This window comes from Dasypus novemcinctus, chromosome 8 (genome assembly GCF_030445035.2).
Source record: "Dasypus novemcinctus isolate mDasNov1 chromosome 8, mDasNov1.1.hap2, whole genome shotgun sequence".
Taxonomy (NCBI): Eukaryota; Metazoa; Chordata; class Mammalia; order Cingulata; family Dasypodidae; genus Dasypus; species Dasypus novemcinctus.
Window position 1 is genome coordinate 57,345,527 of NC_080680.1, and position 121,896 is coordinate 57,467,422.

Genomic DNA, 121,896 nt, shown 5'->3' on the forward strand with positions numbered 1-121,896 from the left:
AAAGTATTTTCTCCAACCACAATGGAATTAAATTATAAACCAACACCAAAAACAAATTTGAGAAAATTTCAAATTAAAGAATATACTTTGAATTAATCCATGGTCAAAGAAACATATAGAAATTATAATATTTTTAATTAACTGAAAACCAAAGCAACATAACAAAATGTATGAGAGGCAGCTAAAGCAGTGCTTCAAGGGAAATGCATAGCTTTGAAAATTTATGTTAAAGAAAAAAAGACTCAAATCAATAATTTAAGCTTTCACCATAAGAAACTAGGCGAAAAAAAGCAAACTAAATGAAACTCAAGCAGAAGTAGAGAAATAGAGTAGAAATTAGAGTAGAAATTAATGAAATTCAAAAAATCAATGAAACCAAAAGTATGTCCTTTCAGAAGATCAACAAAATTGATAAACTTTTACTTATACAAACAAAAGTGGGAAAAAAGTAAGACAGATTACTAAAATTAGGGATGGAATAGGGTACATCACTACTTACCCTATAAAAATTAAAAGGATTATAAGGAAATACTATGAAAAACTTTATGCCAACTAATTACACAACTTGAATGAAATGGGAAAAGTCCTAGAAAGACATAAATTTTTTAAAAGATTCAAGAAGAAATAGAAAATTTTATAATAACAGTCAACAAATTGGAGTAACTTGAAATCTAGATTTCACTGGTGAAGTCTATCAAATATTTAAAGAAGAAATAATACGAATCCATCAAAACATTTTAAAAATTTTGAAAAGGAATTATTTACTTTCCAACTCATTATATTAAGCTCGTATTACTCTAATACCAAAGCTAAAGATATTACATGAAAACTATTGATCAATATCCCCCATGAACATATGCAGAAAGATGCTTAACAAATTGAATTAAACATATTATAAACAGATTATAAACCACAACCAAAAGGACTTTTTCCAGAAAACTAAGTTGATTTAACAACCAAAAATCAATCAGTACAATACTCCCATATTAATAGAGTAAAGGATAAAAAGCACATAACCATCTCAACAGATTCAGGAAAGGCATTTAGCAAAATTGGACACTGGCTCATGATAAAAACTCTCAAAAAACTAAAAGTACAAGGGGACCTCCTGAATGTGACAAAGGGAATCTACGAAAAACCTACAAGTAGCACCACACCTAATGATGACAGACTGAATGTTTCCCCCCTATGGTCCGAAACAAGGTACAGGCTCCAGTTCTAGTCAACATTGTGCTGGAAGGAAGAAAGAAGAGTGGAAAGGAAGGGAGGGACAAAGGGAAGGAGGAAGGGATAGAGGGAGGGAGGGAGAGAGGAAATACATCCAGACTGGAAAGAAAGAAGTAAAACTGCCTTTACATCCAGATGACATTATCTTGTATGTTGAAAATCACATCCCTACTAGGACTAAAAAACATTCAGCAAGATAGCAGGACAAAAGAGCAATATATAAATATCATATGTATTTCTCTATATTAATTTTAGCCATAAATAATATGAAATAAAATTAAGAAGAAAACTCCTTTCACAATAGCATTGAAAAGACTAAAATACTTCAGGAATAAATATAACAAAAGAACAAGGCTTATACATTGAAAACGTATAGGCTTATTAATCTTCCTCCCAGTCTCCTCCAAAGGAATCTACAACCTTTTACTGTGCATTATGGAAAAGAAAAATTGTGAGATATTTCAGGAAGTATTAGACACTAGCTCTGAACTGACATTAACTTGAGAAGATGCAAAACATCAATGTGGTCCACCAGAACAGGATCTTATGGAGATCAGGTGATTAATGAAGTTTTAGCTCAGGTCCATCTCACGGTGGATCCAGTGGGTTCCTGAACCTATTCTGTGGTTACTCCCCCAGTTCTGAAATGCATAAATTAGAGCAGACAATGTGGCAAAATTCCCACATTGGTTCCCTGACTTGTAAGGGAGGGCTATTATGGTAGGAAAGGCCAAGTAGAAGTCACTAGAACTGCCTCTACCTAGCAAAATAGTAAATCAAAAATGATGCCTGATTCCTGGAGGGATTGCAGAGATAAGTGCATGCCCCATCAAGGATTTAAAGGATGCAGGCATGGTGATTCCCACCACATCCCCATACAACTCTCCTCTTTGGAATGTTCAGAAAACAGATGGGGGAGAAGATGTGGCTCAAGCAGTTGGGCTCTCATCTACCACATGGGCTGTATAATGCAACAGGCCCAATGCTCCTAGAAGTTTTGATGGCAAATAGAGATGTTGTTCAGAGCCTTTAGCAAGTCCCCATAGTAGAATTGGAGTTAAGACCCTTAGGATTTTGGAGCAAAGCCTGCTATCCGCTGAAGATAACTACTCTTCTTTTGATAAACAGCTTTTGACCTGCTACCAGGCCTTAGTAAGTTACATGAAGACATGGCCCAAATGACCAAGGCCCCCATACCTTCTCTTTCCCAGTCCGCAGCTTTGAGCTCTTGGGGAGTTCCCATGATCAGTTGACTTAGGAAGAGAAAACTTAGGCTGGGTTTACAGATAATTCTGTATGATACAGAGGTACCAGCTGTAAGTAGACAGCTGTAAGTAGACAGCTATAGCACTACAGCCCCTCTCCAGGATATCTCTGAAGGACAGTGGTGAAGGGAAAGCCTCCTAGTGGGCAGAACTTTGAGCAGTGCACTTGGGTCTTCATTTTACTTAGAAGAAATGGCCAGAGGTGTATCTGGATACCAATTCAGGGGCTGTAGCCAATGGTTTGGCTGGATGGTAGAGACTTGGAAGGAACATTATGGAAAATTGGTGACAAAGAGGTATGGGGAGAAGTATGTGGATTGACCTCTCTGAATGGATGAAAAACATGTAGATAGTTGTATGCTCACCAGAGGATGACTTTGGCAAAGAAGGATTTTAATTATCAAGTGGATAGGATGACTCATTTTGGAAACCAGCCAGCCTCTTTCCCTAGCCACTCCTTTCATTGCTCAATGGGCCCATGAATGAAGCAGCCCTGGTGGCAGGGATAGAGGTTATACACTGTCTCAGCAACATGGACTTCTACTGAACAAGGCTGATATGGCTACAGCCACTGAGCTGAGTGCATAATCTACTAGTAACAGAGACAAGCACTCAGTCCCCAATATGGCACCATTCCACAAGGTGATCAGCCTGCTACCTGGTGGTAAGTTAGTTACATTCAAACACTTCCATCATGGAAGTGGCAGCATTTTGTTCTTACTGGAATAGACACATACTCCAGATATGGATTTGTCTTCCTTGCACACAATGCTTCTGCCAAAACTACCACCTGAGGACTTACTAGTCCCTTATGCACCATCATAGTATTCCACACAGAATTGCCTCTGATCAAGAAACCCACTTCACAAGTGAAGTGTGAGGAGTGGGCACATTCTCATGGAATTCATTGGTTTTACTATGTTCACCATCATTCTGAAGCAGCTGGATTCATAGAATGGCAGTCTTTTGAAGACTAAATTATGGTCCCAACTGGGTGGCAATACCTTGCAGGGCTGGGGCTCAATATTCTCCAGGAGGTCATGTATGGTCTAAATCAGCATCCACTCTATGGTGCTGCTTCTCCCATAGCCAGGATTCATAGGTCCAGGAATCAAGGGGTGGAAATGGGAGTGGCACCACTATTACTCCTAGTGATCCACTAGAAAAATGTTTGTTTCCTGCTTCTGTAAACTTATGCTCTTCTGGTCTTTAAGTCTTAATTCCAAAGGAGGAATTCTTCCACTAGGAAACACAATGATTCCATTGAACTGGAAGTTAAGACTGTCACCTGGCCACTTTGGGGTCCTCATACCTCTGAATCAGCAGACAAAGAAGGAAGTTACTGTACTAGCTGGGGTGATTAGTCCTAATTATCAACAAATAGGACTGCTACAATATAAGGGAAGTAGAGAAGAGTATGCTTACAATACAGGAGATCCCTTAGGACATCTCTTAGTACTACTTGCCCTGTGATTAAAGTCAGTGGAACATGTGGGTCTCTGTAGTCCTCAGGAGAACCAGTATCTGGGTTTCTATCTACTTTGGCTGTCTCTGGTACCCTGCTGAGGCATGCATAAGCATAACCCCTCTGATGACCTCCCGACTCTTTTTTGGAGACTCATAGCCATATAAACTCATTTGTCCTTTCCATTTCCCCCTTTTATCTAAAGTCAAAAAGCAGTTTTTAATACCTGATATTACATGTAGGCTGAGATATTCTGCTGGTCTGAGTTGATCCTTTTATTCAAGGTCTTTTTCTAGTTACATCATCAGCTGGTGCTTGGTACTAATCCCTCAGTGCCAGGGAGGCTCATCCCCGGGAGTCATGTCCTACACTGGGGGGAAGGTAATGCATTTACATGCTGAGTTTGACCCACAGGTTCTATGGTCATGGCTGATGACTCTGGAGTTCAGGGCCATGTCAGTTGGCCCTACTTTGGAGTTTGTGTTCCTGAGTGTGATGGAGTTGGACTCATATGACCTTTCTACACATGCCTCTTCTGTTACTTTTACCAGACCTGTGGTTGGCATGTGGGTTGGTGTATACTCAGGAAACCTGAATCTCTGGACTATCCATGTGACAGTCAGGCCCTGAGCCTTAGCAGACTTTCAACTCCTACCCTCTGGTTTATTGGACTTACCCTAGCCAGCTAACAGGGAGGTGAAGAAGGTCAACTACCACACCAGGGAGCCAAGAGTGTCTACAACTGCAAGCAGGAGAATTGCATCCAACATCCATGTGGAATCTAAGCCCTCTCTTAGAGGGGGACTGGACATAACTATCCCAGAGTGGACTTATTGGTGTTCTGCTGGGGCACTATTGTGATTAGCAAGGAAAGAAATTGTAGTATTGATGTGCAGAAAGTGGCCATGGTAGCTGCTGGTGGTAGGGAGAGGGAAGAAGAGGTATGATGTGGGGGTGTTTTCAGGATTCGGAGCTGTCCTGGGTGGTGCTGCAGGGAGAGATAGTGGACATTGTGTGTCCTGCCATGGCCCACTGGGTGGATTGGGAGAGAGTGTAGACTACGATGTGGACCACTGTTCATGCGGTGTGGCAGTGCTCCAAAGTGTATTCACCAGGTATAGTGAATGTGCCATGATGATGGAAGAGGTTGTTGATGTGGGAGGAGTGGGGTGGGGGAGAGGGGGGTATATGAGGACCTCATATATTTTTAATGTAATATTTAAAAGAAAATAAAGAAAAAAATAAAAATAAAGTCAATGGAAAACTTCAACAACCCAATCCAGGCAGGATTTCTAATGATCCAGACCCTTCAGGAATTGGGGTTTGGGTCATCCCACCAGGTAAAGAGCCAAGACTTTCTGAGGTGCTTCCTGAGGATAAAGGGAATATGGAAAGGGTAGTGGAAGAAGGTAGTCATAAATATGAGCTATGACCATGTGTCCAATTACAGAAACAAGGACAATGATGGTTATGAGTATTTTCTCCTTGTTTGTTATGAATGTCTGTTTATATACATAAAGCAAATATCCATTTTCTTCTCTATCTTATCCCTTCATCATATAACATAAATTGTATTAACTTTATACCACTGTATTTAAGTTACAGGATATTAAGGTTTAGGGCGAATGTTACCCAAGGACTTGCACCCTTTTCGAAGGAAAGAGTTAATGTGTTGCTGGTTGTATGCAGGACTGTTGAATTTTGTTAGGCAAAAAATGACTGTTACTGTTTTTATTTAGAGGTTAACTATGGTTTACAGGGATGTGAATGGGTACCAAGTTGAAAAAGGTTAGATTAGATTGTGATGGTTAAGGTCATGTGTCAACTTGGCTAAATCATGGTGTCCAGTTGTTTGGTCAATCACTGGGCTGGTTGTTACCGTGTGTATAGGTCATGGATTTAAGTCACTAGTCAGTTGCTTGCATCTAAGGCTGATTACATCTACAATCAACAAAGGAGATTGTCTTCAGCAATAAGAGAAGTCTCATCCAATCAGTTGAAGGTCTTAAAGAACTGATGATTTCAGAAGTCAGAAAGAATTTCTTTCTCTACTTCAGCCAGCCATGTACTCCTGGAAAATTCTTCGAAACTTTCATCAGAATTCCCAACCTGAGACCTACCCTATGGAATTAGGACTTGCCAATCCCCACTGTTGTGTGAGTCAACATAAGACATACATACATACACGCGCACACACACACACACACACATCTTGTCAGTCTGTTTCCTTGGAGAACCATAATACAGCACTTTCCATCTTATGGGTTTGTTGAGAATATCTGAGATGCTTTTGGACAGTCAAGAGATCTGCAAGTCAGACACCAAGATGTAACATGCATAAATGACCCACAAAGCTTTGATATCAGTTACTTATGGTTGCCATTAAAACATTAAGCTGTTCAATAGAATGAGGATATTTGTCCTACAGTTACAGAGCTTACAGAATTTATAGAACACATTTCATTAACCTCTTGGTCATTACTTATTCATAAAGTATTACCCATCCATAGTTTCAATGTGGAACTATAAAACCTCCACATCATACTACATCCTCGATCATTCAGTTTTTGCCATGAATCATAACAAGTTAGATCTAGGAAACACTTTTAGTTAGAAAAATATTAAATTTCAGTATTATGAATAAATATTATCCAGAATATGCCATAATTGAATTTATTATTAAAGACACACCTAAGTGAAAATCTATAGCAGCGTTCAAATATTCTTATATGTTTATTTCTAAGAATTAGAATTATTCTGGCTTTTTCATATGCAAAACACATTGCTATTTGTGTATTTGATCTTGAAGAGGGATTTTTTTTCTTTGAAGAAGAGCACTAATTTGAAAAAATAGTACGCAACCAGAGGATAAACAAAGAATGTGCTGTGACAGATAACAAATATTTTTTTAAGTAAGTCTAGATTTTAAATATTTTCCCCAAACTAGCACACATCCTCTATCCTTCCTCAGTTCTGTTTGCTCAGCTGGATGTCCACAGGGTCCAATTTTCCCTCCAATTGCCCTTGCACACTAAGGGAATTGCTACTCATATGGGTAATTGGTCAGTTTTGTATCCATTTGTATCTGGCAGCTTCTCAAGTGATTTTGGAGTCTTATAATACTATCATGAATTTTTTGTTTTTGTCTCTTCATAGCAAAGCTAAACAGATATGAATTTTTAGGGGTCCTGCATTTTAAGTGGTCAAAATAGAAACACACAAATACAAACTCATTTTAAGCAACTGATCTTTCTTTTCACTTATCAGATACTGTGTAAATTTAATGGAGTCTCAAATGCACTCAGTTCTGCCCTACCTTCCCCTGTTGCTTTCCTCCTCAGAGCAAAATTAACTAGAGTCACTCAAACCACAGAGATTAAGAGAGTGATAGGACACTTTTAAAAAATGCAGTTTTATTGAGATATATTCACATACCATACAATCTATCCAAAGTGTACAATCAATGCCTTTTAATGTAACCCAATGTTGTGTATTCATCACCACAAAAAAATTTAGAACAATTTCATTACTCCAGAAAGAAAAACATCACACCTCATAGCAGTCATCTCTCAGTTCCTCTAACCTTCCCCAGCCCTACATAGCCACTAATCTAATTCATCTTTATAAATTGATTTATCTTTACATTTTATAAAAATGGAATAATAAAATATATAGTCTTAGTATCTGGTTGCTTTCACTTAGCATGGCTTTTTTTTTCTTCTTGATATTAACATATTGTAACATTAACATATATTTGTTCAGTTTCAAAAGAAAACACTCTTATATGTGCAATATTACACATACTCATATTTCACATGAGATTTTACTAGGTTGTACAGTCCCATGTTATATTTTAAAGCTTTCCTTCTAATCATATATGACTTTAGACTTTTCCTTTCAACCACTGTCATACCAATATAACAGCACTACTGGTTACAAACACTATGTTGTGCTTTCACCTTTTCTATTCATTTCAAAAGATTAATGACCTACATGCTTACCAATTCTGCAAAGGTTAACCCTCCACTTTCCATTCTGTACCCTCATTCTATTTTCTGGTGACCTATATTCTAGTTATTAACTCCATGAGTTTACACAATATAATTAGTTCATACATACAGTACTCGTCCTTTTGTGTCTGGCTTGCTTCGCTCAACATAATGTCCTCCAGGTTCATCCATGTGATCATATGCTTCATGACTTCCTTTCTTCTTACAGCTGCATAATATTCCATCATGTGTATATACCACATTTTATTCATTCATCAGTTAATGGACAGCTGGGTTTTTTCCCAACTTTTGATAATTGTGGATAAAGCCACTATGAACATTGGTGTGCAGATATATGTTCATGTCTCTGCTCTCAGTTTTTCTGGGTATATACCTAGTAATGGTATTGCTGGGTCACATGGCAAATCTATGTTCAACTTATTTAGGAATTGCCAAAGTCCTCCAAAGTGGCTGTACCATTCTACATTCCCACAAACTGTGAATAAGCATTCCTATCTCTTCACATCATCTCCAAAACTTATAGTTTTCTGACTTTTTAATAGTGGCCATTCTAATAGGAGTGAAATGCTATCTCACTGTAGCCTTGATTTGCACTTCCCTAATCACTAGTGATGTTGAACATTTTTTCATGTGTTTTTTGTTTTGTTTTGTTTTTTGTCATTTGTATTTCTTCTTTGGACAAATGTCTATTTAAGTCTTTTGCCCATTTTTTGTCAGGCAGTTTGTCTTATTTATTGTTGAGTTGTATTGTCTCTTTATATATCATGGATATTAAACCCTTATTGGATAAGGGATTTCCAAATATTTTCTCCTATTCAGTTGCCTTTTCACCCTTTTGGCAAAGTCATTTGAGGTGCAAAAGTGTTTAATTTTGAGGAGGTCCCATTTATTATTTTCTTTTGTTGCTCATGCTTTAGGTGAAAGATTCAAAAAACCACCCACCACAAATGATCTTTAAGATGCTTCCCTACATTTTCTTCCAGTAGTTTCATCGTCCTGGCTTTTATATTTTAGGTCTCTGATCCGTTTTAAGTTGGTTCTTTTAGAAGGAGTCAGATAGGGGTCCTCTTTCATTAGTTTGGCTATAGATATCCAGTTCTCCCAGCACCACTTGTTGAAGAGACTGTTTCGTCCCATTAACATGAACTTGGTAGGTTTATCAAAAACCAGAGGATTTATTTTTGGACTCTCAATTCTATTCCACTGATCGATATGTCTATCCTCATGCCAAAAATCATGCTGTTTTGACCATAGTAGCTTTGTAATATGTTTCAGTGTCAGGCAGTGAAAGTTCCCTACATCACTCTTCATTTTTAGAATGCTTTTGGTTATTCAGGTGCACTTTCCCTTCCAAATAAATTTGGTAATTGTCTTTTCTATTTCTGCAAAGTAGGCTGTTGGAATTTGGATTGGTACTGCATTGAATCTATCTATCAGTGTGGGTAGGATTGACATCATCACAATATTTACTCTTCCAATCCACAGACACAGAATGTCTTTCCATTTGTTAAGGTCTTCTTTGATTTTGTAGTTATCTGAATATAGATTTTACTCATTTTTGGTTAAATTGATTCCTAGGTATTTGAGTCTTTTTGTTACTGTTGAAAATGGATTTTTTCCTCTGATGTCCTCCTCAGAGTGTTCAATACTAGTGTACTGAAACATTACTGATTGTCGTGTGTTGATCTTGCATTCTGCCATTTTGCTGAACTTGTTTTTTAGCTCAAGTAACTTTGTCATAGACATTTCAGAATTTTCTAAATATAGGATCATGTCATCTGCAAATAGTGAGAGTTTTGCTTTTTCTTTTCCTATTTGGGTGCCTTTTTTTTCCCCTTGTCTAATTCCTCTAGTTAGAACTTCTAGTACAATATTGAATAGCAGGGGTGACAGTGGGGCATCCTTGTCTTGTTCCTGGTCTTAGACAGAACGCTTTCATCCTTTCCCCATGGAGTAGAATGTTGGCTGTGGGTTTTTCATATATGCTTTTTATCATATTGAAGAACTTTCTTCCTATTTCTATCCTTTGAAGTGTTTTTATCAAGAAAGAATGCTGGTTTTTGCTTTTTGTTTTTTGAATTAATTTTCTATTTTTAAAGAAGCTTTAGATTACATAAATGTTACATCAAAAATATAGGGGATTCTCATATACCCCAAACCCTCCCCTTCCCACACTTTCACATAGAAAATATAGGGCATTCCCATATACCCAACCCATTAACATCTTTCTTTAGTGTTGTACATTTGCTACAATTGATGAACACATACTGAAACATTGCTACCAACTATGGACTATAATTTACATTAGAGTTCACAGTTTGCACTGCATAATCTCATAGGTTTTTAAAAAATCATTAGCAATGTATTCTCTTTTTTTTTTTTCCCACTTTTTCATTTTTAAAAAGATACTTCCATTACATAAATGTTATACAGAATATATAGGAGATTCCCACATGCCCTGCTCCTCACACCTCCCACATTTTCTCACATTAGCAACATCTTTCATTACTATGGTACATTCATTGCAATTGATAAACACATTTTGGAGCATTGCCACTAAGCATGTATTATATTTTTACATTGTTGTTTACACTCTCTCCCATTTAACTCTGTAGGCTATGGCTGGATATATAATGACCTGTATCTGTCATTGTAATGTCATTCAGGATGATTCCCAAGTCCTGAAAATGCCCCCTCTATTATACCTGTTTTTCCAACTTCCTAACTCCAGAACATCCATGGGTCACTGCCTCCACAACAATGGTATTTCTTCCATTGCTAGAATCACAATAAGTCTATATTAGAATAATAGTAAGTTTATTTTAGTTCATAGTTTGTTTCCCAATCCTAAGGACCCTGAGATGGTGATACCCAGTCCACCATTAATTTAGGGGGCTTCAGTCCCATATATCCAATGGATGGGACTCTCTTGTTTGCAGTTGTAGGCACTCTCAGTTTCTTGGTATGTTGTTTGTCCATCAGCTCCTCCCCGTTAGTTGTCCTGGGTGAGTTCATTGAACTGGAGAGTAGGTGTTGCAACTCTGTTGATATAAAGGGCACAGCTGCCATATGGACAGCCCAAAGATTTAAGTCTCTTGGACATACACCTACCAATTCTAGTACTAATAATAGGTTCAAATAGAAGGACAGAAGAGTCATACATAAGGAAACTACTGTTGAGTCTAACTTTGTCACACTGTGGAGCATAAATACCAAATTAGGGTGCATTTTGCAAGGGGCAAAATTCCTGAGTTATCTGCCCTGACTATGGTGTCTGGATGTCTCCATATTCCAGAGGAGCTTCGTTATTTGGAGTAGTATCTACTTTGGCTGTTAATGAAATCCTGTTGAGATGTGTATAAGTGCTACCTCTAGGATGCCCTCCTGACTCACTTTGAAGTCTCGTAGCCATACAAGCTCATTTGTCTTTAGCCTTTCCCCATTTTGGTTAAGGTCTTTTTTTCCCCCAGATGCACTGTTTGCTGGTACTTGGTATAGATGCTGGATTTTGTTGAATACCTTTTCTTCATCGATCAAGATGATCATGTGCTTTGTTCCCCCCTTCAAGATGTTAATATGGTATATTATGTTAATTGATTTTCTTTTGTTGAACCACCCTTACATACCAGGAATAAATTCCACTTGGTCATGGTGTATAATTCTTTTGATAGAGCTCTTGGTCTGTAATTTTCTTTTCCTGTATTATCTTTGTCTGGCTTTGGTATTAGGGTGATGTTGGCTTCATAAAATGTGTTGAGTAACTTTACCTCCTCTTCAATTTTTTGGAAGAGTTCAAACAGGATTGGTGTTAATTCTTCTCAAAATGCTTGGCAGAATTCATCTGTGAAGCTGTCTGGTCCTGGACTTTTCTTTTTTGGGAGAATTTTGATGATTGATCTAATCTCTCTAAATGTGATTGCTTTGTGCATTTCTAGGAATTTGTCCATTTCATCTAGGTTGTCTAGCTTGTTGGCATATAGTTTCTCATAATATCCTCTTATGATCCTTTTTATTTCTGTGGGGTCAGTCATAACTTCCCCTCTTTCATTTCTGATTTTATTTCTTTGCATCTTCTCTTTTTTTCTTTGTTAGTCTAGCTAAGGGTTTGTGAATTTTATTGATCTTCTCAAAGAAACAGCTTTTGTTTTGGTTGATTTTGTCTGTTTTGTTGTTGTTGTTCTCAATTCATTTATTTCTGCCCTAATCACTATTTCTTTCCTTCTGCTTGCTTTGGGAATGGTTTGCTTTCCTTTTCCTAGATTCTCCAGTTGTTTAGTTAGAGCTTTGATTTTAGCTCCTTCTTCTTTTTAAATATAGGTGTTTGTGGCTCTAAATTTCCTTCTCAGCCCTGCCTTTGCTGTATCTTATAAGTTTTGAAAAGTTGTGTTCTCATTTTCATTTGTCTCAATTTGTCTCAATATATTTACTAATTTCACTTACAATTTCTTCTTTGACCCACTGATTGTTTAGAAGTGTATTTTTCAGCTCCCCATATTTGCAGAATTTTCCCTTTCCCATCTATTATTGATTTCCAGCTTAATTCCATTATGATCTGAGAAAAGGCTTTATATAATTTCAGTTTTTTTTATATTTATTGAGAGCTGTGTTGTGGCCCAACATGTGGTCTATCATAGAGGAAGCTCCATGAGCCCTTGAGAAGAATGTATATCCTGCTCATTTGGGATGAAATGTTCTGTATATGTCTGTTAGGTCTAGCTTGTTTATCACACTGTTCAATTTCTCTGTTTCCTTGTTGATCTTCTGTCTAGTTGTTCTATCCAATAATGTGAGTGGTGTGTTGAAGTCTTCAACTATTATTGGAGAGATGTCTATTTTTCCCTTCAGTTTTGCCAGAGTTTGCCTCATGTATTTTGGAGTACCCTGGTTAGGTGCATAGATATCATGACTGTTATTTCTTCCTGGTGGATTGTCCCTTTTATTAACATACAATGGCCTTCTGTATCTCTTATAGTGTTTTTTTAATTTAAAGTCTGTTTTACCTGATAATAGTATAACTACCCCTGCTCTTTTTTGGTTACTATTTGCATGGAATATCTTTTTCCAACCTTTCACTTTCAGCCAGTTTGTATCCCTGGGTCTATGGTGAGTCTTTTGTAGGCAGCATATGGATGGCTCATGTTTTTTTTTATCCATTCTGTCAGCCTATATCTTTTGATAGGGGAGTTTAATCCATTCACATTCAATGATATTACGTAAATGCATTATTTACTTCCACCATTTTATTCTTTGATTTTCAAGTCATCTTATTTTTTTTTCTGTCTTTTTACTCTTTTAGTTATCCTTTCTGCTATTCTTGCCTTCACACTGTCCTCCAAGTCTTTCTCTCCTGTCCTTTTCTTTCAGGCTGTAAAGCTCCCTTTACTATTTCCTGAAAGGGTGGATTCTTATTTACAAACTCTCTTAGTTTCTGTTTATTTATGAATATTTTAAACTCATCTTCATATTTGAAGGACAATGTTTCTGATAAAGAATTCTTGGCTGGCAATTTTTCTCTGTCAGTATCCTAATTATATCATACCACTGCTTTCTTGTCTCCATGGTTTGTGATGAGAAATGTGCACTAAGTCTTACTGGGCATCCTTTGTCTGTGATGGTTTGCTTTCCTCTTGTTGCATTCAGATTTTCTCCTTACCTTTGACATTTGACATTCTGAGTAGTTATGTGTCTTTGAATAGATTTGTTCTGATTGGGGTATACTTCAATTCTTGGACATATAAATTAATTTCTTTCATGAGAGTTATTTCTTCAAATTATTCATTTCTTTCATTATTTCTTCAGCCATTATTTCTTCAAATACTCTTTCTGCCCCTTTCCCCTTCTCTTCTCCTTCTGGAACTCCCACAATATGTACATTGTTACACTTTATGTTATCATTCACCTCCCTGAGACCCTGCTCAATTTTTTCCATTCTTTTCTCTCTGTTCTCTCTCTTCAATTTCAGCTGTTGTCTTCTGTATCACTTATTCTTTTTTCTATCATTTCAAGTCTGCTCTTATATGCTTCTGTTTTACTATTTTTTATTGAAGTATATTATTCATATATGAACACACATAAACAATAAGTGTATAGTAAAGATTGTGAACTTACAAAATAAACATACATCACATCACACAGGGGTCTCATACATCACCCCTCCACCAACTCTTTGCATTGGTGTGAAACATTTGTTACAAACTATACAAGAGCATCATCAAAATATTACTGCCAACTATATTCCTTATCTTACATTTGGTGTATTCTTCCCCCAACCCATACAATTTTTTAAATGTATTTTTGTTACAGATATTGTGATCTTGCAAAACAATCATACAGATGTGTAGATTTCCCATACAACTCCACACCCTGGTGGAATATTTGTTACAGATTATGAGATGATATCATCAGACTATTACCACAAAACATGGTCCATAGCATACATTTGGCACACTTTTTCCATACACCTCCATTACCAACACAGTATAGCTTGGCATTAATGCAAGAATATAATAGTATTGCTATTAACCACAGTCTATAAGTCACATCAATTGGAGTTTTTCCATGTTTCTCCATATTCCCATCACTCTGCAATAGTGATGAACATCTGCTCTAGCTAACAAAAGAACTCTCTTGCATTTGTACCCTTAACTACAATTCTCAACTGCCTCTGGGTTCACTGTGTTATTCAGTCCCTAGATTATTCTTTAGCTTTCTTTCTGTTGACATTTACTTCCCCAGGCTACCTTTTTCAGTCACAATCCCATTTATAAACCAGTTACTACTCACTGTAATGTGTTAATATTAACTCTATCCATCTCCAAACTTTTACAGTCAAGTTAATTAAAACTTCTATGTACATTAAGCATCCACAGTTCTTCTCAACACCCCTCTTATCTCCTTATAACCTATACTCTAGGTTCTAATTCCATGTGTTTTTATTTGTATTTAGTTCATATTAATGGGACCATGCAATATTTGTCCTTTTGTATCTGGCTTACTTCGCTTAGTATAAAGTCTTCAAGACTGATCCGTGTTATCACATATGTCCCAATTTCCTTTCTTCTTATTGCAGAATAGTATTCCATTGTATATATATATACCACATTTTTTTAATCCATTCATTGGTGGATGGACACTTGGTTTGTTTCCATATTTTGGCAATTGTGAACAATGCCGCTGTGAACATTGATGTGCAGATGCCTGTTTGTGCCATAGTTTTTAGTTCTTCTGGATATATTATTAGTAGAGGAATTGCTGGATCATATGGCAGTTCTATATTTAGCTTCCTGAGGAACCACCAAACTGTCTTCCATAGAGGTGGCGCCATTTTACACTCACACCAACAGTGAAGGTGTGTTCCAGTTTTTCCACATCCTCTCCAGCACTTATTGTTGTCTGTTTTTTTTTAATAATAGCCATTCTATGTGGTGTTAGATGCTATCTCATTATTGATTTAATTTGCATTTTCTTAATAGTTAGTGATATGGAATATTTTTTAATGTGCTTTTGGCATTTTGTATTTCCTCTTTGGAGAAATGTCTATTTAAATCTTTTGCACATTTTTAAATTGGATTGCTTGCTCTTTTATTGTTGAGTTGTATGATCTCTTCATATAGAATGGAAATCAAACCCTTATCGGATAAGTGGTTTCCAAATATTTTCTCCCAATGACTGGGCTGCCTTTTCACCTTCTTGATGAAGTTCTTTGATTCACAGAAATGTTCAAGTTTGAGGAGGTCCCATTTATCTATGTTTTCTTTTGTTGCTCCTGCTTTTGGTGTAAGGTTTAAGAATCCACCACCTACCACCAGCTCTTGAAGATGTTTTCCTACATTTTCTTCTAGGAGTTTTATTATACTTCCTTTTATTTTAGGTCTTTGATCCATTTTGAGTTAGTTTTTGTATAAGGTGTGAAGTAGGGGTCTTCTTTCTTTCTTTTGGCTATGGATATCCAGTTCTCCCAGCACCATTTGTTGAATTAACTGTTCTGCCCCAACTGGGAGGGCTTGACAGACTTATCAAAAATCACTTGGCTGTAGATGTGAGAGTCTGTTTCTGAACCATCAATTCAGTTCCATTGGTCTATGTGTCTATCTTTATGCCAATACCATACTATTTTTACCACTGTAGCTAGGTAATATGATTTTAAAGTCTGGAAGTGAGAGTCCTCCAACTTCACTTTTCCTTTTTAAGATGTTTCTGGCTATTTGGGGCCTCTTACCCTTCCAGATAAACTTGATAATTGTGTTTTCCATTTGCTTAAAAAAATGCTGATGGAATTTTTATTGGGATTGCATTGAATCTGTACATCAATTGGGTAGATATTTAGTCTTCCAATCCATGAGCATGGAATGTTCTTCCAATTATTTAGATCTTTTTTGATTTCTCTTAGCAATGCATTATAGTTTTCTGAATACAAGTGCTTTGCATCCTTGGTTAAGTTTATTCCTAAATATTTGATTCTTTTAGTTGCTATTTTAAATGGAATTTTTCCCCTGATTTCTTCCTCAGATTGTGCATTATTATTATATAGAAATACCACTGATTTTTGCACATTGGTCTTGTATCCTGACACTCTACTGAAATCATTTATTAGCTCTACCAGCTTTGCTGTAGATTTTTTGGGATTTTCTAGATATACAATCATATCATCTGCGAATAGTGAATTTTAATTCTTCCTTTCCAATTTGGATGCCTTTTATTTCTTTTTCTTGTCTGATTCCTCTAGCTAGAACCTCTAGCACTGTATCAAACAACAGTAGTGACAGTGGGCATCCTTGTCTTGTCCCTGATCTCAACAGGAAAGCTTTTAGTTTTTCACCATTGAGTACAATGTTAGCTGTGGGTTTTTCATATATGGCCTTTATCATGTTGAGAAAATTTCCTTTAATTCCTATTTTTTGTAGTATTTCTATCAAGAAAGGTTGCTGTATTTTGTCAAATGCCTTTGCTGTGTCAGTTGGTAAGATCATGTGATTTTTCTTCTTTGATTTATTAATGCAGTGTATTATGCTGATTGATTTTCTTGTGTTGAACCAGCATTGCATGCCTGGTATAAAACCCACTTGATCATGATGGATAATTCTTTTAATGTGTTCTTGGACACGATTAGCAAGTATTTTATTGAGGACTTTTGCATCTGTATTCATTAGAGAAATGAGTCTATAATTCTCTTTTTTTGTAATATCTTTATCTGGTTTTGGTATTAGGGTAATATTGGCTTCATAGAATGTGTTTGGTAGCATTCCTTCTTGTTGAATTTTTTGGAAGAGTTTGAGTAAGATTGCTGTTAAATCTTTGAATGCTTGGTAAAATTCACCTGTGAAACCACCTGGTCCTGGGCTTTTCATTTTGGGGAACTGTTTGATGACTGTTTCAATTTCTTTACTTGTGATTGGTTTGTTGAGGTCTTCTCTTTCTTCTAGTGTCAGTGTAGATTGTTTGTACATTCCTAGGAAGTTTTCCATTTCATCTACATTGTCTAGTTTTTTTAGCATAAAGTTCTTCACAGTATTCTTTTATGATCTCCCTTATTTCTGTGGGGTCAGTAGTTAGGTTCCCTTTTTCATTTTTATTTCATTTGTTTGCATCTTCTCTCTTTTTTTTTTGTAGTCAGTCTAGCTAAGGGTTTGTCAATTTTGTTATTCTTCTTGAAGAACCAACTTTTGGTTTTGTTAATTTTCTCTACTTTTTTTTGTTCTCAATTTCATTTATTTCTGCTCTATCTTTGTTATTACATTCCTTCTACTTGCTTTATGATCAGTTTGCTGTTCTTTTTCTAGTTCCAACTGCTGTGTAGTTAGGTCATTGATTTTAGCTCTTTCTTCTTTTTTAACATAAGCATTGAGGGCTATAAATTTTCCTCTCAACACTGACTTCTCAGCATCCCATAGGGTCTGATGTTGTATTCTCATTGTCATTTGTCTCAAGATATTTATTGATTTCTCTTGAAATTTCTTCTGTGACCCACTGATTGTGTAAGAGTGTGTTGTTTAATCTCCATATATATGTGAATTTTCCCTTTATTTGCTCCTTGTTGATTTCCAGTTTTACTCCATTATGATCAGAGAAAGTGCTTTGTATAATTTCAATTTTGTTGAATTTATTGAGATCTGCTTTGTGTCCCAGCATATGGTCTATCCTGGAGAAAGATCCATGAGTACTTGAAAAGAATGTGTATCCTGCTGTTTTGGGGTGCAATGTTCTGTATATGTCTATTGGGTTTAGTCCATTTATCATATTATTCAAGATGTTTCTTTATTGATCTTCTGCCCAAATATTCTATCCAATGCCGAGAGTGGTGTATTGAAGTTTCCAACTATTATTGTAGAGATGTCTATTTCTCCCTTCAGTTTTGCCAGTGTTTGCCTCATGTTTCTTGGGGCATCCTGGTTACATGCATATATATTTATGATTGTTATTTCTCCCTGGTGAATCATCCCTTTTATTAATATGTAATGTCCTTCCTTGTCTCTAATAACAGTTTTGCTTTTAAAGTCTGTGCGATCTGATATAAGTATAGCTGCCCCAGCTTTTTCTTTTTGGTTACTGCATGCATGGAATATCTTTTTCCTTTTCCAACCTTTCACTTTTTACTGGTATCCTTGGGTCTAAGGTGAGTCTCTTGCAGGCAACATAGATAGCTTATATTTTCTTATTCATTCTGCCAGTCTGTGTCTTTTGATTGGGGAGTTTAATCCATTAACATTCAATGTTATTAATGTAAAGGCAGTTCTTATTTCATCTATTTTGCTCTTCATGTTTTGTCTGTCATTTGATATTTGATACTTTTAGTTACTGTTACTGATACAGTTGTCATTTCTGGACTCTCTTCCAGGCCTCTCTCTCCTGTCTTTTCTTTTCAGGTTGTAACACTCCCTTTAGTATTTCTTGCAAAGCTGGTCTTTATGTTATAAACTATCTCAGTTTCTGTTTATCTGTAAATATTCTAACCTCACCCTCATTTTTAAAAGATAATCTCACTGGGTATAAAATCCTTGGCTGGTAGTTTTTCTCTTGCAGTATCTTAAATATATCATGCCACTGCCTTCTTGCCTCCATGGTTTCTGATGAGAAATCGGCCCTTAATCTTATTGGGTATCCCTTATATATTATGCATTATTTCTCTCATGCTGCTCTCAGAATTCTCTGTCTCTGACATTTGACATTCTGATTAGTATGTGTCTTGGATTTGGTCTGTTTGGGTTTATTCAGATGGGTGTACATTGTGCTTCTTGGACATGGATATCTGTGTCCTTCAATAGGGTTGGGAAATTTTCCACCATTATTTCTTCAAATATGCTTTCTGCCCCTTTTCTCTTCTCTTCTCCTTCTGGGACACCCATGACACATATGTTTGCATATCTCTTGCTGTCATTTAGTTCCCTGAGACCCTGTTCAATTTTTTCCATTCTTTTCTTCATCTGTTCTTTTGTTTGTTCACTTTTGGAGGCCATGTCTTCGAGCTCACTGATCCTTTCTTCTGCTTCCTCAAATCTGCTGTTATATGTCTCCAGGGTATTTTTAATTTCATTTATTGCCCCTTTCATTCCCATAATGTCTGCTGTTTTTCTCTGTATGCTTTCAAATTCTTCTTTGTGCTCAACCAATGTCTTCTTAATAGCTTTAATCTCTTTAGCCATCTCATTGAATTTATTAAGATTTGTTTGAACATCTAAGATTAGTTGTCTCAACTCCTTTATGTCACCTGCAGGCTTATATTGTTTCTTTAATTGAGTCATCTATTCCTGTTTCTTGGTATGGATTGTAATTTTTTGTTGGTGTTTCCACATCTGGCTTGCTAGATGTATTTATTCTGGGTGCAGTTTCTCCCTTTAGTTTAGGGATTTCTTATCTTTTCTCCCTTGCTGGTTGTGTAGTAGGAGCCAAGGATGTAGTTGGTGATGTAAGTTATGGAGGTTGAAGCTGCCCACATTGTCCCAGGAATTGATGAAGTTTCTCCCACCTTTCTCCTCATTGTCCAGAGAGGCTGTGGAGACACCAAAACCCTCCTATCCTATTGGGAGTGGGGGTGGATTAATAGACATCCAATAGTCCAGTCCATGCGGGCTGAAGGTCTGCTGTTGCCCAAAAAGGCTGTGGAAAGATCAGCCCTCTTCTTTCCTACTGGGGAGTAAGGGTGCGTACACAAGTACCCACCAAACCAGGCTGTGTGGGCCAAAAGCACCTGCAGTTACCCAAAGAGGCTGGGCAAACACAGTCCATCTCTTATCCTATTGGGGATGGGTAAGGAGCCACAGGTGCCCAACTGTCAGACTTGTGCGGCCCAAAACTGTTGCCCTGAGGGGTTGAGGCAACACCAGCCCCCTCCTATCCTGTGGGGGGACAGAGATGGAGATAAGCTCAAAGGCACTCAACAAATCTGTGTGGGCTGAAAACTCCAGCCATTACCCTGATAGGCTGAGGATACCCAGCTCTTCTACTCTCTTGGGGTGTAGGGATGCAGCCCAGGTGTCCAACTATTCAGCCTCTGCCAGCGGAGAGCACTTGCAGTTGCCTGGAGAGCCTGGTGCAGGTCCCGCCAGCTACCTCTCTACTGGAGGTGGGGCTGGAGCCTAGGCTAGGGCTGCAGTCTGATCTTGGTGGAAAGAAGCTGGTCTCTAACTTCACTGGATTTCAGTCAGTCAGGCTTCCCCTCATGCCAGGGGCATAGCCAAGATGGCAGCTATCAGATTCTTTCCTACTCGGACATGCTCAGACCTTAGCTGGCTCTCGGATTATACTTTAGCCAGTTGAGTCCACTAATTAGTAGTTGGGGTCACTGGATATCTGGCTCTTCCTCCACTGTTTGTGGGAAATGGAGCTTCCAGCTCCAGCCACAGAATAGCTCCTGAGGTGGCTTGTGCCCCTAGAGTAGGATGGGCACAAGCCTCTGTGGTGTGGCTTGCAGCTTCCCAAAGAGGTGGTGCAGGTCCCCCCAGTTTCCTCCCTGCTGGAGATGTGACTAGTGTTTAGGTTAGACCTGCAATCCAACCTGGGTGGAAAGAAGCTGGTCCTTAAGAGCACTATGATTTCCAGTCAGCATTGCTTCCTCCCCCCTGCCCTGGGTGTAATCAGAATGGCGGCCACCAGCTTCCCTCTGACCTGGACAGGCTCAAAGTTTAGGTATTCCTAGGATTCTACTTCAGCCCACCCAATTCACTAATCAGTAGCTAAAGTTGGTGCCACACTGTGTTTTCCTCCCAATTTTAATGGGGAAGATGGAACTTCAACTCCAACCATGGAACAGCTCCCGAGGTGGCTTGCACGCCACAGGCACCAACCTCCATGGCATGGAGTGCTCTACTCACGATTCCTCTGTGCAGATGGGTGGTCTCCTCCCTCCACACTGTCAAGGATGTTGCAGGAGACTCCTCTGGTCTCCTGGGTCCTCCAAAGATGCTTTAGGTAGCTCTGGGTGACTATCAACTGCCCTGTTTCAGGAGCTGACTCCAGGAGCTCCTTACTCTGATGCCATCTTGGCTCTGCCCTCCTCTAATATGTTTTTGATTTCACCTATTGTGTCTTTATTTCCTATAAGTTCTGTTACTTTTCTATTAAGGTCTTCAGATTCTTCTTTGTGCTTGCTTAGTCTTTTTTTTCTTTTCCCTCCCCCATCCCCCACCCTGCTGTTTTTGCTGTGTGCTTGATATCCTTGATCTCTTTAGCCATATTGTCTTTCAACTCATTAATTTGATTCTGGAAATTTGTATGCATCTTGTTGATTAGTTGTCTCAAATCCTGTGTCTCATCTGGGGCATTAATATATCATTTGATTGGGTCATTTCCCTCATTTTTGTTGATATAGTTTGTAATTTTTTGCTGATATCTAGGCATCTGATTATGATGGAGAACTTATGGTGATGCTCAATTTCTCTTTCATAGGGATTTAGTGGTGGGAGGCTTGTGTTACTGCCTTTCTTTAATTCTTGGTTCAACCTGTTCTAGATCTTTAATCCCTGTTAGTTGCTCAAATCTGGGCCGTGGACCCAATAATGAATTGCAGACCTACTTCCAAGGGCCTTGGGGAGGGAGGCTGTAAAGTTCAGAAAAAGTTTCTCTTATTTACTTTTAGTTTTCCTCTCATGCACTTCCCTGAGTCATCAGCAGATGATGCTCTTTCACAGCCTTCTCATTCAAAGCCTGGTTTGAGTATCTTCACTGCAACACGGATCCATCAGATCAGTGTGATAGAGGATCCTGCCTGGAAGATATTCGGAGCCTTGCAAATCAAACTTTCTCAGAGGCTATTCTCCAACCTTTGCTGGCAGCCTCCTCCCTTTTCAAGGGTAGGAAATAATTCCACTCCCCTCGGCATCCCCAACAATCAGTCTCAGTCAGGAAAGCAGGGGATTGAGAGTCAGATCTCTTTAGTACCATGCCAGCTCCCAAGGCAAAGAATGGCATGGCCCTACTTAGCCTGTATGTACTGGTGGCACATAGGCCAAATTTGCTGGCCAAAAGCTGGATCAGCCTTAGGCTGCAACCCTCTCTCTCCAGTTTCCTGCAGCCCCCTCTGTCCTTAGCTGCTGGCCCAAGACTGTAGAATACAAAAGTGTCTGCTCGTACAGTGACGGAAGGCTGGTGGCAGCTGCAGCTGCAGCTTCTACTCATGGTCTTCCCACTGAGTTGTTTTTCCTGTGCTCCTCTCTCTTCTGGGTGGTGTTCAGCCTTCCCCTGGTGTCCTAAACTCTAGAACACTTTTTTCCAGGCCATTTCTGCCTGTCCTCTAGCTATTTTGCTGGGATAGAAGAGAGTTCTGTGTCTCTAATCCACCATCTTCCTAGGGACACTTTCACTTAATAATGCCCTTGAGGAAGCAGTAAACATCATTAATTTTATTAAATCTTGATCCTCGAATATACTTTTAAGATTGTTTGACAAAATAGGAAGTACAAATTAAGCACTTTGGCTACATTCCAAAATATAAAGAATTAAATTACTTATTTTATTTTTTCAGGAGATACCAGGGATTGAACCCAGGACCTTATGCATGGAAAGCTGGTGCTCAACCACTGAATACATACACTCCCTAATGAGAGTTGGCTGTTTCTTTTGCTTGTTTTGTTTTTAGGAGGTACTGAGAATTGAACCTGAGACCTCATACATGGCAAGTAGGTGCTCAACCACTTGAGTTACATCTGCTCCCCAGATGGTTTATTCTTGAGGAAAAAAAACATGTCTGACTCTTTGAGTTGCAAGCTGAACCAACCACTTTTTAAATGGAACACTATTTTTTACTTGAAAAAATGTCTGACAATTCTGGATTCAAACTTGGGTATCTGGCAAACATTGTCTTAAAAGTGAATGTGGTGATCCTGTCACTTCAAATTAAATAACTTATTAGTAATAATAATTATCATTATTAATAATTTATTATTGCAGTTGCCAATAAAATGTAATCTTTCAAGTGATTAAAATTTTGTAAAATGTATTTCTGTTTTAGTCAAAGGGAAAATCTGTCAAGAAGATCGAACAATCATAAATATCTATGCCCCTAACAAGGGTGCCTCTAAATACGTCAGGCAAACGCTGGAAAAACTAAGTGAAAGAATAGATACATCTACAATTATAGTGGGGGATTTTAATACACCACTATCAACTCTGGACAGAACATCTCAAAAGAGAATCACCAAAGAAACAAAACATCTGAATAGTATATTAGAGGAGCTCGATCTAATAGACATATATAGATCGCTACACCCAAACACAGCAGGATATACATTTTTCTCAAGCGCACATGGATCATTCTCCAAGATAGATCATATGCTAGGCCACAAAGAAAGGCTGAACGAATTCAGAAAGATTGAAATCATACAAAACATTATCTCTGACCACAGTGGAGTCAAGCTGGAGATTTGCAAGGGAAAGAAGCCCAGATTTCACACCACGATTTGGAAATTAAACAACACACTCTTAGAAAAACAGTGGGTCAAAGAGGAAATCTCAAAAGAAATCAATGACTACCTTGAAACAAATGATAATGATAACACAACATACCAAAATTTATGGGATGCAGCAAAAGCAGTACTGAGAGGGAAGTTTATAGCCATAAATTCATATATCAAAAAAGAAGAAAGAGCAAAAATTGAAGAACTAACTGCACATTTGAAGGAATTAGAAAAACAACAACAAAGTAACCCAACAGGAAGAAGAAGGAAGGAAATAACAAAGATAAGAGCAGAACTAAATGAAATAGAAAATAAGAAAGCACTTGAACAGATAAACAAGACCAAGAGCTGGTTTTTTGAGAAGATTAACAAAATTGACAAACCTTTAGCAACACTAACAAAGAAAAAAAGAGAGAAGATGCAAATACACAAAATAAGAAATGAGAAAGGCGATATCACCACTGACCCCACAGAAATAAAGACTATCATAAGAGGATATTTTGAAAAACTATATTCCAAAAAAATGACAATCTAGAGGAAATGGACAAATTCCTAGAAACACATAAACAGCCCATATTGACAAAAGAAGAAATTGATGATCTTAACAAACCAATCACAAGCAGAGAGATAGAATCAGTTATTAAAAATCTCCCAACTAAGAAGAGCCCAGGGCCAGATGGCTTCACAGGTGAATTCTATAAAACATTCCGGAAAGAACTGACACCAATCCTGCTGAAACTATTCCAAACCATCGAAACAGAAAGAACATTACCCAACTCCTTCTATGATGCCAACATTACCCTAGTACCAAAGCCAAACAAAGACATCACAAGAAAGGAAAATTACAGACCAATTTCTCTAATGAACCTAGACGCAAAAATACTTAACAAAATACTTGCTAATCGTATTCAACAACACATTAAACGAATTATACACCACGACCAAGTGGGATTCATCCCAGGTATGCAAGGATGGTTCAACATAAGAAAATCAATCAACGTAATACACCATATAAACAGATTGAAGGAAAAAAATCACATGATTATATCTATTGATGCAGAAAAAGCATTTGACAAAATACAGCACCCTTTCTTGATAAAAACACTCCAAATGATTGGAATACAAGGAAATTTTTTGAACATGATAAAGAGTATATATGAAAAACCTAAAGCCAATATTGTTTACAATGGAGAAATCCTAGACTCCTTCCCTCTAAACTCAGGAACAAGACAAGGATGCCCACTGTCGCCGCTCCTATTTAACATTGTCTTAGAAGTACTTGCTCGAGCACTGAGGCAAGAACCAGAAATAAAAGGCATTCAAATTGGAAAGGAAGAAGTCAAAATTTCATTATTTGCAGATGACATGATCCTATACCTAGAAAACCCTGAGAGATCTACAACGAACATTCTAGAACTCATAAATGAGTTTAGTAAAGTCGCAGGTTATAAGATCAATGCGCAAAAATCAGTAGCATTTCTGTACACCAATAATGAGCAAGATCAGGAGGAAATCAAGAAACAAATACCATTCACAATAGTAAATAAAAAAATCAAATACTTAGGAATAAATTTAACTAAAGAGGTAAAGAACTTATACACTGAGAACTATACAAGATTGTTCAAGGAAATCAAAGAAGACCTAAATAAATGGAAGACTATTCCTTGTTCATGGATAGGAAGACTGAACATTATTAAGATGTCTATCCTACCAAAATTGATCTACACATTCAATGCAATCCCAATAAAAATCAATGCAGCCTTCTTTAAGGAACTAGAAAAACTAACTATGAAATTTATTTGGAAAGGAAAGAGACCCCGAATAGCCAAAGACATACTGAAAAAGAAAAACGAAATTGGAGGAATCACACTACCTGACTTCAAAACATACTATAAAGCTACGGTGGTGAAAACAGCATGGTATTGGCATAAGGAGAGACATATAGACCAATGGAATCGAATTGAAAGCTCTGATATAGAACCTCACATATACAACCACATAATATTCGATAAAGCCACCAAACCCTCTCAACTGGGAGAGAGTGGCCTATTCAACAAATGGTGTCTGGAGAACTGGATAGCCATATGTAGAAGAATGAAAGAGGATTACCATCTCACACCTTATACAAAGATCAACTCAAGATGGATCAAAGACCTAAATATAAGAGCCAAGACCATAAAAACCTTAGAAAGCAGTGTAGGGAAACATCTACAGGACCTTGTAATAGGTAATGGATTTATGAATATCTCACCAAAAGCACGAGCAGCAAAAGAACTAATAGATAAATGGGACTTCCTCAAAATTAAAGCCTTCTGCACCTCAAAGGAGTTTGTCAAGAAAGTAAAAAGGGAGCCCACACAGTGGGAGAAAATATTTGGCAATCATATATCTGATAAGAAACTTATAACTTGCATATATAAAGAACTCCTACATCTTGAAAATAAAAAGATAAACAATCCATTTAAAAAATGGGAAAAAGACTTAAACAGACACTTCTCCGAAGAAGAAATACAAATGGCAAGAAAGCACATGAAAAAATGTTCCAAATCTCTAGCTATCAGGGAAATGCAAATCAAAACCACAATGAGATACCATCTTACACCCATAAGATTGGCAGCTATGAAAAAAACAGAAGAATACAAGTGCTGGAGAGGATGTGAAGGAAGGGGAACACTCATCCACTGCTGGTGGGAATGCAGAAGGATCCAACCATTCTGGAGAACAGTATGGCGGTTTCTCAAAAAACTAGCCATAGATTTGCCATATGACCCAGCAATACCACTACTGGGAATATACCCAGCAGAACTGAAAACAAGAACACAAACCAATATATGTACACCAATGTTCATAGCAGCATTGTTCACTATTGCCAAAAGTTGGAATCAACCCAAATGCCCATCAACAGACGAGTGGATCAATAAAATGTGGTATATACACACAATGGAATACTACTCGGCTGTAAGAACAAACACACTACAAACACATGTGATAACATGTATGAATCTTGAGAACCTTATGTTGAGTGAAGCAACCCAGACATTGAAGGACAAATACTACATGACCTCAATGATATGAAATAAACAAGCTGCCCTAGATAGCAAGAGACTGAACGATAGGCTTGCAGGAAATCGGAGGGTGGAGGAAGGATATGAGCCGATGTCTGCAGGGGTGGAATTTAAGACGAGATGGTGGTAAGTATGAACACAAAGAAGAGATAAAAGGGGGGCAAGGGGTTGCCTTTGCTTGGGGCTTTGCGGGTTTGAGGGTGGCTGGGGAGGGACGGGTGGTAACGTTGCCCAAAAGTGGGGGGAGGGAGGGGTAGCATACGAACCAGGAGAGGGTCAGGTGTTGGTGGAGAGTAAAATGCCGAGAAAATCATATCAAAATATAATAAAGAGGGTTACCTGTTTAGAATGCTCGGAGGGGAGGGTCTGATGCAGGACGGGCTCCTGGGGAATGTCTAAATGCTCATTCTGCCAGAGTGGGTGACACCATGGGGTAGAAACCCAAGTAGTGAGAGTGGGGGTGGACCCACATCCTGGGGAGGACTAATGCCATCCAATAGAGGGAACTGTATCCCTCGAGAGAAAGGGTGGCTCCCAGGGCATTGGGGCAGTTGAGCAAGTTAGGCCCTGAACACTATTCCATCTATCTCTGGAAGTGGCTCCTCAGGAAACGGAGGTTGGCTACCACTGAGGGCACCAAGGTGGAAGGGAAAATGGACGTTAAATGTGTGGAACCAAAGTAAATGGGGGGTAAGAGAGGAGTTTCTTGAGAGTACACAAGGATGGATATAAAACATGTAATATTACACCATAACATATAGGAGATGACAGACTGATAATGTAAACCATAATGTAAAACATAGGATAACTAAAAATGTAAAGAACTGTGTATCCTAAAGTATGCACCATAATGTAAACACAGATGTCACCTTGTTAGAAAGCTAATGTCTCAGACTCTGTACATCACTTTAAGTAAATATGATATGAATAGGGCGTAAGAGTATCACTGTGGAAGGGAAAAGGTTTTCTGGTGGATGTGTGGGAGTGCTGTATATTATATATATACATTGCTGTGGTCTAGGACTCCTGTGAAGAAAAGCTGAATAATTAGGGGGGGGGGGGGGGAAAGAAAAAAAAAGAAAAAAATAGGATGTGGAATTTTTTCAAGTCAACATTCTTTATCTAAGTTCTTTATCTAACTTTATCCAAGTTCTTTATCTATCCTTTAAACTCATCGCTATATGCCATTCCCTAGTAAGGGACCATGACATTATATTGGGCTTCAAATTTCGGGGAGTTCTGGATCACAGAGTGTTTCAACAATGGCAATGGAGGGATACTGGTATGGGATACCAATGACAGGTGATATATGACTGACAGGGAGCTGTACAGAACATATGTCCAGGGTGCATGGTAATGTTTGGATATACTCATAGTGGCAACAATTAAAAACCACAGTAGGGGGGGTACTGGGTTCCTGGCCAGTGGTGCTCTGTCGTGGTCCCTAGGGGAGCAGCGACAGTCTCCCAGGTACAGTGGTGGGGACCGGGAGGGAGTGAGGGTTCAACAGTGAGCCCCTGATACTAATGACTATGCTTGTGAGCTGATAAACCCAAAATAATAACAAGGCCTAGAGCAACTTTGTGCCTGGGAATTTCCTTCTGTCAGCCTTCATGTTACTCAAATGTGGCCAGTCTCGAAGCCAAACTCAGCATGTAAATGCAATGCCTTCCCCCCAGCGTGGGACATGACACCCGGGGATGAGCCTCCCTGGCAACGAGGGACCACTATCAACTACCAACTGATGATGCAACTGGAAAATGACCTTATACGGAAGGTTCAATGCGGATCAGCAGAATATCCATGTCTACATAAAATACCATGACTTTAAAATGCTGTTTGACCTAAAGTAAGGGGGAAATGGAAAGGAGAAATGAGTTTATATGGCTACGAGTTTCTAAAAAAGAGTCTGGAGGCTGGCAGAAGGTTTGCCCTCATGCACAACTGAGCAGAGTCAGAGAGACAGATAAAGCAGATACAACCCCCAGATATTGGTTCCTTTGAGGGCTAAAGAGACCCATGGGAGTTATGGTCATGGCCGATGGGGTTAACTACCAGGGCAGATGGCCCCTCTTTGGAAATGGTGTTTATGTGTGATGAATCTGGACTCAGATGGGATCTCCCTTCATAAGACTTTCATGCTAATGTGCTGGAGGTGCAGTTAATGTTGGGGTTTAAGATATATTTAGGGGATTTGAATCTCTGGACTGACAATGTGATAGCCAGATCCTGAGCCTCAACAGACTCCAGCACCTACAATCTGATTTATTGGACTTACCACACTCAGCTAAGATGGAGGTGAAGAAGGACAACCACCACACCATGGAGCCTAGAGTGATTACAACTGAAAATGGGAGGATTGCATCCAGCATCCAGGTGGAATCTGAGCCTCCTCTTGACATAAAGGTGCAATGGACACAACCAATCCAGTGTCCACATAGAAGAGGTGGCATTGGATTGGGAAAAGTGGACATAATGGACAAAGGGTATGGGGAAAGGCAGGAAGAGATGAGAGGTGGAGGCGTCTTCGGGACATGGAGCTGCCCTGGATGGTGCTTCAGAGGTAATCACCGGACATTGTAAATCCTCACAGGGCCTACATGATGGAATAGAGGAGAGTATGGGCCATGATGTGAACCAATGTATATGAGGTGCAGAGGTGCCCAAAGATGTACTTACCAAATCCAATGGATGTGTCATGATGATGGGAACGAGTGTTGTTGGGGGGGGGAGAGGGGAGGTGGGGGGGTGGGGTTGAATGAGACCTCACATATATATTTTTAATGTAATATTATTACAAAGTCAATAAAAAATAAAAAAATTAAAAAAAAAATGTATTTCTGCCATTCTAAACTTAGTAGCTTTCCAACTTGTGAGTTTACTTTCTGACAAAGTCATTGATATTATTATTTAATGAAACATGTCAGCACTTGAAAGATTTGCAGAACTCCAATATTTTCCAAATGACCAATGAATAATGTTATGAAATCATGCATTAGAAAGAGAACTTTTCAACATATAAAAGAAACTAATGGATTTTAATGTAACAGAGTATGAAAGTTCCTTGGTATTTCTTCTGATTCCACATTGAAACTAAACTTTAAGAAATTATTAATTGTTGAGTTTTTTTGTACTCTCAAAGAATATCCACAATTATCTGAATAGACTATTAAAATCCCCACTATATATCTGCAGGTGACCTGATTTCTCCATATACTTCACCCATGATAACACAATACGACCAACTAAATGCAGAAGCAGTATAAGGACACAACTTTCTTCTACGAAGCCAGAAATTAAAAGCTTTGTAAATATATAAACATGTGGGTCTAATTATTTTTTGTTTTGGAAAAAGCTTTATTATATTATTAAAATGGGTTTAATTTTATTATGTTTAAGTGAATTAATAAACATTTAAAAGTTGTTTTAATTTGTAATACAGTAAATATTGTTAAAGATAGCCTACATAAGCAATAATTTTTATGAGCGTAAAGGAAAAAGTTTGAGAACTACTGTGATCTCTCACCAGTAAGAAAGCACAATTATTATAAATGCTAGAGTCAGAGCAAAGGAAACTGAAATAATAATAAGATTAAAGTTATTCTTGAAAGTCTTTCAGAATATAAAAGATTCGCTTTGATTTAGCTGTGTGGTTTTTTACCCGCAGTGCTACCAAGGCATTTGATTAATCTCTTAATTCAGAATATTTATTAAAGCTACTTTTCTGGTAAAAATTTTTTGTAAAGAATTCTAAAAATAAAGTAAGTCTCTATCCTCCAATCTCAGGGTGGTTGTGGGTTCTACTTCAGTTTCTAAGACACACTGATTTCTCTTTTCAGAATAGATAATACTTGTGACAACTCATACTCACTAGTAGACACTTCTGCTATGTAACTACTTGCGCATACAAGTAAAGAAGCTAATGGAGGCTTAGGAAATTTGTCAACAAAAAGCTATCCACTCTTAGAATATAAATTAATAAGAATAAATAAATAAAAGAGTGCCCTGATTTATACCTAAAGTTTGTGTTTTATTGTAGGTAAATCGTTCCTCAAAGAAAAAATACTTGCTTAAAGTAGTGTCTGGCACAATAAAATATATGCTGAATAAATCAGGTGATTGAAATCTAGTCATCTGGGTCATCTTTGACAAATATGCGTAACTAGAAATATTGTGTTTGCCAATTTCAACCCCAGTACATCCACTTAGTTCTTTTTGAATTCTTAATGAGTTTTGTGACTACGGTAGAACAATATCCAAAAGCTAGTCATCCAAATCGTATAAAACTAGAGTGCCTATCACACTGGTAGTGTGCAATGCAGAATTTGAGTTGATTTTAATAATGAGGTAAGATGCAAAATATAATGTATTTTTTAAAAATATTTATTTAAAAATAAGATTTCTAAAAATACATTTCAAGACAAGTAAAAATTCCATGATTTTAAATTAAAACAATCTGCAAAGAAAAATAGAACTATTACATGAATAAAATAAAATCACTAAAATAAATTTTTAAAAACATTGTTCATAAGGTAGATACATGGTTTGTTTCTCATTTTAAGAACCAGTGTAGACTTTTCACTTAAACAAGTATATCTCAGATAACATGGTTCACACTTGCCATTTTCACCCATTTTTTCTTTCCTTAATCCATTTTTGTATCTCTCAGCTACTGTTTGCCATATTACCACTAACTAGAAATGTTAGTGAAGACTTTATTAAATGCTCATACCAGAGCAAACAAGATAAAATAGTGCATAAAACCGCAAAATAGCATTCAGATTTAAATATACTATGCACTGAATGCAAAAATGCCCAGTAAATTTTAAAATGGGAACTTCATATACCACTTGGAACATACCCCTATTAAAGTAAAAGGAAAATCTTTCACTTTAAGGATATAATGCAATACACAATTTGGGGTTGACATAATTTAGGAGTTTTAAAATAACAAAGATTTTTACCAAATCATTAAAACTTTCCAATCAGATTCAAAGAAAAAAAAAAAGACTATTTGCCATAAAGTCACAATGAAGGATTCATCTGAGCACTGTACACCCTACAGCTTACCTTTGCTCCCCTCATGTTAGATTTGCAACTCATTTGTGTGAACATCCCTGACTGGGATAAAATTCTTCCTATAATATCACATAATTGCTTTATTATATCTATGCTAAAATAGAATGTTTTTTCTTCTTAATATTCATCTCTGGGGGATAGGGGACAGTGGTGAATCCTCCACTACCCAATAACTTGAACAAATAACTGCATCCAGCCACATTAATTTAAAGAGTACACAAACAAGCTAATAACTGAGAATGAATATAGTGGAAACACAATCTATGAAATATTGTTGACAGACTAGAGATGCAATGTTGCTTTGTCTCAATTTTGCTTTCAAACACATTTTGATCTACCTATAATGACATGTATATCTGGATTTCTATGTATTCTTATCATTCAAATGATCCTAAGTCATGTTTCATACAAGTTTCAGACTTGATTCTTTTTTTTTTTCATTCAGAATTCACTGTGAAACCACATAGTCTACCTACATTCAAGGAGAGATTGATTTCAGCTGAATCAAAATAATGCAAAACATTCTCATATGTGATTGTCTACTTTTTCAACACATACACAGTTACCTTCTTGCCAGAATCATTAACCATTTTGGCTCCAGTTTTAAGGATGCTAAATGAGTGTTTTGAGAGTTTCAGGGGAAACAAATAGAGAACCAATACAGTATACATGTTTATAAAAATGAATCACTAAGCAGTTAGTTTTTAAAATTATCTTACTCTGACTTTTCATGTAAAGTGAGTAACAACATCCAGGATCCTTTCCTTTTTTTTTTTTAAGCTTAATCTTCTATTAGCAGTTTTGCTTAAATCAAGGTACATTTGCATTTCTCTTGGGAAAGAGTGTAAATATGCATGTTTTATGTGTATTTGGTGGTATTAATTTTATCTTTATTTGCAGAATAGACAAATGGCAATATTATTTTTAACGCCTGTAAGAATCACACACACATACACACCGAGATGCAGAATTTTTGCTTAGTAATCAAAATGGAACCTTAACTTTTCATTTTAGCATTTTGTCTTAGCATTCATTAAAAAAGCCCAGTAAGCAATATAGCTCATTTACAGAAAGTGTTTATGCAGAAATAAAACAAAATTTAAAAATCTTGTGGAAAGTGCTTCAATGGTCTTTTTTAACTTCACCCTATTAAATTATCTTTTGAAATAGCCAAGCTGTATTAAATAATCAAATGAAAAACCATATTAATCTAACTGAAAAAAAATGCCCAAGCAAGATATTTAAAATCAGTTAAATTGAGGCAGCAGTGTGCAAAAACTAAGATCTGTTCATCAAAACTGCTCTTGGTAACATTAAATTCTATTTTATAAACAGAAGGATGTGAGGGAAAAAAAAGAAAACTCTTTGGTACAGGAATCTAAAATGTCACTCAGTGCTAAAGTGAGCAGCACCAGGATCTGTTTTAGTTGTTGAGGTTGTGAAACACTAACTCCAGGCACCTTTAGGTTAAAATATCACCCAGTGCATACTGGCTAGAACAACAGAGCTAGCAATATGCAGACAAGCTTTCCCTTTAGTTAACAGCCTACAAACAATTAAACCCTGTACTTAGTCAAACAGACAAACAACACAAAAAAGAAAACACACCTTTCATTGCTGTTTTGTCTGCATCTTTGTTTATATATAAAGCTATCAATACCAAAAAAGACAGAGTGTTGAATAACTATGGTAAGCACTACATATTACAGGTATTCAAAACATCAATGGAAACCTTCAAGGTATCAAGAACTCCAAAGTATTCCAAATTTAAAATAAAATCACCCTTTATATACAAAGAGTTCATTTGTCCTCTTGTGACAAAATTTCCTACAACACTTAAAGATCCTAGTTTTCTCAGTTAAACTTTGGGCAACCTAGTTACTTTGCCTCTATATTAAATAGTTGCACCTGTACATTATTCATGTTAACATACTTATATTATTCTGATATTTAAAACTTAAAATAATTTCTCAAAGGCATGTGACTAGCTGAAGAGAAACAGCAATATAAATTCCTTAGATAAAATACCTCAAATTAAATGTTCACATGCAATTATAAGACAAGGCTAAAATTATTATTATGTAGGAGGGGGATATTCTGATGTCACAGAAACATTATCCAGTCAACTGTGTTGCTGAGATGTTATTATTCATGCTCCACCTAATAAGCCTTCTTTCCATCTTAATAAGTTACCCTACTGTTTTCACTCAACTTTTTGGCTACTCACTACTCACTTGTATCTGTCCTCTATGGTGAAACAAGGAGAAAAGGACATTTTGATAGTTATAAAAATATAACAGAAAAAAACACTAAATATCAGTGACTTAAGAATTTTAAATACTATTGTTTTTTTCTGTCTCAAATTAGCACTAGCAGGCAGTATTGTAACATTTTTAGAACAGACAAAAAAGTAGGAATTTTGTTAAAAATTGCATGATAATGAAAGGAGAAGTCAGAGAAAACAGGCACTTTTCTGAAGTTAAACCGTCATCATGCCAAAGGTAGCAGAAATACAGAATATTGATTAATATGTAGAACAACAACATTGGTTCAAAACACTTTCAAGCAAGTTAGTTCTATTACTTTCTCACATGCTACTGTAGAATATCCTAGAATCAACTAAGAATGGCTAAATAAGGAGCATAATGAAAATTGTGATTTATAGATAAATTCAGAAGATGATCCCTAGAATACAGGGGAACAAATATGGACCTTAAATAATACATGTATTCATTAGCTAATCATATGGCTAATAAGACCAGCAAGTAGAACATTCTAAGTATACATGACTCACTAACTACACTTGCCAATACATAATATATTTTAAAAAGCAACAGTAGCAGAGTTAGGTGAAAATCTAATACTTGTATCTATTAGTATACTACTCAGTGTTTGTAAGGTAAATTTTACCAAATAAATTCTATATATTAAATATATTATATACATTCACATGTATATTAGAGATGTCAAACTTATTTAATGAAATAGCTATACGTTAGTAAATTTGAGCTAGGTTATCTAATCATATATGAAGCACAAGGAAAGTGTTCTAGAGAGAAATCTAAGTAGTAACTAGCAGCTTTGTTAATGCATATTAACACCCTTGTAAACCAGGGCAGGACATAATGTGATTTTATAGCAATGTATGTGCAAACATCTGAATTGACCCATGATCTACTACATACAAAAATGTGTGGCCATAATAAAAATTAGTTCACACTTCCTTATTGGAAGTATTGTCCAAACTTAAGTCTTCAAGATTCATATTCAGAATTAATTTACCCTATTCGGTGAAATATCTCTTCACCAACTATTTACTTGTGTGACACTGACTTGAAAAAATCTGATCCTTGAAAAACAATACATCATACTAAACTTTACAGCTTATGCTCTCTACTTCTATTACTATTAAAAGTAAACTATGCTTTCTTCTATTAGAAAAAGTCAATATGATAATTACAAACTTACATATTTATCTCTTACGTTAATCACAAATATTTTTAATACAACTCTTAAGCAAAATAGTATATTTCTTAAAGTGGAACATCTGCTCACTTAATATTTTTAAACTAAGCCTGGGTTACAAAATACCAAGAGCTCTTCAACTGAATGCCTACTGTTTCGGAGATTCTGAAATCAAGTAAATTTTGCCTAAAATCTTGGTTCCATAAACATTTTTGTTTGCAGAAAAGAACAAGAACAAAGATAATTACTTGTTTGGAAGGTGTAACTTGCAGTATGTAGGTAAAAACCTTCCTTACCCAGAGGCTCAATAAATGACTTCATTGATATAAAACATCTTTTTACATACATTTTGCTTAAAATTAAATGGAATGCTTATAAAGAAACACTTCAGTCCAACATATAGATTACATAAGTAATCTCATTGCTAATAATTATTTTCTAAAGCTCAACAATTCTAGATTTTCATGGTTATCCAGAAGACATAATAAATTGCCTACAAAAGCACAGATATAATTCTGGCTGGGAAAGTTAAAAAAATAATAAAAAGAAAAGAAAAAGTGAAAGATGATCAATTATCTTACTAGTTATTTTAAGACAACAGAGCCATTAAAAAGAAATCATTCCAAAACTGAGATTTAAAAAAACAACACATTTTTTTAGACATGCAATAAAACACAGATTTTCGTTGCCTTGGTAACTACAATATATTTCTGTGTTTTGTATTAAATTAGTGGTTTTAGGTAAAGACTTTTCTAAGGAATTGATTTTCCAAAATAATATTTAAAATAAAATTCATGATATGGTTTACATTAGTTTATCCTGATCTGATATAAATCTGATTGATAGTAAAACACATTGTTGTATAATTAATTATACATTAATTAAGCAAAGTAGTCATTACATGCTTACAAACTAGAAACTGACATCATACCCAGGAACACATTTATGTTCATAAAAATTGACATATAGTTCTAAGTTTGTACTTCTGACACTTTCAGATTTTGGCTATACAGTTTGCTTAGGGGGCATTAAATCTCTTTAGAACCAGTATAATTACATCAATTAGCCAAAAGAGGGCGCAGAGAGAACACTAGTTTATGCACTCCCTAAGGAAACGGTTGGTTTCTCACTAATAGTCCAACAACAAAAATTCTAAAACCTACAATAGGGTTAGATGTGTTACCTTGGGAATACTGAATACATATAGGTGTACTTTCATATAGATTCTTATATAAATATATCAATACGTAACATTTCTGCCATTCAAACCAAATAAACATAGCCCTTGCCTAGTTTGTTAATTGTATTCCAGTAATTTGGGGGAATCAGGCTGAGAGGGATCAGTTCCAGGAAGGGTAAAGAGAAAGAAGGGAGAGAACATAGCCTAGAGGTGGAAAATCTAAGGGCTAAAACCACACACCCTCGGAGTGGAGAAGGGACCATCTCTGGTTCTCATTCTGAGCAGAGGTTGGCTCCGAGTTCCTGCCTGGTGCCTTTCAAGGTACCTACTGCTACTACAGAAACAAGTCCACAGAGCTCTTCAGCGGATCTTCACTCAGTCCTGCTGTTTTCTCAAAGTCCTCATTTGAAAGGAATGTATACAACATAAGGCATCCAACTGATATCTATCTATGTTATCCATACATTACTTCCTCATAACTTTTAGTCCTGTCAGCAGGCCAAATTTGGTCACTATGTTAGCCTGCCTGATACAAACAAAATAATTTGTTTCATCAAGTTTTCTAAATATATTTCTTATATAAAATTTACTATGCATCTTATCAGTACCAATAAATACTTTCACCTGCCACTTCTACATTTTTAAAAGCATTATAGCCAGAACAGGAAAAAAACATGGTGCTCATATGTCTAACAAGAGCTTATTCTATTATTTTAGAATATTTTAGAAGATATTTACATTTCTGAAACAACTAAGCACAGTATTGTTAACTGGCTGAACTTGCTATCTTTCGTTTCATGATTTTTCCAAGTATGATTCCTTACAATCAAAAACTAACTAAAACAAAAATATTAATATGCTCGAAAACAGTAGCCTCCTTCAATCTTCTCTTCAAGTAAAATAATGTGAAAAAGATATATGGATTTTTCAGTATTCTAATGGAAAAAGAAAAAGTTGTGTTTTTTCAAAGCATACTAATGTCTCTTCACATAAATGTTCTAAGCTTACCAAGAGACCACCATGACTAACAATTTACATTTTCATTAGGTTAATGTTAAATACAGATCATTATCATTTCTTATTTTAAGTTCATTTCCTAACATAAGCTACTAACAAAGAGACTCTCAACCCAAATTATAACTGGCCAATTAAAATTTAATTTCAGTCTTGATGATTACAGGTATATAAAAGTTGTTTACTTACTGTAAACAGTAACTTTCTATAAATAAAATTTCAATATGATTTGGGTAATATCTGTTATATATAAACCTTCAATGTGCAATTTTAGATTTACTAATAGGTAAATGAAAGTAAAAAGTAGAAATACTTTTTCAAGAGCACAATACTCCTTATTATACTGTATATTATATATTATCTAGCTATACTAGCATTTTAAAAACATATGCATTCTAATGTAACTGCACTAGAAAAGGTATATGTGGAATTACTTCAAATTCTCTACCCTTTTTACCTATCAAAATCTTAGGGTAAAATAGGAAAACAAGTTCGCTAGTCACAAACTTCTCCTTGGAGCACATATTTTAACGACAATCAATAATAACAACAGTAAGAAGGAAAATAAATGGGCAAGTTAATACCAAAAAAATTTAAATCTTTCCTTTAAAATAAGGTAGGTAGTTGGTGTTTTATTTTAATGATGTTTTAATTTTGTTTTTAGTGACAAGAGAAAGGAGAAAATATTAGCTACTTCTAAAAAAACATTGCCCTTTTTTTGTTGTTCACTCCTATGCAGCATCAAGTTAAAAATCTTGCAGCACATATTAAAGGAAGTATTACGTACCTTAAAGTGTATTAGAAGAGGGAAATTTACATAGAAGAAGGTGTATCAACTTTTGTAAAACCTCAAGAATAAATTCAGATTTGGCTAGTGCTGATAAAAAGTGAAAATGTTAAGGAAACATCTGAAATTTCCCATAAATTAAAATCTAACATTATCGGTACTAAAATAAATTACGTACAATTACTTCATCCCAATCACTGCCTTTTGAATTTAATAACAAAAGCATTTATAGAAATCCCTGTGGAAGGCTAATTTGAAAGTAAACATGCTTTAAAACTTAAATATAGAGCTTGTATTAGTCCCACAACAGGATCAAGATCACTGTTAAAATAAAGCCTGGGGCACATCATGATGCCTAAGATTGGTGGGTGGATTTTAATTGACTTGAAGACTGTCATAGTTCTATTATCATAAAACCTGTAACGCATTTCCAGCATGGAGGATCCATCTGTGCCCACCATCCATCTGTTTAGACGTGATTGGCAAAGTGGTAGGGAACTCGCAGTGGTTGCCTCTGCCTGAAAGGAATGAACCACAGGATTTTCCAACGAGTGCCAAAAACTTCTGAGAAGGTCTGCTGCCATGGCTTTCGGGGCCTCGATCTACAGAAGACAGCATTATTAGTGAAAGACAGCACTCCCATGGTGCACTTCAGTGAGCTAAAACAATACAGGTTGGCTGGGGATCCATTACTGGACTCTGATGAATTGTGTCCCAGCATCACAAATACTGCTTTTCTTTCATTATGGCATGCAGCTGAGTTTTAACTCTGGAGAGCAGATATTGTATCTGTGTCGTCAATCAACCTAGGGCAACTTTTGAAGCAGAGGAGAATCTTAGGATTAACAGAATGTGTGTCAACAACACAGTAGCAAATTTCTTTTGATGTACTTTCAGGACAAATAACTTAGGTTAGATGAGGAACAAGAACAAGCAGTATTTACTTTGTTTGAAAACTATCATGGCTAGAAGACCCCTACTGTAAGACTGGGCTATGTCTGTCTAGCTCAGGGCTCAGATAAGGCACCAGGAAAAAGCCATGTGGCCTGTTGTTTTGATCTTTAAATAAGAATACTATAGGCTTTACTTTTATACTTACATTTCTTCACAGCAGTTTGACATCTTTTCAATAGATGTTGTATCCTATTAAAAATTTTAAAAAATTTACTCAGAGATAACAAAGATTGTAATTCTTTATTCTATATCCATTGTATGATGTTTTCAATTTCATTCAGGGGATATTATGAAGATTTAAACATTACATGTGGGTACTAAGAATTTTAAATTCTCTATATACATCACTGGGATTCCCTTGGAAACACAGAATCAACATTATACTGTACCAAAAAAAACGTATTTAAATATAAAACCTCATAAAAATTGTGGGAGTTTCACTTCATTAAAAGATAACCTTTTATTAATCTTGCTTTTTGAAAGTTCTTTTACAAATCTAGTATCTATTTTCAATTCAATTGTCAGTGAATATGCATTAAAAAACTAAATGTCAAAATGACATTTGAAAGACACTACTGAACAGAAAACTGCCAAGAGTAAAAAAAGACCACTACTGGTTCCAGATTTCTGTAAACAAACATAACAAATTCAACAATGAGATCTATTAATTTGCCATAATATAGTACTAAATAAGAATTAGAGATAATTGATTAATGTCTTTTCTTCCCACCAGAAAAGTCACTCTTCTCATTATAATGCAATTGCTCATTAAGTATTATCAATAAGGCTCTAACAAAAATATTTAAGAAAAACAATTCAACAAACAGGAAATACCTTCTATACATGGCAGTTTAATTCATGCTAACAGAGGATTTATCATTAGAATGATAAACTGATGACCAAAAAAATTGAAACATATAAATTACAATCTTATTTTTATTTATTTATATTTTAAATATAGTTAGATATAAAAGATACATTTTTGTAAATATACAAAAAAGTTAGAGGTTTTCCTTCTCTTATCTCTTTACCTTAATTCCTTGCTCACATATGGGTAGAAGGTAGGCTATATAGTTATCAAATAGTACTATTAATGCAAATACTTGTAACTGCCATTTAAACGCCAAGAACTTCTTTGGCTATACAATTGTTTTCCAATGATACCAAAAAGAAGCACCATTACTTTAAAACAAAAAACAAAACAAAACAAAAAAACAAAAAAACCCTCATTAGAGAAGTTACATTAATAGCTCACAATATACCTTAAATGCTCATGTATAGTTAGTTGAATAACTACAGTGAACATGCATAAAGGGAAAAATAAATCTATTATTTATTTATTTATTTTGAGGTACTGGGACCAGGATTTGAACCTGGGACCTTATATGTGGGAGACTGGCACTTAACCACTGAGCCACATTGGCTCCCCTGAGAATACTTCCTCATCTGTTTGCTCGTTGTTTGTTCATTTGTTCTCTTTAGGAGGCAATGGGAACTGAACCTGGGACATCCCATGTGGGAGGCAGGTGCTCAACTGCTTGAGCCACAGCTGCTCTCCTAAATCTATTTTTTAGATGACTGGTAACCCATAACAGAGTTTCATTTCTAGATTTTCAAGGGATTTATGAAGAGTTATAGATTAGCAAATTTTCTATATTCATTAGTTTCCCTGTCATGCTTTGAAATTCATGGTATCCAATGTCAATTCTATTTATAATCAACCTTTCTCTGTTCTGTTGCATAATTCCTCAAAATATGTTTTACTTTGTAAAAACAGTCTACAAGTACACATGAACACTGATTAGGGGTTTAGAAAAAGCCTGGGTCTCAGTTTCCATATCTGCTGAAGGAAGTGAATCGAAACTATTTTAATAGTTCTTAAGAGTCTGTTGGGTGACAGGTTGATCTAAAGCAATTAAGACACCTTGTGTAAAGGAATAGCAGGGGAGAATGGCATAGAAGAGCTATTTGGAGAGGTGTGTGAATGGCCTGAAACCGCAGCTGTGAATAACACTTAAAAACTGGAAACTATTTCAGGATGAGGAAGTCAAATGCAACATCACACTTTTGAAACCAGTTAACATCATAGAATATGTTTACTATGCAGAAACGTCTACCTTGATTTTAATCCTGAGAAACTTATTTGTGGTATTAAAATAATCAATTTTAAATATTCTAATAAAGACTTTAGATTTAGATTTCATATGGAAAAAGACTGTATTTTCAAGTGCTTTTGACACCTTTCTAGAACTTATTTCAGGAAATAACTAGAATACTACCTATTAAATCATAATAAGCAAATGGGCATTCTTTAAAGGATATGATGTTTACCATTACTTTATGAATAGGATTTGCAAGGCTAACCAGAAAAGGCTGTTTCTCTAGAAATGGCAAGTGCTCTGAAACTCAGCTTTCCAGAATACTGTCATGATATAAGAAAAATGTATAATTTGTGTTGGAGTAGTCAAAAATGTCATCAAGTTTTTGTACTGGAACTTATACAATACAATATACTTAAACACAAGTTGTCACACTCTCACATTCACATGCAGAATAGAAGAAACATATTAGAAGAGAGGATGAGAAGTTACTACAGGCAGGAACACTGAAAACTACAAGTCATTCCCAAGGATTAAATTAGATTTAATATACTTTTGTTTTATAAGGCAGGAAAAGGCAAGATATTTTAGAAAAAATACAGTATAATTAAAATAGATTTTGCTGCAGATAATTTCATTCAATATAAAACACTCAATACCATTAGTGCCCAGCAGAGAAGATCAATAAGAAAATTGCTATCCTCAAGGAGTTTACAATTAAGTCATAAATTCTTAGTTATATGTAAAAATCATCTAGAACAGGGGTTCTTAACAAAGGGTCCAGGAGCTTGACTTGAAATTCAAAAAAACATTATTCTTGTGGGGATGTGTTGGTGCAGGTGTGATATATTTATTAAATAATACATAGTATAGTGTGTACTTAGTAAGTGGCCTGTGGTTTTCACCTGACTGGCAAAGGAGTCCGTGGAACAAAAAATGTTAAGAACCCATGATCTAGAAAAAATACATTTGTTGAGGACTGATAAAGAACAGGTTTTTACTGTATTTTGTCTATGATTAGAAAATTTCAATTCCAGGAAAATATTTATGCCTTGATTACTGTCTAATGATCAAAATATCTAAAACTTCCATCTGCCTGGATAATTGAGAGATATATGAGAATGTTTTTCTATTTAAAATTCTGGATGTTTATTATTTTTTTTAAAGATTCAACTAGAAAAGGTAAGACTTAAAGAAATATATACCTTACCTATTTTACCAACCAATACTTTATCTTCTCCTGATAGTTGATCTTACCCTAAGAAGTGACTTCTCAGGTTCAGTCTCAGAAAATATGTTTAGGTATGAAAGAAAATTGTATCCTACCAAATAAGATTATACTCAGAATGGGGGGAAAAAGTTGCTAGCAGAAAGAGAGGAAGAGGTATTTATTGGCTGGGTATTAGAAAAACAGAGATGGGGGTGAGAGTCAAGAGAAAGAATTTATCACCAGAAGTTTCCTGGTTAATAGACCTGAAAATCCAGTCCTCTTGGCACAGAAAACTGGATGATACAATTTATTCAACTGCTTTGAGTTTTATTCTCACCTAGCAACTCTTTGCCACATATCTGTTGTATAGGAAAGACAATTTGCTAAAGATTCCTTTGGCATACCTGACAATCTTACATAAAGGAATAAACAATCAATCTGATTTATGTAACTATCTCCTGAGTCTGGAAGTAAGAGAGAGTCAGTGTCTCTGGTCCTGATTAATTCTGGAAACACTTAAGTACATGGTATGACACAGTCTTATACATCTAAGAGCTTACAGTGTAGTGAAAATAGTCAAGTAAACAATAAATCACTATATAGGACTACACAGAGGATGTCAGAATATAAATTAAGCCTTACTCTAGAATATTCACAGCTGAAAAATTGTTTGCAATCAAGATTCAAATTCAACTACTCTTACATGTTTTACATTAAATTTATACTTCTGATAAGATTTTTGGTTATAAGTAGAAGTAAGACGGGCTAATGTGCTCCGCTGGCTAGAATTTGATGAATAATATATCAATGGAATGCTACAGCAAGAAGCATATGAATCATTTGAGGAAAAAAATCTACAAGTTAACTATAAACATAGGAATCACTGAAAAAAATCCCATGATGTTTTAAAGTCAGATTAAATATTCATGTGAATTCGGACCATGAGATAACAAGATGAACATCTAGGGAAAATTATAAGTAAAAGGAAAACTCAAACAACTTTAGTCTCCTTGCCTCCATACCCCCAAAAGCATTTATTAATCACTCAAACAATTAGTAACGTTTTAAGAAAAATTAAATGATCTATCTTACTGAAAAAAATGTACAGATAAAGATTTTTAAATGTTTATTTTTAATTTTATCAGAAATACTTCCAAGGGGCTTATTACACTGTGTGAATAGAGATGATGCAATATAAATACGCTTTTAAAAAGGAACGTTTATGCCAAAGAGCAATCTAATTCCACACATAAAAATTTTGATGGTAGCAAAGTATTTTTAAAAATAATATATTATATTACTATGCAATGTAATTTAATATATATTTAAACTAATTTTTGGAGGGGACTTAGTTTTCATAAAGTTTTCTATACTCAAAATTTAAAGAAATATTATAGTTACATGTTTTTTTACATTAAATTTGGAAATATTGTACTAGAAATATATTTTCCTCTTACCAAAAATATAAATCAGAAAGGAAATGAAAATGTTATACAGAGCTCCTTTTATAGAAGTATATAGGACAACTGAGTTCAGCATAATTCGCAGTAATTTCTACATTTGCAATGTTGATTTGCAGTTAAATAGACTAAACATAATTTGTAAATAGACTGCACTGAATGCTTGCTAATTTACCACAGTGATTCAGTGGGATACCTGGAAAAGTTTAATTATAAGGATTAATAATCTCTAGACTACATTTCTGGGTATAAAAGGCAGGTAAATCCATTAACTGACTAATGAAAATGCCATTTAACAGATAATCTCATTTAAACAGATTTAACACTTTGAACATAAGATACTTTTCACTGCCTAAAATAAACATGTCAAAATTAAGTCACTCCTGCTTTTGTGATTCTTTCTGTATTTATTTATGTAAACATTAATGCTGCAAGTTAAACATTAGCTTATATTTAGGGACAAAAATATTATTCCCTTTAAGTTTGAATAGTTTTGTTTCAAGCTCTCTTTAGTAATTCAAATAGAGTCCAAAAATAGAACTTGTGAGACCAAACGCAAAAATTATCAACTTTTTCTTTTAGCATTTAAAACTGCAGCTAAATATATTTTCCCCACCCAACCCCCAACTTTACCACAACTGAGAAAAGCACTAAGCTCCAGAGACACTCTCAAAAGCTTAGGCTATTACATAAACTCCACGGTGCCCAGAAAACAAAAATGCTTGTATACAAAATTTAGATAAACTGTCAGAACAGTGTCACGGTGTACAATAGCTCCCTGTCAGAACCTCACCAGAACGCGCCGTACCAGCTGTTACAGAGCCTCTTGATTAACTCTCTGCAAGCCCAGTGACTGAAAACATGACGAATACAATCACCCAGCCCTGCTAGTGGTGGTGCTCATCAGAATGGACATTATTCTTGTCTGTGTGTGAACTACTACTCAATAAGAAAGTCTGACACCATCAATTACATTATTAACATCACTATCCATTTCATTCAGAAAGAGCAAAAAAACTGGCTAAACAAAGAAAGGAAAAATCAGAATAACCTGCTTCCCTAAATAAAATGAACTACCTCAAAACAGATTGCTTTGAAAATAACATTTTAATTTCTATATTAACTTTAATAAAAATATACAAACACATATATTTAAATCTTGTTTAATATTACATCCAAAATAATTTTTAAAAAATACTTTAAAATTGGGCTTCAGGTTAGTCTGCTGAACAGAAACAGCTGGTTGTACTAAGACAGTCTGAACCTTGGAAATGAGATTTGAAATTCACTAGTTTTAAGTTTAAGTAATTTCTCATTATTTTATCTGGGCCTACAGATAATCTACTCTTGCTAGATCTAAAATGATATCAGATTATCATTACTATGACTATCCTGTTACCTTCTGCTATTAATAGGAAGAAGGGGTTTTCCCCCCATATAAACCAGAGAAATGATTTCTTTATTCCAAGTTAGAACCATAATGAAAAACAACTTTCCTGAAAATTGATACATTGCTTCCCTGAAGCCTCTAGCTAAACTTAAAAAGAGACAGCATTTGTCTGCTTGTTTTCTAATGGGTCTATACTATACTGAAGTCCTGTCATGAAATGATACCCCTAACCTATGTTTTGCTGAAATGCCTCTTGGATATTTGAGGTGTATGGGCAGTGATGAAAGGAAGAGTTTAGTGGAAGGATTAAATTTACTGTCACCTATCTCCCCTTCCTCTTCTATCTTACGCTACCTGACAAATGAATCCCTTCTTTCCACACTAGAATGAGAGATTCACGGATTCAGATTATAACAAAAACATGGTCATGTGTGAAATTTCCTAGAGGTAATCTTAATGTTTTCATACAATGAAACAGCAAAAGTATTTTATAAAGAAAGTTAGCATAATCTATATTGTCAGCTTTAATTAAAATATTAAAAACTATTTTTAAGTGTTAACTCATTAGATTTAAAATTAAACATTAAATAGATAACAAATTTCTACTTGGTTTCAGAAATCTCACAATGTCAGAGTTCATTTCTCTCCATCTTAATACAATGAAATATTGTTCAGTATTACAGCAGAAAAGAAAATCACAGACTTTGAGGATTAATATTAACATGCTGGTAAAATGGAACAGTCAGAACTGACTCTGACATTATACATTCATGAAAAAACCCATAAATATGACAAATAGGATAATCTACTTATTATGTCCAACTCAGAAAAGAATGCTAAAATGTTACAGCAGAGAGTCTTAAAAGACCTTGAAGCCTTTGTTCCTCAGACCCTACTCTCCAAAGTTAAGTGGAAAGAAAATTATTACACTCAGCTATAATCCCTGCCACCCCTCAAAAGTACTTAATACACTTAGCAGTGAGTCTTCCAAATGTCCATTTCTAGTTATCAATTATAAGAGTCTGGAGATAAATGAGAAATACTTTACAGGCAATACAAATATATACTAGTAGTTTTTGTAAATTCAAAAGTGGAAATTCAAAAGATGTAAGCTTTATCTGGGAATTCTGGTGTGATTGATAGACTATAATATAACTATGAGTTAGCACAAAAGTAAAGAAGCCATTTCTAAAGAATACGTTCATCCTTGGCATTTTTATTATTAATGCCATGTTATTTATCATCATCATTACTAGAGAATCACAGGGACATTAGGAAATATTTCAAACTGAATAATAATAAATATATATTTAAACAGACATGAATGGCCAATAAGCACATGAAGAAGTGTTCAACATAGTTGAACACTAGTTGAACGGTAGTTATAGGAAACTGCAAACCAAAACAATAATGGGATACTTCTGAAGTCTACCCAAATAGCTACAACTCAAAAGGCAGAGAGCATCGTATGATGATGAGGATGTGGAGGAAACATAATTCTCATACATTGTTGGTGGGAATGTAAACTACTTTGAGAAAACGTCTGGCAGTTTCTTATAAAACTAAAGCTAAATTTACCTTATGTTACCTAGCAATTCCAATCCTAGGTATTTACCCAAGAAATGAAAATGTTGTCCACAAAAAGACTTAAACAAAAATATTCATAGTAGCTTTATTCATAATTGCCAAAATCTGGAACCTGTCCAGGTGTCCATCAATAGAAGAAAGGATAAGCAAATTGTACTATAGTTATAGAGGAATTTACTCAGTAATTAAAAGGAACAAACTACACATACAACAGCTTAGGTGAATTAAAAAACATTACACTGAATGGAAGAAGGCTTACATGAACAAGTACATATGAAATTCCAGAACAATGAATACTAATCTGTAGAGAAAAAAATTCAGATCATTGGTTGCCACTGGGAAGTGTGCAGATTTACTGTGAAGAAGTATGAGGGAACTTCCTGGGGTAATGTTAAGATGCTGTATCCTGAAAGGGGTAGGGGTTACACATGCCTGCACATGTATCAGAGTTTATATAATAGTACACATAAATTTCTTCCTTTTATTGCATGTAAATGTTATTTCAAAGGGGAAAAAAGCTCTAAATGAGCACTGAAGTCTAGTAGTTAATGATATGCATAGTGAACTATTGGGTGGATGTTTTTAACTTATTTTGATAAATATAAAAAATATAATGGACTGATAAATAGAAAATATGCAATAAGCCAAGTATACGAAAATGTTAATTTTGCTAGTATAAGGGTTTTAAGTGTAATCATCTTTAAAGTTTTCTATATGTTTAAAATTATTCCTATAAAATGTTAGGGGGGTATTAATGAGTACTTTCTAAAACATCCAAACAAAGGTTACAGAATAAAATGTTTTCCTCCTATTCCTAAGTGGATTCTTCCAGTTCTTTTCAGAGGTCAGTACCATTACTAGTATCTAATGTGCCTTTGAATTAGACAGAGATAGTCTTTGAGGAAGGATGGATGGATGGAAGGATGGATGGATGGATGGATAAAAATACAGACATAGATATCTCATTTGCATTTTTTCTTTTTTTCTTTTTGAGAGTTAACATTTTTGTTAACATTTCTTGTTAATCAACAGGAGAAAAGAACACCTTAACTGAAAATGGACAAAGAATATCAACAAATACATATACAAAATGAACAAATGAATGAATGTAAACAAATGAATAAAATTGAGTTACCATTTGTTAAGGGCTTACTTTATGGCAGATGTTCCTTTTATTTAACAGATCTATTGAGACATAATTCATATACCATACAATTTACCCATGTAAAATGTAAAATCAATAGTTTTTAGTACATTCACAGAGTTATGCAACCACCATTACAATCAATTTTGAGCATTGTCATCACCCCCAAAGAAATCCCTACCCTTTATGTATTACTCCATAAGCACCCCATCCTCTATTCCTGGGTAACCACTAATATACTTTCTGTCACTACAGATTTGTATAATCTGGACATTTCATTTGAAAAATGGAATCATACAATATTTGTTCTTTTGTGACTGGTTCCTTTCATTTAGCACAATGTTTTCAATATTCATCCATGTTGTAGGATATAACAGTACTTCATTCCTTTTTAGGGCCAAATAATATTCCATTGTATGGATATTAAAGTTGATGGACATTTTGTTTATCCACTCACCAGTTGATGGACATTTTGTTTGCTTCTACTACTTGGCTCTTATGAATTTATTAATATGAACTGCTATGAAAATCCAGGTACAAATTTTTGTGTGGACATTACATTATTATTTCTCTTGGGTATATATCTAGGAGTAGAATTGCTGTTTCACTTTTTAAAGAACTGCCAGAATGTTTTCCAAAGTGGTTGTACTTTACATTCCTACCAGTGGTGTATAAGGATTTCAATTCCTCTGTAACTTCACAGAGGTTATTATCGACCTTTGTGATTTTAGCCTGACTAGTGTGTGTGAAGTGTTAGCTCATTATGGTTTGGATTTGCATTTCCCTGATGACTAATGACATTGAGTATCTTTTTATGTGCTTACCCGGCCACTTGTATATCTTCTTTGGAAAACTGTCTTTTCATATCCTTTGCCCATATTTTAATTGGGTTAATCATATCTTTTTATTATTGAATTGTAAGAATTCTTTATATATTCTAGACACAATTCTCTTATTAGATATATGACCTGCAAATTTCTTCTCCCATTCGCAGCACTTGGAAACTGTGTCTCTTTTTTGTTGCGTCATCTTGCTGCATCAGCTCTCTGTGTCTGTGGTGCCACTCCTGGGCGGGCAGTGCTTTTTTCACACAGGGCTCTCCTTGCCAGGTGCACTCCTTGTGTGTGGGGCACCCCTACGTGGCACAGCATTCCATGCGCACAGCAGCACTGCACGTGGGCCAGCTCACCACACGAATCAGGAGGCCCTGGGGATCGAACCCTAGACCCTCCATATGGTAGACGGACACTCTTATCAGTTGAGCCACGTCTTCTTCCCTTCTCCCATTCTTTGGGTTATTTTTTTCACTTACTTGAGAGCGGCTTTTAAAGCACAAAGTTTATAATTTTGATGAAGTATAATTTATCTTTTTTACATTTTTGACTGCTTGTGCTTTTGATGTCACATGTAAGAAATCAGGGTCATATAGATTTATTTCTATATTTTGTTCTAAAGTTGTATAGTCTTAGGTTCTATGATCCATTTGGGATTAATTTTTGTGTATGGTGTGAGGGAAGGGTCCAACTTCATTTATTCATAAATATATGAATATCCGGTTGTCCCAACATCACTGGTTGAAGAGACTAATCTTTCCCTACTGAATGGTCTCAGTACTCTTGTTGAAAATCAACTAATGAGGATATGTAGGTTTAATTTGGAACTCTCAATTCTATTCCATTTATCCATATGTCTATCCTTATGTCAGTAGTATACTTTCTTGATTATTACTGCTTTATAGCAAGTTTTGATGGATTTTTTCCTTATCTTACTAAATATTTTTTCACTAAATATGTTCTGATAAACATTTAGGTTTTCATACACAATACAAATGCTAGAATACACATTTACACACATGTAAATAAACAGCTTGGATCAACTTATAAAGGTTGGTCAAAGGGCTGTGCATGCTCCAGTTTGAAACACACAAATTGCCCTCCAAAAAGGTTACAAAATTTACATCCCCACCAATAACATGTGAGAAAGTCTGTTTGTCTTACATCTTCTGCAATGTCCTGTATTATCAAAATTTTAAGTCTTATTTAATATGATTTCCCCCATTTAAAAAATCTTTTCTTGTACGTTTAAGGTGTCTTATTTAGTTAGTTAGGAAGAAAGACTGGTACTACAACGTATATCCCAATTTTAGCTTTCAATACTGCTATGCCTGAAGCCTCAAACTGAACCATATGCCTCATGAAATGGATGCACCTATGGGAGTACTAGTATCTAATATCAAAGTTCCATGTGTTTGATATAATTGCCCCATACAGGCAATGAGGAAAAATTAGTTAGTCCTTTATAGATAATAGCAAAAAAGAGACATAAATAAGTAAATACTATTTATAAATACATTTTTTTAAAGTATGTGAAAGATAGATTTGAGATAATTTCATGTCTTTTCCACATCAAATATGGAAGACATATCAGTCCTTTAGACATACTAGATAAACAATGGCAATCATTTTTTGAGTTAGTTTTCACATAAATAAATATAAGTAAAAAAAATAAGTCTTAGTTAAGATATTTCTTCCACCAACTCCAACTTTGGGCATTTACCCTAAATATTTCAAGAGTCAAAGGAGATGTTGAAAGTAGAGCTATCTGTAATTTATATAAAAAATTATTGCATGCTAGATGCTGATCAGCTGAAAAATGGTTAATATATGGTATGTTCAATACAGAGTATATACAACTATTAAAACTATCTATGAAGGGAAACGGACTTTGGCCCAGTGGTTAGGGCGTCCGTCTACCACATGGGAGGCCCGCGGTTCAAACCCCGGGCCTCCTTGACCCGTGTGGAGCTGGCCATGCGCAGTGCTGATGCGCGTAAGGAGTGCCGTGCCACGCAAGGGTGTCCCCCACGTGGGGGAGCCCCACGCGCAAGGAGTGCGCCCGTGAGGAAAAGCCGCCCAGCGTGAAAAGAAAGAGCAGCCTGCCCAGGAATGGCGCCGCCCACACTTCCGTGCCGCTGACGACAACAGAAGCGGACAAAGAAACAAGACGCAGCAAAAAGACACCAAGAACAGACAACCAGGGGAGGGGGGGAAATTAAATAAATAAATAAATCTTTAAAAAAAAAAAAAAAAACTATCTATGAAATCTGTTGCTATATAAAAAGACATTAGGTTAATTTTTAAAAGGAGGATACAATATTGCACATACACTCCACAGAATGATTACAATTACTTTAAAATTACACAGGCATATGGAAATGGGAACATATAATTGATTATGGATAACGTTCTTTGATTTCTGAACTTTCTGCAACTTTTTAGAATTAAGTTCATAATTAGGAAATATGTTCCTAAACACATTACTTTACATTGAAAAATATACTTACTGTGATGATGCCAATTAGTTGAGTATAAAAGAGTCCAGTTATCCCAACTAACATAGTAATACCCATAAAAGCAGCTAATCTCATAATGGCCAACTCATGTCTAATGACAAAGAGGTCCTATAAAGAAGAAGAAAAACAAAAAAAAGAGAAAGACTTAAAAAAGAATTTGAAGGGTTATTAAGAAGTACAATAATAATCAAGAATTGACCCATCACACGTCTCCTTTTTATTAAAAGAACTATTTTTTCCTTTTTTCGGCCGAAAAAATTATATATTTTTATAAAAGAGCCCAAAGCCATATATATATACTTTACCAATATATAATTCCTGCTTTTAATTCAAAGTAGCAAATTAAAAACAAACAGGGTTTTACTACTCTATCATATCAAAAAAACCCACAATCTTAAGGTTGTAAGTTAGTCTTGTTCACTTGTTTTTGAACCTATTTGCCTTAAACAAAAAAAAAAAAAAGGCAAAACAAAACCAAACCAAAAAACCTCAACCCTGATGGGGAGCAAAGTTTAGTCTACATGAGGAAATTTTACTTTTTACTGTTTAAAAGCTTAAGTCCACCAGCATAATGATTCAGATTATTAAAGTTTACGTTACAAAAATACCTAGAGATTACCTGACTTAGTCAAAATGAGGAGAAAACATATATAATAGACACATATGGCTAGCTCTCTTCAGGCCCACTTAATTCATTTTTCTATCCATTCACCCAATCACCACTGCCAAGCACTGTGCTAGGTATTAGAAATGCAAAAATGATAAAAGATACGGTTCACATTCCCCAAAAGTATACAGTTTATTTACAGAAAGCACACTTGACAAAGCTCCAAATCAATGTGACGCATGCTGTAACAGGGATAAATGCAGAGTACTGTAGAAAAATATGGAATATATAGACAGGAAGGAGGAATGGAAATGCTATGAGTGAAGGCTGACCTTCTCACTGAAGTCATGGACAAGAGGGTCTTGAAAATGAACCAAAGAAAGTGATGGAAGACAGGAAAACAAGGAGAAGGATTTTATGTATCCTCACTAATGCTAGCTAAATAGACCAGAGAAGGAAGAGAGAAGTGAAAGAATTTAAGACTCTTCCTGAAACCTGCTGCTGCTAAGCCTTGGATAAAATAGCCACAGTGGATAAAAACAACAAAAGGATGTAAGAAAGTAGGGACAAATACAAACTATGACCATGTGACCAGTTACAGAAATGAGGACTGTAATGGTATTGAATATTTCTTCCTTGTTTTGTTAGGAGTATGTTCGTATATGTACATAAAACAAATATCTTTGTTTTTTTCCCTATCTTATCCCCTTATAATATGACTTAAGTTGTAAAAGTTTAATGTTGTAGTACTTAAGTTATATGATGTCAAGTTTAAGAGTGAATATTACCCAAGGACTTGCACCCTATTCTGGAGGGATTCAGTGTGTTTCTGGTTGAACGCAGACAGTTGAGTATTGTTAGGTGACAAAATGTCTGTTATTGTTTTTATTTAGAGAGTAAGTATGGTTTACGATGATGTGTTATGGCTGCCAAGATGACAAGGGTAGACTGTGATGGTTAGGCTCACATGTCATCTTGGCCAGGTAATAGTGCTCAATTGTTTGGTGGAATAAGTACTGGCCTAATTGTATCGTGAGGATATTTTGTGGACTTAAATCATCAGTGAGTTGATTGCATTTATGGCTAATTACATCTACAATCAACTGAGGAGACTATCTTTAGCAAGGAGAGGCATCTCATTCGATCAGTTCTTGAAGTTATATTCTGTTTGTGGATTAGGAAGCTCAATAATGTAAAAATGTCAACTGTCCAAACTGATCTATAGAATTAATGCAATCCCAATAAAAATGCAAAGAGAGTTTTTTATTTTACTTTGTTTTTGTTTGCAGAAATCACTGAAGTGGTTTCTCAGTTTCAAAAGAAAAATCATAACATGAAGAATAGTCATAACTTTCATATAAAATGAACAAGTGGGAGGATTTGCTCTACTGCACCATTTTCTGTAGGGGCAATATCTCTACTAAGAGGAGGAAAATTGGTTCTTGGAGTAGAAAAAATTTAGCACAATGAATAGTGCTAAATCGGTTGGATATTTATCAATGAAAACATGAAACTCTGACTACTACCACGAAAAAAATCACAAAAATCAATTTCAAGTGGAAATGTGAGAAACAGAAAAATACAGACCTGGAAGATTATATAGGGGAAATAAATTGGTAATTTTAGGGATAGAAAAAGACTTCTTAATTTGAGCTTAGATAGGACTAACCAAAAAGAAAAGGATTGATAAGTTTGACTACATTAAAATTAAAAACTTCTGTTCATCCAAAAATACCATTGGGAGTGGAAAGTTAAGCCACAGAGTGGGAGAAGATATTTACAAAACATGTAATAAAAAAGGGCTAGAATATAACATATCCTATTACAATGAGAAAGTCAAATGATTTCGCTCCCAAATGGGCAAAATATTTTAAAGACACACTTCACTAAATAGGCTATCCATATGGTCAGTAAAAATATGAAAAGGACCTTAATATCAGTAGTAGCTAGAGAAAAGCACTTTAAAACAATGAAATACCACTCAAAGCCACAAAAATAGCTAACACCATAAACTTAAACAAGTATCAGTGAGGCTGTGAAACAACCTGATCCTGCATATATTACTAATATGAATTTAAATTGGTAAATATACTTCAGAAAACTATCTAACCATATCTAAAGGAGCCCAAAGTAAAATAACTGTTGCCTACAGTGGGCACACTAAAGAATCTAATATGCTAGGGCAGTCAAGGACAAACCTAGAGGCCATTTCCCAGCTCTCGTCTACTCCCATCTCTATTGTTTGCTGATGTCTCAGTATGTTTCCATTCCACAGCCTGGTGTATATGTTAGGTCTAATTGAAAGACCTGACCAGAGTCCAGTTGATCTAAAATCTAGAAAGTGGAAACATTCAGTCTCAGCTGCTTATGAGGATGGGAACCCTTAGTGGGAGATCCTCCACAGGTTGGGATGTATAGTGAATACTCAAATAGCACGGAGTCTTTCTCTCCATAAGAAGTGGGGAGTACAGGGCTGCCAACTTCCAACGCTGGTCAGAACAGTTGACCTCTCTGGGAGAGTGGCCATGATGGAATCTTTTCCTCTGCTTTTTTTTACAATTTGTTCTCTGCAAGGAATAAATTGTTCATTAAAAACTAAAAAAATAAAATAAAATAAAGGAGCACATACATAATCTTTGAATATACCAAGCATTACCACTTCAAGATTTACATCCAACTAAAAACACATGAAGATGTATACAAGAGACATGTACAGGGAAACGGACTTTGGCCCAGTGGTTAGGGCATCCGTCTACCATATGGGAGGTCGGCGGTTCAAACCCTGGCCTCCTTGACCCGTGTGGAGCTGGCCATGCGCAGTGCTGATGCGCGCAAGGAGTGCCTTGCCACGCAAGGGTGTCCCCTGCGTGGGGGAGCCCCACACGCAAGGAGTGCGCCCGTGAGGAGAGCCGCCCAGCGTGAAAAGAAAGAGCAGCCTGCCCAGGAATGGCGCCGCCCACACTTCCCGTGCCGCTGACGACAACAGAAGCGGACAAAGAAACAAGACGCAGCAAACAGACACCAAGAACAGACAAACGGGGGGGGGGGGGGGGAAGGAATTAAATAAATAAATAAATCTTTTAAAAAAAAAAAAAAGAGACATGTACAATACTGTTTATGGCAGCATTATTTGTAACAACCAAAAGTTGGAAACAATATAATTGCCCACCAACAACAGAATATGGCACAGTCACAAAATGGTAGAGTAGGAAGTTGTACAAAATGCTCCCTCCACTAGAAAAATGAAATATGAAAGGGCTGGAATTAAGTAGGTGGTAACCCTAAAATCAAAATAGACAGAACAACTACATGAGTTCCAGAGCAAGAAGAGGCTGCAAAGAGCGCTGTTTTTGTAAGTGAAAGTATGAACCAGGGACCAGGCCCTATTGCTCAACCACGCAGCAGGGGCTGCGGAAATGGCTGCAGCTGTGGCAAAGTACCCAGATTCAGGGAGCAGCTGGCTGGGGCCAGGGCTGGCAGAGCAAACCTTCTTTCTAAAATTTGGGTTTGAGGGTCTAAGTGAGTCTGTGGGATGACTGATGGAGTAGCACAAAAGCTGGTCTCAGTTTCAGCCCGCTGGGCAGCAGCTCATCCAAGCTCCCATCACCAGCCACCTGATCCACCTGATCCACCTGAAGGAAACTAGCTAGTGCACTTTTTTTTTTTATCCCCACCCCACCCCCGAGGCTTTTTGCATGCTGTCTGCTCGCTGTGTCCATTCGCTGTGTGTTCTTTTGTGTCTGTATTTATTTATTTAATTTCCCCTCCTCCCTTGTGGCTTGCTTGCTGTCTGCTCTGTGTCCATTCTCTGCGGGCTCTTCTGTGTTCTCGCTTGTCTCCCTTCTTTTTGTTGCATCACCTTGCTGAGTCTACGGGCCAGGCAGCGCTCCGCAGCCTGCCGGCGAGCCTGCTTTCACAAGGAGGCCCCGGGACGGAACACGAACGGAGGGCCTCCCATGTGGTGGACAGGAGCTCATCTGATTGAGCCACAGCTGCTTCTCAAGCTACCGCACTTTTTTTTTTTTGGCTGTTTCTTGTTCATCTGTTTTGTTTTTGTTTTCTTCTGTGTATGGGTGTTTCCTAGTCTGGCATATCCCTGAGGGCACAGCACAGACTCTGGCCTTCATTTTGGCCCTCTCCACAGCAACAGCTTCTGGCCCCCCACCAGCATCTATCAGGACTTAAAGACCCAGTGCACTTCATCAATGGCTGCGTTTCTTCTTTGTATTGTGTTCTTCAGTCTGGGGAATTCCTGGTGGACCAGCATAGGTGGTAGACTTGGTTTCTCTTAAAAGCACCATATTCTGGCCTTATACCAGCATCTATTTTTTAATTTTTAATTTTTTTTTGTTTGGTTGTTTTTTTTCCTTTCTTTGATTTTTATTTTTTGGATGTGGCAGATACCTGAGGGACAAACAGGGACACTGGCCTAGGCTTCAGCCTCAAAAGCAGCAGTTTTTGACTGTCCACCAGCATATAACAAGAGACTGGAAGGGGCAGTCCCCTCATCACCTCTACCCCCCCGCCCCTTTATTGGTAGGTATTTTACATGTTTATTAGTACTTGTCTTTCTTTTTTTCTCTCTCACTTTCCTTCCTATTTTTTCTCTCTTCCTTCCTTTCTCTCTCCCTCCCTTCTTACTCCCTCCCTCCTTTCCTTCTTCCCCCCTTCTCCTCTCCTCTCTTCCTCATTTCCTCCCTTCCTTTCTTTTATTCCTTCTTATTCTTAATGTGAGAAATGAAGACTGAGAAAACTAGATTTCCAAAGTGATCAAAACATAATACTCAGGACGCCCAATTCTCAACAAAAAAAATTATAAAACATCCAAGGAGATGGGAAAGTATGTTCAAGTCATAGGTATAAAAGAAATCAATGGAAATTACTCTGGAGGAAGCACAATCTATGGAATTCGTAAACAAAAATATTAACAAAACTCTCATAAACAGGATCAATGAACTAAAGGAAAACATATTAAAGAACTAAAAGAAATCAGGAAAATAATATATAAACAAAATGAGAATTTCAATTAAGATAAAAATTATAAGGAGGAACCAAATGGAAATTCTGGAACTCAAAAGTACGATATCTGGATTGAAAAATTCAGTAAAGTGTTCAAGAGCATATTGGAGATGGCAGAAGAAAGTGACAGCAAACTCGAAGGCAAAACAATTTTAACTGTCCAGACTGAGAAGCAGAAAAAAATAAAAAAATGACAAACCTGAGGAACCTTGGGGATACCATCAACTATACCAGTATATACATCATAGGAGTTCCAGACAGAAGAGAGAGAAAAAGGACTAGAAAAAAGAAATTGAAGAAATAATGGCAGAAAACATCCCAAATGTGATGAAAGATATGAATGAACAAATTCAAGATGCTCAACAAATGCCAAGCAGGATGAACTCAAGCATATTATCACCAAGACACATTATGATCAAACTGTCCAATGCCAAGGATAAATACAGAACCTTACAAACAGTCAGAAGTGAAGTGTCACCTGTAAGCGATCCTTACTAAGAGTAACATGTGATTTCTCAACAGAAACTGTGAAAGCCAGAAAATAGTGAGCAAACATATTTAAAGCACTGGGAAAATCAAATAAATAAACAAGAAAATCCTGTGACCTGGGTAACATACCCAGGAAAGTCGACTGTCAAAAATGAAGGAGAAATTAAGACATTTCCCAAAAAAAAAAAAAAAAACTGAGATAGTTCATTACCTGCATTACAGAAAATGCTAAATGGCGTCTTTCATGGTGAAAGAAAGGGACACAAAACAGCATCTCAATGCTGGATGAAGAAATAAAGATCTCTGGTATAAGTAACAATATGGGTAAATATAAATGCCAGTATTATTTCACATTGCATTTATAATGCTGTCTTTTACTTCTTATAAGGTTTAAACTTCAAATGCATTAAAAAAACAGGTGTAAATCATTGTTTCTGGGTACAAAATGCAAAAAGATGCAATTTGTGTCAAGAACAACATAAAAGGGAGGAAAGAAGGGATATAGGTACCACGTATTATAGACTATTTAAGTCAAGTTGGAATCAATGGCAAACTAAATTGTGATCAATTTAGTATGCTAAATATATTCTCCATGGTAATCACAAAGAAAATATCTTAAAAATCTACACAAAAGGAAAGGATAAGTGATTCAAAATGGCTCATTATAAAGAGCATCTAAACCAGAGGTTCTTAACCTTTTTGTTCCACAGACCCCTTTGCCAGTCAGATGAAAACCACAGATCTCTTACTAAGTCCACACTATACTGTGCATTATTTAATAAATACATCACACCTGTACCTACATGTCACCACAAGAATAAAGTTTTTTTGAATTTTCAATTCAAGATCACGGACCCCCTGAAATCTTGCCACAGATCCCTTGGGGGACCACTGACCCCAGGTTAAGAACCCCTAATCTAAACAAAACGAAGACAAATAATGGAGAAAAGGAGGGGCAAAAATATTTAAGACTTACAAAAACTATTAGCAAATGGCAGAGATAAATCTTACCTTATCAATAATTTCCTTAAATGTAAATAGATTAAGCTCGCCAATCAAAAGGCAGAGACTGGCCAAATAGACAAGGAAACATGACCTAATTATATGTTGTTTCCAAAAGACCCATCTTAGAGCCATAGAAAGAAATAGATTGAAAGTGAAAGGCTGAAAAAACATATTTCATGCAGAGAATAATCAAAAGAGAATAGGGTTGGCTCTATTAATATCAGACAAAAGAGACTTTAAGCCAAAAACTGTTACAAGAGACAAAAAAGGACATTATATATTGATTAAAGGGTAAATTCAACAAGATTTAACAATTATAAACATGTATACACCTAACAGCAGAGTGCCAAAATATACAAAGCAAGAAATGAGGGGGAGAAACAGAAGTTCTACAATAACAGTTGAAGCTTTCAATACACCACTTTCAATACTGAAAAGAACACCTAAACAGAAAGTCAATATGAGAACAGAGGAATTCAACACTACTATAAACCAATTATATCTAACTAATATATATATAGAACACTTGACCCACAAACAGCATAATACACATTTTTTTTTCAAGTGTACAGTGATCATTCTCTAGGACAGAGCACATGTTAGGGCACAAGAGAAGTCTAAAACAATTTCAAATATATATATATATATTTTTTTAAGATTTATTTATTTATTTCCCTCCCTTCCCCCCCCCAGTTGTCTGGTCTCTGTATCTATTTGCTGCATGTTCTTTGTTCACTCCTGTTGTCAGCGGCACAGGAATCTGTGTTTCTTTTTGCTGCGTCATATTGTTGTGTCAGCTCTCTGTGTGTGCAGTACTATTCCTAGGCAGGCCGCACTTTGTTTTGCACTGGGCAGCTCTCCTTACGGGGCGCACTCCTTGCACATGGGGCTCCCCTACCTGGGGACACCCCTGCGTGGCAGGGGACTCCTTGCACGCATCAGCACTGCACGTGCGCCAACTTCACACAGGTCAAGTAGGCCCGGGGTTTGAACCGCGGGCCTCCCATGTGGTAGACGGATGCCCTAACCACTGGGCCAAGTCCGCTTCCCTCAATTTCAAATATTGAAATCATAAAAAGTAACCTCTCTGACCATATGCAATGAAGCTAGAAATCAGTAACAGATGGAAAACTTGAAAATTTACAAATATGTGGAAATCAGTACACTATTAAACTACCAATGGGTTAAAGAAGAAATTTCAAGAGAAATTAGCAAATACTTAGAGACAAATGAAAATAAAGACTTAATAAACCAAAACTTACAGGATATGACACAGCTCAAGATGGTAGATTGAGAGCTTCAGGGTTATTTATATTCCCTCAAAAAAGCTTAGAACAACAAGCAAGAACTGGCAGAAACATCATTCTCAAAGCTCCAGTTAACAATTAAAGGATTGTGATACAGGACGAGCACCAAATAAAGAAAAAGTCACATAAAAGCAATAGGATCTCTTGGCACACTGGCTGGTCCCTCCCCCATGCCTCACTGGCTTGGCATGGAGTTGGCCCATGCTCCCAGTTTGGATTCTGAGTCTCCAGTTTAGGAGAGAGCAGAGTAATGCTCTTGTACATTACTGGGAGTGTGTATGTCTGGCCTCATCTGTATGGAGTTGATCTAAGGGACTGTCACACCAAAACTTGCCCTACATGTAAAAGGCAGCTCACCAAACTCTCCTACAGAACTCAGTGAGAAGGTAGTCAAGTGACTAGCTGGGCAAGTGGATTTCTGGCTTTGGGACCTGTAGTATAGTATCCAGGACCTTGAGGAAACAGTTACCTACAGAAGAGAAGACATTTGTACCCATGCAAATGACATAATTCTTAGGGCTAAATGCACATGCCTAAGATAGACACATGGGCAGAAAGGAACAGAGAGGTTCCTATGCTTTGGCCTGGAGCTACTGTCTAAATCCAATATATGGATAAGCTCTGAAAGAGAGCAATTGTACAGGTAAATGTGCAAAGACTGGGAAAGGTGTTTTCTTTTTTTTCTTCCTTTTTTCAGTTAGTACCTGGCATTCAAAGAATGCCATAACAGTAGCTGGATACAAGCTTAAAAAACAGACACCTCAGAGTCCAAATTCTAGCAATAAAACATTAAAACATCAAAATGTCCTGGTTTCAACAAAAGATTACAAAATATACAATGAAACAGGAAGCTGCGGCCCAGGTAAAGGAGAAAATTAAAGCATTGGAAACCATCTATGAGGAGAACCAGACCCAAGACACACCAGACAAAGACTTTTTAAAAAATGGTCCTAAATATTCTCAAAGAGCTAAAGGAAAACAGGGACCAAGAAATAAGGGAAATCAGGAAAATGATAGATGAATATCAGTAGAGAAATGGAAATGATGAAAAGGAACTTAACAGAACTGAAGACCACAGTACCAGAAATGAAAAATTCCACAGAGGGGTCCTACAGCAGATCAGAGCTGGCAGAAGATCAGTTAGCCTGAAGATAAGACAAGTGAAATCATCCAGTCTGGGAAGCGCAAAGAAGAAAGAAAAAAGAAAAGTTAACAGAGCCTGAGGAACCTATGATACACCAATAAGTGGACCAATATACACATTGTGGGAGTCCCAGAAGGAGAAGAAAGAGCAGAAGAGGCAGAGAGAATGTTCAGAGAAACAATGGCTGAAAACTTCACAAATTTAATGAAAGGCATGAACATACACCTCCAGGGTGCTCAACAAACTCCAAACAGAAAACCTAAATAGGCCCACATGCCATGTTATAATCAACTGCTGAATGACAAAGATAAAGATAAATTCTGAAAACTGCCAAGAGAAGCAACATGTCACATACAAGACAAAGTGCATATTTCACACTGGAAACCATAAAGGCAAGAAGGCTATGGGAAGACTTATTTAAAGTGCTGAAAGCAAAATAATGCCAACCAACAACCCATTTTCAGCAAAACTATCTTTCAAAAATGAGGGAGAGATTAAGATATTCGAAGACAAACAAATATGAGGGACTCTGTCATCATTAGACTGGACCTAAGAAATGCTAAAGGGAGTTCTGTACCTTGTAAGGAAAGGACACTAGACAAGTGACTGAAATCACATTAAAAAATGAAGATATCCAAGAAAAAAAATGAAACGGGTAAATAAAAATATTGGTACTATTGTATTTTTATTTTGTAACTCCATTTTTAATTTCCTACCAGATCTAAAAGGGAAATGCATAAAATATAATTATAAATCAATGGTTTGTACTCATAATGAATAAATATGCGATTTGTGACAAGAACTACATAAAGGTGTGGGCGAGTGAGGGGTATAGAAACATAGATTATGTTTGCTATTGAAGTTGTTAAGTTGATAATAAAGCAAATAACTCTGTTAAAGATTTAAGATATTATTTTAATTTAAGATTATATTTAAGTCCCATGCTAACAACAAAGAAATTATCAGGGATTATGCAAACTCATAGGTACAGGTTTACCAGGAGAGTAGGCAGAGACAATAGGGAATTAATGCAAAATGAGTGTAGTGTTTCTTATTTGGGATGAAGGGAAAATGGATGGCGGTGAGGGTACTGCAACCCTGTGAATATGACTCCTCACACTGAATGGTATGCTTGGGAAGGGTTTGGATGCAAAGATTTAAGTTATAAATGTTTCTACAATTTTTTAAAAATGAAAAAAAACTAAAGAGCTAATGCCAAATGGAATAAATGATACTAGATAGGATATAAGAATGGACGTTAACAGGCTCAAAAGCAGATTATTGGGTCATGAGAAAAAAATTGGAAATTAGAATGTAAGCTTTATATTAATGTTAAATTCTGTGAACTTTATAACTGAACTTAACATAATTATGTAAGTGAATATCCTTATGGGTTCAAGGAATATGTGTGCAAGCTGCTCTGAAATGTTGACAAAATAGGTAAGAAGGAAGGAAGGGAGTGAGGAAAAGAAAGAAATGGCAAATAAGGCAAAATGTTAAAATTAGTAGATCTGGGTATCTGCAGGTAGGGTGGGAGTATGTTGGAGTTGTATGCATGGGGTTTGTGTTATTTTTCCAACTTGCCTGTAAGTTTGAAATTATTTCAAAATAAAAAAGGAAACTGGTAGATTTATATGCACTGATGGATTTAAATGCACTAACATGGAAAGATCTCTAAACACATATCCAGATTAAGTTTACCAGGTGCAGGGATAGGGAATGGAAAATTAATGCTTAATGTATATAGACTTTCTTTATGAGATGATGGAAAAGTACTGATAATGGATGGTGGTGACGGTAGCATAACATTCTGACTGTAATTAACACACTGAATTGTATATCTGAATGTGGTTAAGAGACAGTTTTAGGTTATATATATGTTACCAAAATTTAAAAACAAAACAAAAAAAACAACAGAACTGTACAATGCAAACAGTGAGCCCTAATGTTAAGTTGGGCTATAGTGAATACAGTAATAACAACATTGTTTCATCAATTGTAACAAAAGTACCACACTAATGCACAGTGTTAATAATAGTGTGTGTGTGTTTATGGGGGGATTATGAGGAAATTGTACTTTTTGTATGATTTTTCTGTAAAGCTACTTTTCTAATGAAAAAAAATGGACTAAAAACTTATGGAATGCAGTAGAAGTAATACTCAGAGGGAAATTTATAGCTATGAATGCCTAAATTAAAATGAAGAAATATCTCAAATTAATAGTTTAATCACATCATACAGGCCAGAAAAACAAGAGCAAAGTAAACCTGAAGTTAGCAGAAGAAAGGAAATAATTAAGATTACAGCAGAGGTAAATGAAACAGAGAGCAGAAAAACAAATGAGAGAATAATCAAACCAAAGAGTTGGCTCTTTGAAAAAAATCAGTTAAATTGACAAACCTTCAGCTATACTAACAAAGAGAAAAATATGCAAATAACTAAAATCAGAGAGGAAAATGGTAATAGCACTACTAACTTTATAGAAATAAAAGGATTATGAGAGATTATGAAAAATTGTACATTAACAAACTAGATAATCTAGAAGAAATGGACAAATTTCTAGAAAATCATCAATTACCCAAGTTGACTCAAGAAAAAATTGAAAATATCTATACACCTATAGCAAATATAGATTAAATCAATAATCAAAACCTTTCCACCAAAGAAAATCCAGGACCCAGTGGCCTCAATGGTGAATTCTAACAAATATTTAAAGAAGAGTTAATCTCAATCTTTCTCAAACTCTTCCAAAGAATTTAAGAGGAAGAATTCATTCTATAAGGCCAGGATTATTGATACCAAAGTCTGGTAAAGACATCACAAGAAAAGAAAATCATGGCCCAAATTCCCTTATGAATATAGATGCAAACATTCCTAAAAAAAAAACAAAATCAAACCAAAAACAATAACATAATAAAAGATTACACACCATAACCAAATGGGATTCATCCAAGAATTCAAGGGTGGTTCAACATAGGAAAATCAAACAATGTAATGGCCTATATAAATAGAAGGAAGGAAAAGGCAACTAGATTATTTCATTATTTCAATGAATGCAGAAAAGGCATTTGATATAATTCAGTACCCTTTCTTGATAAAAGCATGGCAAAAAATAGGAATAGAAGGGCATTTCTCAGCATGATTAAGGCCATTTATGAAAAACCAAGAGCTAACATCATGGTGAAAAAACTTAAAGCTTTCCCTCTAAGATCAGAAATAAGACAAGGAGGCCTGCTTTCACCACTACTATCCAATATTATCCTAGATACTCTTGCCAGAGCAGTTAGATAAGAAAAAGAAATGAAAGGTATCCAAATTGGAAAGGAAGAAGTAAAACTATCTCTATTTCCAGATGACATGATCTTATACATATAGAAAACTCAAAAGAATCCACAAGTAAACTATTAGAGATAATGATAAATTCAGCAAAGTGACAGGGTACAAGATCAACACACAAGAAACAATTGTGTTCCTATACACTAGCACTGAACAATCCAAAGATAAATTAGGAAAACAATTCCATTTATAATAGCATCTAAAAGAGTAAAACAGGAGTTAGTTTAACTAAGAATATAAAAGACTCGTATACTGAAAACTACAAAACATACTGAATAAAATTTAAAAAGACCCAAATAGCAAGACATCCCATGTTCTTGGATTGGAAGAATTGATCTTGTTAATATGTTAATGTTACCCAAACCAAATACAAATTCAATGTAATCCCTACTTAATTTCCAGCAGCCTGGAATTGGTAGAAATGGGAAAATCAATCTTCAAATTTATATTGAACTGTAAGAGGCCCCAAAATGTCAAAACAATTCTGAAAAAGAATGGGATTGGATGACTCACACTTCTCCATTTCAAATTGCATCGAGTGATAGTAATCAAAACATTCTGTTACTGGCACTAAGATAGAAAAATAGATCAGTGGAAGAGAATTGAAATAGACCTATACATCTATGGCCAACTGATTTTTGACAAGGATATTAAGTACTAGTGGTGGAGAAAGAATAGTCTCTTCAACAAATGATATTGGGGAAACTAGATAGTGCATGGCCTGGCACTCCTTGCAGGGGCGCCCCTGGGTAGGGGAGCCCCACGCACAAGGAGTACACCCCCTCAAGGAGAGCCGCCCCGCGTGAAAAAAGCACAGCCCGCCCAGGAGTGGCACAGCACACATGGAGAGCTGATGCACCAAGATGACACAACAACAAAAAAAATGCAGTTTCCCAGCGCCACCTGCTAATACAAGCAGACGCAGAAGAACACAAAGTGAGTGGACACAGAAAGCAGACGATAGTGGGGAAGGGGAGAGAAATAAATAAAATAAATCTTTAAAAAACAAAACAAAACAGAAAAATCCATCAATTCTAAATGGATCAAGGACCTAAATATAAGAGCTAAAAAACTTTTGTGCATTGAAGGGAATTATCAAGAAAGTGAAAAGACAATCTACAGAATGGGAGAAAATAGTTTCAAACCATATATTGGATAAGAGTTTAATATCCAGAATATACTAAAGAACTTCTACAGTGCAGCAACAAAAAGAAAACAATCCAATTTTAAAATAGGTGTGACACAGGACTGAAGGACCAAGGACCACTGGCAGCCAGGCCCGGAACACCAGTGTTTGGGAAGAAAGCATTGCCTTGATGATGTCTTGATTTGGACTTCTCCTAGCTTCAAAATTGTGAGCCAGTAAATTCCTATTATTTAAGCCAACTCACTATATGTAAATAACATGGGCAAAGGAGTGAATAGATATTTCACAGAAGAAGGTATATAAATGGCCAAAAACCTATATGAAAATGCTTGTATTAGTCAGCCAAAGCTGATGCAAAGTACCAGAAATCTGTTGGCTTAAAAAGGGTATTTATCTGCAGTAAAAGCTTACATTTACATGCCCCTAAAGAATCCAACTCAAGGTTGCTTTCTCACCAAAGTCAGTTGCCACATGTTGAAGCAAGATGGTCACTGATCTCTGACTGGTCTCTCCTTCCCGGGCTGCTTCTTTCTTTCTCTTAAGGCTCTGAGGGCCCAGCTTCATCCTGATCTCAGCTGTAGGCTGGCATAAGGCTTATCTCTCAGGGCTTCCTAGATCAGCTGAAAACTTGAATCAGGAGAATGGCTCATCTCTCCCCAGAGCCCCGGGAACAAAAATGACAGAGCTCTCTCTCTTCCCGTGACTTCTTGAGTGAGTGCCCTTTTACATCAGCCTACCGAGGGGGCAGCGGAGTCAACCTGAGTCACGCCCTACTGATGTGATCGAATCAAAGTCCCAATCTTAACAGGTAATTTAATCAAGGGCCCCTCAATGAAATACAAGACAATCAGGGTATCATAACCAGAAGAATAGATTAGTTTACAAACATAATCTTTCTCTTTAGCCATTAGGAATGAGATACCACTGAACACTGCAAGGATGGCTATTATTATTGAAAAAAACACAAAAACAGAAAATAACAAGCGTTGGAGAGGATACAGAGAAATTGGAACTCTAGTGCATTGTTGGTGGGAATGTAAAATGACATAGAAACTGTAGAAAGCAAAATGGCGGTTCCTCAGAAAGTTAAGTAGAGAATTATCATCTGACCTGACAATCTCACTTCTAGCTATACACCCAAAGAGAGTGAAAACAGGGTCACAAACAGATATGTGTACACCAATGTTTATAGTAGCATTATTCACAATAACCAAAAGCTGGAAACTCAAGTGCCCCCTCAACAAATTAATGGTTAAATAAAAGATGGTACATATAGACAACAGAAAGTTATTTGGCTGTAAGAAAAAATAAAATTGTGGACATGCCGTAAAAAATTAGAAATTTTTAACTACAGTGATATCTTCCTTTATATTCTATGAAAGGAATATAATTTTCTAATATTGATTTCAGCAAACAACCAGCATGCAATAAAATGAAATATATTATTATGACTTAATGATATACCAAATGACCAGGCATTTACTTATGAACATTTAAAATAATTATGTAGAAATAGTCAAATATAAACCTTGGTCAAAAACAAAAATTCACTTTCTTCAATATCCACCAGTCACATTCATTAAAAATACAAAATTATTCCTCACTCTATAGGTTTTCAAATCTTTACAATGATTTCCATCCCACTCACTACTTAAAGAAAGATAACACAAGAGGGATTTTAAAGTAAAATTCAACATTATTCTAGCATGATAAATGCAAATGATTTAACTAAATTTAATGCCTAACATTTGAAAATTTTCACCAAGCATCTCAAAGCTTAAAATCTGTACTGATGTTTTTATGCTAACTAAAAATGTTCAATTCATCCACATTCAGTTTAAAAGGAACTTATTACTCAAGTTTCTGCAATGCTTTTTTCTTAATACTCATTGAGAACTTTGGGTTTTTTAGTTTCTAATTTCAAAGATAGAAAGCCAATTCTTTTTAAGCTTAGGGGGCCCCTATTAATATAAGTCTTAGAATATAAATCAACATTTACAGCTTAAAAATAAATTCTAAATTTGGTGACTGATTCATGAGGAACGATAAATTCCTTACATCCTATCCTTTATACTCCTTCCATTACTCAGTAAAGATGTATTAAAATGTTTCCTTAAAACTTTTGAGAGTAAAAACAGAGAAACATTTGGAAGTCCAATATAAATAGATATTTTATAAGTAAAAGTTAAGATTAAGAAGAAATCTAAAGAGTATTAAGTAGTCCTAAAAAACAATGGGGCAATTACAAATCAATTATAATACGCCAGTTCAGAAAGAACTCCCCTGAAAAGAGAAAGCGAGAATGGAAAAAAAAAAATAGCAGTTCCTCAAGCTCTTCATTTCCCAGAGTTTATTATTATGAAAGCCTGCTTTCTTTCAACCCTTTCCCATAAGCTTAACCATAAGGTACCAGTTTTCTACTGAATACAGGTTAAGTGCCATTACAACTAAGTTCAAAGGGAAACCCACTTTTTCTTTTGTTTAATGAATGAACACCTTCACATTAAAACAAAACAAAACAACGAAACAAAGTAAACCAAGTTGTTAACACTTTCTTTCCCAAGACAGGGAAAAGCACTTTTCGTGGGAATTTAAAGACAGGCTAAAAAAGATACTATACTGCCATCTATCTACCTGAAGGGGTATAAAGAAAAATGATCTCTGCCTTCATTTCAATCTGACAGAAGAATACAGGGTAAAACTCGTGGCATACCTTACCTCCTCCATTATCCCACAGGAATGATGCAAAATAATCACTAATCTAATCTTCAAAAATAGTTAGGGAACTTTGGGGATGTTTATTCCATATCATAAATGATAGAGAGATGAACAGAGTGAATGAATGAGGATTTTGATGCTATCTGGCCAGTGTGACACATATAATCAAGAGATGAATGGAGGTTTTTGTTTGTTTTAGAGAAAAATGAAAGGGACACAGGCAAGAACTTATGGAAAAACAATATTCGTAGGGGATTGTCTGAAAAGTATTCACTGTAAAACAAGGTAATAAAAAACATTAAAAGCATTGCTGAGACCTCTGAAGAAGTATTCTATAATAACAAAGGCAAACTGAAACTACTTCACAAAGACTAAAATCCAGCAATCATAAACCCATATAAAACATCACTAAATGCAATAACTGTTATAACCAAAAGAAATGTTATTTAGCCTTAGAAATATTTGCTTCACAAATCCCTGACTGGATCAAGATGAGTCTTCTCTTACTGCATGTGGAAAAAAAAAAAAAGTAAATCATCTCTGGAGAAAGGAAACACCAACCAGATCCAATATAATTTGTGATACACAATGCCCAGTATTCAATAAAAAACTTATCAGGGGGAAGTGGATGTGGTTTAAGTGACTGGGCTTCTGCCCATCACAAGGAAGGTCCTGGAGTCAGTTCTTGGTGCTTCCTGGAAAAGGCAAGCTGGTGTGTGGGCAGGCAAAGTGAGGTGACGCAACAAAAGAAACACAAAGAGAAAAGACAAAGAGAGACCCAATAAACCTGGGAGCTGAGGTGGCGCAGGTGATTGAGTGCCTCTCTTCCACATGGAGGTCCCGGGTTCTATTCCCAGTACCTCGTAAAGAGAGGATGAGCAGACTTTAAGAGCACACAGCAAATGGACACAGAGAGCAGACAGCAACCACAAACAATGAGAGGCGAGGAGAGAAATAAATAAAATGAATCTCTAAAAAAAACAAACTTAGGCATGATAGAAGACAGGGCCAAATATCTAAAAACTAAGGAGAAAAAAAAATGACAACAGAAACAGACCCACAGGGAGATGTCAATATTGACATTCTCAGACCCAGACATTAAAATAACTTTGATTAAAATGTTAAAGGGAATATAGATGGCAAAATGGGCTATTTCACCAGAAAAGTGATCATGGGAAAAAGAAGTACCGAATGGAAATTCCAAAAGTGAAACTAATTAATTAAGAACTCAATAGATGGATTAACAAAAGATCAGATAGAGCAGAAGAATGATTAGTAAACCAGAACATAGGGAGGTAGGAAATATCCAGTCCAAAGGACAGAGGAAAAAAAAAAAAGGAAAATGAAGAAAACAATAAAAAAATATGCAGTACACTGAGAATATTTGAAATACATATAGTTATAATCCCAGAATTACAAGAGAAAAAGTTGGGCAGAAGTAATATTTGAGGTGTTATAGCCCAAGAAATTTCCATAATTTAAGAAAGTCATCAAGTCACAGATCCAAGAAGTTATTTGATGTCCCAGAGTCAAAACATTATTTGAAGTTATTTCAAGTCTCAGGAAAAATGCAAAGAAAACAACATACCAAAGCATATAAAAGAATAACATAACTGCTAAAAGCAACCACAAAATTAGTAAAAGAAGCCAGAAGAAAGATATACATTACTTCAAGGGAGTAACAATAAGACTATTTAACTGACTTTTTGACAAATGATGGAAACCACTAGACAAATTATGGAAACAACTAGACATACTATCTTTTAAAAACAAAGAAAATTACTGCCAAGCAATAATTCTTCAAAAATGAAGGAGAAATAAAGATATTTTCAGGTGAATCAAACTGAGAAGAATTTTCCAGCAGACTTGCACTAAAAGACAAAAAAAATAATCCTAGAAGAAGGCCTGAAAATTTCTGAAGACATGAAGGGCTAGGAGAAGCATTATTATATGGATAACATAGGCATTATAACACATAATGTACAGAATAACACAACAGGGATATCTTATTGTCATGCGTTTTAATTCTACATATAGTTTAAATTGCACAACAGCAAAAATGATGACAGTAAGGGGCATTAAATGGAGTTAAAGCATTCTAAGGCCACTGTTGTCAAAGTACTAATTTATACTAGACTTTTAAAAATCAAGGGATAATATTTTCTGCTTGAGGAAATCATGAAAAGAACAGTAGAAGAAACAAGTCGTTAAAAGGGATAAACTTGGGGAGCAGGTGTACCTCAGAGGCTGAGTGCCTGCTTCACATGTACAAGGTCCAGGGTTCAATCCCCGGTACCTCCTAAAAAAAAAAAAGAAAAGACAAACTGGAATATTTTTAAATTGAAAGTTACAAAAGAGAATAGAAAAGGAGAAAATGAAAACAAATGGGTCAGATAAAAAACAAATAGTAAGATGGCAAAATTAACACTAGACATACTAAATAAAAATGGACCAAATATTCCACATAAAAGACAACAATTACCAGACAAGAGTTAAAAAAAAAACAGTGAAATATCTGCTGTGTAAAAGACACACATATGAAACATAAGGAACAAGAAAGGTTGAAAGTAAAAAGATAGAAAAATACATGCATGAAAATACCAACCAAAAGAAAGCAGAAGTAGTGAAATTATTAACAGACAAAACATAAACATAAGTTCAGGCAAGAATCATATCTACAAAGATATATTTTATAATGATACCAGAGCCAGAACCAAAAAAAAAAAAAGAAATATCCATAATCGTGGTTGATATGAAACATGTCTCTTTCAGTAACTGAACAAATGAATAACAACAACAAAAATCATTGGAGATATGAACTTAAATTTACTACAATGGAACCGTGTTAAACTTTATGGAGAGAGAAAAGAAAACTTCCCAAAGGTTAGGAAATAAAGTATTGCACTTTAAAAAATACATGGATGAAAGAAAGAATCACAATAATAATCAGAAAATATTTATAACTTACATTCACATATAAGAAAAAAAGAAAAGCTGGAAATCAATAATCTAATATCCATAAAAAACATTTACAGATGTTCTTTAAAGAGCATCCACTTTGCAAAGTTAGATAAAGGACATCATGTTAAACTGAAAATAGATGAAAGAAATAATAAACAGTAGAAATTAATGAAACAAAAAGTAAACATACAATACTAAAAAAAAAAAAATTCCAACAAAACCATAGGCTGGTTATTTGAAAAGATTACTTAAATAAACTTCTAGCAAGCTAAATCAAATAAGAAAAGGGAAAAAGCACAAATTACCAAACTCAGGAATAAAAAGGACAATCCTAAAAATATTTAAATTATCCTACATATCCTCAGGTATATTAAGAGGTATAAAAATCAATAAATTTTAAAACTTAGATTAATTGGTCATATTCCTAGGAAAAAGACACAATTTTCCAAACCTGAGCAGGAAGATAGCAAAAAATCTGAATAGCCCTACATGTAATAAAGAAATGAATTCCCTAATTTAAAATTTTTCCCACAAAAAATCCCAAGGCCCTGATGGCTTCATCAGCAAATTATTCCAAACAATCAAGAAAACAGCATAGCAGAAACCTTACAAGGAATAGAAATGAAGGAACACTTTCCAGGTCATTTAATGAGGGCAGCATAATCTTGAAACTGAAACCTAACATAATAAGAAAGGAAACTGTAGGCTAATCTCTCATTAATACATATACAAAAATCTTTAACAAAATAATGGTAGATATAATCTGACCAAATATAAAAACAATATATGTGAAATTACATATGAAAATTCAATGTAGTTCACCATATTAACTGGAAAAGGAGAAATCTTATTAATCATCTGGATAAATGCAGAAAAAAATTTGATAAAAGTCAACAAGTCACTGAACACATGATATGTTTAAATTTAGACAATCCAAAAGGATCTACAGATAATCTATTAGAATAAATTAATTAATTAAGCAAAGTAGATAAACCGAATTTCAGGATTCAACTCAAGAGATAAAGAGAGCTAGAAAGTGTCACTCCTCCCATGCAAAAATAAAATAACTAAAAAAGTTGGACAAAACTGTACATTAATGACTTTCTTATGATCTGATCAAAGAACTGAGGTCCCAGGGCAAACTAATCCAAAATCTGGAGAAAGAGAGGTTCCTGCTGGGAGAAATGGTACTCCAGCATTTGCTTGCCTGGGGCATATGCCGCCAAATGTCACATAAACCAGTAGGAAGATTCAGCCAGAAATTTTTAACAAATTGCTAAAGGTTGAGTATGGGCTAATGTGAGAATGCAAAGCCCCTGGGTGCAAGGATGGGGAAGTTAGCACCCTCTTTTCCTCAGGAACTCTTCCAGGCACTCACAAAAAAGAAAGAAGAAAATTCTGAAAAATCTTCTCCCCATGGTTCTAGTTAGGGGAGGAAAATAATAGGTCCTGCCAAAACTCTGCCCAGACCTATCTCTCCTATTTTCCCTAAGGAACAAAAGCCCTAATCTGAAGGGAGAAGAGCAACAAAAACTATAGCCTGAAGGCGCTGGTAGAAACCCACTAAAGCCGGGGAAAGAGAAGGGGTAAAAAAAAAAAGAGCTCAACCCCTGGGAGAAGAGCAGGAACATGAGCTTGGCTTCTTATCACATATGGAAAAGAGGTAGAAACACTCAGTCTTAAATCTAAGACTGCAGCTTAATCAGAACAACAAAATGTCCCTCCCATCCCCAAATCTCCTTCACATACCGACAACCATGCTAATGAGTTTCAAGTAAAAACAACAGGGGAATACAACTGGGAGAGCTACAAGAAACAAATTTTTGCTGGGGAGCAGTGCAAAGGGAAAAACTCAAAGCCAAGAGGGGAATTCGAAAACTAAGCAGGGAGAAGAAATTAAGAAATCTCTCTGGAAAATACAAAAAAATTTAAAACAAAGGAAGATGAAGAATGCCTTAGATAGGCTCATTAGCAGACTTGCCACAAGCCAGGAAAGCGCCAGTGAACATGAAGATAGGTCAACAGAAATGATCCAAATTGAAATGCAGAGTGAAAGAAACACAACAGAATACACAAAAGCTGTGGGTCGTTATTAAATACTCAAACATACATGTAACTGGAAACTCAGAAAGAGAAGAGAAGAAATATCTGAAAAAATAATGACCAGGAACCTTTCAAAATTAATATCAGATACCAAACCTCAGGCACAAGAAACTCAGATTATACCAAGCAGGAGAAATTTAAAACAAAACAAATTTAAAACAAAACAAAGCACACCTAGGCAAATCATATGCAAACTGCTGAAAAACAAAGAGAAAGAGAAAATTTTAAAGGTTGCCAGAAGAAAAAAGACACAGTACCTATAAAGAAACAAGAAAAAGAAGTGCATAGGCCTTCTGCTCGGAAGCCAAGCGAGAAGACAACAGGAAGGCATCTTTGAAATGTTGAAAGAAAAACAGCAACAACAACAACAAAACCTGTCAACGCAGAATTCTGAACCCATGAAAAATATCCTTCAGAAGTGAAGAAGAAACAAAGACTATCTTAGATGAACAAAAAGTATGGTAATTTCTAGACCTACTCTACAAGCAATGTACAGAAGCTCTTCAGGCAGAAGGGACAATAGGTAAGAAAAACAAGGAAATAGAGCTGGAAATAGGATAAACGAAAATTAAGATCTTGCATTCCTTATTTTTAATTGCTTTACAAGATAATTATTTACGGAAAATAGTAACAAAGTATGTGATTTTATAGAACATGTAAAAGTGAAATGTATGACTATAGTGCATATAAGATGGGGGGGAGTGTATTAGAAATAAACTGTTATAAGGGTCTCACAATATGTGTACACATAAGCCAGTATTAGATTTTATGGTAGATGCATATTGTTTTTAAATGTGGATTGCAATATTAAGGGCAACTACTCAAAGTTTTTTTTTAAGGAATATAAATGATAAGTCAAAAAAGAGATAAAATGAAACCATTACAAAAATGCTCTCAAAGCCAGAAAAGTAAGAAAAATAATAAAAGAAACAAAGAACAAATGGAACAAATGGAAAACAGCTAATGAGATGGTAGATTTTAATCCAACTACATCAATAAGCGCTTTAAAGGTGAATGGTCCAAACCAGTGGTCCTCAACTAGGAAAGATTTTGGCCCCCAAGGCGATATTTGGCAATGTTGGAGGACATGTTTGGGTGTCATGACTAGGGAGGTGCTACTGCCATCTAATGGAGAGAGGTCAAGGATGCTCCTAAACATCCTATAATGCATAAAACAGCCTATCAAAATAAAGAATCAGATAATCCAAAATGCCCACAGTGCCAAGATTGGGAAACCTTGAACTAACTATATCAGTTGAAAAACAGAGATTGTCAGAATGGATAAAGAAGCAAGATACTCTATGCTTTCTAAAAGAAATCCATTTCAAATATCAAGAAATGATAGATTAAAAGTAAAAGGATGGAGAGCATAAACCATGTAAATACCAGTCAAAAGAAAGCTATGCTAATTTCAGAAGAAAGACTTCAGAACAAGGAATATTATCATGGACAATGAGGGACATTACATATGGACAAAGGGTTAATTGTCCAAGAGGATGTAATAATCATAAATGTTTATAAATCTACAGAATTGGGAGGGAGAGAGTGTAAACTACAACGTAAACTGTAATCCATGCTTAGTAGCAATGCTCCAAAATGGGTTCATCAAATACAATGAATGTACCATACTAACGAGGGATGTTGTTAATGTGGGTTAAGTGTGGGAGATGTGGGGAGCAGGACACGTGGGAATCTCCTGTATTTTTTATGCAACATTTATGTAATCTAAGTATCTTTAAAAAAATTAAAATTAAAATATATATGTGTGTGTGTATGTGTGGCAGGGAAGCTAGAGTAGCTCAGTAGTTGAGGGCCAGCTTCCTACATATGAGTTACCAGGTTCAATCCCCAGCCCCAGTACCTACAAAAAAAAATTATATATGAGGCAAAACTAACAGAACTAAAAGGAAAAATAAACAATTCCACAATTATAATTAGAGACTTCAAAATTGCTTATTCAGTAATTGATAGAAAAGGTAAGCCAGAATACCTGTAAAGATACAGATAACCTAAAAAACAGTATAAACAAACTTGGCCTAAATGACACTTACAGAACACTTCCTCAAACAAAGCAGAATACATAGTCTTTTCAAGTGCACATGGAATATTTGCCAAGATAGACCATATTCTAAGCCATAAAATAAGCCTTCTCTAACATAAAAATAGAAAAAAGGATTTTATAAAAGAATAAATTTTAAAGTTTTTAAAAACATTTTTCAAAAAAAAGTATAAAAAGTGTGTTTTTAGACAATACCAAAGTAGAAATTAATTAGTTTGAAATTAACACAATTCTAAATAATTCAGACATCTAAAAAGAAATTAATAAATAATATGTACTATATGAATATACAATATATTAAATTTTGTGGCCTGTTGCCAGTGCTTCACAGGAAACCTATAGTATTAAACACCTCAGAAAAGAAGGTAGATCTAAAATCAGCAGGCTAAGGTGCCATCTCAAAAAGCTAGGGTAAAAAGAGCCAATTACTAATAAATCCAAAGAAGTCAAAAAAAGGGAAATTACAAGGATTAGACAAGAAAAGCATTACAGAAAATCAATGAAACCAAAAGCTGGTTCTTTAAAATAGCTGACCAAGCCAAAAGAAGAGAAGACCTATATCAGAAAACCAATCTGATATTACCAATATCAGAAGTGAAAGAGAGGACATCACTACTGATCCTACAGGCAAAAAAAAAAGTGTGGCGGGGAACGGGAAGTGGGAATAAGTGAACACTGCAAAAGTGATTTTTGTACACAAAAATTAAAAATAAGGTGAAAAAGATTCAAACTACCAAAACTCACTTAAAAAGAAACAAGATAACATGAAATCTGTTAAAGAAGTTGCATATGAAGTTTAGTGTCTTCCAAAAGAGAAAATTCCAGATCCAGATGGCTTCACCAGTGAATTCTACTGCATATTTAAAGAAGAAATAATATCAATTCTACACAATCTCTTACAAATAAGAAGAGGGAATACTTCCCAGTTCACTTTATGAAACCAGAATTGCTCTTACACCTAAACCAGATAAAAACATTACAAAAAAAGAAAATTACAGACTAATACCACTCAAGAATAGACACAGAAATCCTAAAGAAAATATCAGATTAAATCCAGCAGTATTCTTCCCACAGATTGGAGGTGAATAAGGAGACATGGGGACCACATGCAACATGGTATCTGGACTGGATTTGAAACAGAAAAGGTATCTCAGTGGAAAGGCTGGTGAAAACTGAATAAAGTCTATAGTTTAATTATTTGTATTCTACGAATATTGATTTCTTAGTCCTGATAAATGTACCACAGTTATGTCCTAGAATTCAGTTTTTACTCTAGTAATTTTAAGTAGGTTAGGAATACTACTAATAAACATTCAATTTTTACATATTTAAATTAATCTACAAAATATTTTTTCTTATAATAGGCAATATTATAGACTTTTTCTCTCCATATACCTAATTTGATAATATATATTAATCACTTCATTCATTCAAAGAATATATCATAAATAAGGTTAAAAAGTATTGGGTTCCTTAATAGGGTATTAAATGATCTTGGAGGGAAGCAGATTTGGCTCAACAGATAGAGCGTCCACCTATCACATGGGAGGTCCAGGTTTCAAACCCAGGGCCTCCTCCTTCTGAGGGCTACAGAGACCCACAGGTTCTATGGTCATGGCAGACGGAGTTCAGTGCCATGTCAGTTGGCCCTACTTTGGAGTTTGCGTTTCTGTGTGATAGAGCTGGACTCAGATGTGATCTTTGTTCACAAGCCTCTCCTGTTACTTTTACTGGATCTGTAGTTGGCGCTAGAGTTTAGTGTATACCCAGGGGACCTGAATTTCTGGACTGACCATGTCCATGTGATAGCCAGGCCCTGAGCCTCAACAGACTTGTAACTCCTACACTCTGGTTTATTGGACTTACCCCATTCAGCTAACATGGAGGTGAAGAAGGTCAACCACCACACCAGGGAGCCAAGAGTGCCTACAACTGAAAGCAGGAGAATTGCATCCAGCATCCATGTGGAATCTAAGGCCCCTCTTGATATAGATGTGGAGTGGACACAACCATTCTAAGGTCCACAGGATGAAGGAATTGAGTATGGATTAGAGTGGACTTACTGATATTCTATTCATGAACTACTGTGATTAGTAATCAAAGAAAACGTGGCACTGGTGTGGAGAAAGTGGCCATAGTGGCTGCTGGGGGTAGGGCGTGGGAGGAAGAGATGTGATGTGGGGGCGTTTTCGGGACTTGGAGTTATCCTAGGTGGCGCTGTGGGGACAGTTTATGGACATTGTATGTCCTCCCATGGCCCACTGGGTGCACTGCGGTAGAGTGTGGGCTATGGTGTGGACCATTGACCATGAGGTGCAGCGGTGCTCAGAGATGTATTCACCAAGTGCAATGAATGTCTCATGATGATGGAGGAGGTTGTTGTTATGGGGGAAGGAGTAGGGTGAAGGGGGTGGGGGGGTATTTGGGGACCTCATATTTTTTTAATGTAACATTAAAAAAATAAAGACTAAATAAATAAATAAACAAACCCAGGGCCTCCTGACCCATGTGATGAGCTGGCCTACGTGCAGTGCTGATGCGCACAAGGAGTGCTGTGCCACACAGGGTGTTCCCTGTATAGGGGAGTCCCACGTGCAAGGAGTGCACCCCATAAGGAGAGCCGCCCAGAACAAAAAAAGTGCAGCCCGCCCAGGAGTGGCGTCGCACACACGGAGAGCTGATGCAGCAAGATGACGCAACAAAAAGACACAGATTCCTGGTGCCGCTGACAAGAATACAAGTGGACACAGAAGAACACACAGCAAATGGACACAGAGAGCAGACAACTGGTGGTGGGGGAGGACGGAGAAGGGGAGAGAAATAAATAAAAAATACCCATGCCGCTGACGACAACAGAAGCGGACAAAGAAACAAGACGCAGCAAAAAGACACAGAAGACAGACAACCGGGGGAGGGGAGGGGAATTAAATAAATAAAAATAAATCTTTAAAAATAAATAAATAAATAAATCTTTAAAAATAAATAAATAAATAAATGATCTTGGAAACATCATAACTACCTCTTTGGGTTTAAAATTTATTACCTCTAACATGAAGCTAATTATAAATGCACCTCCTTAAAAAAAATAAGAATACTGTAAGATTTAGACTAAGGACAATTCTTGCTTGACACTACTAGACATAAATAACTGTCAGGTTCCTAAAACTATTTATAAATTACTACTTATTATCAATGTAGCTTTATTAGAACCATTATCATCAGGCTAAATCATCAGATTTTCATTTAATAATGACATTAACTAACATATTATGATTACTGTAAGAAAAAAAAAAGTGCCTGCATTGCTTCTGCCATTGACTACTCTAAGAAACATCTGCATTGAGTTTTTTTTTCTTTTTTCTTTTTTAAAGATTTATTTTTTATTTATTTCTCTCCCCTTCCCTGCCTCCCCAGTTGTCCGCTCTCCGTGTCCATTTGCTGCGCGTTCCTCTGTATCTGCCTGCATTTGCATCAGTGGCACTGGGAATCCGTGTCTCTCCTTTTTGTGTCATCTTGCTGCACCAGCTCTCTGTGTATACAGCGCCACTCCTGGGCAGGCTGCACCTTCCTCACATGAGGTGGCTCTCCTTATGGGGTGCACTCCCTGCACATGGGAAACCCTTACACAGGGGACGTCCCTGCATGGCAAAGCACTCCTTGCGCACATCAGCACTGTGCGTGGGCCAGCCCCCCAAGGGGTCAGGAGGCCCAGGGACTGAACCCTGGAACTCCCACATGGTAGACGGATGCTCTATTAGCTGAGCCAAATCTGCTTCCCTGCATTGAGTTTTCAAAACCCAACTCATACTCATTTTTTGTTTTTCCTCCTAGTATTTTAAATCTCTTAATAAAACTTTTACTAGACTGCTGGTCTTTTTTTCAACATTTACCACGTATGTACATACATACACATACACATATCTATCTTAATATTAAACTATTATCACTTACAATCACGTTTTCCATTTTAAAAAAGGATTCTTCCTGTAATTGGCATTAATATCGCCAGAGTTTCTACTGGATTTCTTACAAGTATGTTAAATGAACTTGGAAACATTTGGAGAGGGAAATCAGCCTATAATTCCAAAATTTTACCCCTTAAGGTAAGTATGTTACCATCATATCCCTTTTCATTATGGGAATTTCTTTAGTTTGTCATCAATCTTCTAATAATACTGTTAAACAGTTTTTAAAATTCCAAAATTCAACAGGCCAAAGAAACAATGTTCCTTTCTTCTGAGAACGTTCATTAAAAATCAAATGTAACATAAATTAAACATTTTATACCTGGTACTTCTACATATACTACTTCATTTACTATTCACATTTTTCAGAGGTGGTAAATGCAGCTCAGAGTCTTTAAGCAATATGTCAAAGATTATATATGTAGTGAAAAAAAAGCCAAGCTTTAATCCTATGTGTCTGTTTACAAAGCCAAGATCATTCCACTATCACAAGTTGGCAAACATTTTCTGTAAAGAATCAGAAAATAAACGTTTTAAGTTTTGCAAGCCATACATTCTTTACTACAAGTACTCAACTCTGCCATTGTAATGCAAAAGCAGCCATAGGAAATACATAAACAAATGAGTGTAGCTGTATTCCAATAAAATTTTATTAATAAAAACAGGGATGTAGCTGTGGCTCAATCAGTTAGGCTCCTGCTACCATATGGGAGGCCCTGGGTTTGTGTCCCGGGTCCTCCTTATGAAGGCAGGCTCCTCCGCATGCCGTGTAGAGCCGCCCAGCCCACAAGCACCATGGAGAGCTGACTCAGCAAGGTGATGCAACAAAAAGGGAGACAAGTAAAAAAACACAGAAGAGCGCACAGCAAATAGACACAGAGAACAGACAATAAGCAAGCCACACAAGGTTGGGGGAAATAAATAAATAAATAAATAAATAAATAAATAAATAAATAAAATACAAACAAACAGAAGAACGCACAGCGAATGGACACGGAAGAGCAGACAGCAAGTAAGCCACAAAGGGGGTGGGGAATAAAAAAAATTTTTTAAACAAAAACAGGTGAGGGAACAGAGCACAGAGGCACAGAAAGAAGCTCTGAGGGCCTGGGCTCATGCAGCAGCTCAAGTCTGAGGAGAGGAACCCTGCCATATGCCTGATCGCCACGTGGCAGGACACCAGGATCACAGTAGCTGCCTTTGGTAAGAAAGCATCTCTGATGGTGCCTTGATTTGGACATTTCATGGCCTAGGATACCCCAAATAAATCCTCTTTAAAAAAGCCAACATAGTTCCAGTACTTCGCATTGGCAGCCCTGTGGCAAACCAAGATAGGATCTTACAAGGGAAGAGAGAGGGCCCAAAGGACATTGATGGGACATATGAAAAAATTGGAATATAGACTGTAAGCTTTATATCAATGTTAAATTTCTTAAACTTGATAACTGCACTTAAGGTGGACACATAAGTAAATATTCCCGTTCTTAGAAAATGTGCATGGCAGTATTAAGTGTCCAAGGTTATATATACATAATACATAAAACCTACACTCAAGTGTTGAGAAAATGGACTGATAAATAGGCAGACAGACAGACAGATGTGTGGGGAGCCTTCCGCTGTAAGGTCTGTTTACAGCCTCCAACAACATGGCGGATTTCATAACTACCACAGCCCTGCCCCGCCATTTCCTCCTTCTTCTTCCTCTTTGTTTCTTTGTTCTCCCCTTCCCACCACAACTCTGGTAACCACAGCACCATGCATGCACAAGGCGTGAAACTCCGCAGACCCGGCATGAACTTTCAGCCAATCCCCTCCTTGGACGTCTGCCACCTGGGAGACCAGCCTATTACCTGTGGACACGTTCCCTTTCCTCAGTATAAATTCCCATGTTCTACCCCCAATAAACGAGGCTTGATCAGAATCCTGTCTTGCCTCCATTCTTCTCATCCCCTGCCCCCACTTCTTCCTACAGGCCCCTGGAATCCGCCCCCGCTGGCTCAGACAAGTGGCGCCCAACGTGGATGGGACCCAGGGAAGAAGTTCTGGCCGATGCTGAAAAGACTGCGCAGGTACCCCAAGCCATCAGCTGGGGCTAAAGAGACCCAAGCCATCAGCTTGGGCGGTGGAGACCTTCAAAAGACTGCCTATCTTCTGAAGACTGTCTCAGTGAGTGATTGGCTATAATGGGGCAGGCATCCTCTAGTGATCGTTCCCTTTTCCTGTCCGGCCTGCAGGGCCCCCTTAGGACGAGAGGAGTAAAGGTTACTGTTAAAGAACTCTCTAAATTCTTTGCCTTCCTGCAAGAAATCTGCCCCTGGTTCCCCCAAGAAGATACTATTGATGAGAAATGGTGGCGCTGTGTAGGCGACACCTTGCAGGATTTTTACAAAACTTTCGGCCCCAGTAGGGTCCCTGTTACTGCCTTCAGTTATTGGACTGTAATTAATGATCTCCTAGCCGTGCGCCACTTTTGCCCCTAAGCGGCTAACAGTGCGAAAAAGTTTTTTGCCCTTCGTCCTCTCCACCCCCTCCTATGCAGAATAATGAGGCCCCTTGCCCTCCACCCTTACATCCTTCCCCTCAGGCTGCAAAACCTTCTAGCCGCTCCAGTTCAGTCTCCATCACTATAAATAGTGATGGTGAAAGTTCCCCTTCCAATAACGAAGAACATAGCTCAAACTTACGTCCAAAACCTAAAACCCTCAAAAAGTACTCCCCCTGCTTCCCAAGCTCCGGCTCCTTTAGGCAATCAAATAACTCATTATCCCCCGCCCACCGCTCCACTGGCCGCTCCCCCACCTCTCTATCCAGCTCTTCCACCTTCCCTATCCCCTGGAAACTATCCCCCCGCAACTCAGGCCCCGCCTCTCCCACCCCCCCGCCTTCTTGCCTCCTCCAATGTTTCTAAGGCGGCCGCTTTAAAAGAGGTTTTACAGCCACAGCAAAAAAGAACTTGTTTTAAGTGCGGTGATCGTGGCCATTTCGCCCGAGACTGTCCCACCCCTGGTATTAACAAAAAGCCTAGTAGTGCTCCTAGAGTCTGTCCTCGTAGCCGCTGCACCCGGCACTGGGCTAGTGGCTGTCGGTCCCAAACCGACATGCAGGGTCAACCTCTCCCTCCCCATCTGGGAAACGGGAGGCAGGGCCAGCCACAGGCCCCGAAACCCAAACAAGCTTATGAGGCAATCAACTTTCTTCCGGCAAATGCCAATCCCTTTCGCAACTCTTCAAACTCCCTGCTGTCTACATGACAATGTAGCTCTGGGCTAGTGAGGGCTAATATAGTTAAGCCACTGGAAAGAGAGAAAAACGTGGCAAAACAAAACATTTGTGTTTTGTTTTGTTTCCATGCTAATTCTGATTGGGCTTACTTAACCAAGATAATAAAATTAGTACCAAGTTTTTATCAAGGTCTAAACGGAATTTTCAGTTTTAAATCAATAGTTTTCTCCAGAACTTCAAGTCTCAGTATGGTCTTACAGTAATAATCCAAAAATGTGTGTTAATGGTCTGTCTAAACTGCAAAATAAAAACTTAACTACATTTATGCTGCTCAAGTTATTTTAACTGATTGCTGATAACTAATAATGTTTCCAAGCACAAGCTTGCATATTACAGGTGACATGGATTCCAGAAGAAATCTTAAAAAGTACAATCTAAGATGTGATATATAACAGAGGATTTAAAAGCAGCTATACCAAGAAAGTAAGAATTATGAGTCAATTGTAAATGAATTGTATGTTTCTGTTAATGTGTTGTAATTGTTTTGTGTTTGTCTGTTCATTCAATGTTAGTGTATATTGTGATACCTCCGGATGGTAAATATAAATTAGTAAAAATTTTTAAAAGAGCTCTATTCAAATGGCCAAAAATTAAATAAGCGCTTATATTAATACTTAAGTTTATTATATTAATACATAAGTTTAAATGTTAATAAGATATCTACAATAATAAAAATTGTAAGTCTTGATTAACAAAATTAACTATAAGTCTTCATAAAGAGTTTTTCTTGCCTAGATTGAAAAGAATAACTTATTTTTCTTCACAGGATAATATGAAGAATGTAAAACTTAAATGAATATTAAAAAAGGTTAAAAGTTTGTGGGAATGCTGATTGAAATATAAAAATTTTTTTTTCTAAAAAATGTGTTTTGTCCTAAAGTAGGATGGCTAATTTTTCATAAACTCTTGAAATTTAATTTGCATGTGGCAAGTTGTAGAAGGTATTGTGATAACTTTAAGTAAGGGAATGTGTTCTGTGAAGATGAAATTTGTCTTAAAATGATATAATTATAGTCTATATGGTTATAAATAATTATAAAAGGTTTAATAAAGCATTGTTTAAATTAAGGTGTTTAAATGGCTAATTCCAAAAAGTCATTATTAAGTATATATAAAACTGAATTGATGATGATAATAATAAAAGGTAATTTTATAACAGGAAAGATTGACAGCAGCCAGCCTCCCCTGCCAACTTGCTCCTAGGAAACTGTTTCTGATACTGCATGCTACTAAGTATTTAAAGAAAAGTTCATTATTTTAACAAGCTTGTTTAGTGTTCACGGTATTATGTTATAAGAAGTTTGCTTGATAACTTTGTATGTAGGCTATATGGAATGTGTTTTTATTATTAAGGAAACAGGGGATAATTTTGTCCTAAGATAAAATGATTGGTTATTAAGAAAGAGTAAAATATGGAACAAAACCTGAGTGACCACTGAAAGTGCAGAAGGTTTGTGAAAAAGGAATTTTTATAGTTAAAGTTGAATAAGATTTGATGGGTCTATCTATAAAATTTTAAAGGCTTTAGTATCAAGTAGTATGCTGATGCAAAGTTGAAAATTTTTTTTCTTTCTCAAGGCCTCTCATCATTAATCTGTTTTGGTAAAAGTTCTTATCCTCAATAGTCAGTATACAAAGAAAGTCTGTTTTCTCAAAATAGCTTCTTGTGCTTGCCATTTCCTCGGTGTTCCAAGAAAGGAAAGTTTTATCTCTTTTAAAGGAACATAATGTTCAAAACTGCTTTCTCAAAACCTAATCCTGAACAGTGGCCTTTTATTCCAAACTAATTATAAGAGATTTGTTCTTTTACCTTAAAGGAAAAATTAAATAAAATAATTAAGTTCATTTAATATGTTATAAGTTAAATAAAAGGTGTTTTAAAGTGTTATAAAATTAACAAGTTTTTTCTTTCCTTTAACCCTCTGTTAATTAAAGTTGTATGAGTAAAAGGTTTCTATAAATGCTTAAAAGTGTACAAAGTTACCAATATTTCAGCATAATATTAAAGAAAAGTACAATGTGGTTATTTATGGTTTTAATTATAATAAAAGAGTATATGTCACAGAAACAACCTCTTATCATAGATTAAAGTAATAACACTAGTATGCAGCAATCCCAAACACTGCTAGTTTGTTGCAAAAAGTTAAAGTCCAGCTGTATTGCTATCACTTTGTTTTAAAACTTGCTAAGACTTTCTTCAGTGTCTTCTTACACAAATCAAGCCAGCTGCATTCCTCTATCTATAAAAAACCTAACAATGAACTTTTGCAGTGCTTTTCAAGACTATGTGCATAGCCCAACCATCTTGTACAGTATTTACTGATAGTAATAGTAATAAAAAAGCAGTATACGTTACTTCTTGAAAAGAACAGGCTTGGCAGACTCCATTCACGTCTGCCCAGCGTACTGAACTTGCTGCCATCATTAAGGTGTTAACAATATTTAAGGAACCTTTGAATGTTGTCTCTGATTCTGAATATGTATGCCTTACTGTTAAGCATATTGAAACAGCTCATATCTTTGCTATGAATGAGTTATCTCAACTGTTCACTGACTTGCAACATCTCATCAGGTTAAAACAGCATCCTATTTACATTACTCACATACGCTCTTATACCTCTTTGCCTAGTCCTATGACGGCAAATAATGCTCGAGCCGATTTATTAGTAGGGTGTTTACAAAGTGCTCGTGATTACCATGCTCTAACTCACATTAATGCTAAAGGCCTGCGAAATAAATATCAAAAGTTAATAAAACTACAGGCACAAAAAATTATTCACGCTTGTCCTACTTATGAACCACTAACAGTGGTGCCTTTTCAGGCTAAAACTAATCCCAGAGGCCTAACTCCTAATCAATTATAGCAGATGAATGTTACTCACATACCATCCTTTAGTAAACTACAATATGTTCATGTTTATATTGACACTTATTCTCATTTTATGTACACTGCTGCTCAAAGTAAGGAGCAGTTGCATCATGTTCGTTCACATCTATAGTCTGCTTTTGCTGTAATGGGATGCCCTCTGAAAATTAATAATACACCTTCTTACATTAATAAATCCTTTAAATCTTTCTATTTAAAATATAGTATTAAAGATGTTGCCGGCATTCCTTATAATCCTACAGTCATATTTGTCAAGTCATAGTTGAATGCAGCCATCATGCCCTAAAAACTATGCTTTTATAACAAAAAGGGGGAGATAATGGTATTATGACACCAAAAGATTAATTAGCAAAAGCTTTATTTACTTTACATTTTCTTAATGTTTATAATTCATTAACACCTGTGGAATGTCACTTTGAAAAATGTCAAACATCTACAGTGGACGCAGAAAATGAAAATCAACCAATATTCTAGAAAGATATTTTAAGCAATGAATGAAAAAAAGGCAGGATTAAAGTAAGGGGGTGAGGCTATGCTCTTATCATTTCAGAAAATGGAGAACAAATTTAGTTATCTGCGAAAAGGATTAAACCCCAGAATGAAGAGATGGAGTCTTCTACAACTTCTGATGATGGTGATTATAAGTAATAAGGAAGCTGCCAGTAATTACACTTATTAGGCCTATATACCTACCCCCCATTACTTAGAGTGTTAACCTGGAAAAATCCATTCTTTCATATATATCTGAATAAAACCCATATATTCCCTAAACCAATTGATAATTGATTGCCAATTAAACCCTATAAAGAAAGACAAAGAATCAATAATCTCATATTACCATTTGATTATCAACTCTTATGCATTAGTAACCATCCTTCCTGTATGTAGGTTAAAAATCAGGCCATAATTATCTTCAAAAATAGTAATACTCAGTTTATTGTGACTTTGTTTCCCTCTTACAATTTAATCATAACCAAGAATCCTACTTATGATTGTCGGAAAATTAACTATAACCCAAAAATGCTCTATTCTATAAAAATGAGGCCTTGCATCCTAGTAGCCATTACCCCGCAACTAGCATACTATGGAGAAGGCAAACTAAAAATTTTACTATCCCCATCTGTGTCAAAGAGAGCTGCCTTCCTCCCTATATTGGTAAAAAATTAGCCTCACAGGTTCAGTCGCTGCAGCTGCCACAGCAGGTGGTGCTCTTGGTCATGGCCTCATCAGCTTGCAATACTTTAAACAACAACAACAAATTAGCCTAGAATCCAGTGCGCAGTCTCTTGACTCTCTGCAGCGGCAACTAACATCCCTCGCCCAAGTAGTCCTTCAAAACCGCAGGGCCCTTGACCTACTTACAGCTGAAAAAGGGGGAACCTGCCTTTTCCTCCAGGAAGAATGTTGCTACTATATAAATGAATCTGGTATTGTTGAGTAAAATGTTAAAAAATTGCGAGAATTGGGGGAAGGAATACTGTCCTCCCAATCAACCTCCTCCTTATCTGCCTGGCTCACTTCCCCAGGCAGTGGCTGGGTCCCCTCCTCAGCCTCCTAATCGCTCTTCTTTTAATCTGTGCATTTGCACCTTGCCTCCTTAAATTCCTCCAAGAAAGGATGAAGCAAATTTCTGCCCACATGATGTTTCTTGCCGCTGTTCGTCAATACCAGCCTGTCCGGACCAAAGAACAACCAACCTTTGAAAATACAAATCTCTTATGCTGCCTTTGCCAACCTGTACCCTAACAGCGTTTCCCTGCCTGTTTTCCCTATCCGCGGTCACCACCGCCCCTATCACGGCTTAACCTTCTCTGTTTAATTAATATCACTGAACGGCTTCGGCAAGGACTCAGCGGCTCAAACGGGCAACGGGCACCTTGGCCTAACAAGACCAGGGCGGGTGTGGCCTCACCCACTAATCTCAGTACATCATGCATGTCATGAACGGTGAAAAGCTCCCCGTTATAGCTTGCTATATTTGCAAGTCATTTGTCGCTGAGGTGCTGGTCTGGTTAGCCAATGACGGGCAACTGGGCTGACCCATCAGTCAACCTAAGACAGGGATGTGGCCTTTCACTGCTCCGCTTCCCAATGACAGGTAAGACTGATCATTTAACGGGTGCAGGCCCGACCTAAGACAGGCACAGCCCCCCTCAGTACGGGAGCACCTTGCAGCAGCACGTCACAACTGAGCATAAGCCCTGCCCTAACGTAAGCCATCGCCAGCTGTTCTTTTCTTCAGTTCATGACACATTAGACAGAGAAGGGGGACCTGTGGGGAGCCTCCCGCTGTAAGGTCTGTTTACAGCCTCCAACAACATGGCGGATTTTATAACTACCACAGCCCTGTCCCGCCATTTCCTCCTTCTTCTTCCTCTTTGTTTCTTTGTTCTCCCCTTCCCGCCGCAACTCTGGTGACCACTGCAATACGCATGTGCAAGGCGCGAAACTCCGCAGACCCGGCACGAACTTTCAGCCAATCCCCTCCTTGGACGTCTGCCACCCGCGAGACCAGCCTACCACCTGTGGATACGTTCCCTTCCCTCAGTATAAATTCCCATGTTCTACCCCCAATAAACGAGGCTTGATGAGAATCCTGTCTTGCCTCCATTCTTCTCGTCCCCTGCCCCCTCTTCTTCCCACAGGCCCCTGGAATCCGCCCCCGCCAGCTCGGACACAGATGGAATGACAGACTGGTGAATAGACAGCTAGAATGATAATGCAAAATGTTAAAATTCAAGGATCTGCATGTTTGAAGAAATAAAGGTACATTGATGTTCTCTGTATGGGGTTATTATGTTTCTAAGGGTTATGTAAGCTTGAAAGTATTTCAAAATAAAAAGTTTAAAAATTTAAAAAACTAACAAACTAACATAACCCAATGCTCCACAGCTTTCCAACTCCTGCACCACATTACAATGCCCTCTCTCCTAAAGAGCCTCTCTCTGTTAATCTTTTCATTACTACCACTGAACCTTATTTCTCTCTCATACATTAAAAAAAAAATTATGACCTTACTCCTCCCAGGCAGTTTTGTTTTAATGCTTTTCTTACTAGGCTTGATTATTTCAAACAAGTTACATTTGGAGGAATATGTACAACTTTGTACACATTCTACATATAATACCAATAATAGCAGATTCATGTATAAATAAGATGCACCATTTCTAAAAACTACAGTACTAGAAGGCCCTAAATTCTCCATTTGAGAATTCCAAAACACTCTTATTTAAAATCTTCCCTTTGAACATTTTCCAGTTATTAGTTTCCCATTTTAATTGCTCAAACTATGTTTAATAAACATAATCACCAAAAGACTCACTAATTAGTACAGGTAAGCAACTATAGCAAATTATAACCTCTTTCAATTATCCAAAATGATCATGTATACTATTAAAAAAATCCAAATACATCTTTTTTTAGGCAAGGCAGTAACGAGTTTATTAAGAAACAAGAAAAGAGTACACAGTCCTAGACATGGACTGTGGGAGTGCTGCCGAGTGAGACACACCCATAAAACTTTAAGATCTTTCCTTTCCTCCCTTATTTCAAAATTTAGCTGTGTCTCACCACTGAACTTAAAATTTTAATATAGGGAAACGGATTTGGCCCAGTGGTTAGGGCATCCGTCTACCACATGGGAGGTCCACAGTTCAAACCCCAGGCCTCCTTGACCCGTGTGGAGCTGGCCCATGCGCAGTGCTGAGGCGCGCAAGGAGTGCCGTGCCACGCAGGGGTACCCCCCGCGTAGGGGAGCCCCACGCTCAAGGAGTGCGCCCCGTAAGGAGAGCCGCCCAGCGCAAAAGAAAGTGCAGCCTGCCCAGGAACAGCGCCGCCCACACTTCCCGTGCCACTGATGATAACAGAAGCGGACAAAGAAACAAGACGCAGCAAACAGACACAGAGAACAGACAACCGGGGGAGGGGGGGAATTAAATAAATAAATAAATCTTAAAAAGAAAATTTAATATAAAAGATTTAAATAGTATAAAATGGTGTAAATAGGAAATAAAAATTCTCCATCAGGGATTCTATTTTTTCTTCCTTCTCCCTTGCTCCCTCATGTGCTTGCTCTCCCTTTTTTCATACACACACAAATATTTTTAAAAACCCAATCCAAGTCCAAATAAAATAGAAGGAACACTAGCCAAAAAAACAAACAAACACCTGAGGATCACCAGAGTTTCTGAGGAGAGGGAGGGGGAAGAATAGGTGGAACACGGGGCATTCTGGGGAATTGGAATTGTTCTGCATGATACTGCAATGACAGACACAAGCCATTGTGCATTTTGTCAAAATCTATAAAATTGTGTGGTACAAAGTGTAAACCATAATGTAAACTATAGACCATGCTTAGTAGCAATGTTTCAATATGTGTTCATTAATTGTAACAAATGAACTACACTAATTAAACATTTTGTTAATGGGGTAAAGTGTAGGAGGGGGAGGGAGTGTAGGAGGGGGATGGGAATTCTCTATATTTTCAAAGTAATACTTATATAATTTAAAGCTTCTTTAAAAATAAAGAGAAAAAGACCATACATGAGATCAGGTTCCAGAATAATCTAAACTAGTTTTATGCATTTTATTTAACTCTACTAGGCTCTGTGAGGCAGGAAGTATAGGAAGCAGGGAAGGCAGCTGGTCAGAATAAAGCTGGGACCCCCCTGGTCAGAACACAGCCAGGAAATCCCTCTGGAAACTGTGAGGGGAGGCAGCCACCCGAGAACAAAACTATAAGCCTTACAGCCCCAAAAGCCTGCCAAGACCCTGATAACGAGGTCCCATTTGAAACTCCCAGGCTCAGAAGGAACCGCAGATAACTCCAACCAGAAAGGCCTCCCCACTGGTTCCCTGAACGCTAAAAGGTGAAGACAGAAAGGCAATCAACCAGGACAGCAAATAGCTGGGGCCCTCCTTAACATGGCAAATGAGGGGTGGGGAGAAAGAGCTTAAAATGACCTACACATGTGCGCATCTCACCCTGCAGCATGCCCGCACCCATGTCTTGGGTATGTACTATCTTTTTTCTCATTTCTTAATAAACTCTTTTAGTAGCCTAATTAAACTGGCACATCTCTGAATTCTTTCTTACTATGACGCCAAGAACCCAGAATCCAGAGCATTTCTGTAACACCTGTTTCCTGTTTGAAAAAATGGGGGGAAAATGGTATCAAAATGGTATCACCTTCGTGTGCTTGTTGCAACCATTAAAATAAGGATGCTTCTAAAGTCCACAGAAAAGTGCTTGATACATAGTTAAGGATTCAAAAATTCTAGCTGCTGGTCATCGTCATCACCACTATCATCACCATCTTGGAAAAGTCTTCACTTTTACTGCAATTCCTCTACAATATCAGAAATGCAGTGCCTTGAATGGTATATATTAGGATAACTTTTTAAAGCACACTATAAATTCATCTTGTCATTCCTGCTAAAAGTCAGAGGGAAAGAAAGTCCTTTTTTTGTCAAGAATTAATTATTCCTTTGAGAACCTTGAAAAATGACACTAGAACTATAGTAGATAGAATTAAGTTTTTACTTCTGAAAAGAAACAAGAAGTTAACATTTTTCCTTTGTTTTTCATTACATCAGATATTTTTAAACGAGGACATATGTATTGTGTGATCTAATGTGTTACTTTTCAAGAGATAATTCAACACAAATAATCACAAATGGATATGGTTAAGAGGGAATGTCAGATTAAGGTCTACATTCTCAATAACAATATACTCTAAAAATCACCAGTTTGGGGTTTTTTGCTTTTGCTTTCAATCTTCTGCACTTCAAGAACCACATGTTAAAAACTGTATGCTATAGCTGTTCTAACATTAGCAGATATGAACATTTCTTACCAAGTTATGCTTTTTTAGTGGAAGGAAGTAGTAATAGTGGCAGAAAGAAAACATCAGTGCGTAGGAAGTAAGAAGTTCAGTGTAGAAACACAACTGTAGAAAAAGCCAATGATTATCTTCACCAACACAATTGTTAATCCTGAAAAAAAAAAAAAGAAAAAGAAACAATATTTTAAACTTTAAGAAGATATTAGTTTCAGGACTGGTAAGACTATGAAACTAAAAGTAAACACAAGCAACTTCAAATATGTAAACTTCGTGGAGCTATGTTAAAGCCACACAAAACCTGAAAGCAAACAGTAGAAAGAACAGATGATATAAATACCGCCCCATCTTCCATTTACAAAGAACTTTTTACTTTACGAAAGAAAAGGAAGTCAGTGTATATGAGCCACTTTCAACCCACAGCAACCCAGAGAGGCAGGAAGAGCAGATGGTAGTCTCCTTGTTTTATTGATATGGAAACTGGAACAAAGGAGGTAAGCCACCTGCCAGAGAATGAACAGCTAGAAGAGACAGTGGCCAAGAGAACAAGAATCCTGTCTGTTCTCTTGTAAATTGTTCTATTATAGCATCCTGGCTGTGGAGAGCAAATTGAGCAGAGTGAAATAAAGTAACTTAGATTTGCTACTCCAACATTCACAATTTTTCTTATTCTTAAAACCTGTCCTTGGCTACTCAAAATAAAAAATGTATCAAAACTATTTACAAATACTTAGAGCTACACATCCACCAATACAATGGTGGGCACCATTGGGAAAAATATTTAAAAGATTCAATCCCAAAATTTTTAAGATCAAGCTAAATATTTTATTATTCAATAATTACTTATTGTACTCAAGTTGTCAAAGTATTTTAAAATTCCAGCAGAAAACCTATTTCAAAACTATATATTACCTTGCATGAATCTTTTCACTTCAAAATAGCATTATACTGTCACTGTCTGAAAGAAAATATGATATAACAGGCTTGGCTCCTAAATTAAATTATTATTTTGAGGGTTTGTCATTAGTCTATTTTTAAAATCAATTATAGAACTGAACTGAAAAACCTTGGAGAGGCATTTCTTGAACTTAAGAGCTCATGCTTTAGAAACAAAGGAATTTACTAAGTTTTGCTATTTTCAAGCGAGGGTATCAATAAAGTATGCTTATGTGCACAATTCAAAAGTACTCTTTAAACCATGTGAAAGATAACTTATCCTTGTCCCACTTGTTCTTGTCCCCAGAAAGTCTGAGAAATAACTGCTACTACCACAGCATTCTTCTTGACCAGACAACTTTAAGAAGCACTAAGGTACATAATCTATAGGTAAGAGTTACTTTGTACCCATTTAAATGACTTAGAAAGAGTGATAAAGAAATATAGAAAACCTCAAGGCAATCTGATAATTGACCCCCAAATCTAAAGCTGTGAGGCAGTTAAGATAATGCAGTTTCTAAAAACTTCAAAAAGTCTCCCTGCTTCTAATTCATTCTGAACACTTCCCTCATACTCTGAGTATCTCAGTAGTGCTCTATTAGGGAATTTAATATGCATGAAAATTCCTCATTTAGGTCCCTGGTCTACCCTTCTTTCCCATCCACCAACTCTTTCTATTTCCCTTCTCCCTCCCGCCTACATTCTAAGAGGTTGGTTAAATCTGTGGAAGTAAGAGGCTTAGAAAAATCATCCCAATATTAGACTTTTGGCTAGAAAGTACTACATTTTGTTACCAAGTCTGCTTTATTCCTTCAAAACAAATAATATATCCCTGTCTACATATAATAACATGACTTTAAAATGCTGTTTGACCTAATGTAAGGGGGAAATGGAAAGGAGAAATGAGTTTACATGGCTACGAGTCTCTAAAAAAGAGTCTGGAGGCTGTCAGAAGGATTGCCCTTATGCACAACTGAGCAGAGTCTAAGAGACAGATAAAGTAGATACAACCCCAGGTATTGGTTCCTTTGAGGGCTAAAGAGACCCACGGGCTCTATGGTCATGGCAGATGGGGTTCACTGCCATGTCAGATGGCCCTTCTTTGGAGCTGGTGTTTCTGCGTGATGAAACTGGACTCATATGGGATCTCTTTTCATAAGACTTTCATGCTACTTTACTGGAATTATAGTTGGTGTTGGGGTTTAAGATATATTTAGGGGATTTGAATCTCTGGACTGACAATATGATAGCCAGGCCCTGAGCCTCAACAGACTTCAGCTCCTACTATCTGATTTATTGGACTCACCTCACTCAGCTAAGATGGAGTTGAAGAAGGACAACCACCACACCATGGAGCCTAGAGTGCCTACAACTGAAAGCAGGAGGATTGCATCCAGTATCCATGTGGAATCTGAGCCTCCTCTTGACATAGAGGTGCAACGGACACAACCAATCCAAGATCCACAGAGAAAAGGTGGCATTGGAGTGGGAAAAGTAGACATGGTGGCTGATGGGTATGGGGAATGGCAGGAAGAGATGAGATGTGGAGGCGCCTTTGGGACTTAGAGTTGCCCTGGATGGTGCTGCAGGGGCAATCACCAGACATTGTAAATCCTCCCAGGGCCCACTGGATGGAATGTGGGAGAGTATGGGCCATGATGTGGACCACTGACCATGAGGTGCAGAGATGCCCAGAGATGTACTTACCAAATGCAATGGATATGTCATGATGATGGGAGTGAGTGTTGCTGGGCGGGGAGTGGTGGGGTGGGGGTGGTGGGGTTGAATGGGACCTCATTTTTTTTTTTTTAATGTAATATTTTTACAAAATCAATTAAAAAAAAAAAAAACCAAATAATATCACTAGTCTTCATAGTACAAAACATTTCCTTGTTAATGGCCTATACTTTGGCTCTGCTTAAAATAAACTATTGCATTATTTTAAAAGGGAACATCAATTTCTAACTATGCCATGAGTATTTATTATATTTTTAGTTAATCAGAAACTTTAGTCTAAAAAGTGTTTAATACTGAGTAGTTCAATGTGATTATCACTTACCTGAATAAATGTTTCACTTCACTTTCGAAAATCTATTACTATTGTGACTACAACAGACAACTAAGGTTTAGGAAGTAATTTGTGAATTATTTGCTTAAATCCAAGGCACCATTTGAACACCTTCTACATGCCATATACTGTACATAATTCTGTTGACAGAATTTGAGAATTTAAAAAATTTTTATATACTAATAAAATGCTGTCATAAAAGTATCCTAATTTTTTTTCCTAACCTCAGGAAATTACCTTCCCTATAAATAATCAAACCACACTGAAAACTAAATTTCCACTGAAAGTTTACTAATTAGGTGTGCTATCAAAATAAGTTATAAAAAGTAAGGGAATTTCTAAATTGACTAACATTATTAGGCAAAGATAAAATTCTACCCTTGAGTCAGTTTTAGATAAATGCAGTTATGAATTTAGGTAGTTAACTTTGTATATAGTGCATGTACAAACATAAATATATATGTATGCAGATATATTTATAAAGTGCTATGCTATACCAGCTTAAATATTTATATAGAGATCCAATGCTAAAACAGAATTAAATACAATATCTTGTTCACAGATTTTTTTGTGAAAGCTTTGAAATGAGATGCAATACAAAATTCTCACGCTTGCTTTCAAAAATTCTCAGAACATTTTCTTTAACTATTACAAGAGAGCCCCCTATTGATCAAAAATGTTAGCAGTTCAGCAGAATTCACTACCTACCATATACACACCAACACGCATGCAGTGTTAATACCTATACCTATCTAATGCATAATATTAAAAAAGGCTTAATTTGGGATGATTACCAAAGAATCAGAAATGTGTTATTCTTTAATTAAACAAACAGAAAGGGGGATACAAACAATGGGATTTATTAGGTTTATTACAATTAGAAATAGTAATAGCTATTAAGAATCAAGTATTTTCTATGTGCCAGATACTATATTAAATGATTTTTTTTTACTATAGTGCCTCATTTAACACAACCATCTTAGTTCTTTGGTAATATTTGGGTGTATATTACTTCTTATTGTTTTCTGCTCAAATATCTCCTTGTTTGAAAAGATAGGACCTCTGTGGAAATAGCACTTTGGGAGAGGATGACAGAACTATTCAATTATTAAAAGTATTCTTATTAAAGGATTTTTAAAAATTCTATAATTTTAATATAACTTTTTTTAAAAACTTAAGTACTAAAATTTATTTTTTCCTATTTATTTTATTTTTGCTAAAAGTGAATTATCGTTTTCTTACCATGGACAATGATGATCCATTCTCCTAACACAATGGCCACAGCGGCTGCAGTGATGGGAACGCTTTGGTCTCATCAAATTACACTTGTTACATAATTCCCAGAATTCCCTTTCTATAGAAGAAAATTAAAATTCATTTAATGAAAGCAAATGAATAAAACTGAAATACAGCAACAGTTTAAAAGATTTTATAAGAAGTCTTCAATATATATAGCTAAGAGATTTTTCTTCTAAGTCTGCAGTCTGGATATGTTTGCTGTAAATATTGCTGTTCCGTTTAACATTGTGCATTACTGTGTATGTTTCTAATTTTAAACTCTATAAAAATAAGATAATACTGTTGTAGTCAAAGTAAGGTGTAGAAAAAATGTATTTGGGTTTTGGAGTTTAAATAAAATCTGATGATAAAATTCTAAAGTACAACCAAATTATTAGAGCAAAACAAAATTTGATTTAAATGAATCGATTTCTAGAAATTATATTATCTAAGGGCTTTCAAGAAGAAATCATGCCAAGTCCTCATTTCAGTGACTAAGAAGTCAAAATCAATCCTATAAACTCATTGAAAATAACAGAGAGAGAATTTTCCCCCCTCTTTAGCCAAACCACTTTTTAAAAATATCAATGGAGTCACTTGGGAATGTGTATAATGGAAAAAGATGTTAGATGGGTTTAGGAGGTATAAGAATGGTTTCGGTAGCAAAGGTTTAAAAAAATTTGCTAATTACAGGAGTTCTTCACAAAACTCTGTCATACCAACAAGCAGCAATTTCCTCTAGCCTATAGCGAAAAGACCAAACAATTTAGTTCTATGCTAAACACTTAAAGTTTCCAGAAATACAAGAGAAAATTCCATTATAAATTGCTCTGATCAGACCCATAAAAACTACATGGGATAGTCATCTAACAGGAAAAGACAAATGCTTTATAATTATAGAGGAATGTATCTTTTTAAATATTTGTTGAAATGGAATTTTACTTGTACAAAATTCTTAAACTTTCCCTCTTAAACTACCAAATAATCTAATTAAAAGGATGAACATAATAAAATTAATCTAACTCTCAAAATAGAGTGAAATTAGAATGTAACCCTCATATACCATAGGAACTCACTAAAACTTTGCTGAAGTATGAAAAGTTTAAAATTTTAAAAAAGATTCTAAAAGTAGATAAAAGGAGACACAAGTGGGCAGTGTTCAATTTTTAAAAATTATTCCCTATTTGAATTCCACTACTTCAGATATATTTCCCAGAAATAACATCGATATTCTAGAAATTTATAAAGTAAAGCACTGGAAAAGCATTTTGATATATATGTCTCTGAAGAAATCAATAAAGTATAACTAAACCTGTATCAAATTGCTTGTTCCAATAAATGCAAGTTAAGAAATTTCTTTTACATTTAAAACTTCATTTTTAAATAAAGTACTTCCACTTCTTATAATAGTTCTTATTTAATGAAAACAATATCATTTGAGAGAGCAACAATATTAAACTTTAACTTAGAGACAGTTAAATTGATATTATTTAACTGTAAGATGGAAACTTATTAATATGTAACATAATACATTGTCAAAAGCTTATCAGTTTTTTCCCATTTACCTCAATGTTCTGAAATATCCCAATATTAAAACTTTGAATTCATATATTACAAGGAATAGACAGGAAGGATACTCCCCACTACCAATTCAATGACCCAGTTTTCATTAAAAGACAACATAAAAATTTTATGTTCTTAAACCAGACCATTTAAAACATAAACATGGTACAATCATTATTGGCAATTTCAGATAAATCAGCATATAATATTCTAGAGAATAAATTCTTCCTTTCATACCTTAAGAAGATATATCCTCAGAAAAGAAAAGAGTATTTGGTTATGGTCAGAGAAAGTCTAAAATTCTGTACTTAAGACCAACATAGCAAACTAGTCTGGGGGGCAAATGCAGTCTACTACCTGTTTTTATATGACCCATGTACTAAAAATTGACTGAAATATGACACAATCATTGAAATATGATTAAAAAAGGAAGAATTTGTGACAAAGAAAAATCACATGAATAAAAATAGTGGGCCTGCATGATAATTTCACTGAGTTGTAGCCATTTTCTCTAGATAAAATCAAATAGCTCCTACCTGGCCCTTTTTACTGATGTGTAATGTCTGGCACATGTAGGCATTTAAGTTTTGACCACTGCAAACTAAAGAGTTCATCTGAAATGGGTTCTGAGTTAGGAAAAGCCTGCTTCTTTCATTTTCTGGAGCCACTGGGTTTTAGGGTGGCTATTGCATAAGTATGTGATATTTTAGAAAGCCTTCAGTTAGGCTAGTTGGGAAGAAGGATTCTACACAAATTGTACAAATTGCAAAGCACCACCATTGCCCCCATTTCCAGAAAAAAAGCATGCACACCTGCATGTACATGTGCACACACACACAATAACTGCCAAGTGACAGCACCACTATTTCTCTTAGTTGATTGTGACTGTTAGGCTAATACGTCAACTTGGCCAGGTAATTATGCCCAGTTGTTTTCGTCAAGCAAGCACTGGGCTAATTGTAATACAAGGACATTTATGGACTTTAGTCACCATTGCTTTTACTGCAGTGCTAAATCATAAATAGCTGATTACAATTACATAGATCAGGAAGATTGCCATCAGCAAAGAGTGACGCTTTATCCAATCAGTTGAATGCCTTAAAAGGGGAAGTGATTTCAGCATTGAATGAGAATTTCCCAGCTCGCCTTTGGACACCCAGTGTTTCCCAGAACTCATCAAGAAACTTCATTGGACTTTCATTGGAGTCCCTGGTTGCAGCCTGCCTATGAAACCTGGACTTGTGCAGGTTTCTCACAGTCACGTGAGAGACTCATAAAATTGCATACTATTGACAATTATCTATTATTGATTGTTTCCCTAGAGAACCCTGACTAATACATTAATAAAAATTAAATACTTTACATAGTTTTCAGAAACCTCTACTGTTACACAAATGCAAGTGCCATATCCTCCCTATTTAATCTCTAAACTTGCAAAGTCAAGTAACCTCCTAAATGATGAGTCTCAAAAAACAATAATCAGGAATCCAAAGGAGTCTCTATTAAGTAAGTGTCTTGTCGCAAACTAGTTTCACAATTTGTAGCAAGCAAATTGGAACTACCTGGGATCTTTAAAAAATACAGATACCTGGTCCCTACCACCAAACATTCTGATTTAATCAATACAGGGTATGACTTGGGAACTGGGATTTTTAAAAGTTCTCCATGTCATTCTAATATACATCAAGTGTGAGAATCATTGAATTCTATAAAAAGCATTCTGGTTCTACAATGCACAGCACAGATACATAAATTTCTTAGTAGAAAAAAGTGCAGCGAATTCTCAAAGCTACTATCAAATAATTGAAAAGTTAGACTCAAAAAGGCAAAAGATAAAATAAGGCTGTATTATATCCGGTAAGTAATAAAATAAGCAATGCATTTTCAATTAATTTCTGTGCTCTGAATGGTTACTATGCAACAAGTTGTTCAAAAATTACCTTTAATTGGCACTAGAAAAAAAGGCTTTAAAATTTTTTCATTGAATTGTTAAAACTTAAAAAATATATAAGCAATAGTATCAATAATACTACAAATATTTACTCCAAGGAATATTATATATATGTTGTCCTGGGGTAAACAGCACTATCAATAAAATTAGTTTATTAAATTAAAATATAATTGCTCAGACTATTATAAAACTATTCAACAAATATTTTTCCAGCATGTATTAAATGACAGAGCCTCTTCTGGGCACTAGGGATGCAACACTGAACAAATTAAAATAAAGCAATCTGCACCCTCATAGAGCTTACATAGATCTAGAGTGGGAGGAAAGAGACAACCAAGTAAACTGAAAAGGAGAACCAGGGAGATGGGGAATGTGAAGAGTTGGGTAGAATTTACAATTTTAAATAGAGAAGCCTAGTAATGAAAACTGAGCATATTTGAAAGTGTGTTAAGTGACTTTATATAACATATATATATTAAAGGCAATGAAATATACTAAGAAAATAATTCTGGTTTCATTAAAACTAATAAATCTGAAGAGTACGATACCTCCATGTGGGATCTTAGGGTTCTCAGGGAGTCTTCCTGGATCGGTTATTGAGGCCCTCAATAAGGCAATCAGACAAAATATGGCAATGCCATAGAATACTTAAAAAGAAATAAATTAATTAAATAAATTAGTCATTTACCCTCAAAAACATGTTATCAAAAGCTTATTTAAAGTTTAAAATGTATATTTAATTAATACCAGCAGGATATATAGTTTTCAAAAGATAAGATAAAAAATTAAATGACTAATTCATTTCACTTACAAAATAATATTGCCAAGAGAACTGCCTTAAATATACTAATTTTAAGTATTATTCTGCATAATAAATAGGCTCATTATAAATAAGATGCTTTATTAACAGGGATTCCCTACCAGTAAGCATTTTTAAAAATATTCTATAAGTAAATCTTTTCATCAACTTTACCTGGCTATCTTCAAAGTTACTCTGAATTAGTGAAGTTCAATTGCTCCTTTTGATGGATCTTCAGATATTTAATTTGAGAATAAACAATCTAGAATTTTTTGCATTTTGAAATCAATAACCAGAAAAATAACAGAGGGAAAATAGATTCAGTCACCACAGTTCTACATCTTAAATTAACAAGAACATAGGCATTTTGTTGAAAAAGAAGAAACACTGCACATGTAATAGAAAACTTAGTTTGAATGCTCACTCTGGAACTGAGTTGTAATGGTTAAGTTCATGTGTCAACTTGGCTAGGTTATGGTGTACAGTTGTTAGGTCAAGGAAACACTGGCCTGATTGTTACTGTGAGGGTATTTAGAGGATTTAAATTATTAGACCCTTGATTGCACCTATGACTGACTGCATCTAAAATCAACAGAGATTGCCCTTAGCAATGAGAGAAGCCTCATCCAATCATTTGAAGGTCTGAAATAGGGAGAACTGATGATCGAGCAGTCCAAAAGAAGACTTTCTAACTCTATTTCAGCCAGCTAGCCTCTGCTGGTGAAGTCATCAAAAGCTTCATTGGAGTTCCCAATTCCTTGCAGCATGCCCTAGAGAATTCATTTTTACTAATCTCCACAGTCACATGAGCCAATTCCTATTTTATATATATATACCGTTAGTTCTATTTCTCTTGAGAAGCCCAACTACTACAACAATATTAGTTTTATTATTATTATTCTAATCATAAGCAAGTCATCATCAGTGGACTATAACAGAAAAGTTAGCCAGAAGTTCAAAGTGCTATCAGAATCAATATTATAATCCATAATTATAATTATTTCTCCTTTCTATTAATGTATGCCATCTCCATTCTAAAAACTCCTTCCACACTTGTAGTTAAAAACAAAACAGAAATATAAAAAACACACAGACACATAGAAATTATCACTGTTGTGTCAGATTTTTGTTAAATAAAATGGCCTTTATATGTATTTTATACACACACACACAACATTTAATTGACCCTGGAAAATATATAAAATGCCATTCTTTTTAAAAACTTCCATAATTTAGTAAATAATATTAATACCATGAATATTAAAAGGGAGGTTATCATGGTAGCACAATATTCCAAAAACATTCACAATTTAAAAAAACTTTAATTGTACAAGGAAATAAATAAAGATCTAGAAACTTACTTATTATTAATATGCCTGGAATATGTCCTTCTTCATAGTGAGGAAAGAGGACAATTTTGGGAATTATAACAATATTGTATAACCAGACAAAGACAATCAAACCCATGCAGCACCAACCATGTGGGTCAACAACAAAGTGAATCCGGAGACCCATTTTGCAGTCCTATAACTGCGTGCCAACCCACAAGGGAAGATGATCCTAAGGAAAGGGAAAAGGGAAAAAATTACTTAGGTAGGAAAAGTCATTAAGTTATCTGACTAAAACAAAACTGCTTTTCTAGGAACTATAAAATGATACTGAGTTTTCTTTATATATTTTATTCTTTTGACAATATAAAAATTTTGGAAAACAAAGAAGTTCCAGGATATTCAAATTTCACCATAAACTTCAAGTAATTTCAATTCTTCATTGTGAATTGCTATCAAGAGTGTAAATTGGCCTCATCTACTGAAGTTAAACACAAGGGTGTCCTATAACCCAGTAATAGCATGTATATATGACAAGAGAAATGAATGTACATATCAGCCAAAAGATATGTACAAAAATATTTAGTAGTTTTAATCATAAGTCTAACTGATGATCATACAAATCAAATATTTACTGTCTTTTGGTGATAGGGGTATGTATTTACTGGAATGGAACATAAGGGAACTTTTAAGATACTAGAAAAGTTCTATATCTTGACCCAGGTAGTGCTTCATGGGTATATATGTATATACACACGTGTGTGTGTGTGTGTGTTTGTGTGTAAAAAAAAATCACTGAGCTGTACACTTAAGATTTGTGTATTTCATGTATGTTACACCACAGTTTTTAAAAATCATTTTAAAACTGTAATAAAGATGAAAAGTAATTATGAATTGCCAAAAATGTTAACATTCATTAAATAAAGCTCAACTAGTCTTATTACTATCAATTCAGGAAGACTACAGTGTAATTGGGATTTTTCAGTTGATTTTTAACAAACTGCCACCAGACCACCCAATGAAGCACTTAGGATACTTGCATGGATGTAATAACAAAAAACAACTTGAAATATATCAAAATGAGAAAAACCACTAAAGCTTAAACAATAATTATTGTATAAGATCTAGGTGGTGCCCATCACATAAAATACAATGTAATATCTAATAACAAGGACAATGGTTCTAAAATCTTCAGGCAAAGCAGAATCAACTGAAGGATTTTTTAAAAAATACATATTCCCAGGTCCCATTCCAGACCCATTTAATCAAAATTCTTTATAGAGCAAAGCTCAAAACCAATAAAAAATTTTAATGGCTCTCCAGTGTTTCTGATACAGCTGACTGGTGTCTAGGAACCACTGATCCATGGAGTATCACGAAGACATCAATGTTATAGTAATGCATTGAACTCACTCATTTCAACAAGTATTCACTCAGTCTCCACTATGTAACAGCCACACACTAGACACTATAGATACAATGATCTCTGTTTAAAGGAGCTAACAGTCTACTGCAGAAAAGTCAATAAAAAGAGTTTAATATGATACGTAAATTCTAGAAATGTACACAGGATGTTACTGGAGGCACAGAAGTTGGGGATTAGCTAAATCAGTGTTCAAGCAAAACTTCCTGAAGGAGGTGAAACTTAACTTCAACCTTAAAAGATAAGTAAAAGTTATTAAAGCAAAGAAAAGTAACAAAGATACTGCAAATACAAAGGAGACCAAGAGTTATAAGAAAGTAGTTCATTAAGAGTGAGTGGTGAGAAATAATGGGCTGTCTCATGAAAGACATGAAGGTGCCTTTCATGTTAGAATACTAAGGTTTCATAAGCAGGCATTGAAAAGCTATGAAGCAGGCAATTAACTTGATGAGATTTGTATTTTAGATAAATTATTGTGCAGAGTAGAGTATTGTGCAGTGCAGAGTAGAAAATTAAAGACAGTTAGAAGGATGAGAATACAAAAGCCAAAATTAGTTTTGGAGAAGGGACCAACTGAAGACGTACATAGTTATTAACCAAGCAAGTCTTACTGATTGGATATAGGGGTTACAGAGGAAAGAGTTATAGATGACTCTTAGGTTTTCAGCTTATAACCCAGACTACTTTGTTTTAAGAGTAATTGGGGAAGCGGATGTGGCTCAACTGATAGAGCATCCACCTACCATATAGGAGGTCCAGAGTTCGGTACCCAGGGCCTCCTGACCCATGTGGTAAGCTGGCCTAAGCGCAGTGTTGCCACGTACAAGGAGTGTCATGCCACACAGGGGTGTCCCCTGCGTAGGGGTGCCCCACACGCAAGGAGTACACCCTGCAAGGAGAGCCACCCCGTGCAAAAAAAGCACAGCCCACACAGGAGTGGCGCCGCACACACAGAGAGTTGACGCAGCAAGATGACACGATAAAAAAAGCAATAGTTTCCTGGTGCTGCATGACAAGAATGCAAGCAGACACAGAAGAATACACAGTGAACAGACAGAGAGCTGACAACGGGGGGGAAGGAGAGAGAAATAAATAAATCTTTTTTAAAAACAAGTAATTGATCATCAGTTGAAGAGCTCTTCAAAACCATAAAGCCACCAGAACAATGGGAAAAAATTAAGGAATATTTAATTTTAAAGGAAAGTCCCTACCCTATCTTTCCTAGAAACTATAAATAACAGAGCAGGAGAAAAAAAAAAAAGGACAAGAACTCAAATGCAACCCCACCAAATTGTTAAAATCAGATATGATTAAATTAGTCTTTGTATACGAATTCGAAAATTCAACAGTGGCTAAGCCTTGAAAAAAGAAAAGATGAACTTCATTATCTAATTTAATTAGAAAATTTAAAGACCTATTAAAATTAGTAAAGTTACCAAAAAAGCATGTTGTTTAATTTGCTAGGCATCATTACTTTAAAAATCTAGAGGAGCTCAACTACAAATGGTAAACTATCTACACAGCTAAAAAGACAAACGCTCAAAAGAATCATTTTTTACAGTCTTGCCAACTATCAATGATTAAGACTTTGTCTCTCAACATGTTTAATATAATTAACTTAGATGTCTCCTTTTTTCTTTAATGTTTCAGTTGCATTCAGACTAAAAAAACAAAATAATTCCAGTAACTGCATAGGAGAGAGTGATTTCATTATTTATTTCTACATTTATTAACATTAGAAGCAGAAAAGCACACAAGCCAGCAAAAGAAACTAGCAAATACTCATTCATTTTATGAACTCCATTTGTATTATTCTCTACGAAGGAATAACAAATTTCCCTTCACTAAAAGAGATCCCTCATAACAGAAAATATTAGTGAAGAGTATACTTAAAAATGTTTCAGTCTTTCCTGTATGTAAACATAGACAAGCTCTGAAAGAGCAGGAACATAGAATATAAAAATAAACCAATGAACAAAAAGGATCTTGAATGATAAAAATATATATACCTGTTTAGTAAATATCAATGCCACATAATCCTTATAATTGGGTTGTAGAGAAGAAAACAGTGGTCTTCCAAGAGCTCCAAATCAGATTATAACCACAAACACGGAACTGGTAGAGTTACAGGATTGCAGTCAATTAATATCCACCAGGCGTGGCTTATGACTGAACAGAAACTATTACACATCCTAAGCAACAACTGAACTGAATACACTGCTACTACTTGGTCTTAAGCAAGGGCAACATTTGTAAAATACTTTCGTTAGCTAGAGATTCCAGCATACTAATTTGTATATTAAATGGGGAGCTCATAACTCAAACTCTGCTGTAACTAGTGGACATACTGGTACTTCAACATTTTTTAGGATTGCTATCCAATAACTACACTTGAGTATGGTGTCCAACTTCAAAACAATGTAAATTACTACAGCACAGACTTTTAAGAAATTATAATTCAACTCCAATAAACTACACTGAGTAAATATTTACAATGTCCAAATTATTCTAGTGGGATGCCACCTTTCCTTTTCAGACAAATATATTTGACCACATATTTTCCACAAGAACTCTCACATCACCATAAAAAGAAAATGATAGGAAATTACTATATGACAGAAAACTATAAAATCTGAATGCAGGTTTTAGGAAGTCAGAAAAATTAGCCAAAATAATTAAAAAAGAATCTAGCCAAACCTACAACTTAAGAATTTTTTAATGACTCCCTAATCGCAGCCAAATGGGTCTTATTACTGTTCCATGAATATGAAAAGTATATTCCATCTCCTATTCCCACTGAAATATCCCTATTTTCTGCTTACTCTATTTAAATTCAACTTATACTTGAAGGTCAATTTGAGTCTCACTCTCCTATGAAATTTTTTCTGGCCCCTCAGTTCACAGCAATTTCTCTCCCAAATTCCAAATAAAAACCAAGCTTATTAGAGTAAAACATCAATTGGATTTATAATCTTAGAGTGAAGAAGACCTTCCCAAACAAGCATGAAATCCACAAGCCATATTTAGTCACATTAAGATTAAAATTTATGACATACAAAACATAGTAAAAAGATACATGCACCCCTGGAGAAAATAATACAACATATGACTGACTGATAAGAGAAGCAAGCAAAGTAAATATATAAAGAGGCAAGCAACAAAAGAAAAGAAAAGAAAATGGCAAATCTACTAATACAAATTATGAAAATATGAACTAACCGGGTATATTTTTAAACCATTGTACTGAAAAACTTTTAGAAAGACTGATGATATCCAATGTTGAGAGGAATAGGGGAAAGAACACTCTCGCATTATTGGTATGCATATAATCTGATATAATTCTTTTTGAAGGGCAATTTGACACTATCAAAACATAAAACTCTCTCACTCAGCAGTTTACTTCTAGTATTAATAATACCTACGAAAGTATTCATGAATGTTCCCATACAAGGATGTTCCATTAAGTGCCTTCTGTAATTACAAAATATGGCACCTAAATTATAACACATCTGTAGATTTCTGAGCTACTGCAATTAAGAAGAAAAGGGGGGCAAGGGAGAAATATATTTGCATGTGGTATTCACAATGTTCTTTGAGTGAAAAAAAGCAAGTTACACAAAGAAAATCTCTGTGGGGAGAAAACTTAACCTTGGTTGTCTGTTGTGGGAAGGCAGGATAGACAAGGAAGGAGAAAGAAGGACTTTTTGAGGTACTGATTAATAAAGCTCTATATCTTGATATGAGTTTGAATCACATAGGAGTACATAGCTGTCCAAACTCAGCAAATGTATACTGAAGACTGGTACATTTCATGGCATATAATCCTACCTTAAAACAAAAATAAAAACGAAAACAAAATACCCTGTAAACAAAAATTAAATTCAGTGATACATGTGCTGAAGTATTTGGGAGGGAAAGTTGTATGGATGCTTGCCATTTACTGTGAAATGGATCAAAAGAAAAGAGAAAAGAAGGAATGAAGATTGGACACACAGATATGTGATAAAGTGGTAGGGTAAAATAGTTGTAGAATCTAGGTGGTGGGTATTCAGGTATTCCACTATAAAATTTATCTAACTCTTCTGTTTGAAAATTTTCATAATTAAATATTGGGGGTGAAAGAAAGTTATAAAATAGCCTGTGTATAATTGATTCTGTTTTTGATAGAAAAAACATATGTGTAAGTAATTTCTGTATAAATTCTGTATATGTACAGAATTAAAGTCTGTAAGAAAACACACTCACCAGACTGTTAACAGTGGTTATCACTGGGCTGAAGGAGGAAGGAGTACTGAGAAAGAATACGTTCACATTTAACGTACATATTTATGTGTTCTTTTAAGTTTATCCATCAACACATCTACATTTTTTTCAACCAATGGAAAAACAAGTAGTATAGGGGTATAATCACACACTGACAAACTTATAAACAAAATGCTTAATTTAAGCCTTTCTTTATCATTATATTCTACACTTATAAGATATTAAATGCTTTTAAAGTCAATATTGTTTAAAACACAGTGCAGAAACTTCATAAATTAAAGTCACTTGAGATTTACAATTCAGAAAGATGTTTCTGAAACTCATATTATTTATAAATTCTCCCCCTATGGAGAAAGTCTCATTTAAGAAAATATGTTTAGTTAGAGTTAAATATTAAAAATTTTAAGTAAACATAAAATAATTACAATTTTTTTTTTGCTAATCAACAATTAGTAAGTGCATCTAAATACAGGACTTGACTCACTTCACATACATACTATGTATCTTCCCAAATAATAATAATAAATACCATATCCCTTAATACAGGCTTACCTCTTGCAAATTCACTGAGATGTGTTGTAATTTTTCTGGTACTTGCATTTAGAAGGTTTATCTTGATTCATTCTTTGTTTTTTAATTACATCCCAACAAATGGATCTGTCCTCAATAACAGTTCTCCATGAGGCCCTATTGGTGGTTTAACAAATAATGATCTCTCACAAAGATAGAAATGGTGAGCAGTTAAATATTCTGTGAAAATGCCAATAACAAACATTTTGAATTCAGAAAGAAAAAGAAAAGTTGATTCAATCCTACCTGATTCTGTGATTCATATTCCACCCTACCCCCAACCCCAAACTTTGCATTATCATTTCACCTGAAACTTCTCTCTTTTGAAACCCAGGCCCCATAAAATCAAATTAGCATTATGTGTCCAGCACTTAGGCTTCATCAAACTTCCCTGAATACAAATCAAAAAATGAAAACAGATTCTGAGATCACTAATGTGACAGGATGCAATGTAATATCCATCATGATGAGACTCGTGAGGCTAGAAGTCTCTAATCGTAACTGATAAACAGAAAATAGAGCTTAAAATAGAAGCAAATTTTAGTTTAAGATGTTTTAAGAAAACACTTATCTTCCTGTAATGAAACCACTAAGAGAGTCAATTGTAAAAGTTAGTTTCTACAGTTCAAGCTTAAAAAATAATAACACTATAAAGAATTCTAAATTATATGTATGGTCCATATTCATTACTTCAATCAACATTTATTGAGAACATACTATGTGACAGCACTGGGTATAGGAAAAGAGACAGACCCTATGCTCAAATGAGACAGACTAGTAAATGGACAAGATCAATAGTATGCAAAAAAGCTAAGAGAGAAGGTAAGGGGGCAAGAGCACATCTCATATAGTAAGGGTAAATAAACAGAGGCTCATGGAACTTTTTTCAGTAATGAGAATATTTAAGTTTATACTGGGATGTATTATAAAAGGTATTTCTTATGATAAGTTGCCACCAGGAAAAACTTCCTAGAGAAAGAGAAGCCTGGGAGTTAGCTAGATAAAGAAGGCTCTTCTGACAAAGGGAACAGATAGCAAAGGAATGAAAGGAGACCAGGAAAACCTAAAGTAAGCTGAAATCACTGGAGTCACTATATGGTGTAAGTATATAACCTTCATTTTTTAAAGATTCATTTTATTTATTTATTTCTCCTCATCCCCTCGTTGTTTGTATTTGCTGTGTCCATTTGTTGTGTACTGGTCCTCTATTTCTAGGAGACACTGGAAATGGAATCCAGGACCTCCCACGTGGGCGGGAGGTGCCTAATTGACTTAGCCACCTCCACTCCCTGTTTGATTTTGTCTCTCATTGTGTTTCCGTGCTGTGTCTCTTGGTTGCGTCACCTCATTGTGTTAGCTTGCTGTGCCAGCCAGTCTACACATTAATATATGAATAGCTGGAAAAGTTGAAATGGTATTTCCGCTTATTGCATGTGATACACTTCAATATTTTTACTTTAATTTATTTTATTTCACTTAATAAAAATATATACTGCTGGTCACAGCCCACTAAACTGATTTTAATGGCCAACAAATAAAATTGATCATCGGTTTAAAAACCATTGTTAAATCATGCCAGAGAGTTTCAAATTCACCCTGAACACAGTGGAAAACCACTAAAGGGTTTTAGGCAGAAGAATGACATTATCAAATTTGTGTTTTAGGAATAATAGCATCACTCTGAAGGATGGACTTGGGTGGTTAGGTGAAGCACCAAGACTGACTACCTTCAATAAACTAGATTTTCTGTTACCCACGTGAGACATGATAAGGGACAGGGTAAGTGCCCCAAAATGGTATTGTATAAAAGGTGTGGGGGAGGGGAGAAAGTGACACTTAGAACAGGAGACACATGAAAATGGCAGATTCAGAAGAACTTACGAAGCTGAAAACACTTGATCAATCAGAAGCAAAGGGCAGATTCTAGAATGGTTCCCCACTTTCTGGCTTAGGGACTGGGTGAAGAAAAGTACCATTCTCCAAGAGAAGAAATAAAGGGCAAGTTATAAGTTTATTAAGCAAACTGCTTATCACAGCAACAGCAAACTATCACATACTGAAGATGTGAAAAATATATCAAAATCATTACATTAAAATTCCCCTTATAGACTAAACATACACACACAAACAAACTGTATTTTCTAAGGTCACCTTTTCTGTGGCCAATAATTGTTAGATTGTCCAATGTTATTTGTTTCTACTCTAATTTTTTAAGTTAATTTAAAGGCTCACTAGTGATCTCCTTGGCCACACCTTTGCTTCTAAGTAGAAACAAAATTCAAAATGGCTATGTAAAGGAGCTGCTACCCTAAAGGCAAATGATCAAATACATTTTCCAGAAGAAGGTTTCAAACAGAATTAAATGTGGTACAACAAAATGTTCTGAAATATGGCCAAAGTCAATAATGCTGCTAAGGCTATGACTCTAGGGTGGCTTCCTAATGTTTCAGCAAAATAGTAGTTTCTGTCAATAATATTATTAGGTAACAGCAGAGGTCAGTCATCCATGAGTCAAATCCCAGTCACTCATTGGCTTAAAATCAAGAAAAATACTACTTTACATTTACAGTCATTAGGACTACACTGCAAACATAGCATCCAAAATGAGATTAGCATTTCAGTGATATATCTAGATCAATACCAGCAGCAGCACCACCACCACCATCAAATCTAACCTATATGATAAAAAGTAATGTGTGGCATATAGATGCAAGAAATTTGGGGATGACAGGGAAAACCCCAATGTTTCAGAACTATAAAATGCCATTAACATTTTTTAAACATTTCTATGTCTGAAAGAATACAATCAACAATTTATAGGACAAGTTTTCAAGCAAACCAAAAATTTCTCCCCACAGGGCCAAGAAAAAATAGTTAATATATTAGATGAAAATATTAAATTTAAACCTTACAATTGAATTTAGAAAATCTAATGTTACAGACATATACTTTAAAACATATTTAGAAAGCTATTTGACTTCTGGTTTTATTCTACTCAGAAAATTGGTCAGATGCAGCAATTAAATAATTCCACCTAAAATACTGGGCTATAGCTGCCTCTAAAAATTACCTCACAGGGTAATCTAATTTTAACACATCACATAGGTATTCAGATATTATCAACAGAGTAGGAAGTCAATCTTGCTCAGAGGTTAAAAAGAGCAGAATTGGGGTCACATTATGGCTTAGCCTCTTATCAGCTTTCCAAGTTTCAGTTTCTTTACAAGTTTCAGTTCAGCCACCTGTAAAATGGGGATAAAAATATCTCATGGGATTGTTGTCATACTCAAATGAGAAATTATCTGGCAAATGGTAAGAATCTCTAAAGAGGGTAACTTAAAGGGGTAGGAAAAGAGGAAAGAGAAGGAAGGGAAACTTAAAGATGACTTTTACTTCCAGTCATACAAACTCCAGAATGTTTGGTCCTGATCATTAAAATAGTGACAATTTAACTATATCCCAATTGTCCGAGATGAGAAACCTCAGCTCCTATCATGAGGTTGTATTTCCACATGTTGGCATGGGATCTCTTTAAGTAGAGAACCAAAAATAGAGATTTGATCAAAAATAGAATGATTGAACTAAAGCCCCTAACCTAATTCTCTTTAAAGTAAAAGCAGAAGGACTGGTGAGCTATGGAATGAAGTATGGGAGAAAAATGAGGACTTGATTTCAAAAGGCAATGAAGAATGTATAATTAAAGCACAGAATTATGGTTTTGCCGCTGTGTTCCCCAAGAATGTTACCGAACAAAAGCAGATGTGGTTTTCCCAATGTTCCTTAAAAGCCAATTCCTGAGACAATGGGTTTCAGAGAGAAACTATTTGTTTGCACAAACAAAGGTGGTCAATTGCCTTAGAGGCCCAAAAAACTGCCTCCTCAATTTGCAGAAGCTCTAATATTTTATAACATCAGGATGGTAATGAGTAATTGGTGTGAGGTTTGCACAGATACTTTCATTAATAAATGTTAAGGGGCTGATGAGGATGGGGGTGTATACCAAATCAGGTGAGTCAAAAAGTTACAAGAATTATCAGACATCAAAGCATCTGGGAGAGTAGATACTGAAAACAAAGGTCACCTACAAGATTTTTCATATGGATAGCAAACAGAGAATGGTGGAATGGTCCCTTTGCAATAGAAATGTTCATACACAAAAGTAAAAACAATAACACTTGGTAAAAATATGGGAGGGCAAAGTGTCAAAGCATAACAAATTTGCGCCATCAATAGCTTCAAAAATCCAATTCCTAGAATGAATCTTTAAATCACGACATTCTGGGCAAAACTGAACATAAGCCGTATGCCTCTTTGCAAACTTGTTATTCTGTGTACACCTGCCTCATAAGTGAAAAATAAATGTAGATTGATACTTCTATTAACAATAGTGTTTCAGTGATAATACTTTTTCAGAAATCCCCTAACAAAAAATGTTAAAAACTTGGAAGGTGTGGGGTAATATGAATTTTTAAATGGTGATGATTTCAGTCCATACAAATTATCTATGTGGAAATCTTCATTTGAGAATGTAAGAGTGTAGGAAAGTAAGGTACAGGGAAGGCAAAAGAACTGGAGGGTAGGGTAGAGATGGAGGAAATAGTTAAACTTTGCTCAGATAAAAACAGCACTAGGAAAAGCCTTCAGATATGGTAAAAGCCAGAAATGAAGAAGGATCAGACTTTCCCTGTTCTTCCAAGAGGGAGGAAAAACGAGCTCCTTACCTTCTAGTACACACCATACACAGATTTTTCAAAAAATTGAAAACGTTATTTATCCTGTATTATCTCATAGTTACAGATAAAGGACATACCATCAAAAGGCTGGTTGAGAGCAAACTTGAACATGTTAAGGTGGAATTAAAATTAATCAGTAAATGTAAAAAAAAATAATAATTTTTACCTAACCTGCCCTTTTGGGGAAGGAGCAAGGGACAAGTGAAGGGAGCAGGTTAATAGGGAAGAAGGTTAATCAAGCTTGAGAGGGAAAAAAAAAAACAAGAAAAGAGGAGGCTGGGAAAAAGACAAATTATAAAAATGTCCTAATTTTGCCCAGGGCAGCTCTATAAAGAGAGAAATAAGTAAATAAACTACCATCACACTAAGGAATTATTGGCCAGGTAGCTATCAGTAAGTGCAGTTCTGCTTCACCATCTTTGAAAATGTGCTTTTTAAACTGGTTTGACTCAATTTACCAGGAATTCTTACCAAAAAAAATTGCTATTCTAGCAATATGAAAGATTAGTGTTTTTCCATTATTGTCTTTTAGCTATGTTTTAATTGATTCATAATAGCTCAAATATTTTCAATTTTAATATGAGCCATTAATGCACTGAACATTCTCCTAGATGCTAAATTGTCTTTAGGAATTTGAAAAGCTGACTCTGAGTCCTAATGTCCTACCAAAAATATATATATAAAATGTCTGCATTCCTTAATATAAAAGTAAAGCGAAGGCTTATCTCTCCCTGCAGCATACCTGCAATCTGTCTCAGATTGTGTACTATTTTGTTGTACTAGTTTCTTAATAAACTCTTTACTCCCTTGCTTACCCTAAGGCATGTCCTTAACTTCTTTTATGCCATCAATTACTGTTTTTCTTTTCTTGCTTCTTCTTTACTCCCTTGCCTACCCTAAAAAAATAAAAAATAAAGCTAAGTTCAGGGAACAATGTCAATTGTTTGAAGACAGAATTGGTGAGTTCAAGGACAGAACATCTGAACTGCAAAAGACAGGAGAACAGAAAGAGAAAAGAATGCAAAAAGTGAAATAAACTCCCAGGGAATTGAATGAAGACACGAAAAAAATGCATAAACACACGTGTTACCAGTGTCCAAGAAGGAGAAGAGAATGGAAAAGGGAAAGAAAGAATATTTGAGGAAATAATGGCTGAAAACTTCCCAACCCTTATGTAAGAAAAATATCAATATGGAAGAAGGACAACACACCCCAAACAGAATAACTCTGAATAGACATACTCTGAGACACAGTCAGAATGACAAATATCAGCGATTAAGAGGATTCTGAAAGCACCAAGAGAAAAGCAAAGCATCACATTTGCAGGAACCTTAATAAAATTAAGTGATGGGAAGCGGACTTGACCCAGTGGTTAGGGCATTCGTCTACCACATGGGAGGTCCGCGGTTCAAACCCTGGGCCTCCTTGACCCATGCGCAGATGGCCCATGCACACTGCTGATGCACGCAAGGAGTGCCCTGCCATGCAGGGGTGTCCCCACATAGGGGAGCCCCACGTGCAAGAAGTGTGCCCCGTAAGGAGAGCCACCTAGGGCAAAAGAAAGTGCAGCCTGCCCAAGAATGGTGCCGTCCACATGGAGAGCTGACACAACAAGATGGACGCAACAAAAAGAAACACAGATTCCCGTGCCGCTGACAACAACAGAAGTGGACAAAGAAGAAGACGCAGCAAATAGACACAGAGTACAGACAACCGGGGTGGGGGTGGGGAGAATAAATAAATAAATAAATCTTTAAAAAAAAAAAAAGATTAAGTGATGAACTCTCATCAGAAACTATGGAGAAGAGAAGAAAGGTGGTATGATGTATTTAATGTACTGAAAGAGAAGAACTGCCAGCTAAGAATTCTGTATCCAGCAGAACTGTCATTCAAGATGAGGGTGAGTTTCAAGTCTTCACAAACAAAACCTGGAATAATACGTTACCAAAAGACCAGAATTAGAAGAGATACTAAAGGGAGTGCTGCAGCCTGAAATGAAAAAACAAGGGTAAAAGACTCGGAGAAGAGTGTAAAAATGAAGATTATTAGGAAGGGTAAATTAAACGGTAAAAAGACAGACAATAGTAAGATATGACAATGGAAAGCCAAAGGATAAAATGGACAAAGTAAGTAATGCCTTTACAGTATTAATATTGAATGTTAATGGCTTGAACTCCCCAATCAAAAGACATAGACTGATACAATGGATAAAAAATATGAGCCATCTATATTCTGTCTACAAGAAACTTGCCTCAGACAAAAGAACACAACTAGGTTGAAAGTGAAAGGACACAACCAGGTTGAAAGGGTAGAAAAAATATGTCATGCAAATAGTAACCAAAGAAGAGCTGGAGTAGCAATCCCAGTATTGGACAAAATAGATTTTAAATGCAAAACTATTACGTGGGATGAAGACTGTCATTATAAATTAGTAAAAGAGACAATTCACCAAGAAGAAATAACTATACAAAATATTTTAAGAATACTATGAACAACTGTATGCAAAAAAACTAGACAATGTAGATGAGATGGACAAATTCCTAGGAACACACGAACCACCTACAAAAACCCTAGAAGAACTAGAACACCTCAGCAAACCAATCACAAGTAAAGAGATTCAAACAGTCATTAAAAAACTCCCAAAGATGAAAAGCCAAGGACAAAGTGGCTTCACTAGTGAATTCTACCAATCATTCAAAGATAACCTAATACCAATCTTCCTCAAGCTCTTCCAAATAATTGAACAGGAAAGAATGCTACTCAACTCATTCTATAAAGCCAACATCACCCTAATACCAAAACCAGGTAAAGATACTATGAAAAAAAAAATTACAGACCAAGATCTCTAATAAATATAGATGAAAAAATCCTCAACAAAATACTTGCAAAGAGAATTCAAAAGCACATTAAAAGAATTATACACTACAATCAAGTGGTTTTTACCCCAGGTATGTGAGGGTGGTTCAACACAAGAAATCAATTAGTATAATAAACTACATTAATAAATTGAAGAGGAAAGAGCACATGATCCTCTCGATCAATGCAGGAAAGATGTTTGACAAAATACAGCATCATTTTCTATAAGAATTGAAGGAAGTTTTCACAATACGATGAAGTGCATATATGAAAAACCTACAGTTAGCATTGTATTCAACTGTGAAAGACTGAATGCGTTCCTGCTGAGATCTTTAACAAGACAAGGATGCCCATTGTCACCACTGTTATTCAATATTGTGGAGAAATTCTAGCTAGAACAATTAGGCTAGATAAAGAAATAAAAGACACCCAAATAGGAAAAGAAGAAATAAAATTTTCACTACCTGCTGATGATATGATCCAATATTTAGAAAACCCTGAGAAATCCACAAGAAAGCTACTAGAACTAATAGACAAGTTCAACAAAGTGGCAGGATACAAGATAAATAAACAAAAATCAATAGTGTATCTAGACCCCACTGATAAGCAATCTAGGAGGAAATCAGAAAAAAAAAACTCACTTATAATAGCAATTAAAAGAATCAATTATTTACGAATAACTTAACCAAGGACATATAGCAACTGTATTCAGAAAACTACAAAACATTGCCAAAAGAAACTGAAGTAGACTAAAATAAATGGAAGGAGATTCCGTTTTCATGGACTAGAAGACTAAATATCACTCATATGTCAATTTTACTCACATTGATTTACAAATTCAACACAATCCTAACAAAAATCCCAACAGCCTTTTTTACAGAAATTGAAAAGTCAATTATCAAAAAAGAATGAAGTTGGAGGAATCTCAGGTTCTGACTTCAAAGCAAATTACTTAGTTACCATGGTAAAAACAGCATGGTACTAGCATAAAAACAGACAGACTGACCAATGGAAACTAACCGAGAACTCAGAAATAGACCCTCACACATCTATGGTCAAGTGATTTTTGACAAGGTTCTCAAGCTCTCCAGCTGGGCCACCAACAGTCTATTCAACAAATGGTGCTGGGAGAAGAGGATATCCACATCCAAAAAAAAGAAAGAGGACCCTTATCTCACAACTTACACAAAAATTAACTCAAAATGGATGAAAGATCTAAATATAAAAACAACCACCACAAAACTCTAGAAGAAAGTATCTTTAAGATCTTGGAGTAGGCAGTAGTTTCCTAAACATTACTCCCAAAGCATGAGCAACAAAAGAAAAAATAGATAAATGGAACCTCCTCAAAATTACACACTTTTGCAACTTGAAGGACTTTGTCAAAAGAGTGGAAAAGACAGCCAATTCCATCAGAGAAAATATTTGGAAATCACATATCCAATAAGGATTTAATATCCATGATATATAAAGAGATACTACAACTCAACAATAAAAAGACAAGCTATCCAATTATTAGACATTTGTGCAAAAAAGAAATACAAATGGCAAAAAGCACGAAAAGAAATGTTCAACATCACTAGCAATTTGGGAAAGGCAATTCAAAACTACAATGAGATATCATTTCACACCTATTAGAATGGCCATATTAAAAAGTCAGAAAACTACAAGTGTTGGAGAGGATGTGAAGAGATAGGAACACTTATTCACTGTTGTTGGGAATGTAGAATGTTAAAGCCACAGTGGAGGAATGTTTGGAAGTTCCTAGGGAAGTTGAAAGTAGACTTGCTGTGGGACCTGGCAATACCACCAGAAGAACTGAGAACACTGACACGAACAGATATCCGCACACCGATGATAATAGCAGTGTTATTCAAAATTGCCAAAAGCTGGAAACCCTGGTGTCCATCAACTGATGACTATTCATCCATTGATTGACTACTATGCAGCAGTAAGAAGAAATGAAGTCATGAAGCATATGACAACATGGATAAACCTGGAGTACATTATGTTGAGTGAAGCAAGTCGGACAAATACTGTATGATTGTGTTATTATGAACTAATTATACTGTGTAACTCATGGAGTTAATAATTAGAATATAGGTCACCAGAAATTAGAATGAGGGTAGAGAATGGAAAGCTGAGGCTTAATCTGTGCAGAACTGGTTAAAAGGTTATGGGTAAAATCTTTGGATTTGAACAGAAATGAATAGAAATGGTGAGAGGACATCATAGTGTTTGTATCTAGCGAAGCTATAATATGTATATGACAGTCATTGAAAGGGAAAGTCTAAGGACATGTATATTATTAGAAGGAAAGCTGATAACTGTAACATGAGACTGTAATATAGTGAAACTTCGTGAAATAAGAATACAGGTGGTATTGCATATATAAGGCTGTTTTTACAAAATAAATATGAATAAGCTAGAGAGACGGAAACAGAATAGCAGCTATATACAGGAGAGGAAGCATAGAGAGATAGAGAGGTGATGAGTTTTTTTGGTTTGTCTGGTTTTTGTTTATTATTATTGTTGGAATAATTAAAATGCTCTATTAATGACTGAATTGATAAATGTACAACTATGTACTTATACCAAATACCACTGATTGTACACTTTGGATGGATTTATACTTTATTAATATGTATCAATAAAATTGATCTTAAAAATAATAAAATTTTAAAAAAATTTTAATAACTTTTCTTCTGCCTTTCTTGTTATGCGTGGTAATGTTGATCACTATCTAGAGCTTTATATGCTGAAAGAAGTTTTCAATGACTCAGGCTCAATTACAATTTCAGAAAAAAATGTCCATAAAGATATTAACTATACTTCTCAATCAGTTTCTTCACCAATCCACTGCATTATTTTGAATGCCATTCATGTGCATCAATCAGATACCACAAATTAAAGAAATCAGACAGTGGGCAAATAAAAAGTAAAAATTATATGATTCACTGATTATTTCTTCTCATTTTAGAACCTACCCATTAAGTTGATGATGATATGTGTGCATATTTAAATGCTTAAATATCCTTTATTAAACAAAACACCAAAGAGATAGGCAAGGTGACACATTTCTCATCATTTTGGTAAAAATATGCTCTATTTTCTTTATTCTAAATACAGTTTCTGAAGTATGTTAAGTTTAACAGAAATCTCAACAATTTGAGGAGATCTAATATAACCCTATTGTTTTACATTCAAAATGTGAATACTGGAATTACTATACCAAAAGTTATAGAATTATACATTGTTATATTTGATATACTTTTACTAATACTTCTTTATGTAACTATTTTAAATGTACCATCTTACATCTTAAATTATTTAAGAGCATAATATATGGCTAGTGAGCATGGAAAAGCTAAAATAAGCCTTAAACAATTTAGCACAACTCCCAGGTTTGTACAGATGAGAAAACAGCATGAATCAATGAACTTACCCAGAACCCCCAGCAAGATAGTGACGGCAGGAGTACTAAAATCTAGTTCTTTTTATCACACAAAAATCTCATTTGGTTCTTTCCAATTGATTTCTCACCTCATCTCTTCTTCAAAAACCTTTTTGCCATTAAGAGATAGCACAACTAGCAGGAAAATAATGCATCTCTCTATACTTTAAAATAAATAAAATCTGAAGAACTGGAGGGATATAATAAGATGCTACATGCAAAGCATTTTACTACAGGGATGGCACTTAATAAACAGTCATCAAATGGTGGCGATTACTATTATCATTAATATCATTTTTACCACAAGGGGTGTAGTTAATTTTTTTACGAACACATATTCATGTACTAGGCTGACGATCCATTTGACACATCTTTTCAACTTCTGCTTAATTATCTTTAGTCGTCTCTTTCTTATATCTGTAAGATGCCCACAATGACCTTGATTTTTCTTTTTCTTACACGTTTATGGTCGCTGTATCCCAATATTTTCAAGTAATAATTGGTCAGGCCCCCTTAGCCTTGGAGATACATTCTCATTACTCACAAAGGATATTAAAATGTGACCCAAATATAGCCTGAGAAAGACTATAACTTTTAGTGGCCTCTCCAGTTAAAATCCAGGGAACTATTACAGTGAATGGTGACAACTGCAAACTACTGCCATCCATAAGCCATTTTCTCGAAACCACCCTTGAGGGGGGGAGGGGGGGGCAGCAAAGGAGCAAAGTATTTCTCCTCCAGCTAGTCTTCTGCTGCCTCACACCGACGTTCTGGAAATGAATGAAAGGCTCTGTGGCCTAGAGAAACCGGGATCCCCTCCGGGGGTGGTAGAGAGAAACTGCGGTTCACAGGAGAGAAACTCCGGACACACATTAAAAACAAAAAACAAAACCAAAAACACCTCTCCAAAATCATCTCGAGAGTAGGAACCCACCCACCACCAGTTACGCGAGGAGCAGGGGGAGGGCAGCTGTAGTTCTGTCAGAAGGTGGCTCTGACGAAGGCAAGGCCTGGGCGAGCAGGGCACCGAGAGCACCAGGGGTCACGAGCGCGGGTCGGGGCGGCGCTGCGGGGCGGCGCGGGGACAGGTGAGCGCGGCAGGAAGGCGGGCGGGGACCCGGGGGGCAGGGGCCGGCGCGAGCGGCCGCGTGGCCCCAGCTCCTGCACACACTCACCGGCGCCGGCTGGCTCGCCTCTCGCCGCCACTGCTCTCCGAGCCGCCAGCGGCTCTTCCCTTCCTCCTCCTCCTCCTCCTCCTCCTCCTCTCCTCGGGCGCCAGCCGCTGCCGCCCGGCCGGGCCGCACTCCCCTTCCGCTTCCGGGAGCCCGAGTGCCAGGGCCGGGCCGCATGGGTGCCCGCCAGGGCGGCAAGGGCCCGGCTGCCGCCGTCCCAGCCTCGTGCTGAGGGGCTGCGAGGGGAGCTGCCAAAGGCCGAAGATCACGCCCGGGGCAAGAGCAGACGCCGCGGGCAGGAGGAGCGGCGCAGCGGCCCCCACACCGCGAGCCGCGCCGGACCGCCATCACCGGAACACGCGCACCTGACGCGCCGCGGTGCCCCCGCCCCCGCTGCTGTCCCTGTCCCTGCTCTGTTCCAGCCGTTTTTCTCTCTGTCTCCGCACCAGTACCGTCCCCCTCTTCGGAGGGCGAGGAGACCGGCTTTCCTTCAAGGACTGCATTTGTCCTCCTTTCCCCTTCGGGGGAGATGGCCAGCGGGCCTGTTGCCCCTATCGCGTTTTGGACGTCCCACGATAGCATGCTTCAGAGTGTTCTGCACCACCAACATCCTCTGGGAATTCATTAGAAATGCACAATTCTCAGAAATACTGAATCAGTATCTGCTTTTTAACAACGTCCTCGAGTGATTCCTGCTGTGCATCTTAAAACTTGAAAACCACTGCAGTCTAGTACACGGCATTGCCTACTTGAGACCCTCTTTGGGGCAAAGGCCAAAGTTGAGCTAGACAGCCAAGATTTTTCCTGTTCCTATCAGCAACTTAAATCCATATTCAAATAGGATTTGCTTAGTATTTCAGGAGATACCCGAAAGTTGCCACCTTTCCATCCTTTTAACCTAGGAAATATAAATTCAGATGGCTAATAATCCACCTTTTGGTCTAAATTGGTATCTTTATCAAACACCAGAGATATATCTTCTCTTCCTGATCTCAACTGAAAAGTACTTTGAGAAGTTTAAAATGCTAGCAGTGATGTGGTGCACAGATTTTTGTACCTTGATGCTGCAGAAGGAAACAGTGTATGGATGGAAGACATACTACACTCTGCATAAAATCTGTACACCTTACATAATGGCATTGAAAGCACTACACAAACTGACACTGACCTATCTCTCCAATCTTATCTCCAACTAGCAGTAACTCTCCAGTCAAGATGACTGCACGTTCCTACCTAAACTTGAATCATTTCCCCATCCTAGAGTGCCCTACACCTTCCTCTCTGATGATCTTAATCTTATCCAAGTTTGGAAGCCTGTTCGAATCTCTCCAGAGATCTTCCTCACTACAATTTATATAGCACTTACATTGTAGCTTCTTGTGGGCCATTATGTTACCTTGTATTGCTTGGTACTTTTAAATAGGTTATGTTGTGGTTTCTGAAATAATTTCAAATACCTTGTGCTCTCAAAGATCTAGATCAGTGGGTCTCAAAGTGCAGTCCAGGAGAACAACATCAGCATCATCTGGGAGCTTGTGAGAAATGCATATTCTCGGGCCCCACCCCAGATCTACTGTATGAGAAACTTTGAAAGTAGAACCCAGCAATCTGTGTTTTAACAAGCCTTCCTGGTGAGTCCAATGCATGCTCAAATTTTAGAAATACTGACCTAGAATATTGCCTCATACCCCCATAGGAACCCAGTAGTTGCGGTTGATCTGACTATATGCAAGTTTTATTGCCTTTTGGGTTGACAGACAAGTTCCCCTGTCCATGCACAGTTACGTTGGAAGGCTGTCACAATTGCTTTTGGGAAGAATTATCTTCCTTGGTTTTCATAATGCATTTGATGTAGCAGGATTTGGTTTGTTCAAAAGGAAGGAAATAATACAGATAAGGAGTCATTTTGGAGGAAGAAGAAACAGGTGGAGTCTTCCTCACTAATCCAGGTACCCAATAGCACACCTCTTTGATGGGAATCATTTGTGGTAAA

At 36.1% G+C, this 121,896-nt stretch overlaps 1 protein-coding gene across 3 annotated transcripts; it reads right to left on the reverse strand.

The window, feature by feature from the left end:
- Positions 1 to 33,612: 33,612 nt before the first annotated feature.
- Positions 33,613 to 120,107, reverse strand: ZDHHC21 (zinc finger DHHC-type palmitoyltransferase 21). Of its 3 annotated transcripts, XM_058301880.2 has the most exons (10): positions 119,907 to 119,993; positions 113,237 to 113,317; positions 107,671 to 107,805; positions 101,466 to 101,664; positions 99,854 to 99,952; positions 95,756 to 95,867; positions 91,525 to 91,663; positions 51,632 to 51,748; positions 39,544 to 39,587; positions 33,613 to 39,046 (listed from the first exon to the last, which is right to left on the reverse strand). In XM_058301880.2, exons 4-10 carry the CDS (start codon positions 101,617 to 101,619, stop codon positions 38,914 to 38,916), a joined length of 798 nt encoding a protein of 265 aa, XP_058157863.1. In that variant the 5' UTR covers positions 101,620 to 101,664; positions 107,671 to 107,805; positions 113,237 to 113,317; positions 119,907 to 119,993; the 3' UTR covers positions 33,613 to 38,913. The 3 variants fall into 3 exon arrangements, with proteins under 3 accessions (XP_058157863.1, XP_058157864.1, XP_071072840.1); XM_058301881.2 differs by lacking the exon at positions 113,237 to 113,317 and having other exon boundaries at positions 119,907 to 120,107; XM_071216739.1 differs by lacking the exon at positions 113,237 to 113,317 and having other exon boundaries at positions 101,583 to 101,664; positions 119,907 to 120,050.
- Positions 120,108 to 121,896: the final 1,789 nt, after the last annotated feature.

Bases quoted from the DNA above. Each gene is read 5' to 3' on its own strand.
- ZDHHC21 (XM_058301881.2), bottom strand. From the start codon at position 101,619: ATGGGTCTCCGGATTCACTTTGTTGTTGACCCACATGGTTGGTGCTGC. The intron at 95,868-99,853 runs GTATCGTACTCT...TTTCTTCTATAG, and splicing joins CCCTAAGATCCCACATGGAG to AAAGGGAATTCTGGGAATTA. The intron at 39,588-51,631 runs GTAAGTATATTT...AATTTTTAATAG, and splicing joins AACTAATTGGCATCATCACA to GATACAACATCTATTGAAAA.